Source organism: Nasonia vitripennis, unplaced genomic scaffold (assembly GCF_009193385.2).
Source record: "Nasonia vitripennis strain AsymCx unplaced genomic scaffold, Nvit_psr_1.1 unplaced0002, whole genome shotgun sequence".
Lineage (NCBI taxonomy): Eukaryota > Metazoa > Arthropoda > Insecta > Hymenoptera > Pteromalidae > Nasonia > Nasonia vitripennis.
The window spans coordinates 114,461-237,636 of NW_022279781.1; the positions used below are offsets into that span (position 1 = coordinate 114,461).

The 123,176-nt window shown below is 37.1% G+C and overlaps 2 protein-coding genes across 3 annotated transcripts; one reads left to right on the forward strand and one right to left on the reverse strand.

The window, feature by feature from the left end:
* Positions 1–29,174: 29,174 nt before the first annotated feature.
* Positions 29,175–121,235, reverse strand: LOC100114419 (frizzled-2). 2 transcript variants are annotated; one of them, XM_032602199.1, is made up of 3 exons: positions 120,682–121,158; positions 50,801–50,915; positions 29,175–32,219 (listed from the first exon to the last, which is right to left on the reverse strand). In XM_032602199.1, exon 3 carries the CDS (start codon positions 32,138–32,140, stop codon positions 30,077–30,079), a length of 2,064 nt encoding a protein of 687 aa, XP_032458090.1. In that variant the 5' UTR covers positions 32,141–32,219; positions 50,801–50,915; positions 120,682–121,158; the 3' UTR covers positions 29,175–30,076. The 2 variants fall into 2 exon arrangements, with proteins under 2 accessions (XP_032458090.1, XP_031789093.1); XM_031933233.2 differs by lacking the exon at positions 50,801–50,915 and having other exon boundaries at positions 120,682–121,235.
* LOC116418054 lies at positions 35,182–42,636 on the forward strand. Its single transcript, XM_031933234.2, has 5 exons — positions 35,182–37,795; positions 37,887–39,767; positions 41,468–41,636; positions 41,841–42,542; positions 42,631–42,636. The coding sequence occupies exons 2-5, from the start codon at positions 37,900–37,902 to the stop codon at positions 42,634–42,636; spliced, it is 2,745 nt and encodes a 914-aa protein (XP_031789094.2). The 5' UTR covers positions 35,182–37,795; positions 37,887–37,899.
* Positions 121,236–123,176: the final 1,941 nt, after the last annotated feature.

Sequence of the window (123,176 nt, forward strand, 5' to 3'; positions counted from 1 at the left end):
TGAATCGAATACACGAGTTAGCAGCGCAACAACAGGATTTAATCCGAAAATACGAAGAATTGCGAACTTTAAATAACCAACTAAGCGCACGTAATGTACAGTTAGAAGCAACGATCCGCGGAACCAACAGTTCACAACCACGCCGAACACCATTCAATATTAGAGGCGAAAACAAACCGAGAGATGTAGCCAAACCAGTCGCGTCCTGGGATTTTAGATTTAGCGGAGACGGCGAAGAATTATTGATCGATCAATTTCTAAGCCGAGTGCAAGAATGCCGAATAACAGCAGCTCTTACCGACGAAGAATTGCTGAGAAGTTTACCGTTATTATTAAAAGAACCAGCGCTTGACGCACTTCGCGTAAATCAAGAAAAACCGAATGAAACGATGAATAATTATTTAAACGCAATGCTAGCGATGGTCAATAAATTACCAGAACAATGGACCGATCAAAAGAAAATAAATCGTATTTACAGTAATATACGCGGAGAATTTTTCACGTTGTTACGTTCTTTCAAAAACGAAAGCCTCATAATTTATTTGAGTCAAGCGAGAACAATAGGTCAAACCTACGAAACCGGAAAACGCGTAAATGAAAAATCAGCTAACGCCACATCGCCAAAATCGAATGTAGATAAAACGTGACACAATGGCATCTCAGCCAACACATAGAAAAAGCCCGAAACTAATATAAACACAGTAAGAACTAACGAAATTTCGAGAATCAATCAAGGCGACAGTCACGAACTACATAAATCCGAAATCGTCTCAAAATTCGAACGGACTCAACAACAATCCGAACCAACAAGGCGGCAGCCAAGATAATAATCCAAACAATCCGCAGAACACCGGTAATAATTATTCGCGTGGCAATAAACGGTACAATAACCGGTATAGAGAACGAAATAATAACAACCGTGGATACTATAACAACAACAATAACAATGGAGATAGAAATAACCCCGAAAACGACAGCAACTGGGGAGATCAGCAGGCTAATAATAACTCACAAAATAATAGAGGGGGTCCCAACAATCGTGGTGGATATCAAAACGTCGGCAACAGAGGCGGTTACAATAATAACAGAGGAATGGGCAGCTACAGCGGAAATAACGAGAACCCCAATCCGAATCAGAACCTCGGTCCACCTACGAACACTATAGAAACCGAAGAGATGGGAAACGAGGAGTGGGCAGCGTAAGTGAGACCACTACGCTAGCCAAAAAGTCTAAGGTCTCAAAATTAAGAAAGGGAAAATTAAAAAACGGCGATACCAGGCAGCCCAGAATTAACTCGCAGGAGCCACTGTCAGTACCGGACGCGGGAAAACCAGTAGAACATCCGCGATATTGGCTACAATTAAAAGTCGGCAATACGGAATTTAAAGCCTTAGTTGACTTAGGGGCAGCACGTACAATAATAGGAAAACACGAAAAAAAAGCGCGAAGGTTAGGCGCGGAAATTAAACCGACGATTTACAAAAATGACGTAATGGCGAACGGCTCTCCCGAGCCAATCGATGGAGAAATGACCGTACCGTTGGAAATAGCGGGAGTGAGCAAAAGAGTGCAAATTCTCGTTATCCCCGGAATACCGACCGATTTCATTCTGGGCATAGACTTAGTACGTTTATTCGGTATGAAAATAGACGCACGCCGCGATACATTCAAACTCCCAGACCGAAAAGACAAGAAAGAAATTGCTTTCGAAGTGTGGTCAATCGATACATGTGATAGTCCGATAAACGTCGCTAGTTGCGGATTTTCCCAAATATCGGCTAGCGAGCAATAGCAGATCAACAATCTGATAGACGAGCTACTGCCGCGCGACGGACAACACGACAAAATCCTAAAAGCAACTAACCTCGTTGAACACGAAATACAATTATTACCTAACGTGAAACTAGTTAAACAAAGATACCACCCAGTTTCGGATAAAATGCAAAAAATAATGTCAGACCAGTTAGATAAATTAATAGAAGCAGGAATAGTCGAAAAGTCGCACAGCGCATGGAACAGCCCGATAGTCATGGTGAAAAAGAGCAACGGTTCATTTAGAATGTGCGTAAATATGCAGGTCGCGAATAGTTTATCAAAGAAAAACGCGTATCCATTACCCTATATGGATGCTATTTTAAATAAATTAAAACGCGCAAAGTAAATAACCACGATCGCCTTAAGCAATGCGTATCACCAAATACGACTGACGGAAGCGTCGAAAGAAATTACGGCGTTTACGATATCGGGCCGCGGATTATGGCAATATACGCGTTTACCCATGCGACTGAGCGGGAGCGGAGCGACATTCCAGAGGCTGCTAGAAGAGTTGATCGGTGACCTCGAATCATACGCGTGCAATTATCTTGACGACATTGTACTCGGGACAGAAACGTTCGAAGAGCATCTGAGAATGCTACGGAAATTAATAAACCGTATAAATGGCGCCGGATTAACAATAAATCGCGATAAAAGCAAATTCGGTTGTAAAGAAGTGAAATTCCTAGGTTTCCTAGTCAATGAGAAAGGGCTTATGATAGACTCTGACAAAACCGAAGCAGTTAGAAATTATCCGAGTCCAAGAACTCTGCGACAGCTGCGCAGGTTCCTCGAAATGGCCTCGTGGTACAGAAAATTCATTAAAGATGTCGCATCAATAGCAGATCCGCTAACAAAACTGACACGAAAGTCGTCAAATTCGTGTGGAAAGAGGAGCACGAAAACGCGTTTCAAATAATAAAGAAAGCTCTCAAGGCACCTCTTTTACACATTCTGACGCAGAATTTATTTTGCATTGCGACTCATCGAACACAGGTTTAGAAAGCGTTATTACACAAATAATTAACGACGAAGAAAAAGTAATCGCATACTCGAGCAGAGCATTACGCAAAAATGAGTTAAATTACAGCACGACCGAACGCGAGTGCCTAGCGATAAAATTCCGACCGTATATAGAAGGAAGTAGTTTTACCGTGATAATCGATCATAGCGCACTACAGTGGCTTTTCAAGAAAAATGCCCGGAAACACGTGCGAACGCCAGCCACACGAGGCGACAGTCCCGCAGCGCACAAAAAAAAGAAAGCGAGAGGGCACAGAAATGTCCCCTCCTCCCTCCACTTAGCCGGCTCATAACAGCCGCACGTGTCAACACCAGTCAAGCGCCCGCACAGTTCGACAGACGAAACAAGAGAGTGCCAACGCAAGAAAAATGAGCAACTCTAGCTCGAGCGAGTCATCAAGCGACGGCAAAATCGACCCTAAAGTTCTGAAGAAGATACTGCACAAGCTGATCGACAATCCCAGCAAGAAAAAGTCCGATAGAAAAAGCTGCAAGAGCAGCAGTGCAAGTAGCGTAAACGCGAGTGACAAAGTGCCAACAAAGCCCTCATCGAGTGCGAACGGACTCGACGAAGATGAAGCTCGATTACGAGCCAGAGCGAAAGCATACGAACAAGAATACAGAGAGCAGCTAATCCGACAGGAAAAGGCACAAGAAGAAGCCGTAAGACTAACCGCAATACTCAACGCTCTCGAGTCCATGAAACCAGAAATTGAACGACAGGTCCAAGAAGAACGAAAGATAGAAAGAGAGCGCGAAAAAGCGGAGGAAAGACAGCTGATCGAAAAAGAATTGCAAGAGAAAAAATGGGGCGTAAGGAGATCAAACCACACCGAAAGCCAAGAAATTATCTACACCGAAAAGGCACACAAGCCAGTCAGACCACGCCAATCCAAGACGAGGATTTCAAGTGGGAACGCACCGATCAACTCGCCAACCCGAATCCTCCGACTACCCAGAACATCGAATCAATTGAGACGGACAGCGTAACCAGCAGCAGTGGCATAAAGCCCGTTGGTCGAACCATTCCCCCGACTCGATGGCGCATTAATTCAGCAGTGTTAGTTAAATGTTCAGACCTCCCAATACGAGGAAAGGTGCCAAAACGCGCGCCTAGTCGCCAAGAAACAAACACCAGCTCACCCCGAAGGGCGAAGAGAGGGAAGCCGACACACCAGGCAACGAAACCGAGCCTGGTCACTCTTCCGATAGCTGCGATAGCAGCAAGAGGTACCCGGCGCTCTCGGTAAGGCGAGCAGCGGGCGGAGCTGGACTCCAGCCCCGTGATCCCGATCAGAGGGCGAGTATCAGCCAGATCGGAGAGAGAACGGCGTAGCCGCAGGCAGAATCTCCAGGGCGTGCGAGGTCGAGAAGAGAAGGGCACGACCAGCTCGACGGATTCTCGGAGCAGCGCGTGACCGACTCCGAGCGACGCAGCAGAAACGTTACTATTTTCATTTACTTTTATTATTTCATATGGCCCCAGGTTATGACTCTTTTCGAATTTACCTGGTTTTGGTTCATTGATTAGCCATACTTTTTCGCCAATTTTTAGTTCTATTGGATTTACGTACCGATCATAATATTCTTTTGATTTCATTTTTGAATTGATCAAATTTTCTGTAACAATCACTATAATTTCTTGTAATTTCGCTACTAAATTTTCCAAATAACCATTAAAAGTAGGCAATTGTTCGTTTTTCTTTAATGGTTCGCTGGATGGAAGTCTAGCTTGATAACCAAAAACTAGTTCATGCGGTGTAAATTGATGACTAGTGTGAACACTATTATTATTATTATTATTATTATTACTATTAAGGGGGGACCACCAAGATCCCTGGCACTTAGGCTGTAAACGCATTGTATCACCCTTCGTCATGGCATCCCCTACGCAGGTAAGCCTGCCCTTCTCCAGAAGGTTAATATGGCTGCCGCGTCGAGTGCCCTAATCTCTTCATACGTGAGGAAAAGCTCCCCCAAGCACTGATTTCTGAGCTGCGCAAATTTTGGGCAAACAGTCAGTACATGGGTAGGCCTTTCTTCTGCCCTCTCGCACCACCTGCATATACCCGTAGTCTCCTTCCCCATCTTCAGACCGTGGTACCTTAAGCGGATGTGCCCGGTCACTATCTGTGTCAGGAGACGGGAATAATTTCTGCTGCCTCCTGCGATGCACTTGGTCCAGCCGACATTGGTGTCCTGTCCCATTACCGCTTTGGCTTATCTACATCCTTGAGTTCCTTGACATTTCTTAGTGTGCTCCCTCTCAACTCAGCCCCGGATTTCGCCCGTTAGCAGGCACCTTGCGGCACCTGTGTAGGGCTCCGGCCCGATTGCAGGGTGTTTAGCTCCCAAAGCTGCAAGTCTATCTGCTATTTCGTTACCCCTGATCCCGGTGTGCCCTGGGACCCAGAGCAGCCTGACCTTGTTGTTGTGAGCAGTCAGATGATTTACAACCACTTTGCATTCCCAGACCAGTCTGGAGGTCGTCCTATGAGCCATAAGTGCTCTAAGTGCTGCCTGGCTGTCTGAGCAAATGGTGATAATTCTATCCCTTGCGCCGAGTTCAATGTTCCTCTGAGCGCAGGTCAGTATAGCGTATATCTCAGTCTGGAAGACCGTAGCGTACCGCCCCAGGGAAAAGAAGGTTCCCCTTCCATCCCTTTGGCAGTAGTACCCCAATGATAGTAAGATGGAGTGGTTCCACCTTCACAAAGATTCCAAGTGCCTTGGTAGGCGTGGTCCTATAGGCTCCTGTCGCCCCCCTTAGCACCTGTCCCCTGAGTTTCTCTAGCGCTGCCCTAGCACCCGCCAGCTCCGCCCTTGGCCACCAGACCAACGCGGAGTAGGCCAGACGAGGTACCAGGACGGCCCTATATAGCCACAGTATACTCCGGGGACTTAGTCCCCATGTACTGCCAAATGCCCTGCGACATATCCAGAGAGCCACCAGGAATTTATTGCACTTGGCCGTGAGATGCTTCTCCCAGGATAACTTTTTATCCAGAACAATGCCGAGGTACTTAGCTGAGTCCTTTACCTGTAGGGCGACTCCAGAGAGTTTGGGCGCTCTGTAGGCATCTAACTTGTACTTGTGGGAGAAGATCACCATTTCGACTTTATCCGGGTTAACCGAAAGTCCCGTCGAGCAGCACCATCTCTCCACTTTCCTTAATGCAAGCTGCATGGCTTCCATGGCTGCGCCAATTTTGCTTCCTTTTATCAGTATCAGGAAATCGTCCGCGTAGGCTTGAGCATAGCAGCCCCACCCATTCAACGATTACAGTAGCCCATTTACCACCAGGCACCAAATGGTGGGCGACACGAGCCCGCCCTGCGAGCATCCCTTACTGACCTTGCCGGAGACCGTTACGGTTCCGAGACTCGAGATCACAGTCCTGCGTGTAAGCATGCCCTGAAGCCATTTTATTAATGGTCCAGGCATCCCATGTAAACGCTCCCTCTATGTCTAGAAATACTCCCACCATTACCTCCCCCCTTTCCAGCTGCTCCTCAATGCGCCAAACCGCCGAGTGTAAGGCAGTCTCTGTAGAGAATCCCGCCCTGTACGCATGCTGGTTAGAGTGAAGAGGAAGCACGGTTAGGATATCGTCTTGAATAAATCTATCCACCAATCTCTCTAGTATCTTAAACACAAAGGAGTTAAGACTTATAGGTCTATAATCCTTGACGGTGGTGTGACTTGACTTCCCTGTCTTAGGAATAAACACAACCTTGGCCGTTTTCCATATTTCAGGTACATGAGCCAAAGCTACACTTGTTCTGAAGAGCTTTACTAAGGGGCCAACCAGTTCCTCCAGCCCCTCTTGAAGGAATACCGGGTAGATTCCGTCAATGCCCGGCGCCTTGAGAGGTTGAAAGTTCCTTATGGCACACTTGACCTTTTCCGGTGTGACGACTTTCGCTGCCAGATCCCATGTCGCCCTCTGCTGCCTATTCCAACCCGAGCTCTCATCCCCCATCTCATGGGAGAGCCGAAAGCCCGGGAAATTGGCTTCCAGAAGTAGTTTTAAACAATCCTCTTCCGAGGTTGTGTATTCTCCTGTAGGCAGTCTGATCGCTTCAAGCCATACCTTAGGATTTTTCGCGAGTATCCGGAGGAGTCTGGCCGCGTCAGGATATCTCTCGATATACTCGCAGTAGTTCCTCCATCGCTTGATTCTCACCGCGTTGATGCGGTTTTTATATAGCATCTAGGCTTCTCTGTGAATCCGCCAATCGACACTATTGCGAGTATTCTTGGCCCTGTTAAAGGTCCTCCCCGTTTCACGTCGCAGATCCTCTAGCTCCCGGTTCCACCATGGGGTACCCCATGTTCCCTTTGGGATGGTCCAGGGACAGCTTCTCTGGAAAGAGATGTTTACTATCTCACCTAGCTCAAATGCCCAGTGATCAAGCTCATCCGTTGTTCCAAAGCTTGGTTTGAAGGATTGAAGCTCATTCCTAAGGTTTTCCCTAAAGAACGCCCAGTCTGTTTTCCTGGGATTCCTAAAGGCCCTTGTTTCCGAGCATCTTTCCTTACATTCGAATTGGATGTATCTGTGGTCGGATAGTGAAGGTTCGTTAGATACCTGCCAGCTGCCCACCCACCCCTCCATTCCAACTGTACACAGAGTTAGGTCAATCTGTTCGTAATACACAGACTGGTCGTTACCAGATACTGCAGCAGTGCGTCGCCCCTGCCGTTAGTATCCGAACTTCTGTTTTACCAAATTCACATTTTCCTGGTTCTAATTTTAATCCTGCCGCTATTATGCTTCTGCTATTAAATTAAATCTTTCATCCAATTCTTCCATTGAATCTCCAAAAATAATAATGTCGTCAATATAATTGTAGCATATTTTATTAATGTATTCGGCTAGGACTGTATTTATCACTCGTTGAAATGTCCTAGCAGAGTTCTTGAGACCGAACGGTAAAACAAGAAATTCAAATCTTACCAATGGCTGTACACTAAACGCAGTTTTCTCTATATCTGAACGTCTCATTTTTACTTGATGAACTCCTGATTTTAAGTCAAAAACATCGAAATATTTCTTGTTTCCCATAAAATCTAAAATTTCGTTAATATTTGGAAGTAAATAAGGCTCCGCTATAGTGACCTCATTTAGTGCCCTGTAGTTAATCACTAACCTGTATCTCTTCACTCCCGTTACAAGTTCTTTCTTTGGCACAACTAATGCCGGTGCATTGAATGTGCTTTTTGTATTTCGGATTGCTTTATTTACAACTAATTTCTTTGTTTTACTGATGGCGATCCCTTTCTTTTTGTACTCTAATGGAAACTGCTTTACATAAATAGGTTTATCTGTTGTTAAATTTATTTTATGATGTTCTACGTTACACGTTCCTAATTCATCTCCTTCGATCCAGAACACATCTGGATATTTATTTGTGATTCGTTCAATTCTTTCTTGATCCTTTTACCACCATTTTTCATCTGTAATTTCTTTCGTAATACTTCCTGCCTATTAGGCTTCTTGAGTTTGCCTTGTTTAGTTTTCTCAAATGCATCGCTTGCTTCTATATTTAAAATTATCCTCTCCTCTATGTCCAATTCGTCCACTAATTGAGCTCCTTCGAAATATAGTCAATATCGAATGATATATATTCTTTTCCATCAAACATCCAGTTTTTTTCATTGTTGTTAATATGTCCTTGAAACCACATTCTTTTGCTTTTGCACTGATTTCTTGCGAGTTTTGCTCCTCTTGCAATCCTACGTTAATGTTATATATAAAATTTTCAATATTCTTCTTATCGGTTTCTAAAAATTCTCTAAAATTTTCTGGCTTGTTTTTATCTATGTTATTTTCGTTTATTATTTTCGCCTGAGTATCATTACTGACTTCATATTCTTTAGTTATTGTATTCAGGACTGTTTTCACATCATCATAAAAAGTATTTTCTATCGCTATTTCATTTTTTTCGGAATCTTTTGTATTCTCGAAATTTTCTGCCTCTTGCTTCGTGCTCTCATTTACACTGATTTTTTTATTACTCTGATGGGTTATATTTTCTTTACATTCATTTTCAACTTTACTCTCGCTCCACTTATTTTCATTTACGCCTTCATATATGTATATCATTTTCATCAATGATTTCTTTTAAAATTCTATTCAGAAATTTCTTTTGATCGTTATTTATTCCCACTCTTGCATTCTGATCCTTGTTTTGTACTTGCTCCATATACGTGTATATCTCCACTTTGTAGTCTTAATTTTATGTTATTTATCTCTAAATATCCTTCATCTAAGCGCAATTTTCTTTCTCTGAGTAATTTAATTCCTAAAATGCCATCGCACGGAATGTCGAATTCCTCTGGTGCGACATGAAAATCAAAATATTTATTATTTATTGTTGTTTAACTATTCCTAGAGTTTTTATCTTGCTTGTTATTCCTGTCAACAATATTTTTTTATCTTGTGATTGCACCTCCGGAGAAATTTGACCTAATTTAATTACATTTATTTGTGCACCACTATCAACGAGTAGGCTACATGATTTGATTGTGTATGGATTTGCAATCTCAATATATTCTAATCGATCATCTAACTTTATGTGATATACTTCTAGTTTCTCGATATCCGTAATATTCGCTTCGTTCTCGCATTTCTTCGACTTCCCTGTGTTTAGAACATGTTTTTCATGTGTATCTCTTGTTTTTATTAAATTTGCTGTGTTAGTATTTGTTTCGAGTGCATTAGCCGTATTACTCCTCGTCCACTCGCCCCAAGAAGGCTTTAGTCGTTTCCCACACGATTAATTTGCTGATTCTGCAATTTAAAGCATTCCTTCGTCATATGGTTCGTATTTTTGCAATAGCTGCAGAATTCATTTGCCCTTGATTCCAATGCCTTGATTTCCTGACAATTTTCCACTGTGTGTCCATCTTCTTTACAATAACTGCAATTTTTCCGCCCTTGAGCCATATTCTCTAGATTCTTTAATTTTCTGCATTCTTGTATTGGATTTCCTCTCATTTTACAATACTCGCAGCTTATTTGTTTCCAATTAGGATTACTTGTATTTTTGTTCTGATTATTAAAATTGTTGCTTTTTCTATAGTTATTATTATAGTTGTTATAATTTTGATTTTTATACAAGGCGTTGGTATTATTCATAGTTTGTTGCTGAGCCATGAATTTGGGGCAGTATTATCCCGACTGACCTTTTTCGTTGCAAATCTGGCATTGGATATCCTGTTGACATGCTTCGCTCTATTCTGTGCTACTAATATTTTAGCTTCTTCACACTGTTCAGCTTCATGATCATTTTTATTGAAAATTACACACATTAGAAATTTTCTATCCATTAATATTGGACAGTATTTCAATACATGTCCCCGTTGATTACATCTTCGCACGTAACATCTGGGCAATCTTTTATTGTATGAGTTGTGTCACTGCAGAATTCGCACATTTCGCTTTCTTTTCCTTGATTTTTACAATTATTAGGATCATGTCTGCTTTCTTTGCATTTCGAACACAGCTCGTATTCTATTATAAATGGGCATTGAGTTACGTTATGACCCATTACTTGGCAATATTGACAATGATTGCCTTTAATTCTATTCATTTTGCAGGCATCAATTGAATGCCCGTGATTATTGCAGAATTTGCAAATTAATTGAATCTTCTTTTTTACTATTCTGCAACTATCTGAAAAATGATCTTTATTTTTGCAGTAAACACACGCTACTTTATGGCAAAACAATGCCTCATGTCCATAGTCTTGGCAAATTTGACACAAGTATATGGCAACGCTTGTATCTCCTGATATGACCGCTTGATTGTTTAAACTGCAAAATACTTTGTTTGCTTTACCAAATATCAAATCTCTTCTGTATAATCTCGTCTCTATTTCTATTGCTTTTTGTATAGCATCACCTAAATTCCTTGTTGTTCCTAATTCGAGACGTATTTCCTGCCGTAATCCTTCTACGAATGCTAATAGAGTTTCAGCGTCTATTTTAGTTTCAAAATTTTGTTTTTCTTCCTCTGTATATGCTGCTACTTCCTTGCTCTCTTTTACTTGCAACCTATTAGCAAAACTAAGTACCGTCTCGTCTGGATTTTGCAAACTTTCTGCTATTTTTCCATAAAGAGTTGCCATTTTATCAGTTGACGGATAAATCTGTCACACACCTTGGATAAAATCTTGAATATTATTAATTTGTACATTTAACATAGCCCTATATACGTCGTCTTTTAGTTTCATTTTTAGTATCGTAATTTGCTTGATCAGTCTCCGATAACATATTTTTTCAGGTTTTAATTTTTCTACGTATTCGTTAACCGACATACACTTTCCGTCAAATTCTGGTATTAGATTTGCTACATATTTTAGCGATAACCGCAACTGCTGTGGCGCTTGTTGTTGTTGTGGTTGTTGTTTACCTGGCCCACCAACCACCATGGTGCAATCTAATATACTGTCCAAATTAAAATTGAAGTTGAATTTACTCTGTGAATTATTTAGGTTGCTGATTAGGCTTGGTTGTTCGTTAAAGCCTTCGATGTCTATCAACGATATGTCCTGTTTCAAACTATTATCGAATCTCCAATCTTCTGATGTTCTAATCGTTCTCAACGGTGTTATTGGTGTTACTGCTGCTACTTTTTGTCCTTTTTTAGATATACTGGTTGATTCCTGTTTATTAGCTGTAGTTGGTATATTAATGGTTAATTGAGCTTTGTTGAGCCTTGAAATCTCCTTTTTTATTGCCCCCGTGGAATTCTCTTTGTTCGTCTGCTCTGAATTTATTTCTTGGTCTATTTTTTCTATATTTTTGGCTATTGTATCATTTAATTATTTAGTGTTGGTTACTGCTTCTTCGCCTCTTGCTTGTGCAGTTGTATTATTTTCTGGCGGTGATCTAATTATTTTCTTACTCCTCGAAAATGGCATTTGATTGTTAGGAATTATTATCCGATTCTGTAATGTCGGATTATTTCGAACAACGCTCCTTGTTAATTTTAGCTCTGGTGGATTTTTCTGATTGTTACTCATTTTAGTTATATTTTCATTTGTTATAAAATGTTATGCAGCCTGAATTTCGGGTTTTTAAATCGCGTCCAAATAACTCGAATGTAATTTTGCTGTTCAACTTCTGCTACAATATGCGACCTACTTTTCGCCTTTTTGCAAACTCGACAAGTTTTGGTCAGTTCATTCGCCAAAGCTTTACGCGTGATACAGTAATTTGACTCGCCTCTGCTATACGAGTGTTATTTGAACGGTTTTAGGCTTCAAACTGATTTTTCGTGATTCTACAATCCAAAATCTATTTATTTTTATTCAATTCCGTCATGGTAAAATTAAATAACTTTGTTGCCGATTTCTATTTGAAACTCCGATCGTTCTACTTAATTGTTTATTATTTGAGGCTGCTTAACTTCTTGCGGTCGGAAGAATGAATCTATTTTCTTGTTTAATTGTCTTAATTCCTCAATTAATTTAGATTTTTCACTTAATAATTTCCGTAAAAATATTTTTCTACCGCCTCTTTTGTGATTATTCTTTTTTACTGTATTTATTACACTAGTATTATCCTTCATTGCATGAAAAACGTGCTTTTATAATAATAAATAAATCACTATTTATACGGCAGATTGGAAAATGCACGAGATTAATTGCTATACATATGTTTCGAATATTTTGAATCGACCTGGTTTTTAAACTAACCTAAGCGCTGTATAGATCCGATGTGCTGCGTTCCGTCACCTTGCTGACACTGCAGCGTAAGATGAGCGCGATAAATTTTTTTGTAAACTCGCGATTTTATATTTCTATTGTTCTGATTGTTTTGTACTCTTTAGATTTTATTTATTTCCGTTTATTTAGATATAAGTTTATAAATCCGTTCATATACCGCATTTTTATGGCTAGAGGGTTTTCGTGCCTTTATGTGCTTTTTAGGATATGAGTAATCGCTATTTAAACAGATCACAGGATATGTCGCTTTTCAGAGAGCTTTAGGATCAAGAAGACTGACCGCTCTTTTAGCAGATCGCTGCTGCTGTGCTGTAGTCAGGCTTATACAGGATGGGTGTATTCGAATAAAGGACACTTGTAGTTGGCTGATTCTCACGATTTATTCAAGGAAAAGTTTTCTATAAAGACCAAAATCGCGGCTTAAGACTGGTAGCTCTTTGATAGCGACGGATAGGAGCGTCGTCCAAAGAGTTCAGGTTGAGTGTAAAAAGCACAACTGATCGCGAAGTGTATACAGAGCATACTCAACAACTTCGCTCTTTCTCATATTATTCTGACTCATTTTAAGTTTTCGGCTTCGCAATATTGCTCAATTGCAATACGTCGCAGGACGTAACAATAGATCATTCTGAGAGTTTCTGTAGGCATGGTTTTTTAAATGTTATAAAAAATATATACTAGGTAGTTTGTTTTTCCGATTATATGTTTCATGTGATTTTCCCACCTTAGGTTGCTATCAAAAACAATTCCTAGATATTTAAAATGTTCTACCCTAGTTATATTTTTGTCTAGGATTTTGATGTTTACTTGAGCTGGTACACTTCCGATACTGCTTTCAAAAGTCATACAAACAGTCTTTCCTACATTTAATGATAACTTCAATGCCAGCCACTCTGATATCACACTTAGAAAATTGTTCAAGACATCATTTATGTAGAGGATAAAAAGTAGCGGTCTCAAGATCGTTCCTTGTGGAACGCCTGTGTTAACCACAGAGCTATCGCTTTGAATACCGTCTTTTTTGACTACTTGGTATCTGTCATTCAAATAGCTGGAAAGGAGATTCAACGCTTGGCCCCTAATTCCAATGCAATGAAGTTTTGCCAGTAGTATGCTATGGTCAACAGTATCGAAAGCTTTCGCCAAGTCAAGGAATGTTACAATCGTTACTTTCTTCAGCTTATTTACAGCAATTGTGATCGGGTAATGGTCCGTTATATCATGCCTAATCTTATATGTGGCTATGTTAATGTTATGAGACTTAATGAAAATATTGTTGATACAGAATGCCTTGGCTCTACCAATAGGTGGCTTTGTAATACCTACAAAACCAGGAATCTATCCCTTATCAAGAAAATTGCATAAGAAATCTTGACTATAGTGATCACAGTCTAGCAGGTCAATATTAAAATCACCTATCACTAAGTGATTTTTTACATTTCTCTTTTTAGTTAAGTACTTATTAAGGTCTAGTATAAACTTAGTCTTTAGTATGCCATGAGATCTGTACATAGCCGATATTTCAAGAATACTTTTATCGTTTAAGGTTATCCTAGTATTTATTATTTTAATTCTACCTGCTTCAACAACTTCGGTATGTTGGACTAGATTGTTATTGACAAATACAATGACGCCATCATTCCTATTTATCCTAGTTTCGTTGTAGTGAATTATATAATCTAATCTGAGCCATTCAGTTGGTATAAATTATAATTAACTTGCTCAAAAACTTCGGAACATATCACAATCGCTGGTTTGATAGCTAAAATCTCTATTGAAATTTTTAGTTCATCAAAATTTGCATTTATACTTCGAATATTTACATGCAGGATAATATCCTTTTTGTTGTTTATAACTTTATTAAAATTTTCAATATTACTGCATGCCCTTTCTTTTTGTATTGATTCATTTTGAAACTTATCTAAATAATCAAAAGTATCCATGTTACCTATTTTTTGGTGTTGATGCAGTGGAGTGCAGCTTTGGTTGGTTCAATAGTACTTGTTGATCACGTCTTGTATGTGGTCTTGAATTATGTTAAGGCTCTTTTTTCGATTTATTGCGTGGAGTGTTATTTTCAAATTGCTGAATTTCCTTATCCGCAGCATTATTGACATCTACAGGTACTTTGAGCCTGTTTGCTGATTCCATGTAGCGATAGATTAAGTCAGTTGCCGGTAAGGTGGGTTTGCTAGGATCGATATATCTATCAATTTTTTTTTTTCAAGATGCTGCACTGGCTGAAGTCATCGGTGAAATGTTTTGTTTCTGCATTTCTTAGCATTGTGTCCGAATCTCCTGCACTTTAAACATGGGTAGATGTTCACTAAGTCATAGACTTTACAATGTTGTTACCCAACAAAAATTTTGTTGCTATTTTCTCTGTAACTATACTCTCTATAAGTATACTAAGATATTTGTTTTTGTTAAACCATACAAACAGAGTCTTTGATAAACCTTTTCCTCAATTTCTGACGAGTCATTGAAGATATGTGATAGTACGTGATCCATTTTTCGTCACCCGTAATTATTTGTTTTAAAAATGGCTCGATTTTATTTCGTTTCAACAAGGATTCACAAATGGAAACTCGGTCCATTAAATTTTTTGACGTTAATTCGTGTAGAACCGAAGTATCGTGCTTCTTTTTGTATCCAGTCTCATGTAAATGGTTAAAAACTGTTTTATGATCGATGTTTAGTTCCATAGCGATGTCGCGAGTTGAAATATGTCGGTCCATCTCGATTTTTTCAAGAATTTCATCGACTTTTTTAACAGTGACCGGCCAGGACGAGGTTCATCTTTAAGATCGAAGTTTCCGGAACGAAATCGAGCAAACCAATTCTGACACTGGCGTTCACTCAAGCACTCATCACCATAAACACTGCATAATTTTCGATGAGCCTGCGCTGCAGTTTTCCCTTTTCGGAAGTAGAAAAGCAAAATGTGACAAAAGTGGCCTTCTGGAATCTCCATTGTCAAAGCGCAATAATTTTTGTATCAGTAAATGAATGACGCTACGTTGTACTCTAGAATATTCTACAGACTTTAAACTTCTAAACATGCTATAGTGTGGCTTCATTAACGCTATCTATTAGAAAGAACCGAAATTATTTTTTCCCCAACCAAATATATGTACATAATATATAATAACACAATCGCGTGTCACCGAGTAGCAGACGAGTGTCAGTAAAGTATATTATAAATGCTGTATAACCACTGGCGTATAATAAATCTTACTGGAAGTCACGTGAGCGGAGGCAACAAAATATCGGGAGAAGAAACTCTGACAAAAAGAATATATTCCAAATAGATACCAACAGATTCGTCCTTCTTCTTGCCAATGCGGCGCTATGTCACCCCTTGATATATGACAATTACCCTACAATAAACTGTTTGTAAACATTTTTCTTTACCTTTGATCCCCCTTCTTTCCCTTGTTTCTATTTTATGTAATCCTAGTAGAGAATTAATGAGTAAAAACCGTTAAAAGGTTAACTTTTAGTTGACTCTTTATAGTCGATTTTGATATAAAAATTATAATAAATTTTGTTAAGACTCCAGAAAGGTGTGAAATGCTCACTTTCATTCGCATGTTGATATATTAAATACAACTAAGGCTAGTTATTATAAAGTAAATTAATCTATGCCCTTCCCACTAGAATGCAGCGTATAATAAGATATAGCAAACTCAGAATATGTAGGTCACACGACGCTCTCGATAGCACAAAGTATAACAAAACGGTTTAAAAAGTATAGAAGAGCTTCTATAGGTCTGCAGATAAGCAAAGTAAATCAGATGCGAGTTTGACAGGAGAAAAGCACAAGGGCACTCGATGTACTAGAGAAGAGGATTTTTACTCTGGTTTTCTGATTGGCCTTCCCTGCAACGTCATAAACATTAAAAGCTCCAAATAAGGCAAGAAGCTGCATCTAGGCCTTCTAATTGGCCAAACACACCTCGTCGAAGAGACGAAAAATTGGACATCACCTCTGCTAGGAGGGCATAAAAGAGCTCAGTAACAGGTCTGCACGTTCTCATTACGCTTCAAAAATCATCACGCGCAAGTTCTGCCCGAGCCCGATCCAGTATAGCATCTCGGGACTTTAACTTTTTCCATCCAACTACTTTCGGGACTCTGATAGTTTCAGTCAATCGGGACTTGAAGCATTTTGCTACAATCGAGACTTAGATTCTTTTACAGTCAACAGGATTTAAAATTCTTACGTTGTTGTTTGTCGTTCATAAAAGACCGAAAATAGTACAAGACTTTAGATAGTTGCGAGCGAGCGTTATTTTAGAGTTGTTTATATTGGAATAAAGTAAGAAAAAACGAAACCACGAGTACATTTTTAACCCGGTGTTACGCGGCGAAGGCTGTAATAAATGTTAATCCGCGCCTAACACTCTCACTGTTAGTAAATAAATAAGAAGAACTTACCTTTGAGTACTGCAATGTCTAATCTACAGAACGCAGATTCAAGTTCGCTCTAGATGGGTAGGATTTCGTTGTAAAGAAATTTTACAACACGAATTCTATTACACTGTGACTCTATTGTTTATTCAGCTAACTATATAAGATTCTCTTACAATATTGTTTACTTTTAACAGAGATATGCGATTTTTATATTTATAATTGGAGCTGCTTTTGCAAATAATGTATCGCCAATTGTCGAACCGACGCGTACGGAGCCCGCGACTGACTATGAACAGCTCGTTTGAGCGCGTGTAAGACTTTAAAACCTTTGTTCGTAACGTAATTTTTGAAATATTTACAAACTTAAAATTACGGAAAATGTATACATTAAAAGTAGCGCTAGCTTACAACGTCACGAATTGCTGATTGATCGTTTCGCTGATTCGACACTCCGTATTTATTTAGCACAAGAGAGCACACGGAGTATATCACACGAGGCGTCGTTTCTGAGCTCTCGTGTCTATCTGAGCTAAAGCCCGCTCGCTGTAAACGCTGAAAAAAAAACGACGCGCAGAAAGATCGAGATAGAGCCAGACGCGTACTCTCTCTCTCTCTCTCTCTCTCTCTCTTTCTCTCTTTCTCTCTTTCTCTCTCTTTCTAGCATCTATATGTTTGTATGTTTTATTGTAAATCTTTTAATTTTTTTTTGATTGTATGGTATTATTTTATAGTTTTAAATCTTTACTCGAAATCAAGACTTATTAAATGCATTTGGAGCATAATATCCATTATAATCATTCAATTTTTTTAATAAGCGTCTATAAATTAGTAATTATCTTTAACATTTAAAAATTCAAAATCATCAAATCGTGTGATCCATTGTTCGAATAATACGCAAAGTCTTTTGTTTTAGTTGTACTACATTTTTTTTTAATCTAATTGCATCAATTGTAATATCGAACAAAAATGATTTAATTGGTACCGTAAAATTTTTCCGATTTCGATGTATCGCTCATTCTTGGTGCATGATTGTTTTCTGCTGCTTCATTAGGTCGCGCATGGGTTTCCCAGCACATGGCCCACGCGGAGTAGCCGAAGATACTCGCGTAGTCGCTAAGGTTTTTCGATTACCGGCGTGGCGAGGGACGTTGTTCCTCGTTACAAAGTTTAATTAATCATCCTACTGGAAGAAAAAGACAATTACACTTTTAGTTTTTTTTTTTTTTTTTTTGCATTTGAAATACGAAATACCTCGTGGCGTATTTTGGAAGCTTTAACTCCCACATCCCCTTAACATAATTATCATGTAATTTTTGTTCTATGGAATTTAAATCAAATCCCCTTATTCATACCATAACTAATGTACTTTTAAACAATATCCTGGAGTTTGAGCTCATTTGGGCCATTCGTTCCTTTGGAACCTTACGGTCAGTGAATTATGGACTCCCTACTATACGTAGGTATTATAGAGGTATTTAGAAGGTTTAAAACCAACAAAATGAAGGTAATTATGTCTAAGAATAGTAAAAAAAATTTAGTTCATTTATATAAGTATTTAGAAATTTTTAATGAAAAATTTTGATTTTAATTTCAAAGGTGGTGTCCCCCCCTTAAATTTTTATATTAGTTTACAATTAAACGTATAGTATTAACTAAAAAATAGACAGAACTGACATAGAATTCTTGCAAGAATTTGCGGTGCCACGACGCCATTCCTAAGAAACGTCTCAACTGTTTAAGGTTTTTCGGCGCTGGATACGCCACAATGGGCCCTATCTTCTCTGGATCTGGCCGAAAACCATCGTGATTAACCAGGACGCTGAGGTACTTCACTTCTTCTCGGCAAAAGACACTTTTGTCCCGGTTAATCGTCAATCCAGCTGCGTTCACTCGCTGGAGCACTTTCTCTAAGTACTCGAGATGCTCTTCGAACGTCTCTGTCGCGATGATGATATCATCGAGATACAAGTACGCGTATGGCTGGAGTTCTGGGCTGATCACTTCGTCGATCATTTGATGGAAGGTCGCTCCAGCGTAGGATAAACCAAACTGCATACGCGTGAATTGGAATAAACCTAGCCCAGGAACTGTAAAGGCCGTCAGAGGTCTCGCCTCCGGTTTCAACGATATTTGATGGTACGCGTTGCTAAGGTCCAACGTCAATCTGTACTTCGCTTTCGCAGTTTACGAAGGATTATCATCCATGTTAGGTAATGAATATGCGTCAGCCTTTGATAGCGCATTAACTTTCCGGAAGCCGACGCAAAAACGATATTGCCCATTCGCATTGCGCACGATCACTACCGGGCTTGACCAAGCACTGTCAGAGGGTTTGATGATTCCCGCAGCAAGCAACTCTCGTACTTGTTGATCAGCGCCACAGAGAGAAGTACAAGCTAAGGTCCGTCGAGTGGAATCTCCGGCGTTAGCAAGAGCAGTTGACCATCCCCATTTTAAATTGCCACGTGAACGCGTGTAGATAATACAGTCAGCATCTGCCACGAAGAGTGATTAGAACCATCTAGAGTGCGCAAGATTATAATAATAGTAAGTTGTTAAGATAAATCATAGGTACTTTACAATTAATAAATAAATAAGACTAAATTTACTAAATAAAACTGTAAAACGACAACATCCTAAGCTAAATATAGTGAATCTCCGTCAACTCTGTAAACTGAACGTCTGTGAAGTGCTCTGGGCCAATAAAAACATAAGAATCAATATAAATAAAACCCTTGTGTATTAAATTGATAATAATAACTAAACCTCAATCAGAACAAATAAATTCGAATCAGCTTCGCAGTAACGACGTGCAGATAAGACTACTTTACTTATGGACTAACCATCAGCATCCACACACGAGACGAGTTAAGCAGACATAACGTAGAGTCCGTAGGACACCGAAGTGTCACAAGCGACTTGCCTGCAACGACCGTAAGTACAGCGGACACTCACACGTCCGCCAAACGCAGTCTAGGACAGAATACCGTCCGCATGCAAAATACGCGTAACTTTAGTAACCGAACAGGCTCTCGAGCCGAAGGCTACTTCTCGCGAATAAATAATTATTTGTAAAACTCGCGCAGCCCATTCTACTATCTAGTACGGTCTTTACATTTTCATTTGGATCGTGGACTGCGCCGAACAGGAGTCCAAAATTCGTCTCAACTAGACATTCGTTGGTCACTTTGGGCATGATCGCCACCGTTACTTCGCGTTGTACACCCGCGACGTCGATTAGCAAGTCCACAAATCCCACTGTATTAGACAAGACTACATTAAGGTTACAAAATTAACTGTGAAATCATTGTTGATCAGATATTATGACTTTATTGAAATCTCCTAACGATCAGGTCCTGGTGTGACCTTCTGTCACAAGTTGTCGCCGAGAACTGACGCTCTACTCATTAAACGCCGCCGAAAACTCGGGCCCGCTACAACAAAGGCGCTTTCCCGAGGACTACCGAAGGAACTCGAGGCAGTGCGCGCGCTCCTCTATATCTATAGCTATACACACGCAGTCATGTGTTCACGCGAACGCCTCCCGCCACTGGACTCTCTGGCCTGGCAGACTCTCGGCCCTTTTAGTCTCTCCGCACTGAAAGTGACCCTCAAAATTCGCGGAGTAAAACTCCTAGATGGAGTCGTGGCAGTCTAGGAATGATTATAAAATCACTCCTAACCGTATTTGCCTGAAGCCACGAATCGCCTTGTCGATTCGCGCATATGAGAGCCAAATGACGGAGAAACGTTCGCTAAAACTACTAATAGGTAGAATATATTATTAATAAAGAATAAGTACGCCACACTATTATCCCTAGTAGCCCTCGGTTACGTCTGGAACACCTAAGATCGGCGACGTCTGACCATTTGCACACTGTGCTTGACGGCCATCGCGTTGTCGTAAAAGTCGACCTCAGGCACTAGCGATCTGAAGTCCTGACGACCCCATCACGGTCATAGCGGCGCCTGGGTCGTAGAGAGCCCTTACTCTGAACCCTCCGATGCCCACTTGTACCCACCAGCGCGACTCGTCTTCATTTGACGATATCGTCGGCTGGCGAGATTCGCTGGACAACAGTGCGACCATGCGATCAAAATCGCCTGAGATTTCGCGCGAGGTATCGGCTACGCCCTCCGTCACGTGCCTCTCCTATCGGGGAGACTCCTCGTGCGACGGTTCAAGAGGAGCAGTAACCTCGCCGACTTTTTGCCGTTCCCTTTACCCAAGGGACATTCTCAGGCAATGTGACCTTTTCCACGGCATTTGAAGCATTCTATTGGCTTCTTCTGCTCTCTTTGGTCCGATTGACCGGAACTTTTGACAGACCTCTGGCTTTTGCGCTTCGGACTAGGAAACTTGCCGCTCTCTTTCCTAGGCCAGTCACTGCCGCAGCGCCCATGACTGCGCGTGGTGCAGTGACCTTCACACAGCGGAACTTTCCGTTTTGTAAGACGTATTCGCCTTTGCCTTCGCTCGCCGTAGTTGTCGGCGTTGTCGTTGTCGTCGTTGTCGTGGTTACTGTCGTCGTGACCAGATTCCCTGTCGGCACCTCTATCGTGACGATTCTATTCTGGTCTCGACCCTTCGCCTCTTGTTTATTACACCTCTTAATTATTACGCGAAATTGAATAAAACGAAAATTCGAATTCGTATAATCGGAGTGGAATTCGTAAAAAAATTTTAAGTACGCCAGATAAGCACGAATTGCTTCTGGCGCGCGCACTCGTAGCACCGCTGTGCTCTCACTTGCAACGCACAGTTTGTGCTACAGGCATATACGCACTCATACACCCGAAAAAAAAATCTGAAAAAGGACGAAAATATTTTTCGCGAAATTACGCGTATATCTTGATCTGCGAGTCGAGTGTGTTTTCTTCTTGATAAATCTTGAAGTCTTCTTGGCTGAAAACTAGGCGTATACTGTTCCGCGTCTTCACGTGGAAGTGACTCTATATCTCGCGCCCGTCGCGTTCTCGTAGAATTGCCTCTATGTAGCGCCGCAAGCGCTTCCCTCCACTATAGCGTGCGTGGACTATACTTTGCGGCTACACGCGTTTGTGTTGCAGCTTTGCTGCCTTTTGCTGTTTAATTTTTAATAATTAAACAACTTACAATTTCACATATACGCTCTGATTTCACACAAGACGTCACGAATAAATAATTATGCTACTCTCTATCCTAACGAGAGTGCTTTAAAATTCTCCGGACAACAGATCGAAAATTATTCGACTCGGAGAGCATGCGATACTAGTGTCAGCTTCAAGTTTCGCTGCTCCGAGTCGCTTAATTCTACGTTGTGTGATAATATCGGTAGATATTTGTTCTCGTCCTGGCAACAAAAATCTCCGATATCTGAAGTCAAAACTCAGAATAAAGAAATTGTATTATGTACTGGACGATGCGGTAGCAACAAACTTGACTTTTGACGAATCAAAGAGATCTGAAAACAAGTTCGTGATATATTGATCAACCGAATAGATGTTAATTATCATGACAAAGAAGACGGTCCGGATCTTTCAAAAAGCCGTGGCAAGTGAATAAAAACACTTATTTATATAGTGAAATGTCACGAATTTTGCTCAATGATTTTACAAGGTATATACAAGTTTTTTTTCGATAAAAATGGTGTATATATTATATATTTTCAATAGAATTTTTTTTTCAAATTACATCAAATCAAAAATTTTTTGGTAAGAAGAATATCTTTTTGTTTTTTTGCAGGATTTAACCCAGGCTTGACCCCTTAAAACAGCTGTGTATATATACAACCGTACACCTCACAAATCAATAGACATAAAATCACCACTTAGTAAAATTCTTTTAAATCAATCTGAATGTGTGAGTCAAGTCAAACTCTTTGGCTGTGCTGCTATACAAATCGCTAGTAGTACTGAAACCAAGTTCTCACATCAAGCAAAACTAGGATTTTTAGTAGGTTACTTGAGCACAGAGTATACAATTATAGTGTCGAAAGAGGGCAAGCTTAATGACTGCAAACATTTAAGATTTGTAGAAAATCTAACGTATAAAGATTTCTTTATTGAAAGGAAATATATAGATGGGTCTAACTTAACTTTTGAATTTGAAATGGAGCTGGACCAATCCGATAATTTGGTATCAGAGCCAATAGAAACAGTGGTTGCAAATGAGGTAGTAGTACCGGATATCAAAAGATAAAGTGGCAGACCCAAAAAGAATCCGAAAGCTTTATTTTTCCTAAGCGAAAACTGAGACACAAAAACTAGATTTTGATCGAGAGTATAGTGATCTGAAGTATCATGCGCTCTTAGCTCGAATTCAAGGGGATCATCAAACTTATCGAGAAGCGATAAATTCGTTTGTTAAAAAGTCATGGATAGATCAATGAATACCGAATTAAATGCTATTAAAGACAAACAAGTGTATACTGTAGTAGAACGTTCCAAAGTATCAATAAAAATCACAAACCGAATAGCATAGACTCTAGATGAGTTTTCAAAAGTAAGATAGATGAACAAGGCCAAACCAATATGTTCTCGAATGTCGCTAATAAGGGCTTTCTTTTCGATTGCTAACAAATTCAATTATAAAATCTGTTGAAATATGAGTAATTTCTATGCTACATCGGACTAGCCTGTACAAAGTATAGTCTGTATAGAGTATGTAAGCAGGCATGTGTATAGTACGAGTTTTACACTCGAACTATAGTAGAGAAGCAGCCCGACCGCAGAGAGCATAAAATGGCACCATATAGAGCATGAGCACATGTTGCGTGTATCCATCGATAGCTATGTAATCATCGACTGTATTAAATAAAGAATTACACATTATGGATTAGAATAACCCGACAAAATAATGTGGAAATGTATTTTCTTTCAACCTGGACCTCATATTCATTAACAAAATCAAACAGCTGGATGTAGAGACAGCTTTCTTGTATGGAGAGTTATCTGAGGATATTTACATGGAAATTCTAGAGGGAGTATCCATAGATAGTGATACTAGGAAAAGATATTTATGGAAATTGAATAAATCTCTTTATGGTTTGAAAATCCATGGTCCATTGGAAAATGGTCCAAAGAAATGGAATGATAAATTCTCCAGTGTCATGAGTAAATTAGGCTTCCGATTAAATGACATCGATCTCTGTCTTTTTATCAAACACTCAGGTGCAGACATGATTATTGTAGTGCTGTATGTAGATGACTACTAGCTAGTTCAAACGGCAACTTATTCGACAGATTGAGTAAAGAATTAGGTCCAGAGTTCGGAATCAAAGATTCAGGTAATCCAAAAGAATTTTTAGGTATTAAATTTGAAAAAGACACGCAAAAGCATGTGATCAATTTAAGCCAAGCTAAATTTGTGGACAAAATGTTGATTAGATTTGGCTTGGGAAATGTAACTCAGTAAACACGCCTATGAAAGCAAGCGGTATTTTAAGGGGACAGATACGCCTAAATAGTCAAAAAATTAAAAATTCAATTTTTTGTATTTTTTCCAAATTGTTTAAAAAATAAATTAAACTATTAAATATATTCAGGTATAATGTAAGAAACATAAAACCATTTTTTATATGTGCCATATTATCAGGTATGGCATTTCTTCGAAGGCCAAAATTCAGAATTTCCATTTTTCAGCTACCGCAGACTTAGTTAAGATTTGGGCTTCGAAGGCACTTTTATACTAATAGATATGCTTCAAACACATATAGTTTCCAGATAAGTGTGGGTTAAAAAAAAAATTATTTAAAAAAGTTATCTGGATATTAACATAAAATTTGTTACTTTTTAAAGTGTTCAAACAATTTTTGATTATTATTTTCTATACTTAGTAGACACCAGGTTAATCCAACCGTTAATGAATGGAACATGGTTAAGAGAGTCTTTCAATACAGGGACTCGAAATTATGAACTAATATTCAATCGAACAGACGATTGTCTAACGGTATTTTCTGATGCCAGTCTAGCCGACTGCAAAAATTCACAGACCACGTGTAGATATGTGATTAAATTGCTTGGTAACACTGTAGCTTGTGGAACACAAAAGCAACAAAGTGTCGCACTGTCTACGTGTCAAGCTGAATATGTAGCCATAAGCGAGGCCTGCCAGGAGGCTAGTCATTGCATAACTCTGTGTCCATAATGTTAAAATAAACATTGCGTCCCATTACACCCGATTGTGACAATATGTCTGCTATCCGTTCAATTGCATGTCTATTTATTGAAACTTATAATGAATGCTTAATTAATTTTATTTGGGGTCTGTTTAGATTATTCCGATAAGGAGGTACCTGAACTCTTAGCTACAATTATAGAGGAATCCTGGGATGGTCCGGATGTCAACTAGTGAGATGGAGTATTGGAAATGATACGGGCATTTGGGACTCTCCACCCATCAATGTTCTGCGCATGCGCGGGCTTGCTGCGCCGATGCGCTCTCGCCCGCACGGGTAGTCATTCGCCGAGTCTCCTAGAGAGCACACGTCTTTTTACACGATCGCTTTGTTTTAATAAACCTATCCCAACACTTATATTCAAACAGTTTCTGATATTTCAAATTTTACGACTTCATGCAGTGTACGACATAACCTATAAAATTGCGTATGAATTTCTTACCTCAAAGAAAATTCTTTCTAAATAAAAGAAGATTTTACTTTTCTACCAAAAAGAATAGTCTGCACCTGACACTTATAAATAAGTCGTTTATTCGCTTAATTCGCTAGTATATAGCGTCGGTCCCTACGAAGACTAGTACGGTTCAGATTTGCCGTGAAGACTAGTACATTTCAGATCTTTCCCACATAAAAAAATCCAATTGTTTTGGAGATAAACAAATAGTTATTTCGGTTAGAATTAATAAAATTGCAATATTTTCAAAGTTGCCAAAAACCTTTTGTAAAATTTCGAAATTTATAAAGTTATTATGAGATTTAATATTAATTTTTTTCTTCTAATTAAAGTTTACAATAAAAATTTTTTACTTCTCTGTCCCTATTTTTTGCTACAATTAATATAGCCATACTTTTTATTAATTTTACTTACATTTTGCACATTTTATATATTTTCACGTGCTCAAGAATCACAGAATATAGGGGATATTATTATTGAAACTAGGATCGAAACTAGAATCGAGCCACGTGCATCGAATCAAATACTAATCGTACCAGTCTTGTTAATTTTCCTTTAAATCAATTAATATGTATATGACTATTTTATAACCTATTTTAGTCATCGTGGGCCTATTGCAATTTTGATACTATCCCAAACATCATCGAGTGTTAATATTAGAGAAATAACTAATGATACTGAATAAAAATACTTTATTTATATTATTGTTGTTTTCATGCATATTATTATGTAAATCGAGACGGCAGGTAAGAGGGCAGCAACGGATAACTTGCCTATTGGCAAGTTACGGACCATATGGCGCTAGCGTCGGCTAGCATCCACCTGAGCGCAGGTAGATGACGTGCGAGTATAAAGCATTGCAGAGAGGGATAGCCTTGGGTATATAAGGAGCTCCGCTGCGCTGACGGAGTTATTCGCTCTCTGATGCACCAACCAGGCTGATAGAATAAACTGCTGATCTCATCTACCGACCAATCGTCCGGATATTTAGTATGCAACGAGCATAGCGCTCTCAAAAGGTTATCCGGGGGGATTATCCCTCTTTTCAAATAGAATATCAGTTTGCGATCTTCTGTATATTATGCACAAATACATAAATGATTCTCTTTTCTAATTAAAGTCTTTTCAACCTGATTTCATCCACCACCCACCCCTTTGACTTACTCTTTCATGGACAGGACTGCTGATCCCTGCCTTGACTGAGCCGATAATACATAGATGTGGACGTGAGATAGTGGTTCCTCTCGAAGCATCTCTTAATTGCGCAGACCATTGATCATCACCCGTAGTGTCGGATGATCCTTGGTCATTCACTACATTCGTCGGGTGTGCTTATATCTTCTCTAACGAACTTACACGCGGTTCGCGGCTTACATAAACCGGACCGTTTCGAAATAGTATTAACTTGATAACATAAGTCAAAAATTTTGTTTAATTCTGAATCTGAGGTTTAAAATTCATTTATGTTTCGCACGCGACAGCGAACATGCAAGTGCATTCACTTTTTGCGCTCAATTAATTATTTTCAAACAACATTCGAGTTCTATGTTTCACATCTGCCAGGCGTCCCGTGACGGCTCAATCGTGTGTTGGTAGCTGGCATCCGTCCGTCAGGCGCGTTGTGAATGCCAAACCATCAATAAAAAGTTTGCTCATCTCCGCGGGTTCGTGTGCAAACACGAGCATATCTGAGTCGGCTGAGCCATGCCTTCTGCATGTCCGACGGGTTATTAACAGAAATAAACAGGGCCCTTCTGACCCTATTTATAATAGCAGTGAGTAGCAATAAAACTGCTGTTATAACAGATATATTTTAACAATTGTGCAATGAACTTATTGATTATTTTTTTAATTTATTTGTTTTTAGTTCATATATAATTCTATAAAGTTTTTGTCCTTTTTCGTTTGAGACGGCGGCCCCACCTGGTAGATAAGAGAGCAGCAACAGATAACTTGCTAATATCAAATCATCAAAAAATTGCGCTTTATGGTGTATAATAAAAGAACGACGAACGATAATATGAATAAATAAATTTTCTGCGGTATAAAAATAGGTAATTTTATTCTCTTTCAGGTACATATTCAACAATTTACTTTCATCAACTTTTGCAATAACTTTATTAGAAAAAACTAAATCTCAAAAGTAAAAAACCACAATAAAAAAAACTTGTTTACAAAATGTAAAAACGGACTGTTTTCCCACTACGTACTAGTAGAAACAAAGAAATTTAGTTAATTAAAATCCGCTAAGTAGAAGCTAAGATACAGGGGTATACGAACGAACATACACTCACACATAAATCCGTACGGGCATTTTCCAAAAACATTAATTTTCGATTAAAATACATTAAAAAACACTTCACTCACATGTTTTCATATAAACTTCAAAAATTACTATTACGAGGCTTTCTTAGGAAGGAAGCAAAAGTGCTTCTTTCATCCCCCCTTTCCCCTCCCCCCGTTATAGCCACGGGCAGGGAACTGAAATGAGGTTGTGGATTTGACAGTAGAACTTTTTTCCCTTCTTGGAGAAGAACGAGTACAAACTTCATAAAGGATCCTGAACAGTAAAATGTTTCTCGTCAATTGATGGTATGCATTCAGATTGAATTATTTTTCATTTGCAGACCTTTTTCAAGTTATAACAGGCTTGCCTCAAGCTGTAAAAACTAGAACTCTTTTATGAAGTTCTAAATAATAATGTAATTAGTTGTATTTTAAAGAATATCAAATCGCGAGACAATTTTGAGAATACGCGACGTGCCTGAGTCAGACCGTGCTTTTGAGCCAGACTCAACATAACCTGAAAATGTAAGATTTTAACTGTATATACTGTATTGCGATTAGCTGTTAGCTGTTCTTTTTCGCGTAAGATCTTTACATTTATGAATTCCAAACCTAAAAAAAAATGAAATTTGAGAATGCATTAGGAGGGAATGAAATTTGAGGCTCGTGCGCTGATCGTGCACCGAAAGTCGTTGTATAAGTACAAGTTTCTCTCTCTCTCTCTCTCTCTCTCTCTCTCTCTCTCTCTCTCTCTCTCTCTCTCTTTCTCTCTTTATTTAAACCAGCACTCTCCCGCGGTCCCTACAGCCCTTTGCCTACGCGTTGCACGGATATGCATGTGGTCTAAACCGTGTACCTTCATTTCAGTTACAATAAATTTTCAAATTTAACTTACTTGTGTTGCTAGCAGTTCTTTATTTACTGTGAATTCAAAGCCTTCCCCTCATAAAGACCAAAATCTTCTTCACCTCCGCGGGCAAGTGCATCCCTTCACAACGAAAGTCATAGCCAACGAAATCATTTCCAAAAAATGAGATCTTGATTGGAATCTTATCTCAGAACTCAAATGAGCTTTTACAGTTAAATATAAAAGAAAGCATGAAATTATCTTACATCTTACACATGGGACACATACATTTTTTTATTACTATCTATGATTGACGCTGTTACATATGTCCTATATAGTCATTTTAAATACATTATTTTGAATTTGTAATATTAGGACTACAATTTTTGTTAGCTGATTTAATTTGGAAACTGTTTAAGAGAATTAAAAACCATGTTATGCAGATAGTTATAATTACGTTTTCTTTATTTAAAAAATTATTGGCCATAAAAAACTTGTATAAATTGTTACAATAAGATAATATATTTTATAATAACATACCATTATAATCCTGAATTTGAAAGCATACTAATTAACCATACATGCACAAAAAAGGGCTATAAACCGCTTGCTGGATAAATGCAGTTTGTAACAAAAGCAGGAATGTCTTTTAAGACACAGGAGTACTTGAAGCATTCTTCATTATTTTGAAAAGGTTTATGATGGTATGCTGTTATTTAACTATTCGTATCATGCGCTGGTTTTGGTAATATTTTTGACTAAAGAAATAACACACGTAGACATACAGTAAATTGGCGAGGATACGAAGCTTTAGAAAATCTAGCATGTAAGTGAGAATGAGAAAAACACATTTCATTGTAAGAGGAAAATACAACTGTTTCTTCTATTTTTTTTTAACGCACAGTTTTTCAGATGACCAGCGTCTTCAAGTGTTATATATAAATATATATATATATATATATATATATATATATATATATATATATATATAAAACATACGCACACACATACTTACACAAACACATTCTTCGAGATATGTAATGGCATAGTTTTACATAGATTTTAATGAGTAAGAAGGTATGACTTTTACAATAATAATACAATAAGTAATCTAAATTTTGGTCTATCTTTTCCTTAGAATAATCTAAGGATTGTTCACATGTTTAAAATATTTATTTTCATTTTAATTCCAGATAAAAATATAAATCCACGAATTATATGATGGTTTTTCATAAGTAAAAAAGTGGTTAAATTGGTCCATAATTACTTAAGGCGGAAGGTCTTTCTTGATGCTCACAACCTGTAGTACTTACGTCGCCTTCCGCCAATTGGTGCTGTCATACGTGTGACAACGGAGGTTGTTTAAGAACATGGTGATGAATGTGATGCTGCGATGCACTGGTGATGCTACTTTGATGTAATAACGTACTTCCTGGTCCTGAAGCAGTTGAATATTGTGGTGCTATTGATCGCGCAACAATTCCTTTACTTCCACTAACATTGCTAAGAATACCAGTACCCGTGGCGCCTTGAACGTTACTAGATACATTTAAGTTTCTACCAAACAGACGTCTCCACAGGCGTTTCCAAGACCCTATAGTTTTTCCGCTCCATATCCACACACCAGATGTAATACCTACAGCTAAAGCCATGAAGTATTTCAGCATTAAAACAGAGTATAATGGTTTTATACGTGGTTTACATGGGCAGGCCAATGAACTAAGCCATTCACTTCTCAAAGTTGTTTCGTACAAGTGGCATGCAAGAACCGCGCTTGCAGGGACCGTATATAACACCGAAAAAACTCCTATACGAATCATTAGTTTTTCTAATTTATCTGCTTTGGCCCCAGGTTGGCGTTTTATAACAGAGCGTATTCTAAAAAGACTGACAAATCCAGCAAACAAAAAAGTGGTCCCCAATAAAAGATACATTAATAGTGGTGCCAATATGAAAATTCTTATTCCTTCAGGAGCTACTGTGCAAACACCTGCTATAGGATCTCCTGCTACGCCACCAGCTAACAGAGCCCATAATGTTTGAGCAGTAGGAGCTAACCACGCTGCTAAGTGAAAATATTGAGAGTACGAAGATATTGCTTCATTTCCCCATTTTAAACCAGCTGCCAGAAACCACGTAAATGACAAAATTACCCACCAAACCGACGATGCCATTCCGAAGAAATATATTAATAAAAACACTGTTATACATATCCCCGGACCCTGCGTTCCATATCTTAGCATATTACCGTCGCATGCAATTTGTTCATGTCCAATTATACTTCTGGATAAATATCCAATAGAGACAAGGAAATAACACGCAGAAAGAAAAACAATAGGCCTTTCAGGATATTTAAATCGTTGAGTATCAATTAGAAAAGTAGTAACAGTAGCTAATGTACTTGCTGCACATAAACCACTCCATAGAGTTAACCATATGGTAGCAAAATTCTTTTGTTCATTTGTTAAAAAAGCTCCTTGACAAGGCAATACGCAATCTGTAATTCCGATAATATCTAATTTCTGCAATACTATAAATCCTGTTCCACTGTAAATACTTAAAGATCCAAGAGACTCTGCTGCATCTTTTTCTTGAATAGATGAAGACGATATTAAAGGTATAAGAGGTGGTCTACATCGACAAGTGCAATCTTTTTCTTCGATTGAATGATGACAATTTTTTTGATTTTTTCCAGGCTTACATTTTGTTGCCTGAAAACCTTTAGGCGTTTTTGTAGGCTTAGGCAATGCAATTGGTGTTAATATTTCAGTTGAAACTAATGTCGTTCTGTTATCTTGTTCCATACAAAGATTTTCTGGATCTCCTTGATTCGGTAACCTTTCACATGCCATACGTTCAGGCCACGAGAAGCCATATTGATGCATCAAAGGGGCGCATCCCATTCGAGCACGTTCACAAACGCTTCTACAAGCTGGGAGAGGCTTAGAATATTCAGGTAAACAAATCGGTGTATACATCGAGCATAAAAAGAATTTTAAATCTAAAGAACATTTTATTTCAACAAGTGGCCAAAACTGATGCACTTCTAATCCAGCCTCATCCTGAGTATCATGATTTAATTCATTAGGCATTGTTGTCAAGTTGTATCCTATTCCTTTACACATAGGGATTGTTATTTCTTCGCATCGGCTACCTGTTGGACTAGACAAATCTGATCGCGATATTGAATAATCAATATCTGTACTTATAGGGGCTGAATTAGAGCCTACATTCATGACAATGCCAGAAACTGAAGAAGTTAATGTCATTGATGAGGTTGACGATGAGCCAAACTGACTATCAATATCATTGGCTTTATGCATTGTATTCTCAGAACTCACAATACGATTGATAAAAATAAGTTGAAGTAGGATAAACATGCTAATTTTTTCACAAGTCATGATTCAAAATTTTTTTCTACCGCTTTTTGGAGTTATACAGAAATTATGGATTTTTTGATCTTATTTGAAACCCACCAATCTGAAACAAAATAAAAAACAAATTATAAATATTTTAATATGAACGCTTACATGTAAATTTATGAGTATACACACACACATTCAACTGTTATTCCTATGCCTATCAAATTAAATTATTTTATCTAATCACTATAAAAATAGTCATAAAGATGGCTGCTGGAACTAGAAAAGTATCTACATAATTCTCAATATGCTAGGGGACGTACGTTTGTTGCAGAAAATAAGAATATCAATTGGTAAATTATAAATACGCAAGAATCTAGTATTGATATTCAAACTTTGCAGCACAAAAAATTATTATTTTATACTTAAGAGAACAATTGAAGACAAAAATATTGAAGTTTGTACTGATTATGTTATATACTGATTTATATCATGATATGTTGCTACGGGCTAAGCCCAGCTCTTGAAGATGTGAACTACTTGTTGCTTACTGCTCTTTTACTACTTAAACTTAGACGCGTAACTTTGTTTATATCGGTAGACTTACAATTTACTGAGTTATATGTGTCGAATTTGTGTATAATACCGCTTATCAGCAATTATATCATGTTTGTTTACTACATAACTTTTAGTAGTAGGTCAGACCCATCCTAAAACTATACAGCTACTTTTTTATTATAAAAAAGTGCTTTTTTATTGTATTAAGGTTCTTGGAGTCCAGATTAAACATTCAGATTTTCAAAGTTTAAGGTTTTAAATGCAAATAAGGTAGCCTTAGCATATATAGAGCTTTAAAATTATTTGTATTGAAAAATTCAGAAAATTTAACAAAAAAAGTATCTAAGTAGTTTTGGTTGAAAATGCATGTTTTATGAGCTACAAATTATTAAAAATAGGGAAAAATTGCAAAAATTGCTTAAAATCCCAACTTTGACCAACGATAACTCGAAGCCAAGTGAAGGAATCGCGCTAAAATTTTATTTGGAAATAAGGTACGACATGTAGAACATATATATATGTATATATAAATACACACACAACTCCGCTACGCCGGTCCTAAGCCAGGGGCCCCACCACACAAGAGGTGGGGAAGGAGGAGGGAGAGGAGTAGCAACCTCGTTAAAATAACCAAGGCTCATCTGGCCCGGATGACAGCACCTTGTTAAAGGGCTCCTTTCTAGGATACAGGACAGGGGAAGAAACCCCGAATATAAATCAATCATGGACAGTGAGTTAATTAAAACACTGCCCCAAGCGGGTCAAGCTTTACAGCGCACTCCCGACGTTGGTTCCGATCAGGTGAAAGCCCCGGTGTCCGACGCAGGCTCCATGGATGTTGGGGGAGCCAATTAACTCAAACAAGACCGGAGGTTACAGAAGTGGGTCACTAGGCCCTCAAAGGAAGATTAGCCTCAAGTGACGCATCAGGATGTGATGGAGTCATAAACAGGGGAATTCACGAGGTATGGTCTGAAATTCAGACAACAGATTGTGCGGAAGAAGAGTTGATGGATAACATGCACCATCTGGACAAGATAGATGTTGCAGTAGGTCCAACCAAATACATTCACAAGAGTGTTAAGGATGACATGAGGAAGGTCATGTCTTTCTGGAAACGGCTCATTAGCGTAAGAGAAGCGTCGAGCAAGACCAAATCTAGCTTTGGACTGATGATGTCAAATAGTTCACGGACCTCGCTGACCTCAGAAGAAAAACGGGAGGTAGAAATGCCAAGGAAGAGGAAGGAACGGTTTCCTACACAGGACCAGACCAATAAGAAAAGAAAAGAAAAGGACAAGACACCAAAGCATGGCCAGAGTGCGCCACTAGCGACGACTTCCAGCACTACTCAGTGCCCACCGCCCACAACAGGGACTATATCACCCTGGAAGAGGGTGGAAACAAGAAAGAAAAAGGAAAAAGAAGACGATAAGATTAACAATGGTGTTGTAGATCAGAAAGGCACTAGAAAATCTAAGCCGCCACGGGCAAGACCAACCCGACCGGAGGCTCTAATCATAAAAGCTACCGACGGGAAGCCCTACGCTGATATCTTGCGAAAGATGAAAGCAGACTCAAAACTGAAGATGCTAGGAGATAGGCGGTTGGTGACCTACTTTTGGAACTCCAACGCACATCAGAAGGGAAGGCAACGGAACTTCGACAAGCGGTGCAAGAAGTGCTAGAAGAAGGTGTCACCGTAAGAACCCTACAAGATGTGGAGGTCTTTGAAGTAATAGATCTTGATGTTCTAACCACTAAGAAGGACATCGTGGAAGCGCTACGGAGGGAGTTTCAAGATAGCGACTCAAATGCAGTGGAGGAAACGACAGTAAAGACTGTGCGCAAGGCATATGGCGATACGCAGACGGCGGTCATTCAAATGCCAGCAAAAATGGCTCAGCAGATGATCGCAAAGCAGAAAATCAGGATTGGCGGGGTAGTATGCAGAATACGAGAGATAAAGTGGAATGCACGTCCACTTTGCTGTTATAAATGTCTAGGATTTTGACATATCGGCAAAAACTGCACAGTAACATAGGATCGAAGTAACTACTGTTACAAGTGTGGAGTCGAAGGACATAATGCAAGAGATTGTAAAAACAAACCGAACTGCGTTCTCTGCCAAGAAAGAGGAGCAACAAAGAAAAGTGACTGCTGGTAGCTACACATGCCCAGTATACCGAGCGGCAGTAGAGAAGCTGAAGAAACGAAGATAATGAAGATGCAGTTGAACTTGAATCACTGCAAGACAGCACAGGATTTACTTAACCAGTACGTTTATTAGACAAAGGTCGACGTAGCCATTATATGTGAACCATACAGGGTTCTGAACGAGACATCGTGGAAAACAGACGACACTGACGAGCAGCGATCTGGGCATGTGGGAACGTGGCATTCCAGGAACAAATGTTGACAAGCGAGGAAGGATTTGTCCGTGCAAAGATAGCAGGAATACACGTATATAGCTGCTATGTTTCGCCTAACGCACCGATCGAACAGTTCGAGCGGCAGTTAGATCGACTCGTGTAGGATATTGCGGGAAGAAAGCCAGTAATTATCGCAGGCGATTTTAACGCATGGGCCGTAGAGTGGGGCAGTCAAAGGACTAACCAAAGAGGACGAGTACTGCTAGAAGCATCTGCTCTCCTGGACTTGGTGTTAGTTAATCAGGGTAGCACTAACACCTTTAGAAGAGGAGACGCAGGATCTATCGTCGACCTGACCTTTGTTAGTAGTTGCCTTATTGGCTTAATTGACAAGTTGACCGTGAGTGAACACTACACAAATAGTGATTACTAGGCCATAATAATGGAGGTAAGAAAAGCAGAGCAGAGACCCAGCGCGAGTACAAGGACCAACAGAGTCAGTTCGAAAACGAAGGATTATGATAAGGAGACGTTCCTACTGGCACTGGAAGAATTGCAACTCTCGGGGACGGCGAACAGCAAGGCGGAACAGGTGATGGGTAATATGACGACCACCAGTATATTGGCGGGACAGGTTGAGAGTGCGCGCAGCGAGTGTCACCGGACCAGAAGAAGAGAATAACGGGCAAGAAACTAATACTATAAAACCGGAAGAGACCAGGAAATAGTAGATGACCGCGGACAAGAAATGAAGGACGCTAAACGGAAGCTTAAGAAGACAGACCGCGAAAACAAGCGACGGTGCCTTAAAGAACTACAGGATGAGGTCAAATAGGACCCTTGGGATCGACCTTACAAAATAGTAATAAAGAAAATTAAAGGAAGTTACGTACCCCCTCCAAAATGCCCGGAACTATTACACCGGGTAGTGACCACACTGTTTCCCAGGCAACTGGAAGAGCCAAGTATCATCGAAAGAGGTGCGAATAAAGAGGCTGTTCCACTGATCACGATGATCATCCATGCTCATCCAGAGGTCTTCGTAGACTTGTATAATGCATGTCTAGAAGAGGGAACATTCCCCACAAACTGGAAGAAACAGCGTCTCGTGCTTCTGCCAAAAGGAAAGAAGCTACCCCAGGATTCCTCATCATACTGACCGCTCTGCATGTTGGACACCCCGGGTGTTACCGACGTAAGCTTGCTGAAATACAAACTTCTATAGGCGAGCATCTCAGCGCTACGGTTATGGAAACCGGCAGCGTAGGCTGCGTGCACGACGATCAAATGGGATCGATCGGGGCCGCTTCCCTCACCCCCAGCCGGTTACGGCTGATTAATTGGTGAGGCCCGGAACAGACGAAAACTTGGGAGCGTTTCGCTGTGGCCAGTTTGCCCTAGGGAGATGCGTCGTCTGGAAGGGTAGCCTGCTTTGTAGTAGCGGCTCGCTTGTATTTCGGGGACAGCTAACTTACGAAGGAAGCATTTTAGATGTCGCGGGGTAATATTTGGTTGATAGTGTTCGCGTATAGTAATAATATAATTTGTAATTACTGTTCTCGGCGTGGGTTTTCTCCTCGTGAGACAATACGTGGAGTTTTCCCCACGTCACAGACTTCGGTCTGGACAAATGTGGGAACAGTAAGCGCGCGATTTATGTATATTTTTTCGGCTGCAGAGAGTGTACAGGACAAAGGTCGAGTTGTGCCGCGCACGTGAGGCCGCGTTGTTTTCGGGTTTGAGTTTTATGGCTTTTCCTCGTAGGAAAAGTATGTAGGCTCGAATTCGAATCTCGAGTAAGCGCATCTGGCCAGCATAGCATCGGCTCGAGCGTGGGCCCGCGCTGTTGAGCCGAGCTGTGCGGCGCGGATGTTGGGCTCGAGTTTTATGGCGGATCGGATTAGCGCGGGCGGCGGGGACAGCTTCGACAACGAGTGCTTTGTTTTAGAGTTTTTGTGTGGATGAGTGTGGAGAAGGGCAATTTGGAAATTCCCAGCGACTGAAAAACGATCGGCGGCTAGCGGCGGGGTCGAGCGTCGATCGTCTGCGAGGACGGCTGCGGGGGAGGCAGTCGAGAGCTGAACTCCGAGCAGTGCGCTTCGCAATTTGTATTTTTGAATATAATTTATATTTCTTTTCTGATTTTATTTGTGTTTAAATTATTTTATCCTTTCTTCGCAAATTACGCGAGAATACTCTCGTGAGTATTAACAGTTTGGTGCCGAAACCCGGGAATTTGCGGGAGAATAGTGCGTAATTTGAGTAGAAAAAAGATAAGCGAGAAACTTCAACGAGCTGTTAGCACAGTGTGTGCCGATCATTCCACTTTGTCGCCGATCACCTGCGCTGCTGTCAGCCGAGGAGAGAGAGAGTGAGGATTCATTGTGTCACGAAGCCAGCAGAGAAAAAGGCAAGAAGATGAATAAGCTAGCCGTGAGTAAAGGGAAAAAGGCAGCAGGAAAAGCGGTGCCGACGGGCAAGGCGAAGGGAGCCGCGTCAATAGCGACGCGTGCACGTGAGCAGGCGAAGCGCACTGAGGCAGTAGCCACGGTTGCTGATACCGTCGTGGGGAAAGGTGCTACGAAGCCTGTCTCCCAGCGAACTTCAGCTAAGAGAGCGCGCAATGTAGTGTCTCCTGTCACCAAGCCGGTCGAGTCGCGGCAGCTTTCAGAAGGCCAGCATGTCCAGCTACATCGTACGCGCCTGCAGGAACCCGATACGATCGTCGCCGAGGTCGAAGTACATCAGTCACCTACGACGAAAGGTCAGCGGGTGCACAACCTGCGCAAGCCAACCGCTGCTACTTCTGTTGTGGAGACGACGACTGATAGGCCGCCATTGACGGAACGTCGTAGTCCACAGGCCAGTATGCAGCAAGAAGAATCATCAACCGCTCAAGCCGAAGTCAACCCGACGACGGCACCCAAACGCGGGCGTGCACCAACTCGCACAAAACGCAGCAGAGCGCCTGTGGCTACGAGAGACGCAAGACAGGAAGGGAGATCATCATCGTTGCGCTGCCGTGTCCGTTCGAGATTAGACCGCGAAGGAACACCGCGTTCGGAGGAGTCCAACTATGAAGAGCAGGCACGGCAACAAACCCGACACATCCATCTGCGGGACAGTCGTGTTATAGATCACGATGAAGAAAGTACCGAGTCGCTTTCGCCCCCGCGACGCGCTCAATTTGACACGTTTGGCGAGACGACTAACAACATCAGCCAGAAGCTCAATGAGCATCTGAGCGGTTTTTCAAATTTCAGGTTCAGACGAGAATGGAGCTTTGAAGATGTCAAAGCAGCGTTCGAAGCAGGTTTGGCAGCGCAAAGGCGCACACTACCAACACCGTGTCGCCAGCACGTTTCCGCTTATCGTGGATCACCGAGAAGGGACATATCTCCACCAACACCAACGGAGCAGCTCACCAGACGAGCGACTAGGCAAGGGAGCGAGTCGTTTACTCATGCAGTTTTAGCGGCTGAACGAGGACACGCTCCGCTTCATCCGACATCAACGGCGGTGCAGGATCGCTCGCCGTTTCGATCTACTGCAGCAGTGCGTGAACGCACGCCAACACAGTCATCGTCAGCGGCAGTGCGAGAGCGCACGCCGCCCCAGCCATCACCAACGAGCATGCAGTCTCAACCAACATCAGCGGTAGTGCGGGGACGCACGCTGCTTAGAACGACGGCATCTTCAGCGGTAGTGCGAGGACGCACGCCGCCTCCCACAGCGACGGCAGCGCGTAGACGCACACCGTCTCCCACAGCGTCAGCTCAGGCGGAGAGAGAGGCGCCAACTTCTTCGATCAACGGCTATCGGAGCGGATCAAAGCGGTTAAATGTAAGCGATGCGTCTCAGACACTGTCAACCAAACGCGGTAGGATTCAGTTTTGCGAGCAGGAAAATTGCGAAGATTTAAGTAACGATAGTAGGGACAGTGAAGAGAGCGACCACGAATGTACGCGCGGATGGAGTAGAGGCACGCGGACGCGAGATACTGACGCTTATAGAAACGACTCTCGAGCCGAGGATCGGTTATCTCGCGCAATCGAGGACACCTTGGCCACGGTTAGAGAGTCGAGTTTATCTAATTGCAACACACAGTTATTGACACGAATGACGTCGGTAAAAACACTGCATACCTTTTCGGGTGATCCGTTTGACTGGATCCGATTCAAAAAATCTTTTGAAATGTCAACAACGCTCGGAAAATATTCAGATCGCGAGAACGTAACGCGGTTAGCCGATTCCTTAAGAGGAGATGCATACGACGCTGTACGCGCTCTCTTTATTTCGGGCAATAGTTCCGACGATATAATGCATACGTTAGAGATGCGTTTCGGCAATACTACCGTTATATTAGAAAAAATAATTCGTGAGGTCAAAGATTTGCCGAGCGTGTTAGAGCGTAAAATTACATTCGTAGAGTTCGCTACGCGTTTACGTGCCGCCGTGTTAGCAGTGAAATCGTTAGATATTGACGAGGGATATTTAAAAAATCAGGAACTTGTCAACGGGCTACTTCGGAAGTTGCCAGAGACCATCGCTTATAACTACGGTAGTTACGCGACTGGAGAAGGGAAAAATATGCCGGCTTTGTTACGTATTGCAGAATACGTTTACAAGAAGGCAGAAATGAAGATTACAGCGGGCGTGGTCACTCTCGACACTTTGGATGTACCGCGGCATGCGAAAAATTTGAACCAAAGTACTCGCCATAGAGATAGAGGGGTGTACGTAATGAAAGAGAATGATAGGGGTACAAATGAAAATAATAAAACGTACTGCGTAAATTGTCAACGTAAGAGTCATTATATAGAAAAATGCGTGAGTTTTGAGAAATTGACAGTGAGTGAAAGATGGCGTGTGGCAAGAGCGCATAAATTATGTTTTAATTGTCTCGCGCGGGGACATTCGCAAAATAATTGCAAAAAGTCATCGTGTGAAAAATGTGGTCGAACTCATCACCTACTACTTCATGTTTTTAAAACAGCTTCAGATCAAAATAAAACTCTAAACAAGGAGCAAGAATCGATTAACGCTTTTCATAGTAATGCAGAGTCAGCGACATGTACAGAACGGCAAAAATGACTACAAGGTCGTTCTCTTTTAAAGTTCGTTCCACTTAGGATTTTTGGACCGCGCGGATCGAAGTTGATTTTTGCATTACTGGATGATGGATCTACCGTGTCATTAATAAATTCGAAAATAGTTGACGAACTAGGTGTCAAAAGTACTCATGTTAATGTATATTTGAAAGGTGTAGGAGGTGAAGATACGACCACATTATGCAGTAGTAAGATTAATTTAGAAATCACTGTAGAAGCTGCGAATTATTTTTTAAGAAATGTGTTAGTTGTAAGAAATCTTGAGCTTCCTTCACAATGCATAACGAAGGAAATTGTCAATCTTTGTGCGGTTAAGACAGGTATTAGGACAGATGAATACGAAGCAACGCCAGATATATTAATCGGACAAGACAATATTAAATTGATTTTAACACGTGAATTTAAAGAAATAGAGAAAAACGCATTAATAGTGTCGCGATGTTTGCTCGGATGGACGATTCATGGTTATCATTGCGCGAATTATTCGACATGCGCGGTGTCAAGAAATGAACCAAAAGAAAAAAGTATAAAAACTTCTCGATTCGATACAAAATTAGATAAAATGATTCAGGATTATTTTAATATTGATGGATTAGGAATAAACACTCGCGTAAAAGCAAATCGTGAAGATCGTCGCGCATTAGAAATTCTAGATAAGACTAGTTTTCATAACGGCAAAGAATGGGAAGTCAGTTTGTTATGGAAAAATGATGATGACATACTCGAGGACGGCCGCCCTCTCGCTTTTCATCGATTAATATTACAGGAAAAAAGAATTGACCGTGATATCGAGTACGGAAATTTATATTATAAAGAAATGGATAGAGCTATTGAGAAAGATTTTGCAAAAAAGGCGATCGCTAAACCGACCGGCCGGAGAGTTAGATTTTTACCCCATTTCGGAATTCGTCATATAAATAAACCAAATAAAGTACGAGTAGTTTATGATTTAAAGGCAAAATACAAAGACAAAAGCTTTAATGAATACTTATTAGCAGGCCCGGATCTTTTGAAATCTTTATTAGGAGTACTGATGCGTTTTCGGCAGTTTAGATACGCGATTAAAGCTGATATACGAGATATGTTTTTAAAAATCAAAATACGCGAAGAGGATCAAGATGCTCAACGTTTTTTATGGAGAGGCGCGGACCGAACGGACGCACCGGAAGAATATATTTTTACGTCGCTTTTATTCGGGGCCAAATCGTCTCCTTGTACAGCTATATATATATTAAAAACAGAAACGCATCTCAATATCTATCTTGTTTTCCCGCGACCGCTAATAGTTTAATAGAAAATTGTTATATGGACGACTTTTTGGACAGTTGCGAGACGATAGAAGAAGCTTCGGAACGAATTGATCAAGTCATAGTTATAAATGAATTTGCTAACTGGGAAATGCACGGTTGGTCTAGTAACGCGCCGGAAGTTTTAGAAAATTTAGACGTTAGTAATGATTCAAATAACTTAGTGAAAGAAAATGTAAATGAACCGGTTAGTGAAAAAATTCTTGGTTTAAAATGGTCAAACTCCTCAGACGAATTAATGTTTAACTTTATTCACGCAAAAATAAAAGCTGATCTTTATAGCGGAGAGAAAAAACCGACAAAACGTGAGTTTTTAGGAATAATAATGTCTATATTTGATCCTCTTGGGTTTTTAACTCCATTCACTATTCAATCGCGAATTTTAATGCAGGAAATTTGGAACAGTAAAATAGATTGGGACGAAGTTCTGAAAGAAGCAGAATTTTTACACTGGCAACTGTGGTTACGCGAGTTAGATAGGGTAAAATTATGTAGTATTCCGCGGTGTTACCAAAATTTAAACTGTCAAATTAGAGAAGCCGAACTTCACGTTTTTTGCGACGCGAGTACAAAAGCATATGCGTCGGTAGCATATTGGCGTTTTACATTAAATGATAATTTATTTCATGTCTCTATTATAATGGCGAAAAGTCGCGTAGCACCCTTGAAACCATCCACTATTCCGCGTTTAGAATTGCAAGCAGCCCTTATGGCGACTAGACTAGCAAATACGATTGCTAAAGAACACGACTTTAAGATCACGCGGAGAGTATTCTGGTCAGATTCGCAAACAGTATTACATTGGATTAAAAAAGATCCGCGAGAATTTAAAATTTTTGTTGCAAATCGTTTAGACGAAATTAGGGAAAATTCAGAAGTTAGTGAATGGAGATGGATTCCTACGAAAGATAATCCCGCAGATGACGCAACGCGAACCGCTCCGTACGCGCTAGATAAGAATAGCAGATGGTTCGCGGGGCCGCCTTTCTTGCGTGAAGTAGAATCTTCATGGCCGTTAGATAAAGATCAACTCAAAGTTAACACAGTAGATTTAGAATATAAAAACACTGAACAACCGATATTGACTACGACAGTAAAGCAAAAAGCAGTGATTGATTTTACACGATTCTCATTATATTCTAGGCTTATATCAACGGTAACGTTTGTATTAAAATTTATAGATATGAAATTAAAACGAAATAGATCTTCGATCGAGAGAAAAATTAACGCGGAAAATGTTTGTTTTAGAATAAGTCAATCAAGTTCATTTTTTGAAGAGTTGCGGGTTACTAAGCGATCTAATAAAATTCCGAAAGAAAGTAAAATTGCATCATTGAATCCGTTTTTAGATGATTCAGGTGTTTTACGTGCGGAAGGCCGGTTAAAGAATTTGTCGGGCGATCTTCTTTCAATTCATCCGATTATTTTAGACGCGAAAGAAACGTTTACTAAACTTTTAATTAAAGAGTATCATGAGAAGTTTTATCACGCGAGCCATGAAACTGTAATAAACGAGTTGCGTCAGAAATATTGGATTTTAGGTTTGCGAACAGGGTTAAAGAGTTTAGCATCGAAATGTATTATTTGTAGATTACGTCGTGCTCGTCCAGCTAATCCAAAAATGGCGGATCTGCCATCTTCTAGATTAGCGTAGTTTTTACGTCCGTTTAGTCATTGCGGCTTAGATTATTTTGGGCCGATGCAAGTTAAGATAGGTAGAAGACGAGAAAAGCGTTGGGGCGCGTTGTTTACGTGTATGACAACGAGAGCCATACATATAGAATTAGCTCATAGTTTGACTACCGATTCTGCTATTATGGCATTTCGAAGGTTTTCTTCACGCAGAGGAACGCCTCTGTGTGTCTATTCTGATAACGGTACTAATTTTAAAGGCATGAATAGAGAGTTAGCGACCGCGATCAAAGAAATCAACCGCACTGAGATTGACAGTTTTGCTCTTAAAAATAATATAGAATGGAAGTTTAACCCGCCAACTGCGTCGCACATGGGTGGAGTGTGGGAGCGTATGATTAGGTCGGTAAAAACTGCGTTAACCTACGTATTAAAAGAACAAGCGCCGAGAGAAGAAGTGCTTTTAACCGTATTAGCAGAGGTGGAACATAGTGTAAATTCTCGACCACTTACGCATGTACCTGTAGATTCTCGCGACGAAGAGGCTTTGACGCCCAATCATTTTCTATTAGGTTCTTCTTCTGGGCAGGTTAAATTGACTAGATGTGAATTACAAGCTACGTGTCCTCGAAAACAGTGGCAAATCGCTCAATTTTTTGCTGATTCTTTTTGGCGTAGATGGCTTAAGGAATTTTTGCCAACTCTGATTCCGCGAAAGAAATGGCGAGATAGTGAAGATCCATTAAAAATAGGAGATTTAGTTCTTATATTAGATGATAGTGTAGATAGAAACGAATGGCGAAAAGGAATAATTATTAAGGTTTTCCCAGGGTCTGATGGTCACGTTCGCGTAGCTGAGGTTAAGACTGCGTATGGAACTGTCAAACGCCCGACTAGAAAACTAGTTAAGTTTGCAGAAGTACAAAACTCTTAGGTTTTGTACGGGGGGGGGGGAGGATGTTACCGACGTAAGCTTGCTGAAATACAAACTTCTATAGGCGAGCATCTCAGCGCTACGGTTATGGAAACCGGCAGCGTAGGCTGCGTGCACGACGATCAAATCGGATCGATCGGGGCCGCTTCCCTCACCCCCAGCCGGTTACGGCTGATTAATTGGTGAGGCCCGGAACAGACGAAAACTTGGGAGCGTTTCGCTGTGGCCAGTTTGCCCTAGGGAGATGCGTCGTCTGGAAGGGTAGCCTGCTTTGTAGTAGCGGCTCGCTTGTATTTCGGGGACAGCTAACTTACGAAGGAAGCATTTTAGATGTCGCGGGGTAATATTTGGTTGATAGTGTTCGCGTATAGTAATAATATAATTTGTAATTACTGTTCTCGGCGTGGGTTTTCTCCTCGTGAGACAATACGTGGAGTTTTCCCCACGTCACAGACTTCGGTCTGGACAAATGTGGGAACAGTAAGCGCGCGATTTATGTATATTTTTTCGGCTGCAGAGAGTGTACAGGACAAAGGTCGAGTTGTGCCGCGTACGTGAGGCCGCGTTGTTTTCGGGTTTGAGTTTTATGGCTTTTCCTCGTAGGAAAAGTATGTAGGCTCGAATTCGAATCTCGAGTAAGCGCATCTGGCCAGCATAGCATCGGCTCGAGCGTGGGCCCGCGGTGTTGAGCCGAGCTGTGCGGCGCGGATGTTGGGCTCGAGTTTTATGGCGGATCGGATTAGCGCGGGCGGCGGGGACAGCTTCGACAACGAGTGCTTTGTTTTAGAGTTTTTGTGTGGATGAGTGTGGAGAAGGGAAATTTGGAAATTCCCAGCGACTGAAAAACGATCGGCGGCTAGCGGCGGGGTCGAGCGTCGATCGTCTGCGAGGACGGCTGCGGGGGAGGCAGTCGAGAGCTGAACTCCGAGCAGTGCGCTTCGCAATTTGTATTTTTGAATATAATTTATATTTCTTTTCTGATTTTATTTGTGTTTAAATTATTCTATCCTTTCTTCGCAAATTACGCGAGAATACTCTCGTGAGTATTAACACCGGGTAAGATCCTGGAACGCATAATCTGCGTCAGAATAGATCATTTTAAAGAAGGAAAAGGTGGATTAGCGGAACACCAATATGGCTTTTAGAATCGTTCAACCCTGGACGCAGTTAGCATAGTGATCGATTCTGCGCAAACAGCGATAGAGGGGAAAAGATGGAAGGGAGAAAAAGAGAAGTACTGCGCCATAGTTACATTGGATGTCAAAAATGCATTCAATTCGGCTAAATAGAGAGAAATACACGAAGCACTCCGGTAACAGGATGTGCCCTTATATATAAGAAGAATGATGTCCGACTATTTGAAGGACAGAATCCTATTATATGACACGGAAGATGGTACCAAGACCTATAAAGTTACAGGAGGCGTACCCCAACGGTCAGTGCTTGGCCCACTGACGTGGAACATCATGTACGATAGGGTACTAAGCCTACAATTACCTGAGGGAGCAATAGTCGTGGGCTTTGCTGACGACATAGCAGTACTGCTAGTAGCGAAACATGAAGAAGAGGTGACAGAAATAGCGGAAGAGGCCCGTATAATACAAGAAGGGCTAACGGAGACGGGTCTGGAACTAGCCAGCCACAAAACGGAAGTTATTCTTATCTCTAGTAGGAAGAAGATGGAGGAAATTAAACTGACGGTAGATGGAGATGAGATAGCTTCTCAACCAACCATCAAGTACTTGGGCATCACCATCGATGCAAGGCTAACTTTCAAACAACATCTGGAAATAGTCATCGATAAAGCAGCAAAAGTCGGCGCTGCTTTATCACGATTGATGCCAAATGTAGGAGGCCCAACACATAAGCGAAGGTTACTCTTAGCCAGTGTAACCACATCGATTATGCTATATAGAGCCCCAATATGGGCAGATGCGATGCGGGTGAAATCGTATGCCCGAATGCTAACCACTGTGTACAGACGAAGTGCACTAAGAGTGGCGTCCGCTTACCGTACAGTATCGGACAAAGCGGTGTGCATTATTGCTGGTATGCCGCCGATTGACCTATTGGTGATGGAAAGTAAGGAAGTATTCCAAACTAAAAGAAGAACAAGTGACAAAACTCAGAAGGAGATCTGGGATACAGCAAGAAAGAAGACAATGGCCGAATGGCAAACAAGATGGGATATTAGTGACAAAGGGCGATAGACACATCGCCTTATACCAAAAATAGAGGATTAGACTGGAAGAGAACTTTGGGAGGTCAACTACTAACTCACACAGTTTTGAAACGGGCACGGATGCTTCCGGGCTTACCTACACCGATTTAAATTAGACGACAGTCCGAACTGCCCAGCTTGTTTGGACGCTAACGAAAATGCGGAGCATGTTCTCTGTGACTGTTCGCGATACCAAATGGAGCGAGATGAACTCGAGTGTTATCTCCAGACTAGAGTGACACCTGAGTCAATGATGGCAACTATGTTGACGTCGGAGGATGATTGTAACGCAGTAAACAACTACGTAAGGACCACCCTCAAGAAGGTTAGAAATGACGAAGAGAAAAGAAGGCAAAGAATAGGCGAAACATCGGAATAAAAATGTAGCTAAACAAAGGTCACTGAGATGTGTCGGGGTTGAGGTTGTCCAGAGGATGACCGGACGATGCCGCACGAAGCAGACGACCGGACGATGCGGAAAGAAGCAGACGCCCGGACGACGTAGAAACAAAAAGACGCGATGACGATCACATCGATTAAAAGAGCGCGTAAAAGCCTTTTGCACCCCCCCCCCCCCGCGAAGCACTACTCGACGGTCGTACCGAGGGGAACGAGGGCACAGAAGATGGAGCTAGGTGCACCTTCACCAAGGGTCGATAAAGGCAAAAAGGGTGTTCCTTGGTACGGTTGGGTGTTTTTCATTTGGCCGTAAAAAGGATGGGTTTACTCGGTGTGAATCCGACACACGGCTGACATTGCGGATGGGGCTGTTTCGACGACCCCATAAACAAAGTCACGCTATGGTCTTTCTAAGATTTTCCCTAACACCTCTTCTCCAAGAGAGAAAAATAACACACGCAGACAGTTATATATGAAACGGTACTTATGCAAACTTTTGCGGACTTATGCGGACTGGCGCATAACTCTTCGGGAATGTCCGAACTTAAAGCATGACTTGTAAAGACAGAGAGAGATATTTGCTTTAACACAATAGGTGTTATGCAGACACTTTTATACATACACCCTTCGCGCGTCCGCATAAGTCACGGTGTATACACGCGCGCGCGCGTATATATATATATATATATATATAGATCGTCATCAACGTGGCGTGAGTACGGATGCCTGCCGATAAATGTATCTCGAATATTGCTTGTCACAACCAGAAAACTGCAACAACATTGATTTGCATCATATGCGACGCAGCATACCATTTCAGTTGTTTAGCACAAAAAACAACTAACATCAAAATTATGAGTGGAAACCTAATAGTGTGCGCAAAACACAGCGACAGAAACTTAACCTCAAAGATAGACGAGGACAGTTTAAATGAAGCAACAAGATTCCTGAATGCTGGAGAAAACTGAGTAAAAGAGAAGTAAGAAGAGAATTATTACTTGAAGTTGCAACTATAGAAACGGATGAACTCGACATCAATATTAAAGAAAAATATAAGTTAATAAAGAAATACACTTACTTTTAAAGCAGCTAGTCAGTGAATTGCAGGAGAAATATTTGTTACTTAAAGAAAAAGTACTAAATAAGCAAAATGAAAGTGCCGTAGCTAGCTTTTCGTATGCAGAAGTTACAAGCTTCCCTAAACTAATGCTAAAGAAAGTGCCTAAGATAACTCTAAAAAATGTGAGCAATAAAGCTGTAGATGTTAAAAAGAAAGTTATTCGGTGCTTAGTTACTGAAAATAAAATTCAAACAAAAAACTTTGAAAATGCTATGCTAACTGAATCTGGATTAAAACATAACCTCAAAGGTATATGTGAGGTTAGGAAAGATACGTTGAAAAATCCTAAAATTAAAATTGTCGGAATTGATAACTATAGTAACATGGAAATAGAGGACATAGAGGACGATATAAACATGAGAAATTTTTGAAGTTTTATTAACAAAGGGCAAGTACTACATATGTAGAAAAACAGTTTTAGTAGCCTAACTACAGTACTAATGGAGGTTCCTGCTGACATATACAAATTCATCAAGGAGAACAAAAGCAGAATTTCTATTGACTACCGGAACTGCAAAGTATATGACTCAATAAATATAAAGCCATGTTACAATTGTAGAAGATTTGGGCACAACGGTAACAAATGCATTAACAAGTCTGCTTGCCTCAAGTGCGCAGAAAAGCACAAGACTAGTACCTGCACAAACAACACCATTAAGTATCTAAATTGTGAATTTTCAAACAGCAAACACAAGGCAAAGCTTGACACTAATTACGTTGCCAGCGATACAAACCAATGCAACATCCTTCAGAAAAAAAAGCATATTCATAGACTATACTGATTATCATATCAGGCCTACCTTACAAGCGGTGCATCAAGTGTATCGATAACGAGATACTACAATAGAGACACATAACCCATCCATAGACAACACAAGGAAAGAGCCTTTAAAAGAACCACCTAAATCTACAAAACATAAACAAGATAGGAGTAAGGCAGCCAAGCAGCAACAACTTCAACAATTGAAGATGGCCCGAACACCACAAAGACAAGCTGCTTTTGCGAAAAATACAAGGTTAAGAAACGGTAAAACTTAAATTGATAGAATGGATATTTTTGATTATTTAGATATAATTCAAAGGGATTCAATGCAGAAAGAAAAAACATACAGTGGTATTGGTGATCTAAACAAGGCGATTAGTAACAAAAATGATATAATTATGCACTTAAATGTAAAAAGCATGAATGCAAATTTCGACAAGGTAAAAATATTTTTTGAAAGTTTGATCGTTAAGCCGTCTGATGTTATTCTTTCTGAAACATTTGAGCAGGCAAAACATACATTTTTTGAAAACTGATCGGAAGCAACTATGAATACGAGTCTTTCTACAACGATAGTAGAAATAATAGGAATGACGGTGTTATAGTATTCGTCAATAAAAACTTAGTTCAGAGCACAAAAATTGTTTAACAGGGTAGGATTAGAATTGTAAATACAAAAATTAACTTAAGTAATAATAGCAATATTGAAGTCTCATCCATGTACAGATCTCATGGCATACTTAAGACTGAGTTTGTATTCGATTTTAATAAATATTTGCTAAAAAAGAGGAACATAAAAAATCACTTAGTAATAGGAGATTTCAATATTGATATATTGGATTGCGATCATGTGAGCCAAGAATTCCTAAATAATTTCTTTGATAAAGAATAAATTCCTGGATTCGTTGGAATTACGAGGCCACCTGTGGGCATAGCAAAGGAATCTTGCATTAATAATATCTTTATAAAAACTGATAACTTAAATACAATATCAATACAATACTTAATACTTATAAACTTAAACTATCTATAACAGACCATTACCCTGTATTTATAGCTAATATTGCTAATAGCTAAAATAGTACATAACAAACCAACAATAGTTTTAAATCATAAAAAATTAATAAATAGTGCCGAAACAAGAAACTGGAATAAAATTATCACAATGCAGGATCTTAATTCAGCCACGGATAATTTGTTGTATGAGATTAAACAATGTATAGAGTTATCCAAAATGAATCAAAGAATGATTAAACAGGTGGTGAGGGAGAATTGGATCACTGATGCCATAATTAAATCGTGCGAAACCAAAGAATTCTTATATAACTTATGGAAGTTGGATATCAATAATGAACAACTTAAAACTGAATACAAAACCTATACCAAAATCTTAGAGAAAGTTATTAAAGACGCCAAATTTGGATATTATAGAAAACTAGTCAAAAGAAATGTCAAAAAAAACTTTGGGAAATCATAAACAATAAACTTGGCAAAAAAAGATCTAATGAAACCATAAGTTATATGTAAAGATAAATGATAATAAAGTTACAGAGAAATTTGAGATAGCTGGAAACATGAATAAATTTTCTGTGAGATCGGCCAGAAATTGAGTAATGATATCGTGCAACTCAATAATGCTGAATTTAAACTACCGCATATTAATGCAAATTCAATTTTTATAAAACCTACAAACAGGAATGAAGTAAAAAACATAATCAATACATTGAAAATAAAAAATGGTGGAGTGGACAAAATAAATGCTAAGTCCTTAAAAGTGATTTGTAATTATATTGCGGTATCCTTAACGCATATTTTTAATTTCTGCATTGATAAAGCTATATGGCCAGATGCACTAAAAAAGGCCGAGATCGTTCCAATATATAAAGCAGGGGAAAAACATAACATTACCAATTATAGGCCTATCTCACTCATACCTAATGTTGCTAAAATTATCGAAAGAATTATTTATAACAGACTATATGATTATATCCAAAATAATGACATAATCTCCAAACACCAATTTGGTTTTGTGAAAAATATTGGTTCAAAAAATGCCTTAAACTATATCACGCAAATATTGTACAATACCATAGATAAATCGATATCAACAATAGTCACTTTTCTCGACTTGACTAAAGCTTTTGATACAGTCGACCATAAGTTGTTATTAGATGAACTGTATTGTATTGGTATTAGAGGACAGGCGTTGGATCTACTTCAAAGCTATTTGAATAACAGATATCAAACTGTTAAAATTGACGGTGTAGAAAGTAATAACTTACTAATAAGTATGGGTGTTCCACAGGGTACGATACTAGGTCCACTCCTATTTATTTTATATATAAATGATGTTCTAAAGAATTCCATTAGAATCAATTCTATCATACGTTGATGATACTGCAATAATAGAAACAGGCAATACGTGGATAAAGGCGCAAAAAACATGAATGATTTTCTTACTGTGATATACAAATGGTCGGCGGTAAATAAGTTATCTCTAAACGTGGATAAAACAGTTTGTATGACATTTGGAAGCTATTGCGACAGTGTACCGAGGCATATTGATATAAAAATTCCGAATAAAAATATAGCTAGAGTTGAGAATTACAAATACTTGGGAATTGTCATAGATTTTAATCTAAAATGGGTTAAACATATCCAATATATAATAAAATAAAAACAAAGTCTAGTCTATATTTTTCACAAATTATCACATACTATGTCAACAGAAACTTTATAAATGATATACTATTCATTCTCCCATAGTATAATCAGTTATGGAATAGTAGTCTGGGGAAGTGCCTATAGAAGGACCGTGATTTATTGCTAATTTTACGGAGGAAAATTCTTAAGATTATCAATAAAAATACTTTTAGTATACAAGATAAACCATTGAACCTAGAGCAACTTTTTAATTTTTAATCCCTTAAAATCCATTATAATGATCTAAAAACTCAATTCCAAATGTCTAAAGAGCAAAAAACGAGTTAGTAATAAAAACAGTTATAATAATGCCATTATAACTTACAATTTATTATCAAATGAGCTCAAAGAATTAGATATAAGCGAAACCGCGGCAAAAAGTAAATTTAAGATTTGGATTAAAACCAAAACTTAGTTTTTAAATAGTTTTAAATTTGTTAAATTTGTCAAAGTTTAGAATAATGTAAATAGTGTTTGTTGTAAGGATATGATAAGAAAATTATCTTTAGTTTTAAGTACTAGTTTTAAGTTTTTTGTTACATACCAAGCTTGTACATAGGTAACTTGTAAAAAGATATTCCACGTCAACCCGTAAAAAAAATTTTCAAATTTCGCCTAAACTTTGTTACCTTGTCCAGTATACCCCAAAAAACAAAACGAAAAAATTTCAGGCCTCTTAGTCTATTCCTTGTCAAGTTATGGCAATTTAAAAAAACTAAGATTTCCTGAATTTTTGCTTTGGACACACACACGCGCGCGCTGTAAAACTCCACACTCATCTAGAAACTTTATGTTTGAAGCATATCTATTAGTATAAAAGTGCCCTTTGAAGACCAAATCTTCTGTAAGTCTGCGGTAGCTGAAAAATGGAAATTCTGAATTTTGGCCTTCGAAGAAATGTCATACCTGATAATATGGCACATATAAACATAGTTTTAGGCTTCTTACATTATACCTGAATATATTTGATAGTTTTATTCATTTTTTAAACAATTTGTGAAAAATATGAACAAAAAATTGAATTTTTTGACTATTTAAGGTGTATTCGTCTCCTTAAATTCACACACGCGCGCGTGCGCGCGCAGGGATGCCAATACCCTATATGTGGCGCGTCCCCTGGGTGGCGGATAGGGGAATGCTCATAGGCGCGTTGAGATCTCCTCAACCGGCCGAAGGGTAGAGCAGAAATAAATTATGCTCCGCGGACCAAACAGGCTAGAGAAAGAAACCCCGAAGATAAAATGAATAGTACGTTAATAACATTACTACCTCAAGCGGGTCAAGCCACAGAGCCTAGTCCTGCCATCGATTCCGATCGCGTGAAAGCCCCGGTGGTGAGTGCTGGCCCCATAGAGATTGGGGAGGGGGGAGGCAAACTCACATAGAAGCCGCAGAGGTTTGTCACCTGACTTCTGCTGCATGTAGAGACACAAGTGATATGGAAATGGATGCAGACAGGGATACAAACTTACTGGGCAATTTGAATTGTCCTCTATCATGAAGCGGTGTAGGTAGGCTCGAAAGCACCGATGTACGCTCAAAGACTGCGTAAGGTAATAATTCACTTCCCCGCGTCGTCTATTGGTCCAGCCAATAATACGAGGTATGAGGCGGTGCGTCCATCGCCCCTTTCCACTGGAGTCTCATAATCTTTGCCACTCAGCTAGGGTTTGTTCTTCCGCCGATTTTCAAACTTCCTTTTGAGTATTGACACTCAGCGGCTTTCTTCGTATATATTCTTTCGCTCTGTCGCTAGAAAGTCAGTAGGCGGCATACTTGAGATAACGCATACTGCATCTTCTGATACTGTTCGGTCGGCAGAAACGACCCGCAATGCACTTCTCCTATAAACTTTTGACAACTTTTGTGCATAGGACTTCACCAATATAGCCTCCGCCCATATTGGGGCACTGTATAACATAATTGATGTAGTTACACTGGCTAGGAGTAACCTTCGACCCTGCGTTAGTCCACCTACATTTGGTATTAGTCGCGGTATTGCAGCACCGACTTTTGCTGCCTTATTGCTCACTCTCTCGAGAGGCTGCTTAAACGTTAGTCTGGCGTCCATAGTGATTTCCAAGTACTTAATGGTCCGCTGGGAGTCTATTTCGTGTCCGTCCACTGTTAGTGTAATTGTCTCTATTTTCTTCCTACTAGATACAAGGATAGCCTCCGTTTTATGGCTAGCAAGCTCAAGTCTAGTCTGCTTTAGCTAATCGTGGGTTATACCTACTGCCTCGTTATCAGTTGTCTGTCACCTCTTTCTTTTGCTTTGCTAATATTACTACTGCAATGTCATCTACAAATCTTACAACCGTTGCCCCTTCGGGTAGCTCTAGCCTAAGTACTCCATCGTACATGATGTACTACAATAATGGGCCGAGCGTGGGACCAAGGGTCAGTGCTCCGGTTACTTTATAGATTTTTGTGCCGTTCTCCGTGTCATACAAAAGTGCTTTGTCTTTCAGGGAGTCAAATACAATCCTTTTTATATATGCAGGTATCTCTTTTTTTCTGTAGTGCCTCGTGCATCTTACCCCAGCTGGCTTAGTTAAATGCAGTTTTAACATCCAGTGTAACAATAGCACAGTACTTCTTGACTCCTTCTTTCCACCTCTTCCCTCATATTGCAGTTCTAGCGGTGTCGACTATTTAGTTTACGGCATCAAAAGTGGAACGTTTTTTCCTGAAGCCGTATTGATATTACGCTAGTACACCTGGTTTTTCAATGACTTGGTCCATTCTAACGCCGTTTTGCGCTCTAAAATCTTGCAAATCTCTGCTAAAATTCATAGCTCCGTCATTTTTTGAGCTAAAACGCTTTATTACTAAAGCGTATTATTACTTTAATTCACTGATTTGAGATTTTGGTCAAAAATCACCGATGCCAAGAAAAATGTGAAATTCTTATCTTATGTACCCAAAACCACAATGAATGTTTAAATGGGTTCTTTTTTAGTTTAGTCTTGTGGAACAAGGCATTTTGAACTATTTAGTTTGCTAATACAAACAATTTTTATTTATCTTATTGAATCAGACAGCATGACATTATGAAATAACAGTTGACTTGCTACGGTCAAGTGAAATGAAGTGCAGTGCATGCGTATCGTACAAACCTTGTTCAGATAGTAGAATAGGACTATATTATATGTAAAAATTGAAATATTAATAAAATTAAATTGATTTATTTAGCTGGTGATTATCCTAACCTCTTAACCTATATATATATATATATATATATATATATATACAACTTAAATATATTATCTACAAATTGTTACATGTCCTTTGCATTTCCTAACCTTTTTTCAATTATAATCAATCATATAGGTAAATTTATATTTATTAATAAAAGTTTCTACCTGACAATTGTATACGTATGGCTAGTAAACTGAATTTAAGCAAATTAACTACAAGGAGCTGTGCATAAGCTTCTATTACAGTAAGCGGTTTTCTAAGCGGTTCATTGGCGTTATTGGTTAAATAAGCCATTGCTAAGCCATTGAACCGTAGACATTTCTACCAGGGTTACGATTAAATATAATAAACTTGACTTGGTTTGATTGATCTCAGTTCTTTTCTATCTGTAATTTTGTTGCGGAATATATCAAACCCGCTTAACCGTTTACTTTTTTAAGAGTTAATTTTTTTAGAGTAAATAATTTCTGGCATTTTCATCATTTTGATTAAGTAGAAACCATGCAGTTAACGTTGTATTTGAATGGTTATTAAATAACATTTCTTTACAGCCTTCTTTAATATAAACATATTGTTCATTCATAAGATGTACTGCTAATTTACATATGACGTGAGATAATTTATGAATTCGATATTCCAATAATAGATACATTGCTTCAAGAGGAATAACATATCTGGTATTAATATATTGCTTAATTTTATCATAATTATATTCTTCGGTTTCGTTTTCACAGTCGCTATAAAAACTAGAATACACATTAATGTAACTCATTTTTAAAAATGAGATATTTAAATATTTAAATAAATATTTAACGTACTGTACAGTTGAGCATACTTCAACGTTAAGGTGGGATTCTGGTGTTTTTCGACCAAAAAATCGAAAAAATTTTTATTTCTTTAAAGTGTTCTAAAGAATTCGTAGAATCTAGTATGAAGTTCATACTAGATTCTTTATGGGGATAAATTTTATATACATGAAAAGCAAGCTATAGAAGTTTAAAAAAAATAATACGTTTTTCGATTTTCTAATAAAATTCGAAATGTGTGCATTCTAGTGCATAAATTGCTACACATTTAATTTTAATATTGATTTTTAATCGACGAATAGGTAGTTTGAATGCAAAACGAAAACGTAAGTATCATTTTATCCAATCGGCCCAGTCTGTGAACCCTGCGATAGATGGTGGCACAAACGTTTATACGGTACACATTTTTCTGCTGTGCGAGTCTATGTTTGTTACATACTTATATACCATACATGTAAACAAAATATATGTATATGCTGAAGTTGTAGTTGCATAATTTATAATTTATGAATTTATAAATTACAACGATGGATGCTATACATTCAAAGTGGCGTAAACCGAAGCCAAAAAAAATCGTAAAAGTGCTACGAGTGCAGCTAACCTAATAAAAGCTCGAACAAATTTAAACAAGACTGATCAAAATAAAAATGCAACAAAAACTAGTGTTCCAAATCGTAATTCTCTCAGTGAAAAACCTTGTACTAGAAGTGTTTCTAACAATACAGTAAATGTTATGCAAGCTAAACTTACATAAAATGGCTGTCTATGGTAAGTCTAACATTATCAACAAGTCGCTCTGCCTGTTTAACATCTTTTTAATGTGTTTTCTCACTCGATTGAGTGATTATTCGCAGCGAGAAGGATCCTCTAACCGGCTCGCACGCTAGCGCTAAAAAAAACCACGGCTTCTCGTGTGTTTTACGAGCCTGGAGGATTTTTTTCGCAAGCTGGCGATAACATAACCTCATCTCAACCACTGAACGACTGCTGACGGCGAAGATACTTATGGCTGTTCCATCAGGAGGACATAACATCAGTGTTCAACATCGCTAAAAAGGAAAAAAGGAAAATCATGTTTCTGTGATCATCAGCTCCAAATTCCACCGAACCGAGGTCTTCTTCAGAAATGTTTTGAGGTTAGAAACATATAGGTCTATCTCTCTCTAAAGAGCGCGAGATCAGTTGTCACCGTCGCTGCGCGTCTAGTACCAATTTTCGCCACCAGAGTGCAACACCATCGACTCTGGTGCGTGTCTCAGGAATCTGCTAGAGCGGGAGTTTTGTAAATTGAAAAAGGAAGGAAGGTTTCTTTCTATTCTCTCGAAAATTTTGATAAGCATTACAAGATGAAAAAACACATACGTCCTCACATGCCAAAATGGCGCCGGGCCGAAACGAGCCTCCTGACAAGTGTCGCAGTAATTTTGCATGTTGCAAACAAAAACCTGCAACAACAGCAGTGTGCGTGATCTGTGATGAGGCATATCACCTTAGCTGCCTTAAGAACAAGAATGAAAACTTTAAATTCAGTGGTAATAACCTTATAGTATGCTCTGAACACAGTGATCGGAACATAACCTCAAAAATTGATGAGGATGTCCTGAGTGAGTCGGCATCACTTTTAATTGCACAGATTAAACTAAAAAAATCAGAAGATGTGAGGAATGACCTTCTGGCAGAAACTAGTAACAAGACTCAAGACTTGCAAGAAACTGATTCCATAGATGAAAGTGATCTTGAACTGCTGAAAACGGAAAACATGCTGTTAAGGAGATTAGTTAGTGAATTAACTGAGAAAAATGACCTCCTAAAAGAAAAATTACAAAACACCAGAAGTAAAACTGACAACAATGTCCTTACATACTCAGATGCCATGAAGTACTCTAGACCAATCCATAAAAAAATTCCTAAAATATCCGTAAGAAAAAACAACAACAGTAATATAGATGTAATGAAGTCAGTTATTGAATGTCTAACAGCTGAAAAAAACATCCAAACAAAGAACATCTACGTAAATAAAAATGATGAAGTCATTATAAGCTGTCTTAATGAGAATAGTGCGGTATTGACAGAGACAGTACTAAAGGAAAAACTAGAGGACAAATGTGATGTCATGAAAAATGAACTCAACAACCCGAAAATTAAGATAGTAGGTATAGATAATCACGCAAATATGGACATCAAGGATATTGAAAAGGACATAAACGAAAGGAACTTCAGTTATTTTGAAAAGGGAGGACAAGTCCTACACATGTATAAGAATAATTATAATAGCTTGAGTACGGTCATAATGGAAGTCCCGGCTGACATCTACAAGCATATAAGAGAAAATAATAACAAAGTTTTTGTTGGATATCAGCAATGCAAAGCCTATGATTTGGTTAACGTTTGCCCGTGTTTCAAGTGCGGTAGATTTGGACACAGTGCCAGGAAATGCCAAAATGAGTTTCTGTGTTTGAAATGTTCCGGGAAGCATAATACGTGTAATTGTGATAAAGATTATACTAAGTGCATTAACTGTCATTATAGTAACACAAAATACAAGTCAAAGTTAGACACAAAACATCATACTTATGACTCTAACTTGTGCAGCATCTTGAAAAAGAAAATTGACAGATATATTGACTCTATTGATTACCCGATAAAACCTACTCTACCTGAAACTGAATCGATCTATCACAGCATAGAATTGGCAAACAGGCGTAAAGTATCCACAGAGGCTAATAATGTCGTAGATAGTGAACAACAGGAAAATGACACTCCACGCAACAAAACAAAGCCAGAAACTGAACACAACAGAAGACCAATCACAAGACGTGATCCACAAATTCCACTGAACCATCTAAAACCGCAATCCTCTGCATTGTCACCAGCCAACAAGAGTGATAAAAACAAGATCAAGAAATAGGTAAAAATGGATATTTTTGATTATTTGGATAGGTTTCAAAATGAATCGATGCAAAAAGAACGGACATGTGGTAATATTGAAAATTTTAACAAAGCTATAAACAATAAGAAGGACTTTATCATGCATGTAAACATTCGTAGTATGAATGCAAATTTTGATAAGCTGAAAATTTTAATAGAAAGTTTAGCTATCAAACCAGCGATTGTGATATGTTCAGAAGCTTTTGATCAAGTTAATTATAATTTCTATCAACTGAATGGTTCAGATTATGAATATAAAACTTATTATAACGAAAGTAGGATAAACAGGAATGATGGAGTCTTTGTTTTTATCAATAGCAATCTAGTCCAAAATACCAAAGTCATTGAAGCAGGGAGAATTAAAATAATAAATACTAGAATAACCTTAAATGATAAAAGCGGTCTTGAAATATCAGCCATGTATAGGTCACTTGGGATACCGAAAACAGAATTTATACTAGATCTTAATAAGTACTTAATTTATAAAAAAAATGTAAAGAATCACTTAGTCATAGGTGATTTTAATATTGACCTGCTAGACTGTGATCATTATAGCCAAGATTTTCTATGTAACTTCCTTGATAAGGTAGAGCTAAAGGATCATGTATCGACAACATTTTCATTAAATCTCACAACATTAACACAGCCACATACAAGCTTAAGCATGATCTAAGGGATCATTACCCGATTATCATAGCTGTAAATAAGCTAAAGACAGTAACTAAAGAACCGTATGTTTTCTTAAACTACAAAAAAATAATAAATAACGCTAATTCAACTGGGATGAAATTAGTTCGATACCTGATCCAAACTTGGCTGTAGAAAAATTGTTAAATGAAATCAAGCAATGCGTAGAATTGTCAAAAACAACAAAAAAGGCTAATAGACAAAATGGTAGAAAAAACTGGATTACCGACGCAATAATAAGATCATGTGAAACCAAAGAATTTTTGTATAATTTGTGGCAACTAGATGTGCAGAATAAACAGCTTAAAATACAGTATAAAGCCTACTCTAAAATCTTGGATAAGGTAATTACCGATGCCAAAATGAAATATGAATTGAATCTAGTGCAGAATAATTACAACAACCCAAAAAAACTATGGGAAATAATAAATACAAAAATCGGTAAAGTTAAAAAATCTAATGATGCCATAAATTATATAAAGGTTAATGATAGGAAAATTACAGACAAAGTCGAAATAGCTCAAAACATGAATACTTTCTTCTGCGAAATTGGGAGAAAATTAAGTGCAAATATCGTGAAACCTGTCAACGCAGAACTTAGGCTACCTGACATGAATCCTATGTCGATTTTCTTAAAGCCAACCAGTATGGCTGAAATAATAAGTATAATCAATACGCTAAAACTGAAAAATGGGGGATTTGATAAGATAAATGCCAAGACTTTAAAATTGCTATGTAATCATATAGCAGGTCCTCTGACCCATATTTTCAATAAGTGTATTGAAAAAGCGGTATGGCCTGATGCTCTAAAGAGTGCTGAAGTAGTGCCGATTTATAAATCAGGCGAAAAACATAAGATCACGAATTATCGACCTATCTCTCTTATATCTAATGTTGCAAAAATTCTTGAGCGAGTTATGTATAATAGAATAAATGATTTTGTAGAAAAGAGTAATATAATTTCTAAGCAACAATTTGGTTTTATGAGAGGGATTGGTACGAAGGATGCTCTGAACTACCTAACCAATGTATTATATAATAATATCGATAAGAGTAAGCCTACGATAATAACCTTTCTTGACCTGGCGAAGGCTTTTGATACTGTTGACCACAGTATACTACTGGCCAAATTATATCGTATTGAAATCAAGGGTCAAGCGTTGGATCTCCTTTCCAGCTATCTAAATGATAGATATCAAGTAGTCAAAATAGACGGTAATGAAAGTGATAGAACTTTAGTTAACACAGGAGTCCCGCAAGGAACGATATTAGGACCGCTACTATTTATTCTGTATATTAATGATGTCTTAAAGGAGATTACTCCCGAGTCCATAATTTCTTATGCAGATGATACTGCTATTATAGCTACAGATAAAGACTGGATAGAAGCTCAAGTAAATATGAACAATTTCTTAAGTGTAATTGCCGAGTGGCTGGCAGTAAACAAGTTGTCCTTAAATGTAGGAAAAACAGTGTGCATGACTTTTGGAAGTAATATTGGAAGCGTACCAGCTCAGATAAATGTTAAAATTCTTGATAAAAGTATAACTAGGGTGGAGAACTTTAAATATTTAGGAGTTGTCTTTGATAGTAATCTAAAGTGGGATAACCACATGCAATATATAGTTGGAAAAACTAAATACCTAGTCTATATTTTTTATAAAATCTCTAAATCAATGCCCATAGAGACTCTCAGAATGATTTACTACGCATTTTTTCATAGTATTATAACTTATGGCATCATTGCTTGGGGCGGTGCATATAGGAATAGCCGAGACCAAGTTCAAAAATTACAAAATAAAATTTTAAAAATCATCAATAAAAATAACTTTTTGTTACAAGACAATCCATTAAATATAGGTCAACTGTTTGCTTTCGAAGCTCTTAAACTACACTACTATGATCTCAAAGAAAAATTCTTAGCATCACATAGTGTTACTAGGAATAGAAGTATTATTATACCAAAAACAAATAAAAGAATCAGCAATAAGAACAGCTATATGAAAGCAATTAATGTATATAATGAGCTTCCTAATCGACTAAAAGTATTAAATATAAATAAATACCCTCAAAAGAAAATCATAAAAGACTGGATCGATACAACTGTTAGAAAAATAATAAAAGAAAAAAATTGTTTCTGTATGCAATACACAAATTTGTTATTAGAAGCTATGCCAAATGTATATATCTTAGTTTTAAGTTTTAATTTTAAGTTTTGTTTATATCTTTCTTTTCGTTTGTAACCAGACTGCGAACAGGTAATTTTATTTACCTCTGCAGGTTTCCAGGTATGAAATACATACCTTGTAAATTTCTTCTGGTAATAATAAATAAATAAAAACTGCAAGAGTCAGCAACAACAAGAAAATTGGCGTTTACTGATATGTTAAAAAGTTCAAGTGATGTTGTTGATGAGGAAGAAAACATGTTTATTAACATGTTTTTAAAGTTATAGCTGACAAGATGACATGTGAATTTTCTAAAACAAATTCAGTGAATTTTGAATTAGGACAATGAAATGGTTTTGCTGTGAATTTATTGTATATTCAATCATTTATCCTCACTTAATATTTATTCGAATTCATTAGCGAAAGAAGAGTGCATCAACCATGTGGCTAAACGCTTGTCTACAAAGGGGATAACACTTGGTGGAAAGTCAGCTGGAGCGCTGGCCAACAAAGTGATTGGCACACTTGCTGGATATTATAGGAATGCTATTGTTCGCAATAAAAACAATGTACGGGACATGCAAAAATAAATTATGGCTACTTTATATCATTGTAGTTCCACAGATAACAAGAACAATCATTCACTGTGAATATTAATCTTAGAACGAGTGAAAGAACTCAGAGTGAGTTCCAACAAAAGGAAAGGGTTGAGTGAGTGAAGGGTTCTTTTTAATTAACACACACGATTTCGCGGTACACAAAAAGCACTTGCTTTGGCGTAAAAACCCTCACGGTTTAGAGGGAAAAGCCTCAGCAAGTGTAAGCTTTATTGAAAATAAGGAAAGGGAAACTATACAAGTAAAAGAAAGAGAACAGTGACTCTAAAAGAGAAAAAACTCAAGTGAAAGAACGCACGCAAACGCAAAGACGCGAGGTACCTTTTCCGCACGCAGAGAGAGCTCTCTTACCGCAAAGACGAACGCTGAAGAGGGCGTTGAGCAGGCCTCGTCGTAGTCCGCCGCTGCTTCCGTCCTGGTCCTGGAGGTCTGGAAGCCGGGCCTGGGGAGCGAAAGGATGGTCCGCAACCGTGCACCAAGCGCGCCCCGACGTCTCGGGGAGCCAGACGCTTGGCACGAGGGCAACAAGGGGTGTTGCCGCTGTTCGCTCGCCCCGAAGGAGTCACGTACAATACGTGGACACCTTCGCCAACAAACCTTAAGACTATCGCCTCGAGGCACACTCACACACTCGCACAAATGCACACACGCGAACGACGCGATCACGAATTTTCCGCTAAACACTACCGCGCAGAACGAGGTGAACAGTGATAGCTCTGAGAAGAACAAGTCACTGGCTCACCGTCAGAAGAAAAAAAATCGAAAAGCGTAAGGAAGCCAAACGTGCGAAGCGCTAGGCAGTCCGAACAGGAATCGGCGCGCGCGGGCCCTTCGCGCGCTCGCAAGCGGGGCCGGCGGCGCGCAACTCGACGCATGCGCGCGCGCTCTCAACGTCGCAACGGAGAGCGAGCAGCGGCGCGAAATTCAAAAAGCCTAAATTTACACCTACACTACTTGAACGAATAAAACGAACTGAACACACTGTGTCCTCAAGGAAAGCAGTCTTTGTGTTTTTACAAGCGTGCTGTAGCAGAAAAAAAGCCGCATAGTCATACAAGTATGCAAGTGTTTTTGAATCAGGTTGTTGTAGAAAATATTCTACCAATATATGAAAGATCAGAGCTGCGGATAAAGTGCTCCAAAAATAATTCTTCATCAAAAACTAGAGTAGAAATTGCTGCAGCTCATGCAGTTTCTGAGTACAACCTGGGTCGTCAAAGAAGTGCTGAGATACTTGCATCAATTACAAACAGTAAGATGACAAGTCACACAGAAAAAATTACGACCCAGAAGGATAAAAAAAGGAAACTCTCAAGTGACAAGAAACATGAACCAGAGTCTAAAGCTGCAAGAATTAAAAAAAATATGGCAGTAAACAAGTCATTAAAAGTACAATCAGAAGGTGTTACTTATGGTGCCGGATGTTTCTAAGTGAGTTCTAAAATTTTATATAAATTTTATGATAATAGTATACATATTAATCAAGAGAATTAATAATTTTATATAGTTTTACAGGATTACAGCATTTGAGATTATTATTATCTGATGACTGAGATCAGACTGATGCTTAGTGAGGTTATGTAAATATAAAATAAGAAGATATTAATGTTAACATTAAAAACCAAGTACGGATGATTATGAAATCATTTTGTAAAAATTTATGTACAGTGAAATAGATTTTTTATAAAATATTATAAATAACAGTACTTTTTTACAAAAACCTCATCTTCTCAGCTTTAAGTTTTGAAATATTCAAAATGCATCCTGCGCAATGCATTTCCATTTCATGGTGCAGCAAACTACGGTGAATTCTTTGTTATTTTAACAGCAAATCATAGTGATTACATTTTTATTATAGCCCATATGATATTAATGGCAAATACAGGTACGTCAAAATTTATTGTAATTTAACTCACTTTATTATTAATTTTATGCATTCAAATGACATATTTATTTATAAAAATAAAAAAAATTATTTAAAAATCTAATCACTATAATTCTTTCACATCGGCTTAAAGATTACACTCAAATTTTCTGGAATCATGAGATGCAAATGGGTTGCGCAGGATACCTTAGCAATATAGCTAAATTATAATAAAAAATTCTGCTTCATCTGCATTATCCAACTAAATATTAGATAAATTGGGCTGAAAATTTACATAAAATCATAGTTTTTTATATACATAATGAGGTCAAAATCTTAGCTAACTAGATCTAAAGGGGGAAAAAAAGTGAAAATACCAGAACCCCACCTTAATGTAACAGTTGAATTTTAATAATGAACTGGCAATGGTACTTTACTCGTTGACACTTGCTCAGTTGCATTTTGATGGAGACTTAGTTCAACATGTACATTGTAAATAAGTACATTTAAAATAAATTTCTTATGAAAAATAAATTCTCGATGCAACTTACAAATCAACAGTACAAAGAAAGATATAATTAATAAGTATCGAATAGGGGTAGAATAATTATTTATTTTTATGAGAATTTACTATACATATATCATATGACACTCATATGATTCTCATATAAGGATTCGGTCGAAAGTATCATATGATTATCATATGATTATTTTCAGCCGGGATTGGACACATGTGTCAAAATATGTCGACGCTCTTGCTGATGATCATGCAGTAAAGGTAAATAACTGTTATATTATTCTTATATTTATTTCAAAACATTACTAATATATGCATACACTTGTGCTACAAACTTGTTGTTACTTTGATTACTTTATGGGTTACAGAGAGGGGTGCAGTTCACTTTGTCGATTTGCGAGACGGGTCTGAATTCGTTACCCACAAGTTGATATTGTTACACAAGTAAACGCAGTGTAAAAAAGGTTCAAATGAGATAAAAATTACAAAGAACAAATTTTTATACGACCAAAAATTCAAATATGAGATAAATAATAAAAAATATGGAAGAACTATAACTTTTTCATGGTCTAAAATTTGTAAGGCCAAAAATTTTCAAGGACCAATAATAAAAAACATACAAAATGCCAAGACAATTAAAAAAATGTGAATAAACTAACAAAGTGAACCGGAGGACCAGAGAACCGGATTATTTTAACAAATTATCTGGCATAGGTCCGCAAGTTATTAGAATTTGTGGTTAAGTATATCACAATGCTTTGCATAAAAAAAAAAGATTCACGAAAATGGCAACAACTTAACGCATAAATAATAAACCTAATCGTGATGCAAAATTAGATTTACTAAGTCAATTAGAAAGTTTATTGAGAAAAGTTCATCCATATGAATATATGTAAATTTAAAACAAAAATACTCAACTAAACTTGTTTTATTTTATATTTACTGATGTATAAATTCAATATTTTCGTTTCAGAAATTGTTTGATTTCATAATTTCAGTTTTTTAATTTTTGCCTTTAATGCTTTAATTTTTTCGAATTTTAATTGTTCTAAATTTCTGCCACTTAGTTAAATTAATTATTCAATCACTGATTATTATGAAAATGAAAACACTAAAATTTTACTAAACCAAAAAAAATATGATGTCTCATTATTAACTAGTAAGCAACGTGAAATTTTTATGTTATGACGTGATTTTGTTATGTATTGAAATTTTATAGTTTTCTACGTCAATTTATCACTGTAGATGTGACATTTGTTTAAATAAAAAAGGGTTAAAAACTGTATGCTGCAAATCACTTAAACCAATTATTTAGTGCAGAAATAGCTGATAAAAATGAAAATGGAAAATAGATTATTTGCTATTGTACGACAATTTATGGTACATTTATGCTACTATGGATGTAGTTATATTAAAAAAGAATTGGAAATTATTTTAATTGTAAAAGGCAATTGAATAATAACCATATACTTGAATTCAACAACATTTTAAAATTTTACTGGATTTTTCATATGCAATCTGCAGTTAATTTTCAGATATTGTCTCATATTCAACCTATTGATGGACATAAAGAATATATTCAAATACATTTTACTTATTCTTATTAATGCGGTGTTTTTGCTATAGCATTTGCAGTCACTATTGTTTTTAGGCACTCGCCCTACATAAAGAGTTTCGAAGAAACGTCTTATACCCAGGTCGAACGCCTATTGGATTTGACCAAAAATGTGTTTTTTCTTTTCAATTCTGTTTGAGCCATTTTTTATAAAAGTATTCTGGCTATTTTGTAGAAAATTAAATTCTAAACAAATACACGGTATTTAAAAATTCTAAATACTCGCCAATTGAAAAAAGTCTTTCTAGTAGCGAAGCCTCATTCTCTAAAAATTGTCTTTCCGTCCGTGCGCAAGACCAGATGTTCATAAGAAGTTACCTTATATTACACAACAACTTACTTAAAACAACTTTTTTCAGTCAAATTCACTATGCATATTGAATGTATTATATTCTACATGATCACCATGTATATGCAACTTTCTAGACATACTTTTGTGGACGGTAGAAACTAACATTTCTTCATTATACCCATACTTAATTATTGAAAAACTAAACTTTTCACACTTGCTTCTATGAAATACTTGTAGAATGACTATAGATGTTCAATATACTATATTCTAAGCCATCACTGAGCATATGTATATATATATATATACATATATATATATATATATATATATATATATATATATATATATATAATATATATATATATATATATATATATATATATATATATATATATATATATATATATATATATATATATATATATATATATATATATATATATATATATATATATATATATAGACACACACACACACACACCACACACACACGCGCGCGCGCGCGAGCACCTATGTTTGATATTTTATCTCCCCGCATAACCTTAAATCTTAAAAAAATATGAATTGTTTTCACTCTAACTATATTAAACACTTGCACTGTAACTGTATAATATCATACTCATCACCATGTATATAAACGCATACTTTTACCAATTTTTATACGAAGTAACCTTATATTACACTTCATATTTTCTTGAATGAACTTTTGCACTTACACTCACTATATATACTGAATATACAATATTCTACACTACGCCTAGCCTAAATTTTTGAAAAAACCTTCTCTTTCTACTGTCATCGTGAATCTTGTAATCCTGTTACTTTCTTATCACTCCTTTTTTTTAAAGCACACGCATCATCACAATATATTATTGCACAGCTCATATCCTGTAAGTCTGTGAACGGTAGAGGCTTGTCTTTGTCAACCACTACTTTGTCATGTCGTACACAAAATTTGTACTGCCCTGCTATGGCTGACAACAACAAGTCACTTATATTGCGTTTATCGCCATGTATGTATATATGTATATACATTTAATATTTGCATGTTACTTAAAATCTTGAATTGGTGAATTTTTTATTATACTCTTGCATCCACTAAACACTTACATATGTGTAGATGCGTATAACATACATATACAACTACCGCATGTAAACACAAAATCTAAATCTTGCTTGCTCTGAACGTAACACTATGCCTCATAATTATAAAAATACATAAATTATAAAAATTTATATCATTAACTCAATGATATATGGTTACTGCATCACAGAATCGACTTCTTAAACAAATATTGAACAAGATACTTTTACTAAATTGCAATTTATGCATTGTATACATTTATTTAATTGTAACTAGATTATACATAGCAATTTATAACAATAATTATTGCATTGAAAAATTAATAATAATAATAATAAAAATTAAAATAAGAACAATATTTTAATTATAATTATATCCGTAAACAAATTTTTATGCAATTTTTGACTATAATCAAATATTAATGACATTATACTTAGCAATAAAATGCAACAAAATCATTTATATACAAGATAAATAATAATTTTAATAAATTAAAAATAATATACTTTACTAGTCAAGAGGCTGGTACAAAAATTCATCTGCTACAAACATCATAAACATTGAAGAACCTGCAACAATAAAATAAATTCTACAAGTAAATGCTCAATAGAAAAAGTTTTAAACAATAATTTTTGTTTTTAATTTAAAATAAATCACTTATCTAATAACTCCATTGAAGTACTTTATTGAAGGCAGGATACACATACATGGAACACTTGTGAAGTTCAACTAATTATATACATACACGCACATATATCACTAATAATTAGAGAAAAATAATAACTATTAAATAATATTATTATGTACCAACAATATATGCAATACAATTTACAATTGAAAATTGAAAAGTCAAAACAAACTAAAATCTAAAATACTAACTAAATATGGAATGCGAACTTCAATATCCAAATCAGACAAATGATCCGAATCATAAACTACCTAAATGTAACTATAAAATAACACCATTAGTAATCAAAGGCAACTTCACTTCTTATACAATTTGCTAGCATAACTCCATGGCTTTTACGGAAAATCAGAAAATTATTAATTTGCTAAAATACATTAGCTTATACTTTTAACGCACAGAATTATATAATTTACTTCATAAATATAAGTCTCATTTAACCGTAGTAACAGAATTAAGAACTATTAAGATAAGAACACATCTATTTCAGAGAGAGTACACAGTGGTCTCTCTCTCTCTCCCTCTCCCTCTCTCTCTCTCTCTCTCTCTCTCTCTCTCTCTCTCTCTCTCGCTCTCCCTCTGCCAACTTCACGTGAGTACTAACAGTCTTGCTCTGCTTTGCTCTCTTTTCTCTGAACTCTTACTGCCGCACGTTGCCTTCGGGCCTATTTTTTTGTAGTTTGTTGCATGCGCATTTCTGCAACCTTCGTAGTGACATATTATTCACCGGAGGCTGCACTTTCCTACATCGCTTTTCTCCTGCTTCAACATCTGTCGCTGGCACATAACCTGCAAACACGCACGGCTTCTCTCCTCGCTGCACGGCGCCTCTCTTTCCTTTGAAGTGATCCACGTGGAGCCATCTGTTGTACGGACGGAGCACCACCACCAACATCATTTACCATCAAACACAGGTCGGTCAATCACCTCTCTCGATCTGCACCCCATCTGGCAGTGACATAACATCGTCAAAAATGAGCGGAATTGGTGAAAAAAGTACCGAAGCACCTGTTATATGTGCTCAGTGTAACAAGGTGGCCAGGGGGAGAATGAAGACATGCGAGTTGTGCAACGATAATTTTCACACCATATGCGTTGCTCTGCGGTCCATAATGGTGGGAAATGTTGCCACACTCGCCTGTGCTGCCTGTGCGGTGGGTTTTGACGTCGTCACGCCCAAAACCACGCAGACGAGGGCAAAGACAGCGGCAGAAACAGCAAACTCTTCCAACAAGGGCACTCCTTTAACAGGTGTGCCCAAGAAAAATAAGTCTGCGCCTCCATCTCTTTCCAGCGCCAGAGCACAGTCGCCAGAGAGGACACAGGCAGCAATTGAGGCGTCCCTCAAGGACATCATCACGGCACTGGATGAAATCAAGCGGGTCCAAAACGAGGCCCTTCAGGCACAAAACACCGTGTCTGAACGGGTCTCAAGGATCGAGAAGCGACTTGGCCCGCTTGAGAAACGTCTCAAAGCCCTTGACGACTTGCCTGCGCTCAAGACTCGGCTAGGCAATGCTGAGTCCACCATCTCTGAGTTGCAGGTAAAACTCCAAGAACTGTCGTCAAGGAGCCCAGCAGAGCAGCACAACATCAGCACTGCTCCTGCCTCCGATGAGATCAACAACCTCCGCAGTGAACTGGCCGAGGTTAAGAGGAGGCAGGAGCGCTCTGCAAATAATGTGGTGGTAATCTCCGGCCTAGCTTACACCCAGGAGACGTCACTACATCTCCTGGCTTACGCTGTCCTGTCTGCACTGGACCCCACGGTCCTGAGGCGGGATATTGCAACTGTCAGAACCATGGGGAGACTTGACGCAAACATCATCAACGCGCAAGGAGACAGCAGACTTCCACCACTAGCTGTCACTCTCTCCTCCAGTGCACTGGCCCGCTCCATCATAGTGGCCAAAGCCAGGAAGCGCAAGCTACACACCAGTGAACTCGATAGTTCATTACTGGAGGAGGCGAAAGCTCTCTACCCAGATCACCAGGGACTCGTCAACATTAATGAGCTGCTTCCTCCAGATGTTCATAAGCTCTGCATCAAGACCAGGCTTGAAGCGAAGAAGAGGAGAGGCTGCCGATCCTACGTGAGGGATGGCAGAATATACATCCGTACTGGCGAGGACAGCGAACGGGCCACTATTATTTCGACTGAGGCGGATCTTGAGGCTTTTTTAGCCCGAACGTCGCCAACAACCAGCACGGACATCACACGCTAAGACACACACCAATCATCCCGCCACGACCACCATCTAAATCATCTAACTCTTTCATATCTGCCTCTAAAGCGTCTCTGTCCAAGGGTCTAAGAGTCTGTCATTTCAATGCGAACTCCCTAACGGGTCACATTGAGACGATCAGGCTATTCTTGTCCACTCGTCCCCTCTTTCACGTAATAGCTGTGACTGAGACCTGGCTGAGTGACAAAATATCATCATCCATCCCTTCACTGGATGATTACACTCTACACAGACGGGACAGAAACAGGAACGGTGGAGGTGTGGCCCTCTATATTCATCATTCACTGACTGCTAGCGTCATTTCGTCATCCGACGGCGAATGGTCGGGCAAGCCGGGTAAGCCGGAGTATCTGTTCTGTGAAGTCTCTTCTAAGGGAATATCACCCATCTTCGTGGGAGTTGTGTATCGCCCTCCTCACTCACCCTTTATCCAGGGAACTAACTTTATTGAACAACTAACGACGCATATACACAACTACTCCACGAAGGTCATCATGGGTGATTTCAATGCTGACCAACTGTCCTCATCAGAAGATGCAAATTTCATCCGAGCCTTCATTGATGAAAACTCCCTTGTTTCTGTACCATACGGTGCAACTCATCACAGACAGGACTCTGACACCTGGCTTGACCTATGTTTGATTGATGAGCAGGATCGCCTGCTATCATACTGGAAGACTGACACCCCTTTCATTAACGGACATGACTGGATCACGGCCACTCTCGACGTACAGATTCCACGCCACGTACCTACTACATACACTTACAGAAACTATAAAGGAATCTGTGCTGAGAAGCTAAGGGACTTCCTTAGTACATGTGACTGGTCATCCTTCGCCACGTCATCACTAGACGAATGCATCACCATCCTTAACGCTAACATCTCGAACGCCATCAATCATCTCGCCCCATTAAAGACTGTGACACCTGGACGTAAGCGTCACCCGTGGTTTACCGCGGCTCATCGTGACCTTTTAACTGAAAGGAACAGGCTCTACAGACGTTTTCGCAGAAGTCGTTTACTGTGGGATCTATATTTTTATAGAATCGCACGGGACGACGCCCATAAACGGATTGAGGAGGCCAGGTTGAATTACTACTATTCACGCTTGTCCTCCTTGACCGACGTTGCAGAGATCTGGAGAGAGCTTGGAAATCTCGGTATTACTACTTCTAAAACACCTACACCTGCTCAGTTCTCTCCGGGTACTCTCAACGAATACTTTAGCTCCATCTCTAATGACCCTCAAGCTCCATCTGTTGAGGAGTATCTGCGAACCCTGGAGAGTCTGGACCTCCCTGAACACTTCATCTTCAGGGAAATCACAGAATCGGACGTGTCGGCTGCAGTATCACACTTCAATACCCAGGCCAGAGGAAGTGACGGCATCCCACAGGTTGTAGTTCATAAAGCACTGCCAATACTCGCCCCCTTACTCTGTCAAATTTTCAACTTGTCTCTGAGCGAGGCACGCTTTCCCTCTGCCTGGAAATCATCACTAGTAAGAGCTCTAAATAAAGTCAATTCTCCAACAGCTGTAACTGACTACCGTCCGATCTCTCTTCTCTGTTTCCTGTCCAAGGCGCTGGAGTGGCTGGTGCACAAACAAATCTCTGAATATCTCGAAACAAGGCTTTACCTTGACAACTTCCAAACTGGTTTTCGCACCGGCCACAGCACGCAGTCTGGCTTGATTAAGCTAACTGACGATGTCAGGCTTGGAATAGACAGGAAAAAGGTCACGCTGCTACTTCTTTTTGATTTTAGCAAGGCGTTTGATACTGTGTGTCACGTCAGGCTACTCGGAAAGCTATCTTCTTTCGGCTTCTCCAAGCAGGTTATCCGCTGGCTTGCATCTTACCTTTCCGGAAGAGTGCAGGCCGTCATTGGTGACAACAGCGAACTCTCAACATTCCTACCACTAAACACCGGTGTCCCACAGGGGTCAGTTTTGGGCCCCCTGTTGTTCGCGTTGTACATCAATGACATAGGTTTCTGCCTTGATTCAGATGTATCCCATCTAATCTATGCGGATGATCTGCAAATCTACTGTCAATGCCCCCTTGAGGAGCTCGACTCCTGTTCTGTCAGGATGAGTGCTAACGCCGAGAGGATAATGGGCTGGGCAGCACTAAATAGACTTAAGCTGAATGTCGGTAAAACAAAGGCGATCGTTCTGGGCTCCCCTTACTATATCAACGCTCTTCCATCTACTGCTAACACCTACATAACTATAGGGGGAGCCCGGGTCGACTACGAATCATCTGTGCGCAATCTGGGGTTGGTGCTCGATTCCAAACTCTCGTGGAAAGAGCACGTTACACAAATGTGTAAACGTGCTCACTCTCTAATGTATCGGCTCTACTTTTTTCGGAAGAGCACTAATCTCAGATTGCGCCAACATTTGGTGCAGGCACTCCTGTTTCCAATCATAGATTACTGCGCACTGGCTTACTGTGACCTGACGCAAGACCTCGACCTGAAGATACAGAGACTTGTCAACACCGGGATCAGATACATCTACGGTGTAAGAAGGGACGAGCACATCTCCCCTTATAGGCGTGAGTTGCAATGGCTTACCACCGCCGGACGTAGGAGATACTTTATGGCATGCTTCCTCAAAAAACTTTTTACTACTTCAATACCATCTTACTTGTTAGCCTATTTCGATTTTCACGTCGCGCTCAGGCCTGTGAGGGGGGAGGTGACCCCCCTGGACATCCCGCCCTTCAAGACGGAGGCGCTGAAGAACTCATTTTTCATCAGCGCGTCCTATCTCTGGAATAGCCTTCCATCTCATCTACGCAACATATCATCTATTTCACATTTCAAACAGGCGGCGAAAACACACTTCTTTAAATTAGAAAACACTTAAACATGATGTAAACTTATCATCTCATACACACACTTTCACCTCATCTCACCACATTTCATCATTCACTTTCTCACACACACACACACTTACACAACTATTACCTTTTGTGTTAACCTAGTCACACATCACTATAAGTATTTATATGTACAACATAATGTACAAAAATAAAAAATTATTAAATCTAAAATCTAAAAAAATCTCCGTCGTCCAACACTGAGGCTACAACACACATACACACACACACACACACATCATTCCACCACACCCACCATCAAGCTCATCTGCCACGTCTTCATCTGGTTCTAAGGTATCTCTGTCCGAAGGTCTACGAGTCTGTCATTTTAATGCGAACTCGCTTACGGGTCACATTGAGATGATCAGGCTTTTCTTATCCTCTCGCTCTCCATTCCACGTAATAGCTGTTACTGAGACCTGGTTGAGCGACAAGGTAACGTCCATCCCTTCACTGGACGACTACCTACTGTATAGACGAGACAGAAACAGAAACGGAGGAGGTGTGGCCCTCTACATACACAAATCTCTGACAGTTAGCGTTATTTCATCATCTGACGGTGAATGGTCTGGTAAGCCAGGCAAGCCTGAATATCTCTTCTGTGAGGTATCGGCAAAGGGAGTTTCTCCCATCTTCGTGGGGGTTGTGTATCGTCCACCTCATGCTCCATTCTTCCAAGGCTCTAACTTCATAGACCAACTAACAACCCACATGCACAACTATTCCACGAAGGTCATAATGGGAGACTTCAACTCTGACCAACTTTCTGCATCTGAAAATGCCAAGCTCATCAAGGCCTTCATTGATGAAAACTCTCTTTCATCTGTTCCCTATGGTGCCACGCACCACAAACAGGGTTCTGATACCTGGCTTGACCTGTGTCTAATCGACGAATAGGATCGCCTGCTGTCATACTGGAAAACAAACTCACCTTTCATCAACGGACATGACCTTATCACGGCCACTCTCGACGTACAGATTCCACGATACGTACCTAACACATACTCTTACAGAAACTTTAAAGGAATCAGCGCCGAGAAGCTAAGGGACTTTCTTAGCGCATGTGACTGGTCATCCCTCACCTCTTCATCACTTGACGAATGCATATCCACACTTAACGCTAACCTCACTAACGCCATCAATCATCTCGCCCCATTACGGACTGTGACACCAAGAAGACAGCGTCACCCGTGGATCACCACGGCTCTTCGTGACCTTGTATCTGAGAGAGATAGACTTTACAGGCGTTTCAGGGACTCCAGACTCGATTCGGATCTCCGCATATATAGGCTAGCTAGAGACAATGCTCACAAACAAGTCGAGGAAGCCAGGCTGAATTATTACTATTCACGCCTGTCAACCTTGACTGATGTTGCCGAGATCTGGAGAGAGCTGGAGAAACTTGGAATTTCTGCCACCAAGGCCCCTTCACCATCTCGTTTTAGCACAGATGAACTCAACAAGCATTTCAGCTCGATCTCCAATGATCCGTTAGCTCCTGCTGTTGAGGATTATCTTCTCACCCTGGAAAGTCTTGACCTCCCGGAGCATTTCGATTTCAGCACCATAACGGAATCGGATGTGTTGGCTGCAGTATCGCACTTCGACACTCAGGCCAGGGGAAGCGACGGAATCCCTCAGGTTGTCATCTCAAAAGCATTGCCAGTTCTCGCTCCCCTACTAAGTCATATTTTTCAACCTGTCTCTGAGCGAACCCTGTTTCCCATCTGCCTGGAAATTGTCGCTTGTGCGTGCACTCAACAAAGTCAGTTCACCAACAGCCCTGACTAACTACCGTCCGATTTCACTTCTCTGCTTTCTCTCCAAGGCCCTGGAGTGGCTGGTACACAGGCAAGTCTCACAATACCTTGAATCAAGACTCTTACTAGACAACTTTCAAACAGGCTTCCGCACTGGCCACAGCACTCAGTCTGGCCTAATTGAGCTAACTGATGATGTCAGGGTCGGGATAAACAAAAAAAAAGTATTACTTCTCCTCCTCTTTGACTTTAGCAAGGCGTTTGACACTGTATGTCACGTTCGGCTCCTGAAAAAGCTATTCACCTTCGGCTTCTCTAAGCAGGTCATCCGCTGGTTTGCCTCCTATCTCACTAGGAGAGAGCAGGCCGTCGTTGGTGACAATAGCGAGCATTCCTCTCCGCGGCGTTTTAACATCGGCGTTTCGCAGGGCTCCATCTTAGGTCCCTTGCTGTTCGCATTGTACATCAAAGACATCGGTTTCTGCCTTGATACCCATGTTTCCTATCTTATCTATGCGGATGACTTGCAAATTTACAGTCAATGCCACTTTGAGGAGCTCGATTCTTTATCAAACAAGATGAGTGCTAATGCTGAGAGGATAATGGGCTGGGCTGCGCAAAACAGACTTAAACTCAATGTTAATAAATCCAAAGCAATTGTCCTGGGCTCCCCTTACTACGTATATTTACTTCCCTTAACAGCTAACACTTTCATTAATATCGGGGGTGTCCAGGTCAGCTTTGAATCCTCTGTGCGTAATCTGGGATTGGTACTTGACTCTAAACTCACGTGGAAGGAGCACATTACACAAGTGTGTAAGCGTGCTCACTCGCTAATGTACAGGCTCTACTTTTTCAGAAAGAGTACCAATCTCAGGTTGCGCAAACATCTTGTGCAAGCGCTTCTATTTCCGATCATAGCGTGTAAGAGACATTCGACGAAATTTTGATACTCGGCAATGATAAAGCTGGGGCAAAACTTATCACAGGATGTGATATTTTGCGCTTTATACTGTTGCGCGAGTCCACATATCCCCCCACTAGCAAGACGTTTTTTATACTATATATGTGGCCACACGCACTAGGCAGAAGCGCCGCCAGCGCAAGCAGACGCTGCGGCCGAGAACCGATTTCGATTAGCGAAGTCACTATCGAAGTCAACGCCATAATGCCGTCCGGCCGACGCCACGCCGTGGCGAGCGGAGAGCGCGCCCCCAGTCGCCATTCTGGGTTCGGCCGCCGAGTAGAGCACAAGCCTCATAATCTATCTGTGATATTAAGTAATAAAGTCTTCGAAGCATTAGTTGTAATAACCGGCGTGTTTTATTGCGGCGCCTTTCCTGTGTCCTGTCCTTCAGCAATAGCGCGTGAAATCTAAGGAAGAAGAGACTTTCGTATTCCAAATATAAACCCTACGTTGACCTCAGGAGCTCAGTAGTCATGAGAGTAGTTGCATTAAATCAAGAGCTCGCAAGCATGTATAACGTAACCGAGGAGTCTTTACGCACTGTAGTGCTTCGCATCGCGGGCAATCTTCAAGCAAATAGTGTTGTTAGACGCAGGTGTACAAGAAGCTGCTGTCTACGCGTGAAACGCATGGTTGCGTGCCAATTATGCCGCGAATTTTCACGTCTTTTACGTTGCTTTGGGCTACGGAAAATTGTACAGCTTCATAGACTCATTTTTTAAAAATGCAACAGAATTTTGCTCATTTTCCTGTGTTGACGCGGCTAATGACAGCATTCGAGGAGAATAATGGTGAGTACATTTTTATTAATTGCAATTTTTCTGCACTACATCGCGTTGTCATTAATAAAAATCAAACGAGGTAAACGGTATCACAGCTGATAGAGTCGTCTGCTGTTGCTACAAGCTCTGTTTCATTCACACACGCGCGCGCGCATACACACATTCGGAACGCAGTGTAGTCTGCTCTTGCCGTAGAACGCGTCGACTGCTACTTATGACGCCTAGTGTTTTCAAGTCGTCTGCTTCAGCGCTAGGGATATTAGCTTCTTACATCTGTCATGTTATTACATAGCATCCAATGCGTATCTCTCTATCATTACAGTAATATAACGTATAATTATAAAATCAAAGAATATACATCCGCTATATTCTATGACAGTGAGAATACTTTTTTAAACAACTGTTTTTCTCGCTATACTTCTTGCTTTTTTATAACAAAAAATGTGTAATCAAATATCGGTTAATATTTTTTTTTTTTGATTCATTCGACATCAAAGAGATTTTAATATTTATGTGTTGTATGCATCACTACCTTTGAATACATATAACGTTTATTATAAAAAGTAAGTGCTGTATTTTTAACATAAAATTGTTTTACATTTCAGCGTTAGAAAATTTATTAGCCGACATAACCTCTGATGAAGAAGATGATGATGATATTACAGAATACACATCAAGTGAAAATGTTGAACCTACGTCATCGGATGAAGGTGAAGAGGAGGAGGTGGAGGAGGAAGAAAAAGATGCAAGTGAGACGGAGAAGGAGGATGCAGCGCAAGCGGAGAATGCTGTAGCCGATGGAGGAGGAAGAAGAAGCAGTAGAGAGAGCGCAGAATGACCACGATGCTAGAGCGGAAGAGGCTGAAGATGCACCTGCCAATAGGGATTCTCAGCGCATGGCTAATGTTGACCACCTTCTTGCCACATGTAAAGAGCCAACAGCTGCTGCTAATAATATTCTACAGCGCTTGATGGAACGAGCAGCTGATGAAAGCGAGAATATTATTGAGTATACGCAGCATCCATGTGTCAAAAGACGGCAACAAATTCTCGACTTTTTGGCCCGGCCAGTAGAACCCGAAGAAATACGGTACACAGGAAGAAGCGCTGGAGGATTGGTCACCGAGCATCTTCTTAACCAGGGAAATCCAAGAGATCGTCAAATTAATAAACGTGAGTATTATGCTGTATTGAAATATACATTTTTCTTGAAATAAAATCTTATTTTTAAATATTATTTAAGTTATTCGACGTGGTCTCGAAGGATTTGCTAAGTACCCCGGGCCTTGAAACAAGATATCATGCGTATCATATATGTTCGAAGAGCACATACGTTGGTTTTTCAATGCGTGTAAAGATGAAAATTCCATACTGTTAGACACTGAAAATTTACCTGAAGTGTTTAATCGCCTGGGACAGAGTTTTTCAGGACCATAAGAAGAATAATTTAAAAATAAGAAAGTGTAAAATAGGGTATTCAAATATTTTGTATTCAATACATTTTTTCAGAACATAATCACTCTGACGATTCATCTTGTTCTTCTTCTACAACCATTTTTCCCTTATTTACAACATCTTCGAACACCAATACTTCTGTAGAATCGCAGGATTACGAGGCCGATGAAAGTGATTTTTCTATTCAAGTTGGTAGAGGGCGAAGAAGAAGAAGTAAAAATTTAAGCAGCAATAATGATGAACTGTCTGACTACGAACAAGAGGATAATCAGCCCAGTGAGGAGGATGAGGAGGCGGAGGAGGAGATCAGCGAGGAGGATAAGGAGAGAAGCGAAACAGACGACAATATGAATTATCAAGGAGTCGATGAGGAAGGAGATGAGGATATCCAGCCTCCTGGTAATCGTTTTGATATTTTCCAACAAAATTCGCATTATATATCTAAGTATAAAATAGAAGGTAGACGTATTGTGCTAAAAATAGATCTCCACCGGAGGATGGTTCTATAAATCCAATAGTTTGGTTGGAATTAGTTATTCGCGATATTTATTCTTATATAATATATAATTTCATTATGTAATGAAAACGACATGATTGGTCTCCGTTAGAAGTTTAAATTTTGCACGAGGCCCGGGTGGGTTATCTTTACGATTAGTAAATAATTTTTTTTACAATGATTTATGGAATTTAATAAGCGGATTAGCTCAGAGTAATGAGGATTTTCAAATAGATGAGAGCTTTATTCTAACATTAACACTTGTTAATATACCTAATGCTGGCCGAGGTGGAAGTAGAAAGAGGATAAATGTTAGCTCAGAGATTGGTTGTATCTATAAGAAATAACGATAATTTATGCTTGCCAAGAGCTTTAATTGTCGGGGAGGCTTTTATGATATATAAAAAATTATTTTCAAACGAAGCCATTGATACTTGGAATATTGTCAGAGATAGCAGACGTGGTATGCAAAAAGAGCGCGCAAATCTCCTTACTATTAACGCAAACGACGTAATTCCTGCAATCGGGTGGGTATACGAGAAATAGAGACGTACCAGCGGTATTATGTTGCAAAAAATATCGCTATTGTAATATACGATAGTTTATCCTTTGGAAGTGGGGAACCGCCCTTTTACGATGGAAGAACTTTGTTAAATTCAAATTCTTTTGACGTTATAAATCTTTTGTACGATGCGCGAAGGCGACATTTCGATACAATATTAAATTGAACCGGTGCTGCACGCAATTGTTTTTTCTGCGAACATTGTAATAAAAGCTATAGATACGTAGATGAACATAGATGCACAGCGAAACGTGACAGCTGTTTTTGTGCACCAACGTGTAATTCTAATATAGATATTATAAAGTGTGTAGAATGTAACAGAAAATTTTACGGACAAATATTTTTCGACGGTGACAAAATAGATGGGTCATACAAAAAAAAAATAATAAAAAAATATGCCACGTAGTAAAAGTTTGTAATATGTGTTGCAAACGAATTAATATCTACATAAACACAAAAATGTATAAAAATCAAGCAAGAGGCTAGCGGATGGCCCTCATGGTGTACTGACGAAGCAACTAAATTACAATACATTGAACAGTATAGACTCGATGAGGGTATAACTTTGGATAAAAATAATATCGAAAAAAATTCAGGTTTACGAGCTGTTGCTAAGCTCTGCTTAAACTCGTTTTGGGGTAAGTTTGGCCAACGGAGTAATTTGAAACAAACTGAAGTTGTAAAATCACGTGAATCTCTTTTAAAACTTCTTTCTTGCCCGGAAAGAGATGTTAATGATATACTACCAATTAATGATGAGATACTGTACGTGAATTAGCAATACAAGGATGAGGCTGTCACTCCTGCCCCGCATACGAGTGTCGTGATTGCGGCTTACACCATTGCTCAAGCACGTTTAAAACTATATAATTACTTGAGAAGGTTAGGTGATCGTGTTCTTTATTATGACACAGATTCTTGTATATTTGTTTTGCATGACGATGCTCTGGATGAGTATAAACCTTTTATTGGCTCTAAACTAGGTGATATAAGAGATGAAATTTGTGGTTATGGTGAGAATACGTATATAAGTAATTATGTTTCGGGGGGACCAAAGTTTTACGCTTACACAGCTGTAACACCCATTAAAGATGATAAAATTGAATGTCGTAAAGTAAAAGGTATCTCATTTGAAAAGAATCGCCGAAGTGTAATGTCGACGATCTTGGTCTTGACGAAAATTAATGCGTTAAGACTATTCAAATAAGTTGCACACGTAACGAGCAAATATATTTTTTCTTATTTATTTAATATATTTGGCAAAACTTAGAATAATTCACAAATATGAAAGTAAACTTAGAAAAAAAAATGAATATTACAAGTCTAGCGCTAAAATGTATAAGTTTCTTGCGCTTGAACGAAGTGTTCAAGATGTTCCTTGCGCGGCGGTCAAGTAGAATATTTTAGGACGAATATTTTATTGCAGGTATGATGGAGGGAGAGCAAGAGGCGCAGTAGTTTAGACTGTGGGCGCGCGATTTTCTTAATCTGGTTGAATAAAGTTAAGAAAATGAAGCGCGTCTGCGCCTGGTCCTTAATCGCGGTCGCCTTGCAGTCCGCATTCGTACGTCATCATGTAGTTTATAGCACTGCGGATTTGTAAAAATACGAAGCACTGACATCTGCGCAGCAGATGTACAGTTTTATAACTATGGTTTTCGGGTTTTTCCGAGGGTCAGTCGTTCGGGTACAAATTCAGAAATTTTAGTACTTGTTACACATACTTGTAAGACGTACGAGCATCTGATATAATGTTATATCTAAATATGAATACATTTTTAAAATAAGAATGTTAATAAACTTATATCTATACGTCTGGAGACGGAACATCATTAAACTTCTCAAACGGTGTAAAAGTTAATTTTGATAGCATTAAGAATTTGATTAACGATGCCATTGCAAACGAAGATCACCAATCTGAAAAAATGAACGATAAATGTGGTAAAATACGCTTAAAATTCAAAGTTCGTTTGTAACGCGTGAAGAATCGAAAACACGTTGTGTTGTATTGAAAAACGACGTTATTTAGCTTTGGACACGATTATCAGCTTGAATAGCGGTAAGAACGGCTTGTGATTCAGCACACGTAAAATTAGCTTATTTTTTACGTGTACCGCGCCGCGCCGCCGCACAGTGGGAGAAAATGGACAAAATTCGAGCCACGCGTCATTTTTAATCGTAGAGCCATGATTTTTTTTTAAACTCTTTAAAAAGGCATCAAGTTTAAGCTACCGGTGCGGAAATTATTGTATCACCTTCCCCTAAACCCATGAGACCCATAGAAGCCACCCCTACCAAACCAGAAACAGGCTAACTAGCCTAACCCTGGGAACAGCGAGTTAAATCGCTTTATTTTTTCTCAAAATAATAAAAACCCACTCCACAGGCCAGACCGGAAACACGCAGAATCGTATAACCCGCCAGTTGCGTCATATAGTCATCTGCGTTGAAACAGATTTAAGCCCCTTTACCACGTCAAGGTTGCAGTCTTCAAAGAGGTTTTTTTTTGTTGTTTTTTTAATTTTTTAATTTTTTTTCGTTTTTATATCAGTAATGTTTTATAATTTTTACATAGCAAAGTTGAGTGACATTTATTGAAGATTAGAATTACTGAATTATCATTTCATCAGAAATGTTTGAGCTTGTGAAGTTAATTCTTTAGTTTATTTTTCTTCAACATCTCGCAAGCTGCTTATAACTGGATCTGATAAAACTAAGCAATAATGAATTATATATATCTTCATTCGTCTTTCTTCTTTCATACATTCAGCTATGTCGAACTCGAACATAGCGAAATATTTTGTTGTTGGATTACTGGGCTTCTTCTGAAAAATACCCAATAGATCCATCAAATGTCCTCATAATGCCACATCCATGTATTAGTACTTTATGCACAGAAGTTGGCATCTTATACCACGGGTAAATTTCTGTGCATTTTTTAGCAGTTTTCAAGCAATATTTTTTAAATGCGTTTAAATTAACTTCTTTTGTGCAAGATATAATTTGTAGAATTACATGCATTCTAATTAATAACTCTTCGTCTACACCGATAATTTGAGATACTGCTTTAAATTTGGCAAAAAAAGAACGAGCCACATTTCCTGTGTTAGTTGTTCCAGAACCTTGCTTGACTACATCTACCGTTAAACCAAGTTTGCTCTTTAAAGACTGCTGAACTAACGATTTTCTGTTTGTAAGAAATATGTAAAATATATTCCATGGATCGAATCCAGGTGTGTAAGATAGGAAATCCCCATTGGTAAAACTCCGTATTGCCCTGAAGTTTTAAGACAAAATTCATATCATTAATATCTTTAGGACTTTTGTTTAGTACTGTGTGACTAGCCTTTTGTTTAGTTAAAACATTGCATACTTTGCCATCTATCATGGTACTTTTTATGTCAAATGCTACGTCAAATGCCATCTCCATACATTCAAAGTTATAATTTTTTATTTTCTTTAGCAATGCAGAAATATTTTAGTAATATTTCTCGGTTACTTTATCGCTTTCTTTAAGAAATTTGAAATTTATTGGAGGACAATAAAACACGGATGAAGGTTTTCGTTAACCCATAAAATTTCGTTTTTTGTAGTCCTTAGCTGCAGAGGTACAAAATTACAAATAAATACAGATGCGTCAGTGGCTATAGTTTGATAAACAGAATTATCATCGCTTGATTCAAGATCGGTGGAGTCGACATCACCAAAATTCCATTTTTGTCTTGTCGTCTGTTGTCCTGAAGCTCCATCCATTCCCCACTTGCCCACAAATATTAAACTTTTCGTTGCATTTTTTAATACTTCTTTATCTAAAGTCATTAGAATCCGTTTTATAGTATGTTCTAGCAAAGATATAAAATGAACTTTCGCTCCACTATTAGAACAAGTGATATGCTTAGCTTCTACGATTGCAGAATAAGGTGGATATAATTTATTTCCATGCATATTGTAAGTGTGGTTCCTTAATTTCTCATATGTTCGTTTTGTTAAATCTAAGTCCATAAACATCGCTAATACTTTATTTGTATATTCGGTACTAAATAAATTTTCTATAGTATCCGTAGTATTATCTGCTGAAGATGTTTGTTCTTTTAATTTTATCGCCAAAGATAGCTCCTCTTTAGAATGCTTTACAGAGATTTCACGAGCTATTTTTTGAACATCCTTTGTCATAACTTATATGAGATCTACCTATATTACGAACATTAGAAAATGTTTCAGAAGTACGTGAAGTATTACTAGTAAATAATGTTAAAGCTTCATTATTCATGATTGATATTGAAGTATTCATATTTGATGTTGAAGTATTTATATTTGACGTTGAAGCTTCGTCAAGTAACTGAATCACAAAAGAATTTTCAAAAAATTCGATTTAAAAACATCTTTCTTTCGAGAAACATCTTGCCATTTTAGTTTATATTTTGAAAAAAATGATTTGGTTAGTTGGTTTCTTAGATGCTGTGTATGTCTTTCAGAAAGTGCATTCTTTATTTTTACATCATTTACAACTATGTCGAGAATATAATTTTGCTCATTAGGATGATACCATATTAATTCACATAAATATGAGTGTTCTATATTGAGTAACATTATTTTAGCTCTTAAATAATTCTACGTTGTAGTTATTTAATAAATTGTATACCCCTTCAGAAAATTATCATTGACAAAGTAAATATCATTTCGTTTTCACCTAAGTATTTATTTCATTAAGAAAATCAATATGATGTCTGCATCTATTTTTTCATTTCTAAATAAATCTTAAAAATCACTACTGCTGATATGAAATATAAGAAAAAAGTTAAGTAATTTTACGTCCTCAATTAAAATTGAAGTCCATGTGTTTATTAATGTAGAAACAGAAAATATGAAATAAAAGTTGATTGATTCTTTAGTCGCAGCTGTATTAATTAACAAAAAATATATACATAGAGTTAGAATCAACAGAACGCACGTATGCCTTATGTTATAACAGACGTAATAGAAAAAATTTTACTGAAGAGAAATATTCTTAGATTTGACGGAAGAAAACTTAATTTAAATTTAAACTTATTTTTATTTTTTTTTTAATATGATAAAATAAACATTTGTACGTATTATACTATAATCTAATAAATTCAAAAAGTAAACATTTAGCCATCGAAAAATCGTATGATCAATAGATTTCCCGGCTGAAAATAATCATATGAGAGCTCATATGAGCGATCATATGAGCCATCATATGAGCAATCATATGAGCGATCATATGAGATTTTCGACCGGATTCTCATATGAGCTCTCATATGATATATCGCGATTTTTTATAAACATAAATAACCACATTACTTACTTTACCGCGCACTACTTTTTTATTATTATACTCTATTATAATTATTTTATAATGAAATAAACAAAATTTTATTCGAGTAATAATAAATATAACACGCAAGGATATGTAAATTATAATGACGATTAGAATCTAAAGATATCAAAGATGATAATGGCTGAGCGGTTAGGACGCTTGCTTCGTAATCTTAAGGTTCCGCGTTCAACTCTCCTCGAGTCTAAGTTTTTTTCAATATAATATTTATTTAAAATTAAATTCTAGAAGTATCTTACAAAGCTGTGGTAATAAAAAAGAATCTAATAAAAGTCAGAATGCGCGGTAAAGTAAGTAATGTGGTTATTTATGTTCATGAAAAATCGCGATATATCATATGAGAGCTCATATGAGAATCCGGTCAAAAATTTCATATGATCGCTCATATGATTGCTCATATGATGGCTCATATGGTCGCTTATATGATGGCTCATATTAGCTCTCATATGATTATTTTCAGCCGGGTTAATTATATTTGTATGTATTATACTATAGTCTAATAAATTCAAAAAGTAGACATTTAGCCATCGAAAAATCGTATGATCAATATTTGTATGTATTATCCTATAATCTAATAAATTCAAAAATAAACATTTAACCATCAAACACTCGTATGATCAATAGATTTAATTATATTAAATTATACTATAATATAATAAATTCGAGAAATCATCAAAAAATTCTGATAGAATTTCAACGTATTTTTTTATTTAATCTAAGAACTTTTTCTTCAGTAAATTTTTTTCTAAAGTCTATCATTCTCAAGTAAAAAATTCTGGAAATTTTTCACGATTTTCCCGAGTTAGCCGCCATTTTATTTGCTTCTACCTTTTTTTTTCAAAATTTAAACTGTGACACTAAAGTTTAAGTCTCGAGGACACGATTTCTTCGCTCTAAACATTAAATCTTAAATGATTTCAATGTGAAAAATCGGCATGAATAAAGATTTTTTTTTAAACCATGTTTTATTGCTTGTGGTTTGGTAGGGGTAGTTTCTAGGGATTAAGCAGGTTAGGGGGAGGTATTTAGGTTATTAGCTGGCTCATATGTGTATGGTTTAATTATTTTAAGAAAAAATAAAGCGATTTAACTCGCTGTTCCCTGGGATAGATGAGTTAGACTGCTTGTGGTTTGGTAGGGGTGGCTTCTAGGGGTCGCATGGGTTTAGGGGAAGGTGATACAATAATTTCCGCACCTGTAGCTTAAACTTGATGCCTTTTTAAAGAGTTTAAAAAAAATCATGGCTCTACGATTAAAATTGACGCGTGGCTCGAATTTTGTCCATTTTCTCCCACTGTGCGGCGGCGCAGCGCGGTACACGTAAAAAATAAGCTAATCTTACGTGTGCTGAATCACAAGCCGTTATTACCGCTATTCAAGCTGATAATCGTGTCCAAAAAGCTAAATAACGCCGCGAGTAAGCCGAACTATGCGTTAAAATGGTGGTATGTACCGAAAAAAAAGTTTCGATAAAAGTAGAACATAGTATACCTGAAGCATCTGTCTGAGGAGAACGACGGCGGGGAAAGTATCAAAGCAGAAAAACAAGGAAAAAGTTAGAAGGAGAATACGTAGAAGACAGCGTGGTGCTGTTGCTGTTACTGCTGATGCTGACAATACAGAGAGCGGCTGTCTACCTAAACATTTTACAAACAAGTGTGTAGCAATATTGAATGCTCTTTGTCACGCTGACAGACGGTGTGTGTGCGTTAAATGTGTTACAAGGTGTTGTAAAAATTAAAAATTCTCACAAATCAAAGTTAAAGAAACATAAAAACATTTTGCGTAAATTATTGAATAAGAGCAGTGGTAATAATAATAATGAGAAAGAGTGGAAGAAAAAGAGACAGATGATTATTCAAGGGTGGTGCTTTTTACCTATGTTACTTGCACTTATAATTGGCGCACTAGTGTCAAAGTTATTCGGTAGTTCTAAAAGTTAAGTATGGAGCATGCACGTAAAATGATTATCTTACCGGAGGAAGCATATGACCGTGTAATGAAAAATCAACAACAACCATAACATCAGCCAGATGAATCAAGTAATGGTTTGGAACAGCCGAGTGTGCAGACAAAAGGCGATAACTTATCACGTCTCGATACTGAGATGCATGATATACTTTTTTCAAAATGTATTACAGACGAGAGAGAAAAATGTCAAAAGTATTTACAAATTTTAAGAAAGTATCTTCATTTTAAAACTTTAGAACGTCAAGAACTTTTCCCGATGGCAATACTGCTGCTGCTGGTGTAGAGATTGAAAATGAGGACATATTAAATCCTTTGTCTGATGAGGTAATTTTGACAAGTATACCTAAGGGTTCTGTGAGGAAAGGTCGTTTATTGCTTAAACATTGGAAATCAACTGGACCTCATCGTATCAAATGGGATAATTCGGGTACAGTCAGCATCGACGGTAAAGTTATACCTCAGTCAAATATTGTAGATTTGGTGGAGGATGCTGTTCAGAGCAAGGCAACAGATGAAGAACCTACTAGAAGATTTCAACTTGCTAATTTTATAGCATCGTCTGACACACCGTCTAAATTCATAAGTAATCCCATTGTATTGTCAATTAGTGAAAATTTCAAACATGCTTTGAACAAAATTCCCTCAAGTAAAAGAGATAGTTCGGAGAGCGTTCAGACTTTGGAGCAAGGTGCAAGACTTGCTGCTTCAAAATGTTACAGCGAACGTTTGAACAAAAAAAAAAAATCCTTACCACAAAAATCAAGCGATAAGTGGCTAAGCTATAATATTTAAGAATGTCTTATGAACATCAATATTTTGACACTAAACACGAGGCTGGCTACGCAGGTGCACGTAACCTCATTCGTGTTAATAAGCAAAAAAATAAGAATAACATTAATATTTGGTTAAGCAATCAGGATGCATACACGCTTCATCGTCCTATTACGAGAAAATTTCCTAGACTCATGTACAATGTCAGTAATATGAATGATTGTTGGGAGATGGATTTGTGTGACATGCATGCTTTCAAAACTTACAACGATAACTTTGCATATCTTCTTGTTGTAATAGATATTCTTAGTAAAAACGCTTGGGTCGAGCCGCTTTATGACAAAAGTGTCAAGAGCGTCGTAAGTGCTTTTGATAAAATCCTAAAAAGAGCTAATGGTCGCTTCCCTGTATTTGTACAAACAGATAAAGGTAAAGCGTTTGTTGGTTCGAAATTTCAAAAATATTTAAAACAGCATGATATAAATTTTCGAGTTGCACGTAATCCTGACGTTAAAGCAGCAGTTGTGGAACGTCTTAATCGAACCCTCAAAGAAAGAATGTTTAGATATTTCACACATAAAAATACACACAGATATATTGACGTTATTCAAAATATTGTTTATGCCTACAATCACACACTGCACAGTGGTATAAAAATGATTCCTGGCAAGGTGAATATGCGAAACGCCGATGAGGCTAGAAAAAATTTACAGAAAAGAGCACTAAGTCAGCGTAAACAGTCTAGCGTAGGTATATATAGCCGCCTCCGCGGACGTTATTTAATAGCACTTATTTAACGCAGTTGAGCAGCCGAGCACGCGCCAGGCGGCGCGTAGACCCAGCAAACAGAAGCAGCTGAAACAGCTGCATGCAACGGAGGTGTTTCGCGGGCGGAGAGGAATCCTCCGCCGCATCGAGGGAACGCGATCCAGTCGTTCTACGAGTTATTCGTTGATCGAATTCGATATTAGATGATGTGGGTAATCACGGTCTCAGTTTTAAACAAGCTGTGAATACGCGTGCACGAGAGTCTTGTCGAAGTCTTAAATATAAGGCCGCAGATAAAATAGCTGAAATGATGAAGGGGTCTGGATATAAGCGACGTGTTAAGAAGCGAAAATGTCAGTCACGTCTGAGTCGTATAACTGGGCGCAGTAGTACCAGCGGTGGTGTGAAGAAAAGACGTGTCGGTAAAAGTAAAGTTAGAAGCTCGAAAAAAAAGAAAGTAAATAGAAAGAAGAGGAAACACAGTGTCTCTGATATTTTTGGATAAACAACATCAACATTATGGCTTTTCTGCATGCAAACTCATGCGAGTGCATTAAATCCGAATTAGATTTATTTACTTTATTTACTTTACCACCGACGCAAACGTCAGTGGAAAATTCACAATTCATACATTACAAGCTCGTTTCATCTCTCACCGACGATGGACCATTGGAAATTGTCGTTCCAGGAGGAAGTGATTATCTTGATATTGTGCATACAATGCTCAGTATACGCTTGCAGATATTACCTAATGTTGAAATTGAGGCTAATGAGAGGTCCGCAGAGTATTATTTTCAGCGCCAACAATGAATTCTCATCTTACATCAGCACTCTGGTATTCAGATACTCTTGGTCATATGGAGACACCACCCAACACCCCAGTCACTGATGCAACATCAAATAAGGGAAATGTTTATCGTTAGTATTTTTCAATTAACGGCCAAACTGTTGATCTAATTGGACATTTACATTGCGATGTTTTTAATCAAAGTAAGTTTTTGCTAAATGGTGTTGAACTACGCTTACGATTAGTGAGAAGTAAGGATGCTTTTTGCTTGATGGATGCGTCTGATAACGAGAAATTTAACGTACATATTAAAGAAGCATCACTGATTGTACGTCGTGTTAAAGTGAGTCCAGGGATCATGTTAGCACATGCAAACACTCTCGCAAAAGCCACGGCTAAATATCCAATAAATCGTGTAGAAGTAAAAGCATTTACATTGCACAGTGGTGTTCATGGCGATACACTTGACAATGTTATCCTAGGCCAGATTCCGTAAAGAATAATCATCGGTTTCGTAGATAATAGAGCATTTAATGGGAATAGAACGTTCAATCCTTTTAATTTTCAACATTTCAACATAAACTATCTTTCACTTTATGTGGATGGAGTACAGATTCCCAGCAAACCGCTACAGCCACGATTTAAGGGGAATAATCCAATATTCGTAGAATGTTATCATACATTATTCTCTGGTACGGGAATACACTTTCTGAATGAATCACTGACGGTTACACGATCAGATTACAATAAGGTCTATTGCTTTTTAGGCACGACCGCGACACGGAAGTGCCTTATAGTTTAGTGTGCGAAAAATGTGTAAGATGCGATCTCACAAAATTTTCGACCGATCGGGCAGAAATTTTAGGAGAAGTCTCCTTTTGCAAAAGCTATAAAACTTTTTTTTTAATACAAATTTTCCTGTGATGCGATTATCTCGGAAAGACTTTAATCAATCGGGCTAAAAATTTGGGTGCAAACTCCCCTCGTAATACTAAGCTGGCTTTATCCTGCACGTATACGCAGAATGCGGTCACTTCCAAAAATCGCTAAAAACGGTTTTTTAGCTCTAAATCGAATTCTAAGCATTATACAAAAAAATTTTAATGGAAAAATTATAGATCTTTGAAAAATACAACTTTTTCCCATTAACATCAAATCATGAAAATGCTTAGAACTCGGGTTTACAGCCCAAAATCTATCTTTTACAGCTAAAGACCAATTATTTGCCATAAAACATTACGGATTTACGTTTTACATGAAAATGTTAAATGTAAAAGTTGTAAACATTTTCAAAATACAACTTTTTACCGTGGCAAACATTTTTTTAACACTTTTTGACATCAGTACAATTCACTTTCAAAATTCAAGTGTATATACTGAACTAAAAAAACCTAACTCAATAAAGAAAATTGCTTAGATTGAAGAAAAACTCTAAGTAGCTTACTACATCCCTCTAAACTATGCTAAATACCTAAACAATCAATTTTCTAATATTCTAATTGAAATCCTACAAACGAAATATCATCCTTTTGTTTACTTCCTCTTGAAAACTGCGATACAAAAGTGTTGTAATATTTATTTGAAATTACAATAGAATACAATTAAAATAAGATATATTTTAAGAATATCTAGAAACAAAAATAAATAATTGATACAAATACAAATAAGTTACTAATTTTCCAGTAGTTTTGATAATAGTGTTGATGACCGCCAGAAGAATACCAATCAAAACTTTGACAACAATATTGAAAAAAAACAGGATAATACTGTATAAGCACCGACAGGCATTACGAACGCGAAGCGCAAGCGTCAGCGGTCGTGCCTTATGCGCAAAACGCGAAGCGCAAGCGATAGCGGTCGTGTCTTATGCGCAATCGCGAAGCGATGCAAGGCGGCAAGCCAACGCGGCCGTAAGCCCGCGCGTGGCGCGCTAGTTTGCTTTTGATCTAACACCTGATTTATCTGCAAACTCATCATTTCATTGGAATCTCATCAAGCATGGTAGTGTTCGAGTAGAAGTCAAATTTGAACACGCTCTAGCAGCAACAATTAACTGCATAATTTATGCCGAATATGACAATGTCTTGGAAATAGATTCAAGTCGACAAATCATAACGGATTTCAATGCTTAGGAAGAGATGGTGGGGATAGAAAAAGAAACAACATCAGCTCCTTCTACATCGTGAACGGTAAGAGAACAAGACACACTATGCTCAGTTCTCTTTGAACGTTTATACAGTTCACTAGTGCTACTTTACTTTCTGCTGCTGCTGCTGCTAAGCGCTCTTAAACTGTCATGGATTACATTATTAACGTTCAAGGTGTGAGAGATCTTAATAACAAATTTATTCCTAAAGAAATGGATATACTTGGTCTAAAAAATAGAGCTATTGGATACTGGATCATTAAGGCCCTCCACAATTTCACAGAATTGTCTATTGGAATAAAAAGGTCTAACAAATGCATCTCTAATCAGTTTCATGGTGTCCGCTTGCATGAAGGTGACATTAGTATGGAACAATGGCAATTTCATTTACAACAAGTGGCAAAACTGGCTATACGTATTTTTCCTCGTGGACACGATAATTGGAGATATTTGGAAACTGTCATGTCTCGTGAAGTTGTGAATGTGGAAGAAATGTACGCGCCGACTTTTCAAGATTTAAAAAAGAATTATCCGGACAAATTTATGTGTTTAAATCACAGTATCCAAGATATAAACAACACTCGTGATTGTGCTGTCAACCAGGCATATTTATTGAGTAAGTGGTTGCACTCTATTGCCGAGAATATAACCCAGGATTCAGCGCAAACATTTAGCGACGCTTTATACTGTAAACTACATTCTCGTGTTAGAACAGCAACATCTATTTATAGTGGACGTGGAAGCGACGTAGTTGATCATAGCTAAAACAATGAATACACGTCAACTGCTGATTCATTCGACAGTGGATAAAAAGAGCGAGCACTGTCAGGAGCCACATCAGTACAGTCTTGTGGAGTTCACAAATCGTTTCTCAATAGAAGAACCTTTGTGACGTTCACAGTGTAAAAGTTTTATTTGCCATGGTTCAATCAAGCGACATTGTCCAACCTCTTTTGCAGAATATCCTGCCAAACATACTGCTGTCTACAACCTACGCAGTTAATAAGTCGAATTCCAAAAGGATTTCTCTTGGATAGGAGTGTCATCAGGGTAGCTTCCGTCCTGTAGTTAAGCTTTCTACAGCTACAGGGAGTTTCAAATCCATAAAATTCGACGTGGCCAACTGGAAAGATTTTAAGAATTACTTCGATCTTATCAATACCTATTTTCAAGATGCATACAGATTCCAAAGTGAGTACGGGCGACGAACAAAGATATACATGGAAAATCACGATCTGATATTTACAACTTCATACAACACAAAGTCTATACTGATTGAGGAAAGACCTGTTGGAACACCTCTCTTTCCAAATCTTCTACTAGACGAAGAAGACGAGGACGAAGTTAATAACGCTTCCGCTGCTTTGGCTGAAAGTGCTACATGTGGTAGTGATGCTACTCCTGTTGGCGGGAGATATCAACCTCCAAGGGCGAAGAAACAAAAAACGTCCCACATTCAACATGCTATTTGCATGCATTAAGTTACTTTCGATGGACTGAGGATTGTCTTACCATGTGTCGACGAACGTTTCGAGAAACTTGAAGCCTGCGTTACTAGGGTAAATGAAATCATGGTTTATATTAAAGAATTTTTAATCGAATGTATTAAAAACGATATAGAAAACTTGATTGAAAATGCCAAATCTACTATGATGAAAACCTACGAGGTATTTCAACAATATTATACTCTATACAGCAATAATATTAAAATTAATGTTGGTGATAAGTTTGTAAACGATATTGATGAATCATTGGTTAATATAATTATTTGTGAAATTGCTGCCTTTAAATTGTTTGATATCTATAGGGATATATACACCACTATCGTCAAATCATAATAATTTATCATGTTATTCTTCGTTATTACGCTTTGTACATATGCACTTTTTACTTCAAATAAAACTGAAAAATAGACATATTTTCTCTTGTTACGTCATTCAATCCTCACGTTTCCCCCTCAATTCTCCCCATGTATCAGAATAAATACCATTGCGATTCGGGGAGCTACTCATTCTAACATGTACCTACTAGAAGCATCATCATCATCATTGATAAAATGGATAAATTAAAAAACGTATTCTCTTCGAGCAAGAAGAAGGAGGAAAAAAGCCTCTCATTGAAAAAGATAAAACGTCAGAATCCAAATTTGAAAAGTATTGTCATGAATACTCTAATAACACCTCGTTTCTGAGACAACAAGGCTACAAGAGCTTGAATGAATAATCTTTAAATTTATACATTTTATTATCTAAAACGGTCCTTTTAAGGATCACAATATTTTCATAAACGTAGCGCAAAATAATAATATACACATTCCTCATCCCATACACCATGTAAGATTAATGTTTATATTAGAGGATGGTGACATCATTAAAATTTCATCTTCTAAACAAATAATTAGGATATATTATCATGTAAACATATTGTTAAGATGTTTTATACACGTGTCATAAAGATAATTTTATCTTGTAAATAAGGTGTCACACGTGTCGCATCCTTATCTTATAAACAAGTAATAAAGATTAAGTATCATGTTTGTTTATACAAACAAGTAATAAACATACTGTTTAATATTGTGGTAAAGATATCTTGTTTGTTTATGTAAACATGATATCTGACTTACACGATATAAACATGATACTCTTATCTTAATTACCTGTTTATAAACGTAATACCTTATCTTATATTTATTATTTGTTAAACGAAAGGAAAAAATTGTATAAACCAACATTAAGCAGAACGTATTTAATAAATTCGAAAGACTGAAAATGATATTCAGATTATTACTTGTTAAATGTTTGGGCGGTTCGCGCAGAGCAGCATACTATAAATTAAGGAGAACAATCTCGCTTTGCTTCTGAAGCAGTTAATCATCTTTTTCAAGATTTCAGTGACGTAACAGTAATTGGTGGTAAATCTATGCTTGTAGGCCAAGCTGTAGAGCATTTTTACATGACATAATTTGTTGCAGCGAACCGATTGTTATATCTTATCTTATATTTATTATTTGTTTACATTGATAATATAAGGATACGCCAGTGATGACGTCATTTGTTATGTCTCCCCATACCAGCTTACTTACTACTTTCGCTACCAAAAATTTTTGATTTTACAAAATTTGTTAAATTTTCAAAATTTGTTAAATTTTCAAAATTTGTTAAATTTTCAAAATTTGTTAAATTTTCAAAATTTGTTAAATTTTCAAAATTTGTTAAATTTTCAAAATTTGTTAAATTTTCAAAATTTGTTAAATTTTCAAAATTTGTTAAATTTTCAAAATTTGTTAAATTTTCAAAATTTGTTAAATTTTCAAAATTTGTTAAATTTTCAAAATTTGTTAAATTTTCAAAATTTGTTAAATTTTCAAAATTTGTTAAATTTTCAAAATTTGTTAAATTTTCAAAATTTGTTAAATTTTCAAAATTTGTTAAATTTTCAAAATTTGTTAAATTTTCAAAATTTGTTAAATTTTCAAAATTTGTTAAATTTTCAAAATTTGTTAAATTTTCAAAATTTGGTAAATTTTGGTTTTTTAGGCAGGCAAAAAAAGAGCGCTATCGAGGCCCTGATTATAAAAAACACGGTACACAACAAGCGGCGAATTTAGCTTTTTCAGACTCGGATGATGATTTAGCCCTCGTGTCCATCTCGGGCGCCTGCGGCGCCTTTGCTCCCACTCGTGCTCAATCATCATCCTCGCTTGAAAAAGCCAACTTTTACCCCTAGTTGTGTAATGTACTATTATGTTATTATCCCTGTCAAAAATATTTACATAAAATTGTACATACTGATCTTTACGTACAATTTTATTTAAAATTTTACGTAAAGTTTTACAATTTAATTGATTTATGTATAATTGTACTTATCAAAGTTCTAAATTATTACATAAAATTTGATGTAAAATTTGATGTTAATATTTTTAACAGGGTATCATTACAATACCTAAAATGTTTTATCCGCAAATCAATGGTCAATAAAATTCAACATTATTTTTTGCTGCAGCAGATTAATAAAAGTATTCGAATAAAACTGTCTAGTTTCATTTAGATTATGCAATTGACGAATCTGAAAAATGGATCTGTTTCATAAGAATACGAATTTCTTCTATACAGCATGGTTAGTATATTGAAAATACCATCCGATAACACAACCGGTAATTAGAACAGGAAAAAAGATAACATTTCCTCTCATCGTTAAGTCTTACCCCATTACAGTTAAATGAATTTATCAACAATATTTGAATATCTGCATACTTTGTGTGTGCATGTACTGTGTCTATGTGTGTGCATGTATGTGTTCATCAGCAAACCTTTAAATATCGGTAAGTGCCTTATGAGTAAAGCAAAGCGTTTCACTTTTATCGATGTTTAATATTTGCTCATATAATGTATAATTCAGGCACGCACCTACGAAAAATCAAAAAAGAGGTGCCAGGTCCCGGAACTCTAAGCAGGCTCGTGCGTAGCTGCTCTGGATCCCCTACCACCACTCGTACAGGCGCCAGATCTGGACGTTGCAAATTGATAATTGTATTTATCGTTTTGAATCATACCGATGGATGTGGATAACAATGACATTATATATGTATCAAATCAAAATAGCAGAAAAAACGAAAATTTGATTAAAACAGTTTTTTATAATACCTTATTGATAATGGATAATAGATACGATATTATAAAATACACAGATAATATATCAACAGATAATTGATTTGTATTTTATACAGCCCATACATATTATTAAAATTCAACTGTTACATTAACCTTAAAGTGTGTTCAACTGTATACTGCGTTAACTATTTATTCAAATGTACATTTTTGAAAATGAGTTATATCCCTAGTGGATGCTATAGTGTGTCAAAGTGTGCCAAAGTGTTCAAATTCGGAAATTTGCTGCACTTTGGCACACTTTGGCACACCATGGCACATTTTGGCACACTTTGGCACATAATGGCACATTTTGGCACACTTTGGCACACTTTGGCCACTTTGGCACACTTTGGTACAATGAGATATATCCCGCCGCCCGCGCGCCAAAACATTGCCACTGCACGATGCCGTCATATCAACGGCACGCGTGGATCTTGAACTTCCATAGTTATAGAACGTAACAATAAATAATTTAATAAAAAAAAATTCTAGCGTCGGTAAGACTTGAACCCGGATCCTTTGTATTAGTAAGCTGAAGGTCTACCACTGAGCCGCAAGTACTCGTTACAGTTAATACAAAAATTTAAACTAATGTTCTTCAAGCAGCTTTAGATACTTAGTACTTTTACAATATTAATTAACAATTGCCCGTAATTGCCTTAAAGCTGCTGTCCGCCGTAAATGTTGGAAAAACATGCCTCAACAGAGGAATCCGTCGGGAATGCAAGTTTTCCAGATTTCGTGCAAAAATTTTCTAAGTCCTCAATTTCCGAAAAACCCATGTGTGTCAAAATGTGCCAAAGTGTGCCAGAGTGTGCCAAAGTATACCAAGGTATACCAAAGTGTAATAAATTTCCGAATTTGAACACTTTGGAACATTATGGCACACTATGGCACACTTTGGCACATTTTGGCACACTTTGACACACTTTGGCACACAATCCATTTCCACTAGGGATTGATGTGATTTTTAGCATTAGATAAAATTCAAATTGTACATAATTTTAAATATTTTGATATTTATGTATAAGAAAGGCTTTAACATTATTTACAGATTATAAATAATACTTTTCAAACTTTTCGAAATTTTTATTAATTATTTATTGATTAATTTCCGATTCACCCCTTAGGAGTACTCCAAAAAAATATACATCATTCTGGTCACTTTTTGTTCATTTTTGGTTCGGTTTTGGTACTTCACCCCAACCCCTAAGGAGGGGTAGTTTTGGGGATGAAGTGAATTTATATCCGGAGACTACCAGACACATTTTAATATAATAGAAGGATATTTAAGTTTTCCGAAAGCTATGCACAGATTATTAAAATACTGTTTACACGAAATTTTGCATGTTATATTAAGATTAGCTATTCACGACAAAGATCAACAATATGTATATTTCAAAAAAGGGAAGGAAGAAACAATTAAGAATAAAATAATAGAAACGAAATAAACCGTATTTTTTAAATTAAATCAAACTGATCTTAGTGCAAGAAATTTGTATCCTGATATTCTGATACATTCTGCATTTGACAAAAAACTAAAAAAATTGAACGAAAGGAAAAAATTGTATAAACCAACATTAAGCAGAACGTATTTAATAAATTCGAAAGACTGAAAATGATATTCAGATTATTACTTGTTAAATGTTTGGGCGGTTCGCGCAGAGCAGCATACTATAAATTAAGGAGAACAATCTCGCTTTGCTTCTGAAGCAGTTAATCATCTTTTTCAAGATTTCAGTGACGTAACAGTAATTGGTGGTAAATCTATGCTTGTAGGCCAAGCTGTAGAGCATTTTTACATGACATAATTTGTTGCAGCGAACCGATTGTGCGATCATGTAAAGGATGATAAGCAAATGAAAAGGTATATGTTTTTCACTCGCATTTCCGTTCCTTATTGTTAGTTATTAACAATTTATTGCAAACAGAAAACGCGATTTTGGTCTTCTTTTGTTTATAACTTTAAAACTAAAAAAGCTATCAGAATGCATCAATAAGATGATTTATAGAGAATAGAAATATCTACAAAATGAGAGTTCGAACGCCTCAATCTGATAATTAGGTTCTGAGACAATTAGGAAAACCGGAAATTTTGGCGTTTTTTCGAAAATTCATAGCTCCGTCATTTTTTGAGCTAAAACGCTTTATTACTAAGCGTATTATTACTTTAATTGACTGATTTGAGATTTTGGTCAAAAATCACCGATGCCAAGAAAAATGTGAAATTCTTATCTTATGTTCCCAAAACCACAATGAATGTTTAAATGGGTTCTTTTTTAGTTTAGTCTTGTGGAACAAGGCATTTTGAACTATTTAGTTTGCTAATACAAACAATTTTTATTTATTTTATTTGATCAGTCAGCATGACATTATGAAATAACAGTTCATGACTTGGTACGGTCAAGTGAAATGAAGTGCAGTGCATGCGTATCATACAAACCTTGTTCAGATAGTAGAATAAGACTATATTAAATGTAAAAAATTGAAATATTAATAAAATTAAATTGATTCATTTATCTGGTGGTTATCCTAACCTCGTAACCTCAAATTAGCCTCCGGCAGACATCTGGGAAACTTAGCGGTTCCTAAGCCACATTTTTTGTTAAATTTTAGCTTGGTAACCGTTAAAACAGTTAGCTAAGTCTAAAGGTCTTAGCAAATTCGAACCATTAATTTTCTACCAGGGTGGAAATATAAAAATAGGCTGCAGCATTTTGTAAATTTTGCGTTAAGGGGATGTCGGCGCAAAAACTTCGCAAATACGCCACGGAATATTTTGTATTTCCAAAGTTCTAAAAAAATAGAAAGTCCGATCGAATTTTTCTTTTGGTAGAACTATTCATTAAACTTAACACTACGGCGCTACAGACTCGGTTTTTCATTTGCAAGCTTAATTTAAAAAGTTTTATGTAAAATTAGATTTTAAGGCTGGCGCTGCAATCGGATGAGTACAACGAAGTACGCGTAAACATCTGTTTTATGTAATAGAAAAACAGTATTTTTTGGGACGACATTCCCTTAAAAACAAAAGAATCGGATGCAGCATTCTTTTAATTCTATGCAGCACCAGAATATGACTCTCGTAAATTTAACCTCACCAGCACGTCCCCGTCGTGAGAGTCGGGCAGAAAATCATACTGGTTAACGCTTGGAGGATCATTACATATTTACTTAATTTTAGGCGATACACTACAGCGACACACTATACGATAAATTAAGCTGATGGACAACAGTCCAGTAAACATTTAACTATTTAATTTTAAAATTAGTTTGCACCCTAGAAGAAATGGATTGTGTGCCAAAGTGTGCCAAAGTGTGCCATAAATTTTACTTATTTTAAACAACTTATAATAAATATATTAAAGGTTACAAATTTTGAATGATTATCACCTGATTATCACCTGATTATCATTAACATTTTATATCACATAAACGCATATTTATAACTATCAGCTTTATTAAAAATACTGAACTTAAATCACCTAATAATCAGCTGACATTTTGGCATGATTATCAGCTGATTATCAGTTGATTGTCATCTGATTATTTCAGTAGGGCTAAAGCTGCATGAATTACATGAGTCTTAATTTTTGTATTTACTGTAACGAGTACTCGTGGCTCAGTGGTAGACATTCAGCTTACTAACCCAAACGATCCGTTCAAGTCTTACTGACGCTAGAATTTTTTTTTTTCATTAAATTATTTATTGTTATGTACTATAACTGGAACTTCAAGCTCCATGCGTGCCGTCGATATGACGGCATCGTGCAGTGGCAATGTTTTGGCGCGCGGGCGGCGGGATATATCTCACTGTGCCAAAGTGTGCCATAGTGTGCCAAAGTGTAATAAAGTGTGCCATGCTGTGCCATACCGTATCAAACTGTGCTATACTGTGCCATACTTTGACAAAAAAGAGATGTTTGTTTCCGAAAAACCCATGTGTGTCAAAGTGTGCCAAAGTGCAGGAAATTACCGAATTTGAATACTGTGGCACACTTTGGCACAGTCTGGCACACTTTGGCACACCCAATTATTTCCACTAGGGTAAGGACCATATTTTGTAATGCTTAAAATTTAGTTTGTTAAGAACAACCTAAATTCACTAGCACGTTCCGAACTATACATTTTCTGACGGTTCAACATTTTATAAGTCCCAAATTTATATTTTGGTTAAAACTGTTTCACATAACAAAATTTTGAAGGCCTACATTTTAAGGCCCAAAATTTGTAAGAATAAAAAATTTGTAAGACCAAAATATTCACGACCCAAAATTTTTAAGGACCAAACTTTATATGGTCTATTATTTTTTTATAAAAAGAAAACTTAATATCTTAAAAAGTGTGACGTAGAACTGGTGGCCCAGAGAAGCGAAGAACTGGACAAAAATTTGTTTCACTTTAATATGATATAAGATATAGATTATTTGGAAAAGCAGATCTATTATCTACGTATATCTTGTTATTTTTATTTTTAAACATTATTTTTTTTACCGTCATTTCTTTGTCGGTAAACCGGATAACCACTTGTATTGAAATTGGTTTTATCATTAGGAAATTGTTTAGAACATTTTTCTTATCATTATTTATACATTAAGTGACGCGGTAGACGCGACACTATTTTTTTCTATATTGGGATTTCCAATTTTCAATTCAGTAAATACAAATATTTACATTGTTGTATCTAAATTTTTTTGGCGTATAATCATATTTGTAATGTTAACTATGATTTCTAATCGATGTATTGGCAAGAAAACAGCTTTTTTTATAATAAACGAACATGTCGCAACAAAAATGCTCAGATCCGTTTGGGATTCTTCAGTCCAACAATGTTCAGAGCATGAAGTTAGCCACAAACCGTGAATTTAGTAGCACATGGCAATAATACTGTTTTGTATGGATATTGTTTTCCCACACACTATATAATTCTACAAGAAAATTACTCGAGGACGGCATCTAAGTGTACAGGGTACCAATTACAAGGTCTAGTTGGCGTGCTCCGTAGTTTTTAGTTTCTAGGTGTAAAAAATACTTGAGGACGGCGTCTAGGTGTACATAGTGGATGATGACGAGGTCTATCTGGCGCGCTTTATAGTTTTTCGTGTCTAAGCGTAACAAATAGTATAGCACGGCATCTAGGTGTATGATGTGGCCGATGACGAGGTCTAGGTGGGGCACTTAAACATCTTTATTTTTGTATAACTCAACAAAAAGTTACGGTTCGAATTCCTGCGTTTTGGGTAACATTTGTTATTAATTATACGAATAATAGGTTTCACCCTGATACAATATATGTACACCATGTGGTAAAAATTCTTTTCTCCCAGCTCTCTGATTGGCTATTAGTTTCCATACGTAATCTAGTATATATGAATTTCCATCTTAAAAAGTAAACTTTCAAGTTAAGTGGCGTGAGTGTACTGCAAATTCAAGTAAGGTGGCTTTGAAAATCAGATGAACTGCAATACGACAGTAAGTGGTGGCAGAGCAATGCCGTACGCTGTAAACATAACGTAATAACCTGAGAAATAGCCCTTGTTAACACAGACAACAAGTTGTTTTTCTGACAATTTGTAACTTTGTCGACTTATTTCAAGTAGATGGCTTTTCGTAAAAAAATATTACTTAAAACAACAATGGTCAAATGGTGCTAAAAATGTTTATATTTTATTTTTAGAACAAATTTGAACTACTTTTCGAAGTTGGCCCAAAAAAAATGAAATCTCTATAAAAAAAAGTGTGCCACCTCCCTAGCTGCCCTACTACCCTGGTACCCCCGCTGTGCTCGAGCCATCTCTACTGCTGCTACTGCTTGTTTTTTGCTGAGTTTTTTATTTTTACTGTGTGATTTGATGGTTTCTATGGAGTTTTCGTATGTATTTAGAAGGATGTTTGTGTCTTGCGTTCTATTGATTGTGTGATTGTGGAGGTGTATGTAAAGCATTTCCGTGAAACGCAGTATGTCTATGTTGCGTGTTGTGTCTAACATGTGTGTATCATCTATTTTGAAGGTATCTTCAGTGTCTATGGTGTGTAATGCAAGAGGAGATCTTTCATCCGTATTTCTAATAGATAGAGCGTGTTTTCTCTTTCTGTGTTTTAGTTGTCTGTTGTCATGCGTATGTACGTTGCCTTGCAGTCGTTGCAGTCGATTTTGTATATTACGTTGTGTTTGTCGTTATCGTCTAGGTTGTCTTCTCCAAGTTTTATGTATTTGTTAACAGTCTTGTTAGTTAAGCAAATGTCGTTGCATCGTCATATGCCTTTGATTTTCGGGTTTGTGTATTTATTGTTTGGTAAGACTATGGAATTGTAACTATTGCATTCTGTATCGGAAGTTGTTAGGTGGCTGTTGTGTTAGTTGGAGTGAAAGTGTGCAATTCTTTTGTTACAATTCTTTTGTCTGTAAAATCATGTGGATAATCATTGACCGCGAGATATAGTTTAATTTTTCGGATGTTAGAGTGGTTGAAGTTTTTATCTGAGAGTTTATTGCTTTATCTACAAGGTTGGACATGATGGCTATTTTCTATGAAATTTGATAGTGTGAGTGAAAGTTGATTTATCTGCCAGATGCTGTGTTTTTTTGGTAGCAGTTAGTTATTGGAGTATTATTTTCGCGTCTGATGATGGTCAAGTCTAGAAAGTTAATGCTATTATTGTTTTCCTCTTCACAGGTGAATTGTAATTGTCTATTTAGGTTATTAAAGGTTTTCAGTGTATGTTTGATGTTGTTTCTGTTTAGGATCATGAAGCAATCGTCGACATAGCGGGAATATGTTATATTATTATTAATAGTATTGAGTTAAGTGGTATCTAGTTTTTCCAAAACCAAGTCTGTTGTTGAATTATAAGTAAGTGGAGTCAATTAAGGTGGCTTTTCCTGTTAAAAATTCAGATTTAGTTAATGGTAAACAAGGGCTAAGGTATTTCCATTTGTCTGTGACGGCTATTAGGATCAGATCTCTTGGGATGTTGCTGAATAGGGAAACCACATCAAAGGATACTAATGAGTATGTGTCTGGAATTATGGAGTTGTCTAGTTTGTTTTTGAATTCTTGGCTATTTTTAATCAAAGATGCCGGTTTGGGGATGTGTCTATGAAGAGTGTGCAAATGCTTTTGTCAAAGATGTATGTTGAACTATTGATGGCTGAGACTGTTATGCCTATTGAAAAGTTCTGTTTGTGTATTTTAACGAGAGCATAAGCTCTTGCTATTGTTTTCTAATTTATCGTTGATACTTTTAAATGCAATGTCACTCTCGAATACACCGATGGCTTTCCATTTTTCAATGAGACTGCTCATTTTACGTTTGATACCGTTAAATGGGTTCGCCTGCAGTACAGTGTAATATTTGTCAGACAGGACCTCCTCAACTTTGTTGCTGTAGACTTCTCTATCGATCATGACAGTAACATTGCCTTTGTCTGCTTTGGTAAAAAAAATGTATGTCTATTTTTGAAATGTGTGGAGTATTTTTAATGTGTGAATTGATGGTACTTGTGATGTCTTCTCTGAGTATTTGGTTTTTGTGTTTTGAAAAGTAAATGTGTAACTCTGTTTTTGAAAAATCCAAATGCTTGTTTCTGATCGAACTGTACCGAAAAATTAACCTTATCTCCTAACGACAGAGTGTCTCTGACGTATTCTGAAATGTCTTTTGTTGTGAGATTAATTAGCCATTTGTTTTTGTGATCTGTTATTTCAGGTGTTGTGTGTGATTTGTTGTATTGGAAATTTTCACTGTTTCTGTTATGTCATTTTTGTGTTGAGATCCTGTTCGGGTACTATGTCTTAATCTGTTTGATTTTATTATTTTCCTATTTTGTGCGGCGTCTCTTGTATTCTCAGTGTGTTTGAATCTATCCGTTATGTAAACTATGCAAAATTATTTGGTGTATGTGCCAATTTTGGTGGCGAGAGTCTCTGTTAGTTTTTTTATCTGTTTTTTTATAGCTATTATATGTCTGTGTGTCTTAAACTAATTGATTGTATCTCCTCTTGCTAGTGTTGTTATGTAGTGTGATTTGTTTGATTGGAGTGTGTAGGTGTTAAGGGAGGATATCCTGGTTTCTGCATGTGAGGTAGAATCTACGTGCATCTAAGTACCACCTCTGCAAATATTACTATCCGTGTTAGAGATCGTGCTTGAGCAGCAGACTAACGGATAAGTATCCGAAATAATGAGAACACCATTTATCTTTATACAGTAGTTGATTTTGTAAAAATATTAAATGGCTGATTACCACGCCCCCCCCCCCATGAAATTGCGGATATGATTATGATTTTAGGACAGTGCCAAGGTGTTTATGTTCGTGCCGCCGCACTTTACACTGAACGTTATCCAAATAGGCGACATTCAACTTACATTATCATTAAAGATCTAACCAATAGAGCTAGAGAAGGACGATCGCATCGTGAACGTCGTCGCCACGAGTATGGAGAAAATGACAATCGGGTTTTAACAGTTCTTGCAGTCGTTCACCTTAATCCTCACATTAGTCATCGAGAAATTGAAAGACAACATGGAATACCAAAATCAACATTTCTTAGGATCTTCAAAGCCCAAAGGTATCATGCTTACCACACCACATTAACTGAAGAACTAACGCTTCGGCATTTTGCACGTCTTCAGTTTTGTCAATGGGCATTACAGCATCCAGAGTTGTTCACATTTGTTATGTTTTTAGATAAAGCAACTTTCAAAAACACTAGGGAACTAAACAGACATAACTGTCATTACTGGTCAGATGTCAATCCACATTGGCACAGAACAGTTGATAATCAACATCGTTGAGTTTAAACATTTGGCGTGGAATGTAAATGGATCTGTAATTGGTCCTTATCTCTCTATATTATAAAAAATGTTTCGCCGCCACCGCCCCCGCCGCCGGTTCACAAATTTCTCCCCTCAATTCTCCCCCTCAATTTTCCCCCTCAAATTGTCCCCCTTTTTAGGCGATATTTTGATTTGTATATCGTCTACGGACGATCGTTTGTCATTTGCTACTGCAATTTTTTTGTAGATTCACGCGATACTGTTTGTTTAGTTGTTATATTGGTAGATAACACCGGCACACAAAATAAAAAAAGTTGTCTGCGCGAGAAATCAGACCTATCTATCTTTATGTTTTTCGGGTCGCTGAATCCGAATATAAGGTCAGTTAGGCCCCATCACGTCAGGGTCAAGGTCATTTGGAGGTCAAATTAAGAAGAAAAGGTTTAAAAAAATTAAAATGCCATATATTTATGTTTTTTTTGGTCGCTGAATCCAAATCCAGAATCAGTTTGGCCCATCTCGTCAGGTTCAAGGTCAGTTCAAGGTCAAACTGAGAAGAAATGATTAAAAGAAATAAAAATGCCATACATTTATGTTTTTTCGATCGCTGAATCCGAATCCGGGGTCAGTTTTACCCGATCACGTCAGGTTCGAGGTCAATTCGAGGTCAAATTGGGAACTAACGGTTAAAAAAATTAAAATGCCATATATTTATGTTTTTTTGGTCGCTGAATCCAAATCCGGAATCAGTTTGGCTCCATCACGTCAGGGTAAAGGTCAGTTCAAGGTCAAACTGAGAAGAAACAGTTTAAACCGATTAAAATGTCATCGAAACTTTCCAAAAATGGAAAAAGATACCGAAAAATTGTAAAAAATCTTATTTAATTATATATCTTCCTTGTGTACAGAGAAAACAGAGAAAGTGTTATCTGAAATGTTTAAGTTGATTTACAGTGAATGCTTTGGTATTGAAGTAGCCAATCAAAATGTAAACTGGGTGCCACAAAAAGTTTGCAGTAGATGTTATACGATGGTAACACGCTGGGAAAGAGATAAAACAGAAAGAAAATTGAAATTTACAAAACCAATGATATGGTCTTCTACAACGTGTCAAAATGACTGCTATTTTTGTATGACTAATACCAAAGGTTTTAACACGGCTACTAAATCTAAAATTGTATATGCAGACGTTTCTTCAGTAGTGAAACCTGTGAGAATAGAAGTCAGGGATAAAACTGTTAGTATCGAACCCATGGATGTGGACCGCTCAGGCGAAGTAGAAGAAATGCAAGTTGATGAGTCCTGTGACGAAAAAGGTTCTGAGGTTGAAGAAGAATCTGACGAAGAATCCTCAAACGAAAAATACCTGCCAGCTAGTACAAGAAAAGCTCCAGAAACCTTTAACCAAGAAGAGTTAAGTGATCTTATTCGAAATTTAGGATTACCTAAAGATGGAGGAGAATATCTAGCGTCAGTTCTTAAAACGAAAAATCTGTTAGCAAAAGGAACAACGGCCTCTTTTTATCGAGATAGAGAAAAAGAATTTAGGAATTTTTTTACGAACGATGAAGAGAATTCGTTGGTATATTGTATAGATGTTAAAGGTTTAGTCGATGCAATAAAACCGAATACGTATAAAGACGAGGAATGGAAACTTTTTATTGATTCGTCAAAACGAAGTCTGAAAGCTGTTCTGCTTCATAACGGAAACAGGTTTGCATCCATTCCCATAGCTCACTCGGCTAAGCTGAAAGAGACTTATGAAAATTTAGAAATTGTATTGGAAAAAATAAAGTACTTGGAACATCAATGGAAAATTTGTGGTGATCTTAAAATTGCAACCATGATCTTAGGACAACAATCAGGTTTTACTAAAAATCCCTGCTTCTTGTGTTTATGGGATAGTAGAGACAGGGTAAATCACTACGTTAAGAAAGTATGGCCAACTAGAACACATTTTGAACCAGGATCGAGGAACATTATACGTACGCCATTGATTGACCCATCAAACTATCTGCTACCACCACTTCATATCAAACTTGGCCTCATGAAGCAATTCGTCAAAGCTCTGGATAAAGATGGCGATTGTTTCCAGTATTTGGGAGAAAAGTTTCCCGCAATAAGTGAAGCTAAATTAAAAGAAGGTATTTTTTATGGTCCTCAAATTCGTACTCTATTTGAAGACGAAACATTTATCACAAAAATAAACGACACAGAAAAAGCTGCATGGCAAAGTTTTAAAACTGTTCGTGAGAACTTTTTAGGAAATAAAAAGAGTGAGAACTATCAGGAACTAGTTGAACAAATGTTGGAGAATTTCAAAAATTTGGGTTGCTTGATGAGTTATAAAATGCATTTCTTACATTCCCATCTTGATTACTTCCCTCTTAATCTAGGAGATGTCAGTGAAGAACAGGGAGAACGATTTCATCAAGATATAAGTGTAACGGAGAATCGATACCAAGGAAGATGGAATGTCAACATGATGGCAGATTTTTGCTGGACACTGAAGAGAGACATTAAAACAAATAACAAAAAGAGAAAAAGAAACCCATTGCATAGGTCATTTGAAGTAAAAAGAGTTCGTTACAAGAGAAAAAAGGAGTAAAGAAAGACATCGAGAGTTACTAAGCTAGTGGAAAAAAAGCAAAATAAGAAAAAAATATAAACGAAAGCAACTTTTCTCTGTACACAAGGAAGATATTATGTGATTAAATAAGATTTTTTACAATTTTTCGGTATCTTTTTCCATTTTTGGAAAGTTTTGATATGACATTTTAATCGGTTTAAACTGTTTCTTCTCAGTTTGACCTTGAACTGACCTTGACCCTGACGTGATGGGGCCAAACTGATTCCGGATTTGGATTCAGCGACCAAAAAAACATGAATATATAGCATTTTAATTTTTTTAACCGTTACTTCCCAATTTGACCTCGAACTGACCTTGAACCTGACGTGATCGGGTAAAACTGACCCCAGATTCAGATTCAGCGACCAAAAAAACATAAATGTATGGCATTTTTATTTCTTTTAACCATTTCTTCTTAATTTGATCTCCAACTGGCCTTGAACCTGACGAGATGGGTCCAAACTGATTCCGGATTTAGATTCAGCGACCAAATAAACATAAATATATGGCATTTTAATTTTTTTAAACCTTTTCTTCTTAATTTGATCTCCAACTGGCCTTGACCCTGACGTGATGGGGCCTAACTGACCTTATATTCGAATTCAGCGACCCGAAAAACATAAAGATAGATAGGTCTGATTTCTCGCGCAGACAACTTTTTTTATTTTGTGTGCCGGTGTAATTATTAGAGACTTCGTGCGAGACGAAGCGAAGAAAAGCCGATATAATGCGCTCTTTCCGTGCGTGTTGACATGCTTCCCTCTTCAAACAACGAAGTACAAGAGAGTCGTGGAAAACGAGAAGGATCACTTGCCCTGCGATTAGTTTTCGGCTTTCTTCAAATATTCGAACTGTTTATCCGAAAAAACGGACGATTTTTTCTCTTTCGCAAGAATATCAAGCGTACAATAAGAAACCCTTCTTGTTTTCCGCTCATCCGGAGCGGCATATGGACTTTTGCGCAGACAATTTTACACTTCAGTGCAAAAACACATTTTTCCGTCACACGCGCGCTCGACGCGTATACCTGAAAGAATGGCAGTGTGAATACGAGAAAGATGAGTAAGCGTAAGCTTTACTGGGGTGTCGTTCAAACAGCTTCGCTCTTCGTGTGTATGCATAATTCGCGCGTGGGCGTCGAATTTTGGCACCACAGGAAAATATTTCTTTGGTCGACTGTGCATTCTTTCTTTTCTCGATTAGTCGATGGGTTTTTTAGAGGCCTTCGTTGGCGCGAAATGCGAAATTGATTTCCGAAAGGCAATTAGCCGCAACTAACGACTGCTGCATTTTTTACACGCCTCTTCGATGTTGAAAGTCGATCGCATTACACTCCAGTATGTATATAGTATACTCATGTGCAAAAGAATCAAACGGCGGCTTTCCGAAAACAAGGTTATCGCTTTCTCTTTATTTTCTTTCTTCTTTCTTCACAATTTTTCTTGGTTATGAATTTAAACAAAAAAGAAGAGTAGATCTTTTACGACAAAGCACAACACAAGTTTTTTGGAGCGATTATGGAGCGAGCACTTTATTTGTGGGGATATTTGGAGGAAGAGGAACGAGTAAGTGTAATTAGAATTATAATTATATATCGAGACTTATATTTTTTGTGTATGCAGGTTCCCAATGAAATCAGAAGATCTTATTTCGGGCACAGAAATATTTCTTATTGAAGTAAGAATGTCATTATTTTTAAATTATATACATTTCTATTTATTTTATTTAAATTAAATTTGCATTTTTACAGACTGAAAAAAAAGAAACAGATGAAATTTAAGATTGAAATCAAGAGAAAGTATTCTTTTTTTCACATAACTTTCTCTTAGATTTCGGATGAAAGAAAACTTTTTAAAACTATATTTTCATCATTATCATAGTGCAAGCCTATACAGGGTGAGTCATTTTAATCTTTAATCTCAATTATCTCGTTGGCAAAGCATGCCAGCGAAAAAAGTTTCGGATAAAAGTTTTAGGATTTTTCCCTGGCTATCTGATGATGACCTTGACAATGTCATTGAGCGTGACCTTCAAGGTCATTTGAAGGTCAAGTCGATTTTTTCAAATAGAAACCCCTACTTTTGGCACCAGAAATGGAAAGAGCGGGAAATTTTACGTTTGAATATGACCTTGCCTTGACCTTGAATTCAATGGTCAAGGTCATTGGTCATGCCGATAACAGTACAACTGGTTAGCTGAACTCGAATGCATTCAAGGAGAAAATGTTACCCACAAAAGTTTTCAGTTTTCTCCCCGGCTGACGAATGGTCATCTTGACCCTGTCGTTAAACAGGATCTTCAAGGGCATTTCAAGGTCAAGTTGATTTTTTGAAATGGAAACCCCTACTTTTAGCCCCATAAATGAAAAGAGAGTGACATGCGTTCAAAAATGAAAAAATTTTCAATATTTCCAGAAATTTTCAATATTTTCTAAAATTTTCGTAATTTTTTCAGTTTTCTAAAATTTTCAAAGTCATTCCATTATTTTGTATTAGTGTCAATTTTTGAGAGTGAACTACCCTTAACAGTTATGTAGATAGCAAATTAGTGCAGAAAAGCTTAATCGTGTTTTTTACTTCTTGTAAATCGATAATTATTATTGAAAAAAATCTGTTTCCCTGTTTACTGGTCTGTAACAAATTATTTTGATTTTATCATGGCTGATTATGGTCCCAACGAAATCGTTGATATGATCATGATTTTGGGAGAAAGTCGAAATAATTATGCAGCAGCTGCCAGACTTTATGCTGAACGCTATCCCAATAGGAGACACCCAAGTAATGTTACTATTCAAACCTTAACTCAGAGAGCTCGAAATGGAGCTTTTGTTCGTCAACGCCGTCACCATGAATACGACGAAAACGATCCTCGTGTTATTACCATTCTAGCGATTATTCATCTTGATCCTCACATTAGTACTCGACAAATAGAAAGAGAAATAGGTATACCTCAATCAACAGCATCCCGAATATTGAGAGCGAGAAGATATCATCCTTATCACATAACATTAACACAACAGTTAACTCCAAATGATATGATTTTGCGAGTACGTTTTTGTCGATGGGCAATACGAATGATTCAATAAGATCAAGACTTTTTCAGGCACGTTCTTTTTTCAGATGAATCAACATTCAGAAACACTGGAGAATTGAATAGACATAATTGCCATTATTGGTCAGATGAAAATCCTCATTGGTTCAGGCCCATAGACAATCAACACCGCTGGAGTGTTATGGTCTGGTGTGGAATCATCAATGGCTATTTGATTGGTCCTTATTTCTTTGAAGAGAACGTGAATGGGGTAAACTTTTTGAGATTACTTCGAGACATTTTACCTGAATTACTAGAAAATGTAGACCTAGCCACAAGGCTAAGAATGTGGATCCAATTAGATGGAGCACCACCACATTATGCACGCATTGTTCGTGATTATTTAAACACCCGCTACAATGGCAGGTGGATTGGGCGAGGTGGCCCAGTTTCCTGGCCCCCTCGTTCACCTGATTTAACCCCTCCCGATTTTTACTTATGGGGATATCTCAAGAATGTTGTTTATGCTCAACGACCAACAACGCGAGATAATATGATCGAACGCATTCGTACAGCTTGTGCAGCAATCCCTCGAAATGTTCTACTTACAAGGAAAGGTACCCAACCCGAACTCACCGATTTTGATGATTTTCATATATGTTGTAGAACATAAAAAAATAAGAGACACGTATTTTTTTTATCGGCTAATTTTCACTTTTAAGGGGTAAAAACCTCCCCTAAAGTTAACCCCCAAAAAGCGTTTTTTTTAAATATCTCGGCTTAAAATTAATATTTTTCAATGAAACAAATTGGAGGTTATTTCTTACAAAAAGAGCAAGTATTTCATGGTGATTTGAAGAGTAAGGGTAGCATCCCCTATTTTTTAGGGGTTGAAAACATATATTTTTTGGCATAATTTTATAATAAAAATGTTTAAACCGACCAAAAAAAATTGGAAAAAATGTTTAAACATCCTTAATAACAAAATTTAGTTGACGTCTTTCGGTGTTTTCATAAATATTACCCCTAAGGGGGTAAACCACCCCTAACACAAAATAACTGTAAATATGTAATTCAATACATAATATTTCGTAGAAAGTTTGTATATAGAGGTTTTCGAGGTCGCTGATTACAAATCTGTTATCAGATTTTGAAAATTCAAAATGGCGGATCCAATATGGCGGACGGAAATATCGAAAAAAAATTTTATATAATAAAAAAGTTTTAAACGACTAAAAAATTTGGAAAAAATTTGTAAACATCTATAATAAACAAATTAAGTTTTTCGGTTTTTTCATAGATACTTCCCCTTAGGGGGGTAAACCACCCCTAACACAAAATAACTATAAGTATACTTCAATCCATAATATTTTGTAGAAGGTTTGTATATAGAGGTTTTCGAGGTCGCTGATTACAAATCTGTTATCAGATTTTGAAAATTCAAAATGGCGGATCCAATATGGTGGACGGAAATATCGAAAAAAAATTTTAACTTTCAAAAAAACTTGTTTACAAATGTGTGATCTTTGTAGCCTGTACATGTGAACTAAAGAGCCTTAAACCCTAAACCCCTAAAGAACAAATAGGCTAAATGGTTGTGCATTTTAACCAAACGACTCCAAACCCCTAACCTCCAGACAAGCCGAAGGCCTATGCTTTACCGTAGACACGAGTATAGACATATTACCGATATTTTATTCTATCATTTTGTATGTAACAAATAACGTCTCGTTTTATGTTTCAATCAAAGATTATTTATTTTTCTGCTTTTATACATTAGCATAATTTCAAAAGTAATTTCATAAATTATAAAGTATTTCATAAATTGCATAATTATATAATTTTATAAATTCAAAAAGTCCACACTTTTTTGCAAATGAAAAAACATAGGTTAATAAAATTAGTTTATCAAACTCTTTTGCGTTTTGTAATAAAATTTAATGTTGTCAAACTTGGGAGTTTTTCATTGTTACAATTATTTCGTAAGCCAAACGTTTTTTAGATGAATTCTCGAAGTAATGATTATTGTATCTATAGTAAAATATTTACAGTCTGGAATTCCATAATAATACTATTTGATACGATTTAATGAATTTATCAAAAAATCTAAATTTAATAATAAATATTATTCTAATTATTATTATTATTTTTCATTATCATTGCTATTATCAGTATTACTGTTATTATTGCTATTGCAATTATGCTTATTCTTATTCTTATTATTATTATTATATTACTATGATAATTTTTGTTATTGGTAAAAATACATAAAAGAATATTAATACTCGAACTTCATTTGCAATTAAAGAACACGTTGTTATTGAAAGGGAATTTTATATGCATACATTAGTTTAATGAATGTTATCGTACATTCAATGATAATTCCACAGATAAATGTCTTTCACTCATAAAAGTTGTTGACAATATGTGCGAATCAGTATGTTCTTTTTTTAGATTGTTTTCATCGAGTGTTTACCTCAGCTGCCTGTGTTATTTTTTAGGCAGTGAGTGAGTTTTGTGGGTATTCTAGTTCGATGCCGGAAAGTACGAATAGTACGTCTTTTTGTTTGTCAGTGGTATCATACAGTTGTAGAAAATTTTCTTTAGTGATTTTACATAGATTTACATTATTCAATTTCAAAGTGAATAAAAGTTGAATAAAACCAAAAATAGAGTTTTCCGAACATCACAAAGTGGAACGAGAATTCTTCTCCAATGCATAAATTAATGATTTGATTCAATTTACATTCACTCGTTTTATTCTGGTAGAAATGTAGCAGTCGTGCCTTACATGCAAAAACACAGCTTGTATAAATTTTACCGCTTGTTTTCATTTTAGATTGAAAAATGAAAATTAATCCGTTAAACCTTCTAAACTTATTATTAGCATACTTTCAAGCGTTAAACATACCAGATAGTGTCACGAATTATCACGAAACAGAGTTGGCCGAAAAAATAAAAGAAATTTTAATAGATGCAACACATGATTTCAACGATGTAGAAATGATTACTGATGACTCTTTGGATTTTCAAGAAGAGTATAAAGACCATAATGTGGAAATAATTGAAGATGAAGTGCAACATCATTTTCCTGATCCGGATATAGCACCAACAAATCAATGTACAGCAGATAATGAAGAACTAGATTTTGAATACAAAAAAAGAGCTGTAGAATTTTGGAGAAGTAGCAAAACGAAGCAAAATTTAAGTCTCAAAACAGTGCAAAACAGATTCAAAAAAGTATCATCTATTAGTCAGCTACGTCGTTGGGCTCATTCAATTAATAAAGGTGGCACGTATAGAGAAAAAGTAGCACAAATTTGTCAGTATACCCTGGATAATTTTCAAGCAGCTCTCGACAGTGGTTCAATTATCCATGATGAAGATATAATTCGATGGGCCTTACAAGCTAAAAAAGAAATTGGTTTTGATGATATTAGATTCAAAGCTTCTAAACATTGGTTACTCAAATTTAAGCAAGCACACCGAATAGTTTCTAGGAAAATAAATAAGTTCATAACAAGAAAAACACTAGAAAGTAGTGCAGAACTTACGGCTAAAGCTGAAGCATTTATCGATGACGTTAAATCGTGTATACCAAGGATTGGACTCGAAAATTTGTATAATACAGATCAGAGCGGATTTCAGCTAGAAATGCATTCTGGAAGAACATTAGCAGTAGAAGGAGAAAAGCAAGTGCAATGTCTGGTACAGTCAATTTCAGCAACAACGCATAGTTATACTATACAGCCACTAATATCAGCTACTGGACAACTGTTGTCACCGCTATTTCTTATTTTAAAGGAACCAAGTGGCAAGTTTGGCCCTATTGTAGAACAAAACATATTTAGACCAGAAAACGTGTACGTGGAAGCATCCAAATCTGGAAAATTAACAACAAGTAAGGGAAATAATAACAATTTTTACATTGTAATATCGTTGATCAGTTAATTAGTAAGTCGTTTAATTGCAGATCACTTCAAAATCTGGTTGGAAAAAATATTTTATCACTATGTAGGCCATCACTCAATACTATTACTTGATTCTTGGAGTGGTCATTGTGACAAAGTTATAGAAGAAACAATGCCACAAAATAAAATTATTAACATAAAAAAATTCCAACTGGAACCACAGGAAAAATACAACCACTTGATGTCTATGGATTCCGTATTTGGAAAAACTTTGTCCGAACATTTTCTGATAATGTAATGTTAATGGATCATGATATGAATTTACATGTGAGAAATAATATAATTAAACTTCAATCATTGGTTCACAACCAACTGTCTTCACCGAGATATATAGATTTGTTTAAATATTCCTGGTATAAAAGCGGTTACGTCAATGAAAAACCAGATAAATTTGATAATCCTATAGATTTCAGTTTTGGAAAGTCTTGTGCAACACATTGTGAAATAGAAGGGTGCACAAACATTGCAATTGTACGACGTGGTTGGTGCAAAAAAGAATTGTGCTTTAAACACTTTTATGAGGACTACCATTATTGTAAAAACATCGTAAAATAATATATTTTATGCTCAATACAAAAAATGCACTATGGCAAAAGATACAAGATTGTAGATTATTATTATACTCTAATATTATAAACAAAAATACATTATAAGTTGAATTTACAATAAAGGAATTTCAATAACATTCTGATAACAATTTCTACGGAAATTATAAAACTGCTTCACACACAGAATTTTCTTGTTTACAAATTTAGGAATTTGAGGTGGTTTGGTTAAAAAGCACAACCATTTAGTCTATTTGTTCTTTAGGGTTTTAGGGTTTAAGGCTCTTTAGTTCACATGTACAGGCTACAAAGATAAAACATTTATAACAAGTTTTTATGAAAGTTAAAATTTTTTTTCGACATTTTCGTCCACCACATTGGTTCCGCCATTTTGAATTTTCAAAATCTGATATCAGATTTGCAAAGAGCGATCTCGAAAACCCTTATATACAAACCTTCTACAAAATATTATGGATTGAAGTATACTTATAGTTATTTTGTGTTAGGGGTGGTTTACCCCCTAAAGGGTAGTATCTATGAAAAAATCGAAAAACTTAATTTGTTTATTATAGATGTTTACAAATTTTTTCCAATTTTTTTAGTCGTTTAAAACTTTTTTATTATATAACATTTTTTTTCGATATTTCCGTCCTATTGGTTCCGCCATTTTGAATTTTCAAAATCTGATAACAGATTTGTAATCAGCGACCTCGAAAACCTCTATATACAAACTTTCTACGAAATATTATGTATTGAATTACATATTTACAGTTATTTTGTGTTAGGGGTGGTTTACCCCCTTAGGGGTAATATTTATGAAAACACCGAAAGACGTCAACTAAATTTTGTTATTAAGGATGTTTAAACATTTTTTCCAATTTTTTTTAGTCGGTTTAAACATTTTTATTATAAAATTATGCCAAAAAATATATGTTTTCAACCCCTAAAAAATAGGGGATGCTACTCTTACTCTTCAAATCACCATGAAATACTTGCTCTTTTTGTAAGAAGAAGAATTCTTAAGAAATAACCTCCAATTTGTTTCATTGAAAAATATTAATTTTAAGCCGAGATATTTAAAAAAAACGCTTTTTGGGGGTTAACTTTAGGGGAGGTTTTTACCCCTTAAAAGTGAAAATTAGCCGATAAAAAAAAATACGTGTCTCTTATTTTTTTTATGTTCTACAACATATATGAAAATCATCAAAATCGGTGAGTTCGGGTTGGGTACCTTTCCTTGTTAGAACCATAAGACAATTCAGAGCTCGACTTGATCTTTGCATCCAACAAAACGGCGGTAATTTCGAACAATTAATCAATGGTTAACTCAGGTTAACATTCCATAAAAATACCAAAAAAATAACAAAAAGGGAAAAAACAAATAAAAATAAAACAAAAAACAAAAAATGGGATGCTAAATCCTTTTGACAACCTCCTCGATGGTGCATCCTGGGTTCGGCTGATGTCAAAGGTAATTTCCGCACAAAAGATGATTTGTTTCCAAAATCACATGTTCGAACGTAAAATTTCCCGCTCTTTCCATTTCTGGTGCCAAAAGTAGGGGTTTCTATTTGAAAAAATCGACTTGACCTTCAAATGTCCTTGAAGGTGGTGCTCAATGACATTGTCAAGGTCATCATCAGATAGCCAGGGAAAAATCCTAAAACTTTTACCCGAAACTTTTTTCGCTGGCATGCTTTGCCAACGAGATAATTGAGATTAAAGATTAAAATGACTCACCCTGTATATTAATAAGTTTCACTTTGTGTCTTCACACCCAGTCCTGAATTTTCATAATTGAATGGTGAATTTTCATATTTGTCGTGTATGATTTCTCAAAAGTGTTGTTACAGTGTAACTACTAACTCTACCCCATAATTTTTTTGGTTTGTCATTATGCATTTTTATGTACAGGAAATAATTGTAAATTTATTTTTTATTTCAGTAGATTGATGAGAATTTTTACTTTTAAGAGTAAGAAATTTTAAATCCGATGTCTGTTTTTTAAATTTTACTTTTGCTGTTATTTAAAAACTAATAGGTTTAAAGATCTATACTAACTAAAATACTTATGTAAAAATAAATGATTATTTATTTTTATGAGAATTTACGATACATCATATCACAATCATATGATTATTTTCAGCCAGGCATCACAAGCATTAGAATAGGCAGGGGATGGGAGAGGACCCCAAGCGTCAAACGCCGAAAGAGAACCGACTTGGCATTATGACGTACAGGATGGTGGACCACCTCACGAGGCCAGTCATGTGCGAGGCCTATCCTGACGAGGAGCTGACACAAAAACAGTTAGCAGTTGTCAGTGAAGTAGTCCAGTCGGAGGTTCAGTCGGAGGTTGACAAGATTCCCTACTGAAAAAAAAGCAGATGACAATCAGCTGATTATTAGCCGATAATCTGCTGATAATCGTGTCAAAACGTCAGCTGATTATCAGGTGATATCAGCTTAATATTTTTATCTAAGCTGATATTACAAATATGCGTTTATATAAGATAAAATGCTAATGATAATCAGCTGATATCAGGCAATAATCATCAAAAATTTGTTAACCTTTAGTATATTTTTTCGAAGTTGTTTTAAATTAATAAAATTTATAGAATTCACATAATGAGGGCCAATACGCTTGTACCATTCAGATGATAACACCAAAACACTGGCTGTGAGCTACAAAAATTTATTTATTAATATCTAAAAAAAGTTTTTTCAAATCAAATTATTGAAAAATAAAAATTTTGTAACTCACAGCCAGTGTTTTGGTGTTATCATCTGAATGGTACAAGCGTATTGGCCCTCATTATGTGCATTCTATAAATTTTATTAATTTAAAACAACTTCGAAAAAATATACTAAAGGTTAAAAATTTTTTGTTGATTATCACCTGATAATTAGCTGATTATCATTAGCATTTTTTCTCATATAAACGTATATTTGTATATAACTATCAGCTTAAATAAAAATATTAAGCTGATATCACCTGATAATCAGCTGACGTTTTGACACGATTATCAGCAGATTATCAACTAATAATCAGCTGATTGTCATCTGCTTTTTTTCAGTAGGGTAAACTCCTCATGGATGGACGTGCTCAGGAAGCCTTACAGGGCCAGCATCCGGATATCAGGAAACAAGCTGGATCCAAAGGTACGCCGCATGGGGCATTGGCATCCAAACCTGGGGGTGCAAGGATGGAGTGTGATGGGTGCCGAGAACAGGGAGGAACCAAACTGCGGTACCTTTCTGGTGCTCAGTACCCCGGAAACATCAGTCAGGTTACTAAGACAGCGCAATTTTCAGCTGCACTAGAGGCTGGGGATTAATAGTTAAGGTAGTTCACCGGCTGCAGTGGTGCTCAATCAGGGTTTTTATTAGAAAATTCCTTTTTTAAAATATTATACAGTGTTATCTAATGTCAAAACCTTAAAATTCATAGTATCAAATATTAGAATGATGATATAAATTGTTTAGAGTACAAAATACTCTCAAAACTTGGAAAAGGGAGAAACACTGCGCATCTATATAGATATACTGATGAATACATGGGATGAAAACTTTGAATTGTTATTTCTTAAAAAAAAGCCTCGCTTGCCCTATCCAACTTTTTCTCCATGATTTGTATTGTTATTTTACATTATAAGCTAGTTTTTAAAAAATATTCTAAGAAAATTCGCTTTGCAATTCAACTAAACGTCCTCAAAATTCGGACTCGGTATAGGCTTCCAATGTTAAATAACAAAATTTCAAGGTTCAATATCTCAAAAAATAATGTTGCTTGGGGGTGAAAAAAATACCACGTTGTAGGAGACTTAATTGAACATGTAAACAAAGTTTGAGCGATATCCTAAGAAAATAAATATTTCGGTGAACTACCTTAATGCTTGGGACTTGAAGGTCAACTCTTAAAATTGGGTTGATACTGTGGAAGATTTAGAGTTAATGGTCAAAAGTTAAGGGTTGATTAAAGTTAAGCATATATACCCTTCAATGTTGAGTATTAACTCTCAAGTATTAAAAGTTACTCTTAATCATTCATACTTAACCTCTTAATACTATTAAAGGTGTTGTTGGAGCAAACTTTACTAATTGTGATCCCACTTTGGGCCAAGTTTCTCATTGTTTGCTTATAATTTACTTCATATCATCAATAATCAAATAAGAAATTATTCGTAATTGTATAGGGAACCTTAGAATGCAGAGATTTATTGGTTAAGATAATTAATAATTTTATACAATATTGTCAAATATTATGTATAAAAAGTATTTCTCATTGTTTTCAAACATTAAGTATGATTGAAAAAACATAAGACATTGCTAACATGGAATATTATAACAGCAACCTTGGAACACAGTGTCCATATGTAATAAACATCTTAGTATATTGATTTTTATTTAAGATCTATGAAGTGTTTGATGTTAGGAATTTATTTAAACTAATCAGAGTTGTTTTGACATCCTCTTAATATAGTATATTACGCTTGTTTATATTAGCATAAATCCGCTGTCACAGCGTGACATAAGCACAGATTTATCACTTCATGTAATTTTGTATAATTAGCCTAAAAAAATATATTAACTTTCTTGTAATGTTATTGAAATATTAGAGCAATATTTGATAAAACATTTCAAAATAATATAAAGTTATTATTTTGTCAAATATTTCATGAAATATTTATGTAATCTTACCGGAATATTGCATGTAATTACTGTTGAATAATTGAAACATTTTTGTAATATTTCTTAAATTTTCCTAAAAATTTCTAAAAATATCTAAAGAAATTTTACTGTAACAATTCTGAAGTATTAAATATAATTGTAGCAAAAAAATGTATAAACTATTTTGTAACACATGTTATTGAAATATTACAGTAATACTTGATGAAATATTTCAAATTTCGACTCATTATTTTTATAAGGTTAGAAATTTCAGCGTTTTTGTATTAAATCTGAGATATATATCAACACATTTTTTATATATTTGCAAAACAAATATGCTTATATCAATCTCCAATGGGGTAATAGAAAATATCAGGACACAGCACACACTTCATGTCAAATACAACACTACTGTAAAAAAGCAGATGATTATTACCTGATATCAGCTGATTATCATCTGCATTTTATATATAAACGCATATTTGTAACTATCAGCTTACATAAAAATATTAAGCTGATATAACCTAATAATCAGCTGATTGTCATATGCTTTTTTTCAGTAAGAAAACCTTGATATTCAAACATCCTTTCTTAAAAAAGAGATGACTAGATGATGTAAAGCCGTTAATAAAGTGATTTGATAGGTTGAAAAACGAATATCCACTCTGAATGTAGTAGCAATTTTGACCCAATTCTAACCCCAAGAAAATAGAGTGCACAAAGCGAGCATTGGATTTAGCTAATAATAAATAATTTAAAGTAACAATTGTGTAAATTTCAAGAAAAACATTTCCACTTTACATCTCTAAACATATTACAGAAATACGAGCTTGAAATTTAAGGGAATCATTCTGCTGAAAGAAAAAGTTGAGATTTTTATTTTTTTTTATTGGTATTTGAAAGACGAAGTATCTCATGGCATATTCGGTAAGCTTTAGCTCTCACATCCCCTAAAAGTCAAAATAATAGATTGGTTTTATTTTCATTTGACTAGATAGATATAAAAAAAGGAATAAATCTGTTTAAAAGTATATTTGATAGTTATTTACACTTTCAAAGTTTAAACTTTTTTACCTTGTCATGCTTAAAGGATTTGGGAACTAAAAACACTCTTTATCAACAATAGTGTTATATTCAAAGAATCATTCTACCGAAAGAAATTGTCAATTAGAATCTTAGTTTTTCAACAAGCTTTGAAATATGGATAGGTGTACATGCGATCCCAGCGCTAACCTTAAAACTAGGTAGTACCTGAATTTTACTAATTAACTTTTTATTATTTGAATTTTTATCAATATAAATAGCACAGTGCCATTCTATGCATCAAGAGTAAAAGCTTGCCAAATCTACCCCAGGGGGATTAGTTTCAAATGCCAAAAAAAAAGTAAAAGCCAAATTGACATTTTCTTTCAGTAGGATGACTCATTAATCTTAAACTTATGGCACACAAACTATTAATAGTTAACAGTAAAATCTAAAAAGTTGAATTAAAAAATATTAAGTGTTAATTAGTTTTAAGTACTTTAGTATATCAATTAAGATTCACCATAATTTTAAGATTGGTGCTAAATCATTAATAAACACTATAGCGATTTATTCTTGGTTTTTCATTTGAAGCTTTATTTAAAAAATTATATGGAGTAGCAAAAGTATTTTATGTTACATCTACTTAAGATATAATAGATATACTATAAATCGAAAAGTATTTGAAAAATTATTACTTTTAAAACATTTACTTAAAAAATACATAAATGAATTACTCACCATTTTGATCTGTTTAATTGTAGAATATAGAATTTAACAAAATTCTTGTTCGTGATTGCATTTTAGGTTAGTACCAATTTGTAGCTTAATAATAAAGCAGTGGATGTATATTCATTATTTGAAAAATGTACATTAATATATAAGAGCAATTATGCATGAGTATATGTATACATGTATATAAATACATATATTAACATGCTCATACATACGAGAAATACTTGCAAAAATAAGTTTTTATGAGATTTTTTTTAAATGCATCCTGCTTTATTGCTCTGTGCTATTCTGTATTTTTTATATTCCTTATAAATTTTCTTTGTATTTTCTTTCATATCGCACTTTTGTGTTAAATCATCCAAGCTGTGTGGCAAGTCAAATATCAAATACATATGATTACAATAAATTAAGAATGATTATTTTATCTGCATTTTGTATAACCGAATAACTTTATACATATTTGTGCATGTTTATGTATATATATGTGTGTGTGTATATACATATATATATACACACACATCTAATAACCAGGGCGTAAGAGAGGACAGAGGAGACCAAACCCTGTGTTTTCGAAATGACAGCACTTTTCCGACGAAGATCGCCAGTTCGCTCGATGAAACTGCCGTGACCTAACGAGTAGCAGAGCCGCCTATCGGCGGATAATTCAGTTCTCCAGAGAGTTGGCAATTTTTCAAAGGTTCCTGAGTTCAAATCAACACAAGAAACTTTTTTTTGTCATCGCTTTCTCTTTGTTTTGAGAACTTTATAAATATATAACTACATTTTTAAACTAATTAATTAAAATAAAAATAAATATACATATTTTTTTAAATAAACCCAAAATCATCTAGTGGAAATGGATTTTGTGCCAAAGTGTGCCATAGTGTGCCATAAAGTTCCAAAGTGTTCAAATTCGGAAATTTACTACACTTTGGCATACCTTGGTATACTTTGGCACACTTTGGCACATTTTGACACACATGGGTTTTTCGGAAATTGAGGACTTAGAATATTTTTGGACGAAATCTGGAAAACTTGGATTCCCGGCGGATTCCCTTGTTAAGGCAATTTTTTCCAACATTTACGGCGGACAGCAGCTTTAAGGCAATTACGGGCAATTGTTAATAATTATTGTAAAAGTACTAAGTATCTCCCTACTGAAAAAAATTAGATGACAATCAACTGATAATCAGTTGATAATCATGCCAAAACGTCAGCTGATTATCAGGTGATTTCAGCTCAATATTTTTATTAAAGCTGATAGTTATAAATATGCGTTTATATAAGATAAAGTGTTAATGATAATCTGGTAATAATCAGGTGATAATCGTTCAAAATTTGTAATCTTTAATATATTTATTATAAGTTAACTTATAATAAATATATTAAAGATTACGTTATTTTGTTTTTCAATAATTTAATTTAGATACAATTTTTTAAGTGTTAAAAAATAAAAATGTTGGAGCTCACAGCCAGAGTTTTCGTGTTATCATCCTGATGGTAACACCAGTACTGGCCCTCATTATGTGAAATTTATAAATTTTACTTATTTTAAACAATTTATAATAAATATATTAAAGGTTACAAATTTTGAATGATTATCACCTGATTATCACCTGATTATCACCTGATTATCATTAACATTTTATATCACATAAACGCATATTTATAACTATCAGCTTTATTAAAAATACTGAGCTTAAATCACCTAATAATCAGCTGACATTTTGGCATGATTATCAGCTGATTATCAGTTGATTGTCATCTGATTATTTCAGTAGGGCTAAAGCTGCATGAATTACATGAGTCTTAATTTTTGTATTTACTGTAACGAGTACTCGTGGCTCAGTGGTAGACATTCAGCTTACTAACCCAAACGATCCGTTCAAGTCTTACTGACGCTAGAATTTTTTTTTTCATTAAATTATTTATTGTTATGTACTATAACTGGAACTTCAAGCTCCATGCGTGCCGTCGATATGACGGCATCATGCGTTGGAATGTTTTGGCGCGCGGGTGGCGGGATATATCTCACTGTACCGAAGTGTGCCAAAGTGTAATAAAGTGTGCCATGCTGTGCCATACGCGGAGGAGAACTTTGCTAAAACGTTGTGGGAACGTAGAAAAGTCACACATAGTTTGATATTACACGTTGCAAAAACGTTTTAAGTGAAAGTGTTGAGAACGTTGCTAGAACGTTGTCGTATATCACGTGAAAGAGACGTAAAAAGTACATTTGAAAGACGTGTTGGAAACGTTTCTGCAACGAACATAAGAAATAAAAATTTTATTTTCGCGTTGAAATGAATCGTTGCCGTTTCGTTGCAACAACGTTTCTAAAAGAACGTTTACTTGAAAAATGTTAGTTCGTTGTTGAAACGTTTCTAAATCGTTTTTAGCGTAATTTAAAACACGTAATAAAAAATGAGATATAGTCGGTACACATCTGTCAGTTGGCACCACAGAGAATAGTACCAATCCAGAGATACACACCCGTCCAT

Excerpts from the sequence above, each read along its gene's own strand:
- LOC100114419 (XM_031933233.2), bottom strand. The coding sequence starts at position 32,140 with ATGACTTGTGAAAAAATTAGCATGTTTATCCTACTTCAACTTATTTTT.
- LOC116418054 (XM_031933234.2), top strand. The coding sequence starts at position 37,900 with ATGCAGCAAGAAGAATCATCAACCGCTCAAGCCGAAGTCAACCCGACG. Across the intron at positions 39,768-41,467 it reads CGCCATAGAGATAGAGGGGT|TTGCGAGACGATAGAAGAAG; the intron begins GTACGTAATGAA and ends CTTTTTGGACAG. Across the intron at positions 41,637-41,840 it reads AAGAAAATGTAAATGAACCG|GAAATTTGGAACAGTAAAAT; the intron begins GTTAGTGAAAAA and ends ATTTTAATGCAG.